Source organism: Acipenser ruthenus, chromosome 1 (assembly GCF_902713425.1).
Source record: "Acipenser ruthenus chromosome 1, fAciRut3.2 maternal haplotype, whole genome shotgun sequence".
Lineage (NCBI taxonomy): Eukaryota > Metazoa > Chordata > Actinopteri > Acipenseriformes > Acipenseridae > Acipenser > Acipenser ruthenus.
In genome coordinates this window covers 90,161,726-90,292,995 of record NC_081189.1, presented here as the reverse complement: position 1 = coordinate 90,292,995, position 131,270 = coordinate 90,161,726, and the positions used below count along the sequence as shown (strand labels likewise).

General features: G+C 38.9%; 2 protein-coding genes across 2 annotated transcripts; both read right to left on the bottom strand.

Annotated features, from left to right (window-relative positions):
* Positions 1–21,813: 21,813 nt before the first annotated feature.
* LOC117420897 (neuronal acetylcholine receptor subunit non-alpha-3-like) lies at positions 21,814–70,722 on the bottom strand. The gene is made up of 6 exons (XM_059031991.1): positions 70,412–70,722; positions 43,247–43,398; positions 26,543–26,587; positions 25,521–25,630; positions 22,304–23,171; positions 21,814–22,025 (listed from the first exon to the last, which is right to left on the bottom strand). The coding sequence occupies exons 1-6, from the start codon at positions 70,464–70,466 to the stop codon at positions 21,897–21,899; spliced, it is 1,359 nt and encodes a 452-aa protein (XP_058887974.1). The 5' UTR covers positions 70,467–70,722; the 3' UTR covers positions 21,814–21,896.
* Positions 70,723–109,337: 38,615 nt separating this feature from the next.
* LOC117420792 (neuronal acetylcholine receptor subunit alpha-3-like) lies at positions 109,338–128,345 on the bottom strand. Its single transcript, XM_034034427.3, has 6 exons — positions 128,154–128,345; positions 115,967–116,106; positions 115,474–115,518; positions 112,427–112,536; positions 111,352–112,348; positions 109,338–110,728 (listed from the first exon to the last, which is right to left on the bottom strand). The coding sequence occupies exons 1-6, from the start codon at positions 128,209–128,211 to the stop codon at positions 110,606–110,608; spliced, it is 1,473 nt and encodes a 490-aa protein (XP_033890318.2). The 5' UTR covers positions 128,212–128,345; the 3' UTR covers positions 109,338–110,605.
* Between the last annotated feature and the right edge of the window lie 2,925 nt (positions 128,346–131,270).

The following is a 131,270-nucleotide window of genomic DNA, read 5'->3' as shown; positions in this document are numbered from 1 at the left end:
CATGGGGCAGGTTTACAGCTCTACAGTACATACTGTAGACACAGTCTTGGACCTTGTAGTAAAATCGTTTCCTGGTGCAGTTTGTTCTGCTGCAAGTTTGAATTGTGTTTTGGAAAAATCTAAGTTATTATTATTATTATTTATTTCTTAGCAGACGCCCTTATCCAGGGCGACTTACAATCGTAAGCAAATACATTTCAAGTGTTACAATACAAGTAATACAATAAGATCAAGAAATACAATAACTTTTGTTCAAGCAAAGTACAAGTGTGACAAACCACAATTCAATAATACAGCAAATAATAGTGATAGTTACATCAGGATATGATTAAATAGTGATAGTTACATCAGGATGTGATTAAATACAAAGTACTACAGGTTAAACACTTGGCAAATTACAGTATTCTGAAGTACAGGATTGAGTGCAGTAAAATAGGGGGCAGATAAGAGCAAAATAAAGCACATCTAAATGAAGGGTGATAGTGTCCCAGGATACAAAAAGAGGAGTTCTACAGGTGCTGTTTGAAGAGGTGAGTCTTAAGGAGGCGCCGGAATGTGGTCAGGGACTGGGCAGTCCTGACATCTGTAGGAAGGTCATTCCACCACTGCTGAGCAAGGGTGGAGAAGGAGCGGGCTCTGGAGGCAGGGGAGCGTAGCGGAGGTAGAGCCAGTCTTCTAGTGCAGGCGGAGCGGAGAGATCGAGTGGGGGTGTAGGGAGAGATGAGGGTCTGGAGGTAGCTGGGTGCAGTCTGGTCAAGACATCTTTAGGCTAGTACAAGAGTCTTGAACTGGATGCGAGCGTGATCGGGAGCCAGTGGAGCGAGCGGAGTAGTGGAGTAGCATGGGCGAAGCGAGGCAGAGAGAACACCAGGCGGGCAGCAGAGTTCTGGATGAGCTGGAGCGGACGGGTGGCGGACGCAGGGAGGCCAGCCAGGAGGGAGTTGCAGTAGTCTAGGCGGGAGAGTACCAGGGCCTGGACCAGGAGCTGGGTAGCATAGTTGGTGAGGAAGGGTCGGATTCTTCGGATGTTGCTCAGGAAGAATCGGCAAGTGTGTGCCAGAGTGGAGATGTGCTGGGAATAAGAGAGGCAGGGGTCCAGGGTGACTCCAAGGTTCTTAGCGGAGGAAGAAGGAGAGAGTGTGGTAGATTCCAGAGGAACAGAGATAGAGAGATCAGAGGAGGGGGAGGAGGAGGGAAATATATATATATAAGTTTGAAATATATATACAGAACCAATACAAATTATGGAAACGACTAAATATTTTGGTGGTGGGGATCTTATTGCCCATTTTCCCTCTCAGATCCCTACCCGTGCAATATGACTTTCTCTGTCAATCAAGATTAGCTTGAGCAAACAACGTTTGTCTCACAAACTCAACATGTTGTCCCGTTTTCAACAACCAGCTGATGCCGATGCTCGAAAAACTTTTATGAGTCAACAAGAAAACCACATTTGACTTGGCTGTGGTAAAATATTATCTTACTGAGACCAGAGAGCACAGAAACCAAGAAGAAAAACCTGTGTCTTAGCTTGACACACACCTGGCAAATGTAATTTACTGCATAACGATAAAATACAGCAGTGAGTATTAATCTGGCACAATACAGTTTAAGCATCAGCAACTTTCCTTTTGCCAGATACAACAGCATCGGCAAACAAACAAACCTCGAGAGAACAGGAGACGGCACCACCAACTGGCTGAGAGACCTATTCGTACACTCCTTCACAGCATACAAACCATCTTCGGTCCCAATTCTACTTTCAACCAGGCAGTTATGGTCCAGATCTACAATCAAGCACCACTGATGAAGCGTCGCAGATCACAATTGATCTTTGACACAGACAGTGGCTGATTCAATGCCAATCCACATGGCTTCTTACAAGCTCAATACTAAATGATATTGTAAATAAAACAATTAAATAATAAGTAGTGAAGTTATTTGACGTTTAATATAATACTATCGTTAATTAAACATTTATGCTTTTTGAAAGGAAATCGCAGTGAGTATGAACCCGGAAAGCTACGTTCTGTTCTGAGTAGTAATGATAGATATCTTGGACAACAACATATTTGATCATATTTTTAAAATCCATGTAATATAAAAAATGAGGCTGCATTGCATTTTGAGAAAATATTTCATGTTGGGGTTCTGCGGCATTTCATAAACCACTGGAGCTTCATTTTCGCAATAAGACACGACAGGGTGTTGGTTGTAACACCATATCAACATTTTTGTTTTTTTAATTGACAGCAGAAAATGTACACAATACTCAATCATTTTGTGAGTCTTTTCTGCCATCTACTGGTTTACTATAAGGATTACTGGTCTTTATGTTATTGTGTGTTGAAATGAGTGACCAAGTACACAGACAACTACCTTATGAAATACTGTTAATCGGTGAGTCTGATTTATCAAAATGCTTTTTATGACTGATTGGCCTATTCACAGTAGGCATGTCAGCTATCTTTGTAGATTTTCAGTTTACAAAAGTAACATTGAAAATGCTGAACTGTGAAAATGACTGCTGAGACAAACATGATTTTTAAATATTGAATTGGCTGGAAAACAAAAGTATCATTTGCCAAAAGCCCTGTTTAAGACAGAGAAGACACACGTGTGGTGAACATAATACTGTTGGAGACCACAGCACACACACAATATCACAGTAGCTTGATGACATAAGCCTTTTAAACCTGGTCCCAGTAAAAAGTAGCTTTTCTAATGCTGGTGAGGGGCACAGTCCAAAGAAACATACTGTACACATCTCCTTTACAAGACATTTTCTCTATGTAAGGACATTTACAACATGTATATTTCTGCAACAAAATGACAATTTTTTCAGAACCTTTAACCTCTGTAAAACATACTGTGGTAAAGCTATGTGCAAGAAATACTGAGGAAGAGCAGACATCCTATTGTGAAGTGGGCAAAGATATAACCTCCTCTTTGGTGGTATGTAACATAATTATTAAGAATGGACAAAAGTATCATAGCAGATGCTATACCAAAGCAAAGAAAACAAATAACGAAAGAGTAGTGGAGCAGTCAGGCCAAAGATTAGGGAAAATAATACAAATCATGACATGGAAATCTGGTGTTGAAAATGAAAATGAAACTGTCCTTCTCATAAGGTTACTTGAAACAGACCCATCTCAGTCTGTTATGAATTTCACACATTTGTCCAAACTCTGAAAGTGGCAGACTTGGTGTGTTAAATGCAAAGGAAATTATATGTAAATGTATTTTTAATTACATTTGGACAGGCAGCATGGATCTGCAAATGTCCTCATTTATATGAGGATTAAAAGTCTAAAGAGAAATTAATTCATGATCCCAAGGCCTGTATTTACAACTGAATAATTTGAACTAATTCAACTTGGGAATACATGGTAATGGTGCTTGGCTTATCAAAAATAAATGGAATATCACTTCAGTATGCCTGTGCAATAAATAACTCCTGAATGTTACAAATGAGTGAAAAATGGTGTACAAGGTCATCTTTATAAAATGCTTTTCATCAACTGAATGTTGCCTTCCCATCTGGTGTTGGACTGTAGTTCCACATATCAAGGCTTGCAAGCACACAGCAGGAGTACAGTACTGTATATGTATACAGAATACTAAATATAGCACAGATGTCTTTTCACATAGGGACCATAAAGATGAGAAGGCTCAGCTGAGATAGCTATAGAAAGACCTTTTTAAACCTGTTGCATCTAAAAAAAAAAAAAAAAAACATTATTGCTGAACCCAAATGGCATATTTGTTCATCCTTGTACTGTATGATTGATCCTAATCGGCCAATGGATTATCATACAGCATGTCCTGTTATTTGTAGGCATTGTCAAGTATTTTGAAAGGTGCAATACCACTCACAGTGGTCAGACACGCTTCTGTTGCCTGGACTGAACCCTATTTCTTTTTCTTTGCCCTTTCAAGGAGACAATCTTAATTGTGGCGAAACCTGATTAATTGTAAGGTGCTTTTGTGCTGTGGTCCAATATCCTCTGGGGACCATCCAATTATTTTCACTAGTAAACTTTTGAACTCAGAACTGGTAAAAGGCATATGAGGTTAGTGGATTAGTTTTGCTACCATAATGCTATGCCAAGTAGCCCCCGTCCGGAATTATCTAGGATTATACAGTCCTTTTTACAGAGTTAATGATTTTTAATCATGATAGGCTGTTCCATTTTTCAATCATGCAACGTAAGTTCCCTTTCAATTCGAAGATGACCATCAAAACATTACGTATGGGATGTGCCTGCCTATTGGAAGGTATTCACTGAGCTCTCTATACCAGAGTTGCCGATAGGCCCCTTCCTGGATGACATCCTTGGTCCTGCCTACCGAGGGATTAAAACCGTCATTTCATGGAAGCCATTTCTCTTTTTTTGTGTGAAAGAGCGTCGACTGCAGTTCCCCTGCATTCATGCTGAAATCTGGCTTACAGCTTTCCTGGAATCAGTGGCTCCAAAACTGAAGCCTATTTTCCTTTCCTCCTTTTTTTCAGCAGCCTGCTCGCTTGCGAGTACCGTGCAGCACTGTATGCACTTGCACTGAGCGCTATGAGCAACGCGTGCATTAAGACGCTGTGCGACTGAAGCAACGAGTGCACTGAGCCTTGTTTGTTTTGGTTGTTTCTGTGCGTCCCCTGTCTGTATACCAGACTGCAGTTGTTTTAAACAACAAGAGCCAACCAGCCCTGTATTCCTCCACCGGGCTGTGTATTTCATACACCGCGCTGTCGAGTAGCTCGGTGCACGCGTTGCTCATGGTGCTCAGTGCATGTGCATACTGTGCTGCACGGTAATCGGTGCACATAGTGCATGCGTTACTTTGATGCCTCGGTGTGCGTAGTTCCTCAGTGCACATGGTGCTCGCGGCACGCAGTAGTCAGTGCACGCAGAGCGCACGGTACCCGGTGCACATGGTGCGCACGTTGCGATACACCCGGAGCACGCGGTGCCTGGTGCAAGCGGTGCTCGGTGCATGTAGTGCTTGGTGCAAGCGCAGTGCTGGGTGCACACAGTGCTCGGTACGCAGGTGTCTAGTAACTCGGTGCACATAGCGCCCTCGGGTGCTCGGTGCACACAGTGCCTCGATGCCCTCTACCTGTAGACAGTGCTCCCCTCCACTGTAGGCTACGTGCTGCCCCGGTTGTGTGACTGCACATAGTCCAGGTTAGACACCCTTGTTTAGTTGCTGTGTTCGAGACTGTGAAACAGCTCTCTCTCTCTCGAAAAAGAGAGAGTTTTCTGTTCACCTGCAATTTCATTGCTGGAAGCTGGCTTGGAATCAGAAACACCGCTTCTGTGAATTCAACTATAAACAGCCTACATCGCCTACATTGCTTTGTGATTGTAGTCTGCTTTTCTAACCTTACAGCGCTCGCTGTTTTGTGTTTTCCTCTGCTATTGCAGTTGGAAAATAAAAAAGAACCCTTTTATTTTCTGGTCTGTTAATTATTAAATGCTGAGCGCGATCACGCGCTCAGCTTCACCAAAACTCCAAGTCTCTGTTGTTCATTTCCTGGATCTAGTCTGACGCCACCCACTCCGGCCGTCTTTGTGACAGAGACACATGATCCTCCACTGGACCCTGGCTCTGCCGAGCCCCACTGTGGAGTTGACTCTGCTGGATTCTCTCGGCCCGCCCTCTCGGTGCGCTTAAAAATTCGGTTCACCCGCGTTGCCGTGGTGTCTGTTCAATTTACCCTCACAGCTTTGCTGTTGTGTGTGTTTTTTTCTTTCACTGCCTTGCAGTTTAAAAATAAATAAATAAAAAATAATACAAGCTTGATTTTTCCACTGGGATCCAGCTCTGCTGCGCCCCGCTGTTGAGTGGCATCCGCCCACCTACTCGGCACGCTGGTAAAAAAAAAAAAAATAAAGCAGAGGGGCTCCCGAGTGGCGCATCCAGTAAAAGTACTCGCTAGAGTGCAGGATGCGCTCTATAGCCTGGATGTCGCAAGTTCAAATCCAGGCTATTCCACAGCCTACTGTGGACGGGAGCTCCCAGGGGGCGGCGCTCAATTGGCCGAGCGTCGCCTGGGGGGAGGGAGGGTTAGGTCGGCCAGGGTGTCCTCGGCTCACCGCGCACCAGCGACCCCTGTAGTCTGGCCGAGCGCCTGCGGGCTTGCCTGTAAGCTGCCCAGAGCTGCGTTGTCCTCCGACGCTGTAGCTCTGAGGCGGCTGCACGGTGAGTCTGCAGTGTAAAGAAGCGGGCGGCTGATGGCACATGCTTCGGAGGACAGCGTGTGTTCATCTTCGCCCCTCCCGAGTCAGCGCAGGGGTGGTAGCGGTGAGCTGAACCTGAAAACAATTGGGCATTTCAAATTGGGGAGAAAATAATAAAAAATAATTGGCAACGACTAAATTAAAAAAAGAAAAAGTAGTTACACACGTTGCCGTGGTGACTGCTATTTTACCCTCACAACTTTACTGTGTGTGCGTGTATGTGTTTTTTTTCTTTACTGCCTTGCAGTTTAAAAAATCAGCAGGCTTCTTTCAGCCCACCTACTCGGCGCGCTTGGTCACCTGCCTGGCGTGGTGAATGTGTTTCTCCCATAGCTGAATTGCTGTGTGTAAGCCTCTGTTTTTTCCTATTACTGCCTTTGCACCGTGCGCTCCCCTGTACTGCTCTCCTGATAGCCTACCACAGCCACTCGAGCCTGTGTATCCACCCCGGTGTATGCTATGCACTACCCTGGGTTGTGTTGACTTCAGGCGTTTAAGGCTAGGCGCCTCTCTGTGCTTCGGCACCCTCGGTGTTTAGACGCTCCATGCCTCGGTGCTTAGCGCCACAGCATGTCAATAACACCTGCACTCGGTTCCCCCGATTCTTCAGTGCACCAGCACTGTATTTTACCTCAGTGTCCCCGGTGTGTAGTGTGCAAGGTATATTTGTATCTGGAATAGTTTAAATTGTAATAATAAAATACCTTGTTTTGAATTCAAGTCATGTAGAACCCGACCTTTAGCGAAATCAGACTAGACAATGTTTCTAGTGAATACAAAGGAACAGTTTTATTAGAAATTTTTATTAACAAAATAAAGGAAAAATGAAAGGTGCAACAACTAAACTAAAATAATAATGAAAGTAAGATTTAACTAATCAGTATAGAAAAGAAAGTTTAAACAATGACACCCCCCTCCCGCTGGTTGATCAGCAATCCAACGCAATCTATGGGAGATTCCCTTAAGGTTACAACTGCATTCCTCACAGCTATTTAAGACGAAGGTTAGTCTTAACAGGGACATCATTAGTAACACAAATATTTACTTTCGTTAATATTTTAATAATCAAAGCATTGTTAAATCAGTCTCATATACTGTATATATCACTTTGGTTCAGAAGACAATTCTCACTCTTGCAAGATAAAGACTCTCTTTGCGTCCAGACAGCCTATCGAGAATGATCTATTATCAAGACCGCTGTATTTAGGTATTCCACTGAAACAGCAATTCCTCCACCAATACGTGTACTCTTTGTCCGGTTATGTCTGGGATATTCCAACCCAAGCTCAGGCACTGCGAGCTCAATAAATTGAATATATTTCAATTTATGTCGACTTCAAATGTTCATCCAACTCTTTCTCTGGTGATCAATCAGGGCTAAGTTAGAGATTTGATTACAAGTACTTTATGATTTTAGATGTCTTATGCAGTGGACTCCAACACCAAGGCAAACACTAGGATAGTTATCTCGTATTAGAGTGTCTGAAAACGGTATCTCCGTTCCAGCTGGTTGCAGGCTGGATCTCCATATTGTCACAGTTCAAAGAGTGGTTTGTGTATCAGAAATTTGGATTGCGTGTCAAGAGCGCTGTTTGAGTGTCGCGCTCATACTTTTGTAATGTTCTCTTTACCCCTGTGATTGGATAGTTTGGTTATTTTGGGCGGTGCCTGAGTCCACGTGGAGTGTTACTTATTGGTTGTTCTTGTTCCGATGCAACCCCTTGTTCTCCATTGATCCGCTATTCCGCCCCCTGTCGGCTGGATTTATGTGATGGACTGGTTCCTGTCTTAGGTGTCAAAGCACCCAGAACTGTCTGGGTTGCGGCACCGAAATAGTCATTCAGCGATCTTGAAGATAAGCCATTTGTTCAGCAGTTAGTTCATGACTCTTTTTATAAGCATTCTTTGTCAGTGGAGGAGTTTGTGACCAGAAACCAAGAAGACACAGAGAATGCTTTAAGATTCCCCTCTGTATATTTCAATTCTGTTACTTTCATACACAGAATGATATTATGACCCCCTCTGATGCTACAGGTGCTTCTGCACCCTTGGTGCCTAAGTGCTTCAATACACAGGTCTACACCCTCTGGTGTTTAAACAACACCCTTGGGGCTGTGCAGACATCAAGCATGGCTAAATTCCATGCTTGCACATCCTGCACAACGTCCCCTGCTAGCACGGCTGAGCCGTACGTGGCGATGGGAGCAGGCTCAAGCCCTTGCCCTGGCCCCAGCACAGCTGATAACGCCAGCCCCAGATCTGACCCCACCTGCACCGGTGATGGCTCTGGATGTTACAGAACCGGGTGTCAGCATTGCTGAGGAGGACTATGATGCGATTTTGATCACGGCCTCATGGGAAGGTGGCTCCATCCTTCAGAAGCAGCCTTACCTCCCCTGACCATTCCTTTGGACCAGCGGTTGAGGAATTGTTGCAGCGCTCTCACCGAGAACGCAAGGTGTCTCGGCAGGTAACCTCAATGCTCCCCTCCTGTACTCTGGCACGACACAGAACAAGATGCTGGTGTCCACCGTACTCGTCAGGCTGTCCGGCCAGACAAATGGGCAGCAGTGTGGAGTAATGGTTAGGGCTCTGGACTCTTGACCGGAGGGTCATGGGTTCAATCCCTGGTAGGGGACACTGCTGCTGTACCCTTGAGCAAGGTACTTTACCTAGATTGCTCCAGTAAAAACCTAACTGTATAAATGGGTAATTGTATGTAAAAAATAATGTGATATCTTGTAACAATTGTAAGTCGCCCTGGATAAGGGCGTCTGCTAAGAAATAAATAATAATAATAATAATAATAATGTGTATTCTGCGTCCCTATTCGCACAGTAAGTATCTCTGCTTCGCCTTTCAAGGGAGCGTCTTTGAGTTTTCCGTGCTGCCATTTGGCCTCTCCTTAGCCCCCCACATGTTTTCAAAGTGCCTGGATGCCATGCGGCTGCAAGTGATCAGGTGATGAACTACCTGGATGACTGATCTGTCCCAGTCGCAGGAAGGAGCAGTGGCCCACACAGCGATTGTGAAGAAGCATCTTTTGAGGCTGGGTCTCACCCTCAACGATGCCAGAGCCAATTAATACCGGTACAAGCCTACCTGTTGGACGACAGAGTAGCTGCCATTCGCAACTGTCTGGCTGTGTTCAACAAGGGTTCACAGTACAATTGGTGTGTCTAAAACTATTGGGTCTGATGGCCGCAGCTTCATCAGCCACCCAACTAGGGTTACTCCACATGCGCCCGATCCAGGTGTGGCTCAGTGCCTTTCAGCTACACCCCAAGTGTGACAGACACTATCGGCTGACCGTGTCTCACCTATGCTGGGAAGCCCTACACTGGTGGAGACAAGCCTGTCACCTGGGTGAAGGCGTAAGGATGGGAGTGATACACAACCATCAATTGGTGACGACAGATGCATCCAAATCTGGTTGGGGGGCAGTCTGGGCAGGCAGAGGAGTCATAAATGCATGGGAGCTAAGAGTAGCCCACAAGTGGCCCAAAGCATTTTGTATGCTTTCCCGCCGATACCGCTATTCCCTGCCTTCTTTGAGAAGGTAAGGAGAGACAAGGCGACAGTTCTTCTGGTGGCCCCTAGATGGCCAAGGAGATTCTGGTTTTCAAACCTCTGTACTGGAGACTCTCACGAAGGCCCAGTTTGAGCCCCTACACACCATAGAGTTGAAGTATCTGTCTATGAAGACAGTCTTCCTCTTGGCTATCACCTCCACTAAGCGGATCAGTGAGCTACAAGCGCTGTCAGGACGATGGCAGCAGGGTGTCACTGCGTACAAACCCTACTTTCCTCCCCAAGGTGATCACAGCCTTCCACATTAATCAGTCTGTGGAACTGCAGTCATTCCATCCACCTGTTTTCTTCAGAGGAGGATAGGAGATTGAATTTCCTCTGCCCATGGCGGGCATTGAGATACTACGTGGATAGGAGAGGAGCTCTGCATCATACTGACCAGCTTTTTGTCTGTCATGGTATACGGACCCTAGGACAGCGACTGTCGCATTGGATTGCAGACACAGTCTCGACTGCGTATGATGGTGCTGGCTTACACCCACCTGGGAGGGTAGCTGCACATTCCACTAGAAGGTTGGTTACATCTTGGGCCCTCTTTAGAGGTGCCTCGATGTCTGATATATGTAATGCAGCTAGCTGGGCTACGCCGCATATTTTCTCCAGATTCTATCGCCTTAACATGATAGATCCTTCCTTGCCTTCATTAGGCATGAGGGTCCTTGAGGTTCTTAGGGGGGGAAGAGTGTAAACAGGCAGTTGTGTTGTGTGATGCACTGCACTTACAGATTCTGACGCCTAGGACCCCACTACAGGACCAAGATGTTCTTCAGCTATAGTACTGTACCTATACATTTTACATGAAAGACTCTGTTATACTAATTGTAAAAGTTTTTTATTCCTACAGTAGCTAACATATTACACTCTTAATTCTAACCTGATTAATGGCATGGGTTAAAATAATTTATAAATTGAAACTGTAGCAAAGCTTCTAGAGGCTAAGGATATCTCTTCCACCCAGGTAATATTCCCAAATAACATAAAACAGGTAAAACTTCCTGTTTCTTCTCTTTCATATGGAACCCATGTCATCTCTCACTATAGAGCTAAAGTAAGAATCTTTACCTGACTCAGGTATAGCGCAAGGGGGAACATTATCTGTTGCAGCTGACACAAAACTAGGATCCAAAAGCTTGTTTGTGTAAGCTGTAGTATTTACGTCTTAAGGTTTATTATGACATTCCTTTAAATACACATTTTTCACCAAGTTTTCATCATTAATGTTCTCTGTATGTATGTAGGCATTTACCTATATTTAAATGATTTTAAAGTTTTCATATGATGAATTGTGGGTTTGATTTGGGTTACAAAACTGCAACGCCTATTGGGGAAACTAGGAGTAAAACTGAAATAAATGTGCAAAGGGCCAGGGATATAATAACATTGTATTTAGTAAAATAAAAATTACAGTATGAACAAACACGAGTTGCACTGGTACAATAGATTAATTCTATAGGCAAATGTTTTTTGTGCCTACAGTCTTGGCCGTATTTGTCATATTTGTCAACCCTTTTACTGCAATTACCTTTCATTTTGGTGCAAATGACCTTCAATCTCATGACAGAGTTCTATAACTCCTGAATTGTGACTACAGTCTTCTAGCTCATTAACACTTACCTTTACTGATCAATTGGACTTGTCTTGGTTTGTCCATTGAGTCTTCTCTATGTACATCTGCAGGTACTTGTATCACTTCTTCTTTTTCTTCTCCGATTATTTCTGGTATGGGCTCTGCATTATCTGAACACCAGATTTACTTGATATGAATTGACACTACATTCCTGAACCTCACTTGCCATGATCATTCTAAGCATGTATGCCTAAGAACAAGAAACCAAATTCACACAGCGTGTAAAGACTTATCAGATCACATGTAAAAACACATTCAGATATGCTTAGTATTTGGCATCACAGCCAAACCATGTTTGGCTCATACAAGTTTTGATTGTCAGGGTTTCAGAACATGTTTGTACATGTTGACCAGTCCTTCTTATGTTAACCTATTAGTGTGGTTCGGGGGGGGGGGGGGGGGAGCTGGGGTCCACCTTACCCTTTCATCTCCTACCATCAATCAAATCTACTTCCTATTTAAACCATTAGTCACACCCTATGCAGTTGTCTTGTGTTTTTCGTTTGATCACCCCACCACTCGTCCCTCTATCAGGCGTACCTGCAACATCCGAACAAAAGCAAGATACCATTCCACTACCCACCGTTCAAGGAGTTAATCCTTGCAGATCCAAGTGGCTCCGAACTCTAACTCCTGAGCGTCTGAACTTTAATTCTTGCTAGCATGTCCGGAGTGGGGACGACTCTTCCGCCTGGGTCACCAAAGGTTTCCCCCTCCACTGAGCGGAGGGTCGTCACATAATCAGTAGAGAGCCAGTTACTAACCTTCTTTGTTGTGTTAAATGTTTTCTTTCTTTCTTTGTATATGCATTGGCGGTTATTTGTTTGTCTGCACATATAGGAATCTTTAGCGGGGAGCTGGGGGTCCATTCTTTGGGGGTTTAGTGATCTCACTTTCTCCAACCCTTGGTTAAGCTGCACTTGCTTTACCTCACAGGAGGGTTCTTCATGAGTCAGAGGGGACCCCCGTTCAAACCCAACCTTTTAGCATCTCATGATCTATCACTACCATCGCAATCTGAGGGGCTGAACGTATTCTTGCTAAACCTCGTTGTAGGAGCTCTCCCTTCTTAACACGAGGCTCTCTTCTCATTTCAGGTTCTCTGGGGGTGCATCTATATCCCAGCTTTGGAAGTCTATAATTCACCTCATCGAGAGCAGCTCTCCAAGCCAGTTCCCTTTTCTTACTTTCAGGTTCTAGAGCCTCGATTTATGTACGGGGCCCGCAAGAGACTGGGACCCCTCTTTCGTATGTCGGATCCCCCAAGAGACAGGGATCCCTTGTGTATGTTGGGTCCCCCAAGAGACGGGGACCCCTTGTTTATATGTATTCAATCTTTGCTAACTCTGTGTCCCTGAGGGTGCCGTGCGCCCACCCTCAGAGGTTGCCTCACCACGGCGCTGTCTCACCTAACTGTGGGGGTGACTTCACTACAACGCAGATCTCGTCCTGCCGAGGGCTTTATCCTAACTGTGGGCGGCTCTCCGAGAAGTCAGACGACATTGTTACTACAGGTAGCCTGACGCCTGCCCCGTGAAATACCATACATTACCATTAAACAATCATAGTCAACAATGGTACATCTGTATTATCTGCAGACACAGCATATTTAATACCAGGTCTGAGAAACTATGCAGTATACCTATAGTTAGGATGCAGTATACCTATAGTTAGGGAAGTAGGACAGATGTGTGCTCCTTAGTTAAAACCTCTACAAGGACAAGAAACAACAGGCTTCCAAACTTTCTATACAGTTTTACAAAGCTTATCTCAAGTTTATTTTCATTCCCCTAGGACACCAAACAGCCAAGTACATGTTACATAGAACATAATTTTTAATGACCTGAAAAGGTCACATCAGCCGCCCTACGCTTACTGACTTGAAAAGGTCAAATCAACAATGGTACACTGAAATAACTTAAGAAACAAAAGCCACATGACAGCTCTATTTTAGTGCTAGGTTACAAAAACATGCCTGATATGATTACTGAACTACAAGTAGCTTCTGCGCGGCAAATATGACACAAAAATAGTTCAAGGTAACATAAAAAGTATTTTCACAGTTTAAAAAAAAAATCCCATTACCAGCAGTTCCCTGCAAACTGTTGATGTTGAAATATGTCTATCAGTCTGAATGAAGCTGTTCTGAGATCAGGGGTAATGGTCATTTTCTTGGTAGGACAGAGTTCCTTTACTAAAACCAAGTACTTTAAGGACCTGCATTAACTAAGAGTAGATTTAACTAGTAAACTGCCTAAAATCTGCATCTAATCTAATTACTCAAAACCTGTGTCCTTAGGTGTTTACATATTGTTTAACACACACTAATAATGTATGCTCCCGTAGAGTCACTAGCATATTATTTTCGATTAAATCCCATTCAGTTTTCATAAGGCAATACAAATGTGCTATTCGGACATTTGTTTTGGATATGGAAGTGCCTAGCAACCAAACATGCTCTATCAACCCTCATCATGACTGAAACTGACTAAAGATAATACCAGTTTCAGAGTTGCTGTTGTTGCTTATAGCATATCAACTTCTTTATTTTAAATTTGACTTTCAACAGCCTGATGCTCATCCTTTCACCTGATTGAAGTTTAAAAAAACTGCTGTACTGCTGGCTGAAGAACAGACATTACACCTGGCAGAGTATGTGAAAAGTATGCTCTGCAAAGTGAACAGTAATGTCTGCAACCGAACCTTCCATTTTTGTATTCCACTGTTTGATTGCTGCTATTATTCTCTTTCTCATGCAGATTGCTATATATAGACATACCATTGCAATCAACTCATTCTGATGGTTTCTACTAGTTTTCTGTACCTTGTCTATTTGAGGATCGGATCATTACTGATCTAATCATTCCATTTAACATTCAGTGTATTTCATAGGAATTTTATGTCAAATGTATTTAGTCTTTTTTTATCCAGTTTCTTGAGTGGACATATTTGTGCTCTATTTAATAGAACTGAGTTCAGTGGCGTTATATGATTTGACTTTGGTGGAAAGTATCTATTTTTCTGTATCCTGCTGTAATACTGTGACAGAGAAAGAATGAATCTTGGTTATAAATCTCCCTCCCGACCTGTGAGGTTGCTGTGTAAAGGGAACAGTGTGTCCCGGTCTGGATGGTCTGGCAATTCATTCCAGAGAAATGTGGAAGTCGGCCATCTAGAAAGGGGGAGGAGCCACAGTACACCAAGTCATCGCCCCAGACGGGAGGCAATGTGGCAAGCGCGGATTGGAGGAAAAGCGTTTGCACTCGCTAACCAACGGGGCGTGGCTGAAGGTACAAAAGGGGATGTGGCCGAGTGAACTCCTCCTTTGTTATGCTTACAAGAGAACTGCTGAAGGACTGTAAAGTTACCATGAGTGTTTGTTTGTTTGCCCATCTAATTGTACTTGTTTGTCATTATTAGATGTCACTAAAGGCCACCACCAACCCGGACAGCACTGCACCACTGTTCACTAATAAATTGTATTTCACCACTTGCACATTAGCACTCACTCTGGATTTGTGAGCGTGTTTGTGTTGTGTGTGTGTTTATACACTGTGATTATTATTTCAGGACTGTGGTTTAAACAGTGCAATACACAATATTGCCAGGGACTATTATTTATGGTCGCCAAAACGACCTGGATTAAAAAAAAAATTAAGAATTGTTTGAACTGTGAACTTTGTTGTTTGTCATCTGTTTATGCATTGCATCACCTCTACACCTGCGCACTGCAAACCACTTTGCCACAAATACCAATGCAGTTTTTCCCCAAAATGTATGACTCTATGTTAATGGTTGATCCATCTCAAATGATATCACCCTTGAAATGTTTCGCAGCATAATTTGTATTTGAGTGACCATTTAATAATCTAAGCCACTTTTATGATAGATGGTGCACTTCAGCAAAATAAGTCACCACCGACATATCATATTCTTCATCGCAAAATCTATACAGTACAATGCAGAACAACAATCAGGCAAGGACAGATTATGAAGGTTCGTTTGTCATGTGGCATCACTCAGCAAGATTTTATTTTAGGATTTACGTATAGTTTTTATTTATAAAGTCTGGAGTAGAATAATAGAATAAGTCTGGAGTGGATAATTAAATCTGCGAGCCTGTGCAGCATGTCAACACCCAATGCTCTGTTTCTGCCTCAGTAGTATTCAGTGACGACCCACATCTTTAACAAATCCCTGTGTTACACTGCCAAAGAAAACCTTCCCTGTCAGCAGCACAGTAAACAAAATCTGTTACAGAATTGCATTTAAAGGGTGCAGGATAGGCACTGCAGTTGCTAATTTGATTATGAAGTAAATGTCTAGAAACTGTGATAGAATGGTTTTCTTTTTAGTACCCATTAAATGTGATGAACAATAGTATTGTTGCTGCTGGCCATATTAATACGACACTACTTGTTAAATTTAGTAAGGAAAAATGGCACCTGTTATTACATCTGTTTCATATTTTCCTTTTAATTTTACATTAGTTTGGTTTTCATAGTCAACTTAAAGTGCTACAGGACCGTATGCAGTGTTTACACATAGCTTTCATTTTCTGTATTTGCTGTTGCCCATATTTTTTCAACATGCAACACAGACAGTGACAGATAGCACTGATATTTGTTCACATGTCAAAGCTAACTAAACAAGATAATTCCTTTTTTTCAGCTGTTACCCAGAAATGTTTGACAGACGAGAGAGATTTTTATTTTAAACATCCGAGGGAATCCAGTTCCTGCTCCCTCCAGCAACAATTGTTGCAGGAGGGAGCTTGATCTGGATACACTGCAATCCTTTGAGGACATTTTCTCCTGTCGAACACTCTGAGTTATTTTTTAAAATATAACACTGCTGTACGGACAACGCAGGACACAGCACAACATGGGTCATTTTAATTAAGTGGAAAATGTATCCCAATGGATTCCCCTAACTACTCTGTATATATATATCAAATCGTACCGTGTTTTGTATTTGCTCTTATTAGGACTAAAGTCATTGTATTTTTGCATCTCGCTCTTAATTGTACTCTAACTCTTGATATGTATTTTTTGTATACAACTGTAAGTTGCCCAGGGTAACGGCGTCTGCTAATAAATAAATAAATAAATAAATAATAAAAATAATAATATCTTAATCTTGACATGAACACCCCCTGCCATTCAGGCTTTGTAATTAAAACAAAATGTTAAACCCATGTGAATTTGGCCATTTTCCCATAGGTCACATTCAATATTAATTTTTATTTTGTTTCCTAAGCAACTACATTTGTTAAAGTTTATGTAACGATATGAAATATCACCACAGACTTTGAAGACACCGGCACCGATTTCATAAAATATAGTGAAATACTTTGAACCATAAGTCATGTATTAACTTTTCATATATCATTTTTCAATTATTTAAATATAAGATAGTTCAACGAGTGGGATGTGACTGACAGCCAGTAGTTAAGGATGTGTACATGATTAGACATGCACAATGGGCCATCTCCAGCAAGGAATTCTGTTTTGAACAAATTAACATGAACAATGGTCAGACAAATGCAGCAGAGGTGTCTTTTTTAATTTACAGTAATTTGATTTCCTAAGATCAAGGAAAACACTTTTGACTGGATTGGAATATGAATACTTTTAGATTTGGCCCTAATTTAAACACCATACTGTCTGTTACACGTTTAATCTTCTGTGCACTCTGCTTTATCAGAAACCAGACTTACCAATTTAGACTACAAATGTGTTTACATAGCTTAAGGTTCCCGAAGATCACACACACTTCTTCGCTTCCTTGGTTTTTTGGCCACTCTCACTCTATGAACTAAATGGCCATCCTTTATGCTTCTACCAGCAGCAGCAGGGGGTGTATGAAAGCCATATGTATACCAATAACATCTAGTGGATGTCTTACAAGGTGCGTTTTCTATGCAGTCCTCCTTACCTGTCAGTATTTCAGTGACACACATAGCGATATAACAAAAAGTATGTGCAAGCACATGCTGAAACGGCCCCTTATAACCCCAGTTACTAAAGAATGTCCCTACCATGAGTAATAAACGATGGCTTCAAATTGTTTTTCCTTTTTATTTTAAACAGAACATTTACACATGTATTTTTTAATCAAAGGTATTCTGTATCAAAGGAAAAGTTCACATTCTATAAGTATTGCATTTATATTGATACAAACATTTATACATTTCATAATGCCAACTAATATTATACCATTATAGCATGTTATTTTTGCAGATATGAATATGCACTGGAAATACATGAAATAAAATATTTAGTGTAAGCTGTAAGTATTGCAAAATGTTAAGTATGCAAGTTTTGTAATTGTAAAGGCTTATTTTTTGAATAGCGTAAACACAATTATATTAGCATGCCTTTTTACATATGTAGAAGTACACTATTTAGAAAACTATACTTAATTTTACTACTGATGTTTTCACTGCTTACTGTATGTATTTGTGATTAAATAAAATAGTATTAGTAATGTATATGGTTTAATATAATGCAATACCTTGAGTGATATTTTGTATACTTTGTTACAAGCAAGTGTAAACTAAACGTCAGTGTTAAGACTATCAGTTCCTTACCTACAGATAATTGAAATATTCACAAATTACAGATAGTAATATAACTACTTTCCAGTGATAAGAAGGTGTCCACAAAGTCATCTTTTTTTAGCTTTAGTATTATTGTCATGTTTTTTTTTCTTAACGTTACAAAACTTTAACTGGAGCACAAAATGTGGCCAGTGATCTAAAACAGAGACTGCGTAGGGTCCTGCAGGTCTTTCTTTTCTTTTAACGTGTTCTAAATGTATTTGAACCAAATAAATAAACCTCCATCATAGACAATGATTTCATTTTACTGGAGTGGCATGGCCCTTCAGGACTGGATTTGGGCACCCCTGGTGTAGACAGTGAAGGGCAGTGCAAAGATAAGAGCTGTGTACATATTGTTAATCCTGTCAAGTGGTGCTCGGCATTATTTCAGTACAGAAGTTTGGTATATATACAGTATACACATCTCTAAATATATCTTGCTTTTTTGTGCACTGTATATAAACGGTATTCAGTTCATTAGAATTCATTAGCCCTAAAGGAATAACAGTAGCAAAGCTAACAAAATGAACTTCTCACAAAGGTAGTTCTAAACCACTTTACTGGACTGTCAGGCAGCCTTTAAAGGCAGGTGGATATAGTTTGTCATACTGCTAAATCTGGGTCAGAGTTGACTCATCCAGTTCAAGTCTTTGATAAAACCTATAAATCTATAGATATTTATAAAAATCTTAGAAAAACAAAGAAACCTAGAATCTGAAGAAATGTATAGTAATTTGCTAATGAATAGCAATTTGTTATATTGATACTAGTTTGGTAAATACCTCTTGCTTAGTTTATGTTTGTTGTCTGGGGTAATGGATTTCAAGTTCTTGCAGGTGAGCTGTTTTAAAAAGGTATTATTGCTTATGTGTTGCTGACATCTAGTGGATGAAATAGATTTCCAAGTCTTCCTGATCTTAAGATTTCATATCTTTACTCCTGTAATCCGTCTGCAGATATTTCTGTACCCGCTGGTAGGGAGCAATATTAAAAAAGTTATGTACCCGCAGATATACTACAAATCCGGCCATTGCTTTTATACAGTATGTATATATTATACAACTGGGTGACTTAAATATGATTACGGTAGTTCTGGGTTCATTATTAGTAGGGCTGTCAAGCAATTAAAAACGTATTTTATTTTTTTAATCTCAGTTAATCTTGGTTTTAATCGCATATTTATGATTTCATTTTGTTAGACCCTCTTTATGGTTTTATATTTTTTTTTACACAGAATTATACAGAAAAACTCCAGCATTTCTAAATAGTTTGAACCAACTGCTCAATCACAACGGAGTCAGTTTATTAATCACCTTATTGCATTTCAAATTAAATTGTTTATGTTCTTATCAGTTTCCTTTAAAGATGTATTAAATAGTTTTTCATAACTGCAAAATATCCAAATAAAACAAAACATTCACTGAGTAATGGTTATTATATGTTCCTTAATTGTAAATACTATCTTTTACAATAAATTTGGTAATTGAAATAAAATTAAAAGAATAAAAAGAATATTATTTATTATTTCAACTATTGTTTCTATTATCAAGAAGTACAAGACTCATGGTACTGTCACAATGCTTCTTTGGTCTGGAAGAAAGAAGGTTCTTTCACCAAGAACAAGTAGAAGAATTTTAAGGAAGGTTAGTGACAATTTGAGATTGACTGCCAAAGATATTCAAAGCTGCAAGTGGGACTGGGGTTTCCATTTCAACCACAGGTTGAGTATTGCATGGTGAAGGTCTCAATGGTCACAGGCCAAGGAAAACGTTGCAAGGACAATCACTTAAAGTTTGCAAAATGGCATTTGAATGATGGACATGAGTTCTGGTCAAAGGTTTTGTGGAGAGTGATGAAACAAAAATCGAGCTATTTGGTCACGCTGATAGTCTTACGTTTGGAGAAAGTCTGGTGAAGCATACAAAGAAAAGAACACCATACCTACTGTCAAGCATGGAGGTGGTAATATCCTTCTATGGGGCTGTTTTTCCTCTAATGGCACAGGAAATGTATTTCCAATAAATGGTAAAATGGACTCCATAGCATACCAAAAGATACTGGCCAATCATCTGAAACCCTCCGCTACACAATTTGGTTTAAAGCGCAGCTGGACGTTCCAACACGACAACGATCCAAAGCAGACATCAAAATCTACTTCAGAATGGTTAAAGAATAAAATCAAGATTCTGGAATGGCCAAGTCAAAGTCCTGATCTAAATCTGATTGAGAATCTTTAGTATGAGTTGAAGATGGTTGTGCACAAGAGAAGTCCTCAGAATGTGAATAAACTGGAACAATTTTGCATTGAAAGATGGTCAAAATCACTAAAGAATCATGCCAAAAGCTCATTGACAAATATCCTAATCATTTACAAGAGGTTATTATTGCTAAAGGTGCCTCAACTAGATATTAATTTCATTGTCCTTGTCAGGGTATGAATACTTTTGAATGAGCATTTTTTGCAAAGAAATTGCTGAAATAAATAAATATTTCTTGTAACTTTTTTTTCCTCATCCACAAAAGCAAAACTTTTGCTACAAAAGATTTTTCCTAAAATTATTTGTTTTTGAGAAATTTCTAGAAGTTATACATTTCCATTGGGGTATATAAACTTTTCACTACAACTAGATAGATAGATAGATAGATAGACAGATAGATAGATAGATAGATAGATAGATAGATAGATAGATAGATGAATCAGTGATTGGAAATCCTGGCCTGCGATTGGTTAAAACCTCATCATAGGAAGAAAAATAGATTGAACTATTGCCCTAACATCCTTAAACCATTGGGCAACAGTGTCGGTCTGTCATGTGATTGGTTCACATCACTGTCAGTCCCGCCCCTGTTCAAAGGAACGCCTTTCTCCACTGCACTCTTCACAAGAGAAAATGACTGAACACCGATTCTGTGAGTTGAAAGAAAATGAATTAAAAAACATACTACAAAAGATAGATGCTCCAAACACTAAAATGGTGATTAAAACATCACTGCCACTGTTTTCTGACTTTCTGAAAATTAAACAAATTCAACTTGACAATGTAAACAAATATGAAAGGTGGGATATAAACTGGATTATGCAGCTGTCGGCAAACCAGACTGGAGACGGAGAAAAACTTTGCTAACTATATGGTATGAACTTCAAAAACATTTTCTGTTATTTACTTATGGGGAGGAAATTCACAGTTCACCAGGGCAATGACCCGAAGCACAAAGCCAAAGCCACACTGGAGTAGTTGAACAAGAAGAGAATTAATGTTCTTGAGTGGCACAGTCAAAGTCCTGAATCCAATCGAAAATTTATGGCGAGACTTGAAGATTGCAGTCCATCGACGATCCCCAACAGACTTATCAGAACTGGAGCAATTTTACGGTGAAGAATGGGCAAAGATTTCACCATCCTACTGTAGTAGAGACCTATCCAAAAAGACGCATAGCAGTAATTGCTGCAAAAGGTGCTTCTACCAAGTACTGACTTAAGGGGCTGAATACTTATGCAACCAGTAAATTTCATTTTGTACATTTTCTTTGCAAGTTTTGCTGACATTTAACCTCCTCCTCATATAACAGTGTTCAGTTTAACCACTACAGCTTTGAATAAAAAAAAGTTTGTTTCAAAAACTGTGCACACATTCTTTGTAATTCAACAAAATGTGACATTATTGGTAGGGGGTGACTACTATATATATATATATATATATATATATATATATATATATATATATATAAATAAACACACAAATCCACAGTTTTGATCAGACAGGTTGATAACGCCAATTCCAAACTTACAGTAAATACTAACGTTGATATAAGTAGTGTCTTATTTTCATTTTTAGGTACTCAAATACATTCGTAAAGCTGGTGTAAAAATTAGGATTGTACCAAGAATGGAAACTGTCAGAAACACCCACAAGAAAATTCGATCCAGGACTTGAGCCACAAATTTCCAGTCTTGGACAACCTGCAAAATAAAAAGGGTTATTTTTAACAATGTGTGTGCAACTTAAACAAAAGAAAATGAATACTAATACAAGGTCGTTAAAGGGACACTATTGGTCTAGAGGGAGTGTCCACAATAGAAAGGAAAATTAGGACCTTTAGGTACACAATGATTATGATGTGAACTTATATGACTGCTGTTTAAAATGATCAAAGGTTGAGCATGATTGTGGGACACAACATCAGTTTATCCATTCAGTTTAGTTTAATACTAATAAACAGACCCTTATGTATTCTTACCTCTCTAATGAAGTTCTCCTTTTTAATATGCCTTGAGATGTATCGTACAGAATTGGTAGCTTTTTCCAGGAGTTCCACCAACACCTTGTTTTCATCAGCTTTCCCAGATAACGGCCTCTTTTTTTCATCAGGGCTGTTCAAATCAATTTCTGGATAATGATAGCGATCAGTGTGTCCTCTCATGCAGAGTAGCTTCGGAAGCCTTTGAAGGAACAGTTTTTTCACCCAGGGAGACATAGGGTGGTAAGTGGCTAAAGAACGATGGTGTACATTGATAACAAACACAGTGACTATAATGGACAGCGTCACAAAAATCATGATGAACAGCAAGTATTCGCCAATGAGAGGGATCACTTTGGAAGACGATGGGATGATCTCCTCAATAACTAACAGGAAGACAGTGAGAGACACTAGAACTGAGGTGGACAATGACAGCTTTTCTCCTTCGTCTGAGGGCAAGTAGAATACCAGCACAGTCAGGAAAGACAAACCAAGACAAGGGATGATCAAAAACAGAGTATAGAACAGAGGTAAGCGTTTGAGAATAAAAGAATATGAGATGAATGGGTAGGAGTACAACCCATCCTTTCTGTTTCCTTTAATTCCAGTGGCATTAAGAATCTCCCATTCTCCATTGTCGAAAAAGTCATTTCTGTCCACGTGATCGTCAAGGAGAATGAGGTCCACCATGTCCCCATCATAAGTCCAAGAACCGAACTTCATTGAGCAATTCTGTCTGTCAAATGGAAAGAATGTCACGTCCATAGTACAGGAGCTTTTATAGCTTGCAGGTGGGGTCCACATCACAGTGCCATTGTACTTCACAATTACTTTTGTCATCAAGGATCCTTCAAAGTGTCCGTCGGCACTAAATAAAAGGATAGGGTTTCATGAAGATCTAATGTGTATTTATTTGGTACCTATTTTTTATGCAGTCTGTTTCTCCTCATGGATTGGCTCTCTCTACCCGTAGACTTGAGAGTTGTTTTTGATTCCACAGTTATTTACATTAGCACTGACATGCATGCCAAATAATCTTGTCGTATGAAAGTGTTTTAATAGTGGAGAACATGCACAGTGTATATATACAGTGCCTTGCGAAAGTATTCGGCCCCCTTGAACTTTGCGACCTTTTGCCACATTTCAGGCTTCAAACATAAAGATATGAAACTGTAATTTTTTGTGAAGAATCAACAACACGTGGGACACAATCATGAAGTGGAACGAAATTCATTGGATATTTCAAACTTTTTTAACAAATAAAAAACTGAAAAATTGGGCGTGCAAAATTATTCAGCCCCCTTAAGTTAATACTTTGTAGCGCCACCTTTTGCTGCGATTACAGCTGTAAGTCGCTTGGGGTATGTCTCTATCAGTTTTGCACATCGAGAGACTGACATTTTTGCCCATTCCTCCTTGCAAAATAGCTCGAGCTCAGTGAGGTTGGATGGAGAGCATTTGTGAACAGCAGTTTTCAGTTCTTTCCACAGATTCTCGATTGGATTCAGGTCTGGACTTTGACTTGGCCATTCTAACACCTGGATATGTTTATTTGTGAACCATTCCATTGTAGATTTTGCTTTATGTTTTGGATCATTGTCTTGTTGGAAGACAAATCTCCGTCCCAGTCTCAGGTCTTTTGCAGACTCCAGGTTTTCTTCCAGAATGGTCCTGTATTTGGCTCCATCCATCTTCCCATCAATTTTAACTATCTTCCCTGTCCCTGCTGAAGAAAAGCAGGCCCAAACCATGATGCTGCCACCACCATGTTTGACAGTGGGGATGGTGTGTTCAGGGTGATGAGCTGTGTTGCTTTTACGCCAAACATAACGTTTTGCATTGTTGCCAAAAAGTTCGATTTTGGTTTCATCTGACCAGAGCACCTTCTTCCACATGTTTGGTGTGTCTCCCAGGTGGCTTGTGGCAAACTGTAAACGACACTTTTTATGGATATCTTTAAGAAATGGCTTTCTTCTTGCCACTCTTCCATAAAGGCCAGATTTGTGCAGTATACGACTGATTGTTGTCCTATGGACAGAGTCTCCCACCTCAGCTGTAGATCTCTGCAGTTCATCCAGAGTGATCATGGGCCTCTTGGCTGCATCTCTGATCAGTCTTCTCCTTGTATGAGCTGAAAGTTTAGAGGGACGGCCAGGTCTTGGTAGATTTGCAGTGGTCTGATACTCCTTCCATTTCAATATTATCGCTTGCACAGTGCTCCTTGGGATGTTTAAAGCTTGGGAAATCTTTTTGTATCCAAATCCAGCTTTAGACTTCTCCACAACAGTATCTCGGACCTGCCTGGTGTGTTCCTTGTTCTTCATGATGCTCTCTGCGCTTTAAACGGACCTCTGAGACTATCACAGTGCAGGTGCATTTATACGGAGACTTGATTACACACAGGTGGATTCTATTTATCATCATTAGTCATTTAGGTCAACATTGGATCATTCAGAGATCCTCACTGAACTTCTGGAGAGAGTTTGCTGCACTGAAAGTAAAGGGGCTGAATAATTTTGCATGCCCAATTTTTCAGTTTTTTATTTGTTAAAAAAGTTTGAAATATCCAATAAATTTCGTTCCACTTCATGATTGTGTCCCACTTGTTGTTGATTCTTCACAAAAAATCACAGTTTCATATCTTTATGTTTGAAGCCTGAAATGTGGCAAAAGGTCGCAAAGTTCAAGGGGGCCGAATACTTTCGCAAGGCACTGTATATATATATATATATATATATATATATATATATATATATATATATATATATATATATATACACATACACTCAGTGCTCACCCTTTACAACGCTATAGTGGGGAGCCACAGTTACAAGACTGTGCTCTTTGTGTTCCGCCTTATAACAGGGCTACTGTATAAAAGGGCTACTGTAATGGCATTATGGAGCAAATGGGAGCCACAACCCTACCGTGTTCCGCACTATAACTGGGTGCGTTATAACGGGTGAGAACTGTATATATATATATATAGTCAAAAGATTACATACCCCAATGGAAATTTATAATTTCTAGAAATTTCTCAAAAACAAAGAATTTTAGGAAAATCTTTTGTAGCAAAAGTTTTGCTTTTGTGGATGAGGAAAAAAAGTTACAAGACATAGATGTCTACAATTATTTATTTCAATGATTTTTTTTTGCAAAACTCCAGAAATGCTATATATATATCACTATAAATAGATTTACTTACTTACTTACTTACTTTTCATACAACACTATATCAGGCAGCCAGATAGTTTCAGAAGGAACTCTGATTGAGGTGATACCTCCATATTCATCTGGGTTCCAGCGCAGTTTGCAGTCGGTCCACTCCTGCACAACAAATGCATGTCTTAAGTTAAAAGCAGAGTGTTTCGCTTCAGCAGATACTTGCTGTGCACAAAATGTGCTGGAAAATATTAATATAGTAAAACTATGGGAAACTTAAGTCACAGGGACGTACAGTGTTTAATTGAATCAGCAAAGGAAGAAAAGTCTGCTTTAAAAAACAATCCACTACACTACCTCTATCTGGAACCAGAATAAAAGGAAAAAGAAGATACTGGTATACTAGATTTTTTTTTTAATCATTTGGAATTGTTTACAGCTGGCTGTAAAAACAGCTCTTACTTTTGCTTAAGTAATATAGGTATCTGAGGCATGAAAATTCAAACGCATTTTCCAGGGAAAATAGAGCAAGATGAGTATTCAGTAAAAATAACATCAAGTAGTTGCAATTGATTAAATGGAAAGCTTCAAAACATTTAACTATAGTGTTTGAGACAGATTTCACAGAAGTCATACTGTGTGTTGTTGGGTTCTATCCACTGACAAGTCAGCAACTGTGACAGTTAGGATGTTACAGTCAGAATGTGACATTCAGAAAGGTTAAATGTACTGGACAACACCCTTAATTAAACTTGACTGTCAGAATCATAGAATACAGCTGTGTAAGAAATATGAAGATATATCCTAACAATGAAAACCTCATTTGCAATGGTCCAGTTAGCAGTTTAAATAAATGTGGTCCCAAATGCCATCAACTTTTAATACTGTTCAGTGTATGAAGTCCTGCATGGATCCATGAAATACTATAATGCTAGCAGTAGGTCTGAAAATATAAAATACATTTTTTTAAATGGTTTGCATTCAGACACAGAAGGATACCATCCAAATCAAGACCACATAAACTGTTGACCGTTGACAAGAGTTCATCCTCAAAAGAAAATATCTTCCTTCCCTTACCTCCCATAACCATACATTTGTCGTCATAAGCTGATCCTTTACATCCTAAAATAGAAGGAAAAGGAATTTAAATCAATTATGAATCATAGTTATTTTTAAAAGCTGAATTACATTAAGCTGCATTCTTTTTCATCCTTTAATATTTTGGAAACCCTTACCTTCATTGTTGTCTTTTATTTCAGTTATCAAGCATTCTGATTTGGTTAAAATGTATGTGCAACAATTACTGCATTTGATTTTTTAACTAGACAGTAAGATGAATGAGTTTAAAACTTAATATGAAAAGGTATTGGCCAGGTCGGTGATACACACCCAAACCATCTGTTGCTTGAACTCCAAATCTGATCCATCACTTCTTCATGTTACTCTATACTTATAGAAGACAATTGAAATACCTGCAATTTCGAGCCACACAGCTGAAGATTTAAGAAATAATTACATTTCAAAAAATGAGCAGAAATTAGGTTTGAATGAAGCCTCAGTGTGCGAAGTGCCACAGTGCAATCTCCAGACTAAAATGCAATGGGCAAATGTCAGGAAGGTCAGATTCTTTCTCTCTCCAATCACAAAAGCCAATCAGCTGTGAAAAATTACTGAGTCTGGTGTTGGCAAGAAATACTGCTGGAAACTTTCAATTACAAATGTGCACATCGTGACAGGCATGGACAGCATGATAGTTACAGTTTAAAAAAATAAAAACACAAAGAAAATGTGACAAGTACTGGGTTCCAAAGCAATATGCTTTATATGCTACTATATAAACATGAAACAGAAATACAGTTTTTGGAACTATTTATGAACCCTTGTAAACAAGATAAACTGGAATATTTAGTAAAATTGTCATTAACTGAGTTTAGATGCAATTAACAGTCCACTGTACTCTGTCTTTGCTCACCTTTGGCACTGAGAGGGAGTTGGAGATATCAATTTCTGCCAGCCCAGACCCCTTAATCCTTACTACTGTTTCATTGCACTCAGTTACCCATGGAAAAAAAACAAGACTTATTTCTAATCTCCCCAATATGACAGTAAAGTGCATTAAAACAATTTTTTCCTATAGACTCAACATGCTGTTCCAACCAGATAACAAAAGGGAAGCAAATGTTTTGGCAAGATGAACAGGTGTCATGAGAGTGCGTTAAAATTGAGAAGTAAAAATAAATGTTTAATGTTAGACTACTCGACGGCAAATAAAAACACATTTAACATGTTGCTATGAAGTTGTTTCTTATTATTTTTGTAAATACACGTGAAATCATGCAAATGTTGTTAGCCTACTACTGTTATAAAAATGTTTCTGGATCAGCTCTGTTCTTGGTCATACTTAACATACCCCCATCCCATGGCTACGAATCAGAGAGTAGAATCTGGAGTGTTTATTGGCGGCTCTGAAATGTCAATCAATAAACCTGTCTGTTTAAAATTGAAATAAGCCAATTGTCACACCAGGAACCTGTGATGTACAACGGTAAATATACTTGAATTGGATTTTAGTGCAGGGGTAAAGTAGCCTACATAAACAAAGCAGAGCAGATTTCACGCTGTGGACTAAACTCTTTACACGGCTGTGAAATATCTAGGTACCTATCTATATGAAATTATATTAAAAGTATTTTCTCTCCGTTTAGGTATTTGGTAGTGTCAACAACAAAAAAACTAGAAATTAACACTAGTCTGCTGGTTTTAATTCCAAATGAGTTCTCAATTACTTATCTAGACCCTTAATTGAACTGATAATTTGCTTAATTAGACCTTTTTAATTGTTTTCAGCTCTTATAGTTGCAGAGTCCAAGTTAGCTATACCATTTTATAAGTAACTTGAACTCTGCAAAAAAAAAAAAAAAATAGGTTATATTCAAAATAAAAACATATATTGTAAAAGGCAGTCAAAGGTAGCAGGGATTATAACTTTTCTTTAAAAAAAATTGCGATTCTGCCTTTCAAACACCATCAGGGTATTTAATACATGTATTTAGCAAAAGTCAAGAACGGACAACCGTCGTAATTTAAATTTTTAAAGAGAAAACCGTAAAAATGACTGCCGTGGCGGTTCTAGTGTTAATAAATGTTAACTGCACTTCTTGATTTTTTAGCGTAACTGTGTATTGCGCTCTACCTTTGAATTTTAAACATGCCTAATTCTAAATGTAATCTATCTAGCTAATGTTAAAAATATTACAGTAATATTTGAGTAATATCTTGAGTCAACGCCCCTCCCCCACTTTTGTCTTTACATCAACTCTACGCCCTCGGGGCGCTGACTCGGCAGAATCTGGTAAATAAAAAACAAAACGTATTCATAACGTTCTTAGTTTAATCTGCATTTAAGTGTGTTTGTTTAGCTCTAAAATAAGGTTGGACTCTGCTGAAATAATAGGTTCATGTTTGTGATTTTTTGTGTCACCAAATCCCTCAGTAAATACAGCCTTATTGTATCTATGAAAGAGGAGAACCACAGACTGAAGACCAATAAAGTAACATAAATAACTATCGAAAGCAAGGGAGATTCAAGATGCCATTAAAGAAGGTGTTTCTGTTTTACAGATTCTAAACACCACACTGCCTAAAAGGTTGTGAGAAGTTAAGGCTTATGGTTAAAAGCCACATGCACAGTTCACTTGAGATCAAAGGTGTGTGTGTTGTTTGCTAAAAAAAACCTTGATAGTAATGCGAGGTACAGTAGAAAGACAATGTTCTGCCGATTGTACATTTATATTCTGTGTATGAGCAAAACATTTAACGTACAAAAACAGACAAAGTAATAATAAAAGGATGAAGCATACAATGATGTGATAGCTACAAAATAAATTACACAAATGGATCAGCTGTGTAAGATAGCTAAAAAAAAGGAGGGGGGGGGGCAAGTTATATATAAAAAAGAATCGTCCATTTAAAGAAACAATATCTATTAAAAAGGGCTAAAAAGGCTATGGAGGGCAGTTGCAACAATAACACACAAATTGAATCAAGTAAATACTGTACAGACCAAACGACATATCTCAGCTTGATTGGCTGAGTCAGGCGATGGCAGCTCTAAAAGGGTTGTAATTTTGAACAGTGTTGACATTTGTAATCATGTGGACACATCTGGAATAATACATTTTTGTATAAAAAGTCTTTATGTCTGACCCTATGCTTGGAAAGTAGTTGATAAAATAACTCTTTTTGGCAAGCAACCACCAGCAGTAAATCAACCAGTATTAAAAAATAAATCTCCCGTACTGTGAGTCACTCCACATTACACAGCTTAAGAGAATACAAGGTCAACCATGGGCACAAATAGGTTTAAAAAAAAGTCACATACACACAACTAAAAGCCTTTGGAACAGTCTGTACTGTACTATACCACCCAGCCTCTGCAATCGCACATTATTAACTATTCACATGAAAACTCTTTCAACAGAATTTACCTGACCAAACCTAGACATCATCCAACAACTGAAAGACCAAAGTATTACTGACAATACTTTCAGATAGCAAAACAATCTAAACATCAGAATTGTTTAGGCTATTAATTTTTTAATATTCTAATAAAACTTTAGTGCTTGAGAATGTAATACAGATGAAAGGTGAGACACTGGCACTGGTTACTTTCGACATTCTGCCAAGACCTCTCACAAGCAAAGACTGACAAATGTGCAGAATTATGTGGTTTGTGATGTTGGACCAATATCCACTGTTGAGACCATCAGTGAATTGAACGAGGGTTGAACCCTGGCCTACAGAGGTGGAAGATCTTTTACCTGACCAACTCCTAATCTAGTTTTCTTGCATTTCAAACCAAATTACTTTAAACTGAATTTTAATTATTTATAATGTGCTAGTTTAGTTTCACAAGTGGTTTATTACATTGTCAGAACTATTTGGTTTTAATCTTCCACTAATGAGTTATTTTTTATTTTAGAGATAAAAGTAATTCAGTAATTATGAGTCTATAGAAAATTATAAAAGGCTTAATTATGAAAAAAATGTAATTAGTAATTAGCAGCAATGTGGGGTGGCACTTTCCTACTATGCGTTACCTCTGTTTATATTATATCTGAAATAAATTCGTACCTTATGCCTTTGCATTTCCATATTCAAGCGTTACAATTGAGTGAATCTACAAAAATGATCCCTTATGGTTTTCAAGTCCACAGTGACTGCTAAAGTGCTTGTGGTGCAATTACAGTTCTCCGGCTCGTGTTTGCCGTCTAAATAACAAACAAGTACAATTTAGACACGACACACAAAACAAACAAAACACTCATGGTTCACAATACAATTCTCCTTCCAGTTAGCTTTAACCATTACAAAGGAACAGATCACATCGCTCCGTCCCCTTTTGTACTATCTATCATGACCCCTTGGTTAACGAGTGCAACAGCTCCGCCAAACCGCGGATACCACATCGTTTCCCTTCCGGGTCAATGATTTAGTGTACCGGAGCTCCGCCCCCTTTCTAGATGACCAACTTCCACCTAACCCTGGGAATGAACTGTCCTGCCATCCAGTCCAGGGTACTCAGTTCCCTTTATACAGCACCTTCACAGGTCAGGAAGATGTATCACCCAGAATCACTTTGTCTCAGTGAGGTACCTGGGAGGCCAGCAAAAAAGCATTTTGAATAATAAACCCTTTAGGTTACAAAAACATGAATCAACCTTTATATTTATCAGGGTCAAAGACTACTTTGTTAACAACAATCCATTAACAACAATCACAAAACTACTAGATTATATGCATGCTGTGTACGGTTGTTCATTGTTCCAGTTCGCAAGGTGGTATGGCTCACAGCAAGTCCCCTCAGGGTAATCTGGTTCACATTGACAATAGTTGGAATGGTTGGTGGAGTGAGGGTAGATTGGGAGAACCAGCGAGTGAGAGGGAGTACCTTAACTGTGGTCTGAGATTTCTGATATGCAGTTTGCTCCCTCTGGCTTCTTTATCATTCAATTTTTTTGTAAGAACACTCCCTTCTCAGTTTAATTTACTATGTTTTTGATAATTGTTGTATTGGGGGGTGGGGAGGCTAGGGAGGTGAAAGTAGGGAAGGGACGGCTGAGATTCTGGGATTGGGGGGTAGATAGGGAGCAGAATCTGCGAGCGAGAGGTAGTACAGATGTTAATTGTGGCATGTAGTGTGCTCCCACTGGCTCTCTTATTTATCACCTTGAATTTGTGTAACCATGCTCCCATCTCAATTTATTTTGCTGAGTTTTTGTCATTATTATGCTGCTGTCCTATAGGATATTGCTATATGACGAGTGCCGAGTCAGGGATCTTTCTCCATGTCATATTTTCTTGCTCTCTGCATGCTACGTCTTTTACTTTCATTCTCCCTGATCTCTATTTTTGACCATGGGTAGTGTTGTCATTAATTCCTGAAATTTGCGAGGGGCCAATCATCCTGTAAAAGAGAGCACAGTGCTTAGATTATCTTTTAAGAAAAAAGGTTGATATTGCATGTTTGCAGGAAGCTCATTTGGTTTCAAGTGATGTTACTCGTTTTTAAAATAAACATTACAAGCTAATTGCATAAGTATCCTGTATACATTTTGCGGTTTGTGAAGTCCACAGAGATCCAAAATATATTAATATTGGACCACGCCCCTATGTCATGCACTTTCAATTTTTCATTCTTTTGGAAAGATCTACGACTCAGCTACACTTGGCACAATGGCAGCATGGGATACTGCTGCCGATAATGAGCTGTTTGAGGAAGATCATGTGCATATTATGGCATTTCCCCCTAGGATAACTTTCATTCAATTAATTAAGGTATGTTCTTTCTTTGATATTTTAATTTTAATAGTTCATTGTATCTTGTTGTAATATTCTTGTTTTTGTTTTGATATTATGTTGTATTTCTGTATTGGTGTGATATTTCTGTTGATCTGTATTGTCTCCCCCATTTCCCTCTTCCCAAGGGGTGGGAAAAAGAAAGGAAAAATTAATAAAAATCATTGTTCACAAGAAAAAAAAATCAATCAGAAATGTAAATGGATGACTGTGACATCACAACAGCAGAGCCCCCAGAAATCACTGGATTATTACTGGACATTCGCAAAAATGGCTGAAAGAGGCCTTAGTATGTTAAAATGGGAAGTCTCAATCATACATGTCCAAAATAGCATGTTGTAACATGAATTAGTATGACTATACATTTTTTAACCCTTTCATACATGATAGCCTTATGTGAGGATGTCAATTTTCCTCATTAAAACAATGAAAGAATATATTAATTATGTGGCCCAATTTATTTATTTGTTTTATATTTTTTATTTTGCATGAAAGGGTTCATTGTGAATTCTGTCAGCCATAACAACAGTATAAAACACTAAGATAAAGGCAGCAGTGTGGAGTAGTGGTTAGGGCTCTGGACTCTTGACCGGAGAGTTGTGGGTTCAATCCCAGGTGGGGGACACTGCTGCTGTACCCTTGAGCAAGGTATTTTACCTAGATTGCTCCAATAACAAACCCAACTGTATAAATGGGTAATTGTATGTAAAAAAAAATGTGATATCTGTATAATGTGTAATAGTGTATAATGTGATATCTTGTAACAATTGTAAGTCGTCCTGGATAAGGACGTCTGCTAAGAAATTAATAATAAGTAAAAATATATATGTGTGTGCTGCATGGAGATAAACATGTTTTACTGTAGTATGTAATTAGAGTATATTGCTGGTAGTGTACAGCAATATCATTTCATGTAATGCAGCCTTCGTGCAACAGCATTATGCAAAAGTCCCTCAGGACATTTTAAGCTCCATCTTTCTTGTACTACACTGTATACAATATAATACTGTATACTGCACTGATGATTGTGGACAGATTCCAGGGTGTTTTTTCTTTTATTTTTTAGTCTGAAACGTAACCTTTTCAGTGTCCATAATAAAAGCCCTTAGGATTTCATAGCAATCTGTGGGACCAAAAACAAAGGTTGACCTTTGTTCCAGAGTGAGTGAGATTCTAGGTAATCTCTGTGGGATCTTTTACAACTGTAATCATGTGAGAAGCCTGGCTTCTTAAATACAGGCTAACTTCACTATAACAAACCCTTCTTATATGAACAACCGTTTTTAACGATCCTCACAGCAAGAACCGATTTTTTCAATAAAAATTTGCCCTATTAGAACAATCACCTACAGGATCGACCCGGATACAACGATCTCAGTACTGACTGACACTGAACTTTCTCCAGTGTCAAGTGTGTTATTCTCTCAGTGAAAATAAAGACCATGGTTGACTAATTCAAAGATAACGCTAATTCAGAGATTACCTATTGTAGTAAGAATCATGCATGATGAATGCAATCGTTGCCTGTCAGTCATATTCACACAAACTTCAACCAGGCAACGGGCGTGAGGAGCAATCTTCTACGCTGGCTGTTTTTTTCAAGAGAAAGGCCATGTAATTACTGTATTTAGCATGTAAGTGTACATTCTTTCCTTCTTCATTTATTTACTGTTTTCTTGTAAACATACCACAGGTGGGAATTAGTGTTGGTGTAATTTATATGTGGAGATGGGTTTGTTTTGTGTGCTTTTTGGAGTTGTTATGTTTGATCAAATGATTACTTACAGACGGGCGCTCGATTGAGACTTGCTGCCTGCCTGTCTTGTATGTGTCCTCTGTGTGTTACCGTCGTTGGTAGCGTCACATGACCCGTTTGTTTACTTTCTGTTTTGTTTAATAAATCCTGCGCGCCTGTGCCGGCATTTCAACTCCAACTCCTCTGTCTTGCAATGCGGTTACCCACACGTGACACGAGTACCTTGTCACAATACTGTTTAATGTTGATCAATGTGAAGGAATCTTCATAAAAGTACTATATATTGATGTTCAATTCAAATTTGCCATTTTGTCATTATTCTGATGCAGAAAAATGCCAAACCCTATTATAGTGAACACCCTGACATAACAAACATTTCTCCAGGTCCCAGGGGGGTTCGTTATAGTGAAGTTAGTGTCTAATATATATATACACACACAATATATATACACACACAGTATATATTTATCACATTAAATTATATATATAATTTATGTAGCACGGTCGTCACTTGCCCCTGTGATTGAGACCCAGAAATTGATTTTTAAGCGCTTAAGCGCTATTTTTAATACACAAAAATGAAATAAACAAACAAAATCCTAACTCCGTGTTGGAGCACTGACTACACAGGCAGGTCCCTGACTAGCTCGCAGGATGGCCAAGCCGTTTACCTGTCATCAAAACAAACAAACCACACAGGTTTGACACCGCACTGGATAATTGCATAAATCGCTTGAATGCTGCCTTCGGGAGCATACATAGTGACGTAGAGTGCATAGCAACGGCATGACAGCGGGAAAAGCCGGCAACAAAGAAAATGAAGACGACAAAGCGAATCTGTAAAACTCTCGAGTGTCAGCAGACTACGAGCCTTCATGGAGGCAAATGGTTGTCAGTCTTATGACTTTTTTTTTTTTTTTTTTTTTACAGTTGTTTATCAGCTCAATCGGCCGAACACTGCAGTCCCAGGTCTCTTGCAGACTGAAACAGGTTTTCCTCTAGAATTTCCCTGCATTTGGCTCCATCCATTTTGCCCTCAATCCTGACCAGTTTCCCAGTCCCTGCCGATGAAAAGCATCCCCATAACATGTTGCTGCCACCACCATGCTTCACTTTGGGTATGGTGTTCTCAGGGTGATGAGCAGTGTTGGCTTTGCGCCACACATTGCGTTTTGCGCTAAGGTCAAAAAGGTCAATTTTGGTCTCATCAGACCAGAGAACCTTTTTCCACATGTTTGCTGTGTCTCCCACATGCCTTTTGGCAAAATCCAAACAGGATTTGATATGGGTTTTTTTCAGCAATGGCTTTCTTCTCGCCACTCTTCCATAAAGCCCAGCTTTGTGGAGCGTCCGGGTTATAGTTGTCCCATGGACGGTTTCTCCCATCTCAGCTGTGGATCTCTCCAGCTCCTTCAGTGTTACCATTGGGCTCTTGGTTGCTTCTCTGACTGGTCACTGAGTTTTGGTGGACGGCCTTCTCTAGGCAGAGTCGCGGTTGTGCCATATTCTTTCCATTTTTTAATAATGGATTTAACAGTGCTCTAGGGGATGTTCAAAGTTTGGGATATTTTTTTATAACCCAACCCTGATTGGTGCTTCTCCAGAACTTTATCCCGGACTTGTTTTGATAGCTCCTTGGTCTTCATGATGCTGTTTGTTTAGATATGCTCTCTAACAAACTCTGGGGCCTTCCAGAAACAGGTGTATTTAATCTGAGATCATGTGACACTTTAATTGCACACAGGTGGACTCCATTCAACTAATTATGTGACTTCTGAAGGCAATTGGTTGCACCAGAGCTTATTTAGGGGTGTCACAGCAAAGGTGGTGAATACTTATGCAATCAAGACTTTTCAGTTTTTTATTTGTAAATAATTTTGAATAATATGTAGATTTTTTTCCCCACTTCGACATTATGGACTATTAAATCTATTTTTAATTCCAGGTTGTAACACTGCAAAATGTGGACAAGTCCAAGGGGGGTGCATACTTATGCAAGGCACTGTAAATTCTATGACAAACTGCCACCGGACATGTCAACCCCTAAGTGTTCATACCAGTGAGACCCCTGCTGAAAAACCTTGAGATTGATGAAAAACCTTAACCTAGACCACTAGATTTTGTTTTGGTGGTGGTAGAGTGGGTGCCGGTGACGGATCAAGATTTTTGCACATGGCTGACAGCTATGCCACTGACCTCGACTTAAGGGCAATGCACACCAGGAGTGAAGCAAACGACATGAATACAGCATGAGTACATAAAACACACACACACACAACTGTAGCTAGTCATGAAAAGAAAATACTGTCTGCTTTTGCTCCTTTTGTGGAGACAAAATAAAAAAAAAAAAGTCAGTACACCACACACTAAAAAAATGACATTTAACAGTGAATGTTTATATGTGATCTGTGAACATGTACATCTTTCAAAAAGAATACATCTACACATATTTCTTTGTAAATATTGAGAAAATAAATGTAATATACTTTTTTATTGTTTTTCAGTTTTAATAAAATCTTCAGTTAGTGTGTGAATGTGATTATTGTTATTGAGAAACATTATTAAAACAAAGAAGCGTCATTTTAAGAGTGAAGACAGCAGTCCACCTGAAATAAAATACAAATAAAATAAGTGCACCAGCAGCTGTCAAGAGTAGCAGTAGATGAGGAACAGATAAATGAAATAGAAGAAAATAATGATTGAAAAAATACTAAAAAAAAAACTACAGCACAGGGCTGTTAATGTACTTAGACTGGTTTAAAGAAAAAAATATGGACATAAGTAAAAAAAATAAATCTCAACAACATAAGGGAATTTTATGCCAGTGCAAGAAGTTCAACTTGGGGCCAGTATTCAGTCTCCAGTTTTATCGCTGAGCTGGACTAAACAGATATTTTAACAGTAGAAGTTTTAACATCTCTGCTGACAGCAAGTTTAAAACCAAAAAGAACATATTCCTGTCACTCATGAAAACTTTTAGAAAAGCAGGTAAAGACAAGGCCAGACACCACCCCCCGAATTACCGGCCTGGATTTGAAGCGTCTGTGGGAAACTGAGGCACTGACCCTTGACACCGTGGTCGGATTGGTGCATAAAGTCTGGTTTGATCTTCAACTTAATCTGGCACAACTTGGATGCGAGGGTGTCCGACAACTAACATAAACATCTTTTGAGATCCGAAAGGATGAAAACTGACTTGAATATGTGTGCCTCGCATATAACGAGTACACAAACTCACCTGCAGATACAGCTTCAGCATTCATGGCAGCTTTTCCCCTTACTTCCTCTGTGTCATTTGAAACTCCTACCATCATCAGTGTGTGTTTAGTCCTCTAGTTTCTAGTTATATATATATATATATATATATATATATATATATATATATATATATTGTAAAAGAACTCACCCACTCGGTTTCGTTGCCCCTTTAAAAACCAGACCCAGGACACAGGAGATTGGATTTTTAAAGCGCAGCTATTTTTCTTTAATAAATGAATACAAAAACAAAACAAACGAAACAAACACCTAGCTCTTATCAGCCCTAACTAAACTTGATCAGGAACCTACTCTATATAAGCCGGACAGCTAAGCTGTTTACCGGCTGAAAACAAAACACACAGTTTTCTTCGTCACCACACACAAGTGACACACGGTAACTCTCTGTGACGGCTCGGCAGCAGGGTACACCTCCCGCTTCCTTCTACTCAGCCGTCACGAGCAAACTGCCTGCTTCTCCTAAATACCCTGCACCTGATTCTAATTTACAATTACCACCCGGTGCAGGGGATAATTAACAATAAAATAATTAAACCAAACAAAAGGTGCATACGCACATGTTTTACTCAGGGAGGAATTAACCCCCTCCCCCTGTCTTACACACCCCCCGCCCTTGTCTTTTCAAGACACCGGCCATTCGACGGCCACCTCCCTCCACCCTTAAAAGACCACCCACCCTCAAGTCCGATTTCTTTAATCTTCGCCCTTTTCCACGGGCGGGCTTGAGGGTGGGTCGGTCCCTCCAGCGCTTCCAGTGAGGGACCGTGAACCAGCGACACAGGACCCCACTGGGATGACAGGGGCGACTGAAGCGACGGCCGGGGAACAGGAGGATGCAGCAGTGGGCAGAGGTCTTCACCTGAGGACCGGCGCAGCGATGTCCAATCACCCAGGGGGAGCGAAGCAGCGAACAGGGGGAGCACCAGCGACGTCTGGGTGCTTGGGGAGAGCGGAGTAGGGAACCAGGGGCAGAGCTGTGGCCAATGGTGCAGACTCCTGGGCTCCAGGTCTAGCGCAGGGAAGTCTAGGCAAACCGGCAGGGTGTCCAGGAGCAAGGGGCAAGGGACTGCACTGACCAGCGCCGGAGAAGCTTCCGGGGTTGCAGGATGGAGCTGTGGTGGAGGTTCGCTCTTCACCTCCTCTGGCTCGGGAGACAGCACCTCCTCTCCCTTGATTGCAGCCGATGGTTCCAGAGACGACCACAGCTCCACTTCCTCTGGCTCCGGGAAGGACTCCTCCTCCCGTCCTTGAACCGGCACCAGCTCTTCTGTTACAGGAGGCTGCTGGGATTCTTTTGCCTGCTCCCATTTTTGGAGCAGATGGTCCAGCTCCGTTGGCTCTCTCTCCGGCAGCCCTAGCTCCAGTCTCCATTTTTCATTCTGCTCCCATTGAGCAGCGGTATTCCGATTGATCATTGCGATCAAGTCTTTTAAATTTGCGTCCATTTTCTGGGTCGTAGGGGAGCCCACACTCGCTGCCACCACGTGTAAAATGACTCGCACCACTCACGGTTCGTTGCCCCTTTTAAAACCAGACCCAGGACGCAAGAATGGATTTTTCATGCGCTGACGCGCTATTTTTTTAATAAACGAACAAACAAAATAAACCAAACAGAAAACAAAACCTAGCTCTTATGAGCCCTAACTGAACTTGAGCAGGAACCTACTCTATATAAGTCGGACAGCTAAGCTGTTTATTGGCTGAAAACAAAACACACAGTTTTCTTCGTCGCCACACACAAGTGACACACGGTACCTGTGACGGCTCGGCAGCAGGGTACACCTCCCGCTTCCTTCTACTCAGCCGTCCCGAGCAAACTGACTGCTTCTCTTAAATACCCTGCACCTGGTTCTAATTTACAATTACCACCAGGTGCAGGGGATAATTAACACTAATTAAACCAAACAATTAAACAAAAGGTGCATACGCACATGTTTTACTCAGGGAGGAATTAAACCCCTCCCTGCTGTCTTACTATATATATATATATATATATATATATATATATATATATATATATATAGAGAGAGAGAGAGAGAGAGAGAGAGAGAGAGAGAGATACATATATATATATATATAGATATATATATGTATATATATCTATATATATATATATATATATATCTATATATATATATATATATATAGATAGATAGATAGATAGATAGATATAGAGATAGATAGATAGATAGATAGATAGATATTGGGGCTGCTCAGATTAACAGATTAATCAGACTGATTAATCAACTAAAGAGTTGATTGCAGATTATTTAGTTTTTTTACAATTTAAATCGTGCAGAATTGTATTTTTGTACATCAACCAATAGAAGATCTGCATTTTCTCTGTGGCAGTCCAATCATAAGTGAGCGGAGGTGGGACATAAACAGTTGAAGGTCTTCAGTAGGTTTAACCACTGGGAAGTTGATTTAGTTACGAATCAATTTTGAAGAACTTTCTCCGAGCCACTGTTACATTCAAAACCTTTGGACAAACCCGGATTAATATTCAACTATGTGAGCAGAACCTTAGGGATACAATACATTACAATGAGCAAGTAAGAAAAAGCAAATCGTGAGGTTCTTAAACGCTTGATTGATTCTGTTGTTTACCTTGGCAAGCAAGAACTGGCATTCAGAGGGCAAGACGAAGGCATCAGTTACTCAGAGGTAATTATGTGGAATTACTTTCTCTAATTTCTGACTATGACAGCATGTTAACCCTTTGCATTCTATTTATTCAGCGCCTGTCAGGCACGTCGGGTCCAATTTATTTTCACACGTGCTGTTTATTTTACACGCGCTGTTTAATAGTAATTTTTTTCACAGTAAAACAGGTTTAAAAGGCACTGCATATCAACAGAACACTCAGTACTGCATCTCCTGCCCCGCTCCACTCCTTGTTCGCTGTATTTATCACATATCTCTTCATAGTAATGCATACTGATAAATCACCTACTGATCACTAGTTTTATCATCAAACTCCTCAATAATGCTATCCAATAGGGATGCGGACCGGACCAGGTTCCGTGAGTGGTCCGATCCAAATCTATGGAAGTCCGGTACAGGTCCGGTACACCTTAAGGAAGTCCGGTACAGAGAGTGGACCGGTATGTGGCCGGTCCATCGCACAAACACTGGACCAGCAAGCTTTTTTTCTCTCGGTTTTAAAAAGATTAGAACTAGTGCAATGAAGGAAACACTGCATACTGCAATAAAACAGAATACACACAAAGCCAAATCCCACAAGAGGCTTTAATGAGAAGTTATGACCGTATACAACACAACAAACAGCATGTGGACTTTATATATTACCATGTGATAAACCAGAGCCTGTGAACATGTCATGTGATCTTTTAAATTCTCTTTCCCATGCGACATGGGACAGTGTTTACCCTCAAGCAATTATCTTTTTAAATGATACAATATTTTAATAAGTTGTTATCTATCAAGAAAATGAATAGGATAGAATAACATTCAAAATAGCAGAACATTAAAACATCTGTAAACAGAAAGCCATAGACTAAGATATTGTCAGCTGTCTAATTTGGTATCCCCTGTGTTTCTCACTGTAAATACACCCGATATCAATCAAACCCCTTGTGTGTGATAATGGGGCACAGGTAGACCCACTGTGCAAGCTTGACATTTCTAGGAGCCCCACTGCCTGAAAAGCACAGGGGATACCAAATAATACAGCCATAGACTAAGATATTGTCAGCTGTCTATTTTGGAATCCCCTGTGTTTCTCACATTCAATAACTAATGCCCATAAATTAAACAATCACAAATTTTAATTGATTGACATCGAACAGCGATTGGATGCACTGGGTTACCGGGGCGGAACTTCCTGCATATAAGGGATCTGTGTAGCTAAGAGTCTTAGTTCAGTCAGGGGAGTTTGATGTGGGAACAAGGTATACCAGAGAAAGGTAAACAAACCACAGATGCCTGATTCTTGACAATTACCTTCCCAGGAGGATTAAGAGCTGCCACGGACCGGAGAACCAAGGGGGTTTGGAAGGCTGCCATGGATCTAATCCAGGACCAGGCTGGGAAGACGGCAAGAGACACCGTGCTGTTGTTGTAAATAACTGTTGTACAGTAGTATTGTAAATACTACTGTACAACAGTTAAATCCCGGATACTGTCATTACTCGTTCCCACACCCCACCACAGGCAGAAAATGATATGAACCAATTGAACAAAGTAATTCAGCAGTCTGCGGCAAATTCTAGTACTAAATTTACATAGTAACAAAAAAGTCTGAACACCTTCATCCCTGATAAAGTATGTCACAACAATACAGTTGTGTTTGGAAGGATTTAATATTATGTTCCCTCACCACAGCAACTCCCCACAACATCTCACAAGCACTGAAGGTCAGCAGGTACCCTCCAATGACACCCCCAAGCCAAGCTGAAGTCTGCAAGCTACTGGCCCTTGGAGAACAACGGTCAGCCCTGCAGGTCCTTTGATCTCACCGCGTGCCTGGCCAGGAGGGGCTGCTGTATCACAGCAAGCTGACTCAGACTCTGCCTAGTTTTACCTGTGGGAAAACCAGAGCCAATAAAACGCTCCCTGTGGAATCCATTGCAAAGATCAGCAACTTGGTGCAGCCTGGCCCTGGACTTGTGCTGTATGACATAGTCAGTGTGAAGACACTGCATGTAGGCTGTGTGGTCCAGTGGTTAAAGAAAAGGGCTTGCAACCACGAGGTCCCCGGTTCAAATCCCACCTCAGCCACTGACTCATTGTGTGACCCTGAGCAAGTCACTTAACCTCCTTGTGCTCCGTCTTTCAGGTGAGACGTAATTGTAAGTGACTCTGCAGCTGATGCATAGTTCATACACCCTAGTCTCTGAAAGTCGCCTTGGATAAAGGCGTCTGCTAAATAAACAAATAATAAATGCAGTGCCAACCTTTGTTTTTTTTACAAGTAAACAGCATATAATTAGTAATATAATCTAAACCTGGACACTGTTGCTGTGATAATATTGACATGGACAAGCAATCAATAGCAACTGGGTAATTATTCACTGGCAAGTTTCAGGAGTAGCGTTCTCTTATCCCGATTGCTTAAAAATGTCTATAAACACATTTAATATATTTATAAGAGTAGTCTTTGCTACGTATTTTCTTAAGTAGATTTCAAGATTTTAACGTCCCAACAATATCAAAATGTTTTGCAAACTGTTACAAGACGAGACCTCTTTTCATTGGCCTAATTGGAGAGACACTAAAATGACAAGACCTATCATCAAAGGCACTCAAAAGGTTAACCTGATTTATAGAATCTGATGTCTGTGTGTTGAGTTTAAGAGAGGAAGGCAAAGGGAGGAGGAGGGGTGGTGGGGGGGTGTAATAAATAGTGCATTTCATGTGGGGGATTCTAATTTCAGAATTGGTTATTTCTTATTAATAATCTGGTTTTAGAGTAAACTAAATGTAAAAAAAAGTGATCAAGTATAATGATTTTTATTAGGATGGTTTTATGTCAGATTTCAGCATTTATGGTACCTTCAGCTCCATAGCTGCCTGGAAATCCTTTGAGAACATTTACATTTTATGTCATTATAAGCTTATGAAACTATCCAGTTAATAAATGCAAATGTTTTTTTTTTTTATTTTGTTGGTTTTTTTAATGATTTTCTAAGCCACATATAATGCAAATTTACAAAAGCCACAAAAAAAAAAATAGAAGGCATTTTGCTATAGCTTGATTAATGTTTTTGATCTATACTGCTATATTATTTTAGGACACACACAAGTCTATATTTTTAAAAAGTGTGCTGAACATATATTAAAGCACAGAAAATACTCATATGAAAACACAGAAAATACTCATATGAAAGCACAGAAAATACTCATATGAAAGCACAGAAAATACTCACCACATCCACAAGCTGGGAAATCTTCAGTCCAAACTTGACTGTTATGGTATCATCAGAGTGCTGAACTGGCCTTACCCATTTCTGATAGCCTCTAAATAAATTTCTTAGTAGCGAGTCTTCCATCTCCGCCAGTGAAATTAAATCATCGGTAGCTTAAAAAAAGCAGATAAACACCATAAGCAATCATGAAAAACAATTAAATCATTACGGGGGGGGGGGGGGGGGGGGGGGGGGCGGTTGCAGGGGTTTATATCAGGGGTGCCAAATCAGCTGTCCAATTTTAATAAATAGCACAAATGCCATTTGGGACAGTCCCTGGACCAATTCAGGGTGTTAATATGTCTTCACTGCTGCAATTACTGTACTGATAGTATAGATTTGGTAAGAATATTTGCGAATAATTCAGTTTTATCTTAACATGCAGAACTCTGAAATGGTGTATTTAATTTGATATACAATAAATGTACTGTATTGTAACATGTTGGTGCAATAACACGCGTCAAAGAGTCAGTTCTGCTTTAAGCGTACTTCAGGCTGATTAATACACTACTGTAACACAGTTTATTATTTCCTGTTATTGGGGGTAGATCACGTCAGTAATAGGCACACTCTATTGACCAGTCTTTGCGAAGGCTCGCTAGCAAGCCCCGCCCTGGGGGAGAAATTCTAAAGGATATAGCAGCCTGCGAGGAGGAAGTCGCTCTTTTTTTGGACTGAGACAAAACAGAGAGCAGATCGCTAACACTGCCCATCTACTATAAGCTTGCGAGCTGTCGCTGATTCGGGACTAACACCATTCCACTGAGCCTAGGTAGGACGTGTTGTCATTAAATACCATTCTTCTGGGATTACTATAATACGCAGGAGCCAATTACCCCATTCTGGAATTCATTTAGCATACATAGAAAGGAGACCCGGCTGTCGATTTTGTATGCAATATGATTATTTAAAAATAAAACAGTAACCATTATTGACTCTGAAGATCTTTTGTGTTGAGCTAGCGAACCCTTAACAAAAGTGTGGTTACACTACTAGTCCCTAACTTGCTCAATATACAGGTGCTCCAGAGTAAGAGTCATTCTCCCAACACAACAGAACCACTACACACTTGCGGTTACTATGAATGAAGCATTAAGGCACTACAGGGGATGGGTCAACACAATAACCACACACTTTAGGCGTTACAAGTAAGGCCCTGTGAAGAAATTTTCATTAAAACTCACGGCAGTGTCATGGGTAAAGTATTGTATTTCACAGAATGTGCACAGGAATATGTTATAAATTCCGTGTACAGATTATTATTATTTTTTTAAACAGCAAATATACAGATAAATACACTGACATCAAAATTAACATCAAAGTTATTCAAGTACTTTACAATAGCTTGTGAAACAGTGTTGTAATTAACAGCCTGCAGGATAGCTTTCAGTTCTAGTACTTCAGGTGCATGTTCACTATTTAGGTCTTGCAAAACAAATACAATGTGTATCACATACTGATCTTGGGTATCAGTCAACTCGTCAGTGACCACTGACAAAGACTGTTTTACCAATTCCATAACCTCCTGCTTGTGATACTCGGCAACTTTAGGTAAGTATTCACGTCTGAGCTGGGCTGATGAAGGAATCGCTCCACCATTTGCTACACTCTGTTTGAAGAATTTCCTTAACTTTTGGTTGTCCAATTTTTCAAAAGGGACATTTGCGCAAACAAACACCTCTGTCAGGTCAAAATTTAATAAGTGGACTTTTGGAATATGGAAGTCATTGTTTTTTCTTTCTTTGCAAGTAAAGCAGTGGCAGTACTGCTCTGGATTTCCGCCTTTCTCTTTCGGTGAATACTTGCTGTCAACAGACGAGTTTCGGTAGTGATCTACAGTAACGTTGCAGGACGTATAGAATAGCTTACCTCCATCACTGTGTAAAACTCCTGCTGGATACTGCTTTACGTGATCTGCTGCAGACACATTTTTAGCCTTTTTAGAGACATCCATTTTCTTGTTTACAGTGTGTCGTATTTTAATTTCCCACTTAGATTGCATATAGTGACATGACATAATCACTGCACAGGACTGTGTGCATGGCGAATATTACACACAGGCACATAGCAGAGCTGTACAGTTTCGTTAATGTGATATTTTTTTTTGTATGAAATATTTAAATGAAATTATTTTTATTTCTTAAGAATATTGTAAAAATCGCGGTATTATTTATTTATTAGCAGACGCCCTTATCCAGGGCGACTTACAATTGTTACAAGATATCACATTATTTTTTACACATTATTTTTACATACAATTACCCATTTATACAGTTGGGTTTTTACTGGCGCAATCTAGGTAAAGTAGCATGCTCAAGGGTACAGCAGCAGTGCCCCCCACCTGGGACTGAACCCACGACCGGTCAAGACTCCAGAGCCCTAACCACTACTCCACACTGCTAATCTTGGGCTAATTTCATGATTTCCGTGGCCTTAGTTATAAGGCGTGGCTGGAAGTGGAGTGCCTTTAACCCTTAAGTGTGCGGTTATATCATGTTAACCCATCTCCAGAAGTGCCTTGATGCTATTATAAAACGATTATAAAATTATTAGATGTATTTACTTTTTATATGAACACAGCAAATTTATAAAAAAATCTTTCCAATAACAGTAAATATTACTGCGCACAACAAAATAGTTCCAGTGAAAAGTAAACAACATTTGTTTAAGTGTTTTATTCATAAATATAATAAATATTGATTAAATGTGTATTAAGTAAATGATTTCTTTATATCAATTATATTAACATATGACTACTATTTCATTAATGGACATACAGCACTGTGCAAAAGTTTTAGGCAGGTGTGAAAAAATGCTGTAAAGTAAGAATGCTTTCAAAAATAGACATGTTAATAGTTTATGTTTATCAATTAACAAAATGCAAAGTGAGTGAACAGAAGAAAAATCTACATCAAATCAATATTTGGTGTGACCACCCTTTGCCTTCAAAACAGCATCAATTCTTCTAGGTACACTTGCACACAGTTTTTGAAGGAACTCGGCAGGTAGGTTGGCCCAAACATCTTGGAGAACTAACCACAGTTCTTCTGTGGATTTAGGCAGCCTCAGTTGCTTCTCTCTCTTCATGTAATCCCAGACAGACTCGATGATGTTGAGATCAGGGCTCTGTGGGAGCCATACCATCACTTCCAGGACTCCTTGTTCTTCTTTACGCTGAAGATAGTTCTTAATGACTTTCGCTGTATGTTTGAGGTCGTTGTCATGCTGCAGAATAAATTTGGGGCCAATCAGATGCCTCCCTGATGGTATTGCATGATGGATAAGTATCTGCCTGTACTTCTCAGCATTGAGGAGACCATTAATTCTGACCAAATCCCCAACTCCATTTGCAGAAATGCAGCCCCAAACTTGCAAGGAACCTCCACCATGCTTCACTGTTGCCTGCAGACACTCATTCGTGTACCGCTCTCCAGCCCTTCGGCGAACAAACTGCCTTCTGCTACAGTCAAATATTTGAAATTTTGACTCATCAGTCCAGAGCACCTGCTGCCATTTTTCTGCACCCCAGTTCCTGTGTTTTCGTGCATAGTTGAGTCGCTTGGCCATGAAGGCCACTTCTGACCAGACTTCTCCGGACAGTAGATGGGTGTACCAGGGTCCCACTGTTTTCTGCCAATTCTGAGCTGATGGAGCTACTGGTCATCTTCCGATTGCGAAGGGAAGTAAGCATGATGTGTCTTTCATCTGCTTCAGTAAGTTTCCTTGGTCGACCACTGCGTCTACGGTCCTCAACGTTGCCCGTTTCTTTGTGCTTCTGCAAAAGAGCTTGGACAGCACATCTGGAAACCCATGTCTGCCTTGAAATTTCTGCCTGGGAGAGACCTTGCTGATGCAGTATAAATACCTTGTGTCTTGTTGCTGTGCTCAGTCTTGCCATGGTGTATGACTTTTGACAGTAAACTGTCTTCAGCAACCTCACCTTGTTAGCTGAGTTTGGCTGTTCCTCACCCAGTTTTATTCCTCCTACACAGCTGTTTCTGTTTCAGTTAATGATTGTGTTTCAACCTACATATTGAATTGATGATCATTAGCACCTGTTTGGTATAATTGTTTAATCATACACCTGACTATATGCCTACAAAATCCCTGACTGTGTGCAAGTGTACCTAGAAGAATTGATGCTGTTTTGAAGGCAAAGGGTGGTCACACCAAATATGGATTTTATTTAGATTTTTCTTCTGTTCACTCACTTTGCATTTAATTGATAAATATAATCTATTAACATGTCTATTTTTGAAAGCATTCTTACTTTACAGCATGCTGTATAACAGGAACAGTGTGCCCCATACTGGATGGTGTGGCAGTTCATTCCAGGGTGTGGCAGGATGGCTGCAGTGGTGACGTCACCGTCCCGGAAGAACACAAACACACAGCAGCTGCGGGTTAAAACCGAGACGCGAAAGCGCTCGGTTTCTTTATTAAATAATAATGAAATGAAGGGTTTTATACAAGCCACAAAACAAACAAGCACAAGGGCCAAACAAATCAGACAGACAAACAAGTAAGTGTCGTGCTGGCTAATCCTGCACGTTTTAGCAATTGTTATTTTTAGATTCTGTCTCCTCTCTATCTCCCCGTACTTCCTCTCTATACACCCAACCCCAACTGAGTGACAATGTGCGTCTTTAATGCAGTTGTACCGAGACTCGATTGCTAATCAATCATTCAATTAGAATCTCAGTACAACTGCACATGGATTAATTACGTCCTTCCCCGTGCTCACATAGTATTACATTTTAATCAGTACGTGAAGTGATGTGCAACCCTCGTGGCTAAATACAAATATACATTTTATCACACGTGCTACACAGACCCATTTATATCCTGTGTACCAATGACTTTACACCAACATTTAACACACTACATGCAACATATAAACAAACAATACGCACAAGGCGGGGTCACACTGCCACACAGGGTCAGTCACAAATCTGCCATCCAAAAAGGGGGTGAAGCCACAATACTAAAGTCAGTGTCTTACTGTGGTAGGCGATGTGTCGGTCATGGATTGGAGGAGACGTGATTGCACTCGCTACCAAAGGGGGCACGACTGAAGGTATGTCAGGGGATGTGGACGAGCGTGAGTGTTTAGTGTTGTATTGTCTTGTCTGTCTCACTAACTGTTGTTATTTGTCATTGTAGACGGCTAAATATCCGGGAGCTGTCACTGTTAAGCCAGCATCCAACTTGGACTGCACTGCTCCTCTATAATCACTATTAACGTGTATTCACAACACCACTTGCACCCGGAGCACTCACTATTGGACTGGTCACTGTGTAGGTGTTTTAAAGTGTGTGTTTGTTGTTATTGTTTCGGGACTGAACCTGGTGGTTTTGACTATACATTGTTGTGTATAGTCAGTCTTATTAGTTAAAAGCAATTAATAAAGCTTTGTTTTCACCATTGGAACTGTTGTTGGACTATTGTTATTAAGCACTGCATCATCTCTACACCTGTGCACTACAAACCACTTTGCCACAGTGGGTCATTGAAAAAGCGATTGATCCCAGCTCGCAGACTTGATATTCTGTATTGCGACTGATCCCAGCAGTTCATAGACTTACAACTTTATATTCTGTATTGTGCTCCATCATTATTCCTCACTGAAGCGACATAAAATTCCCAGAGGAAACTGTTCAACTTGTCCTTAGAAAGTACTTTAAATGTAAGTCTACATTTTTCTTGGAGACAGTTTTGTAGGCTATTCACAGCCCATTTAGAAGCCTTTATTTTATTTATTTATTTATTTTTTGTTTCGGTCAAGCTCGAGTTGATTCAGTTCTGGTTCCGTTATTTCACTGAGCTGTTTTTCTTTGAAAGAAATTTGAATTACTGGTACTTTGTCCGGTTCAGGAAATGCATCTTCATCCCATTCTTCAACAGTTTTTCCATTAAAAAGATTAACATTTGATTCTGAGTCTGACATTTTTTTAAGTTAGAGGTTACTTATACATATTAAATGTTATAGAATTAGGATAGGTAAGTGGCAGAGGAATTTCAATCAAAGGTGATGTGTCTGTTGAAAGATTGTGTGGGATTGACGCATGGCTGACAGAATACAGCTAACCAATCAGACAGCAGGATTTTCCAAGCAGATTTATATAAAAATAACACCCCACTACCTAACCCCTGCAGTGCTTACTTCTGCCCTTGTAATGTCACAGGAATTGTGTCCTTCTCAAACTCCCTATGTCCCCCCAAATTACAGAACAACGGGTAGCCATAATCCTTCACCCACTCCATACTTAGCATACAAGTGTTCTCCCAAATCCTCATTGACAAAACTGTTCTATTATGTAACACACTGATTTTCATTAAGTCCCTGCATTAGGCCTTATCTTTAGACAAACAAAAAAGCAGCATTTGTAAGGAAAATCCCTTATTTGTTTCAAAGAAATATTTAAAGGCTATTTATGTTATGCATTATACTTTTTTTTTTTTTTTTTTTTTTTTTTAAATACCGCAACTGCACACAACCTTAGACTAACATTGTTTAGCCTAAGGATATAAAGAACAGTGCTATTTTAAAATGGACACTATCTGAGATATGTGGTATATAATTAAAAGCATTCTGCTAAATCATTTTAATACTGATTTTTGTTTTCTGAGACAGAACAGAAAACAAAACCTCTACTTTTCCAACTTTTTAAGACACATAAATTCTGAAGCAGGTTCAAGCTACACTCCCAGTAATAAAATACAATGTCATGTCCCAGGATATAAGCATGGACTTTTAGAAATGCTTTACAGAATAAATATTGAGTCCCAAGACAGAATGCTGTGCTTTTCTACTAGACAGCAGCATAAGGTCTCTCAAGATGATTCTTTTAACATGATCATTTCAGACAAGAAAAACAAAAAAAAAGTCACATGGGGATATAAAAATGGATTGCCCTTCCATTGCACATATGGATGAAAAGAAAAGGAAGAGCATGATTACCTAATTCAATAAAAAGCAGAGTGCTAAATTTAGAGTGTTGTATAACATGAGAAGTCCATTATCATCTGAAGTGTAACACGGCACACAAGAATGGTAAAGCAACAGCAAAGGTGATCTTGAAGGAACTCTAATCCAGGTTTTAAAAATCTTCTTTCTTACCTCTTATTTGCAGTTTTATCCCGATACCCTTTTTTGTTTTAGGTTTCTGGTTATGTGTGTTTATATTTCAATTTGGAATTTGTTGCTTTTGTAAAAGCAACGCTATAGAAGTGAAACGTGCTTCCGCTTCCTGGGACAAAATCAGTTCCTTTGCTGAAATCAGGTAATAAGACTTACCACACAGGAAGTGACTATATTGTACCAGAAAGAAACGGTTTCATATGTTTTTGATCTAAAGCATTGCACTTGAAAATATTTATATCCTTAATTAAAGTTTTAAAAAAACCCAGCAAAGAACCAAAAGATCTCAACACACAAAAAAGGGTCAGGGAACAGTGACAATGCTGTTTAAAGGTAAGAACATTGACTTTTGGCTCCACTTACATTACAGTATAGTGTGTAGCATTAGTGTATAACAATATTTTACACTATTTCTTATACCCTTTCTGAGGAAACTAAATGTGTGCTATGGTTTATGAACAGGGAATTTTGTGACACATATTAACATGTTTTAAGTGTCAACACAGGACCACACATCAGGAAAAACATTATTGTGAATTAAAGAACTGTTGAGGGTATGCATCCAGCACTCCAGATAATGTTTTGGGTCTGAGAGAAACTTATCCTCTAATTTTAATACAGAGAGTAAAATGTATTTTCAGGGGCTAAAATGCAACATTACCTTGAAGTCATGAGTAATCTCGGTAAATACTGTACAATCTTCAATGGTATTGGGGTAGGCATTAAAAAAGACCATTCCATTTTAACTGCAATGTTACTTTGAACTATTGTACAACCATGTGTGTGTTCTGCAAGGTTCTTTATCGGCTCAGCGCATTTATTTCGTAAGCTGGACTGGGGTGTTTATGCTTCAACCTGTGTAGCTTCTAAATTTTCTTATTCTTACTGTGATTGGCTGCAAAGACAACAGGGCTAGCCAGAGATTGGATAATGCTTGTTGGGTTGGTTTTTCTTGTGTACAGTTTCCTAGTAACTGAAGACATTGTATTCTGGGAGATGTAGTTATTTTTTACTGCCTATCAAAGCTATCTGCCTATTTAAGCCAAGTCACAACCTTTGTTCTCTCTCGTGCATTTGCTTTTTTCCCGTATAGAGAGAAAGACAGAGAAAGAGAGAAAGAATATTAAATTAATTATTGTGAACAAAACCTTGCCTGTCTTGACTTCCCTGATTCTAATTTTGACTACTGAACCTGTTTGACTACACGATTCGGCTTTTGACCTTTTTTGTAGGACTTCCTGATTTGGCTTTAACCTAGTTCCAGCACGACTACCCAATTTGATTAACGAAGCAAGACCGGACCTGACACAGAACATGGATTTACCTACCTCATCTTCTTCCGAACCCGAGCACACACAGAACATTTCGATACCTCCAGCACCATCTTGCTCCTTTGTTGTAGTCCCTGACCCAGAGCTTTCCCAGCCACGTCGCTCAAAAAGGAAACACTGTCAGAACCCCAACCCAAGCGACTTTTCTTCAAAGACTGGTCGATATCCAAACTGCTCAAATCCCTTTTGGACAAGGGAACCCATATTCCATCTGCTTCTAGATAGCAGATTCGCTTCAGCAGGAACATCAGCTGCCATTGCAATTTTTTCTGTAACCAGCCCTCCTTCCTCCTCAAGCAGTCTCTGCCCCACCTGCCATAGCAACTAAGCCAGCCCCTGCTTCAACTTCAATTCCAACCATCAACATACCTGAATTCAACCTCGCATCAGCTTCCTCTCAGTCTGCAGCAGCTATTCGCTTGCACACTCTTTCCCCTCAATTAAGCCGTAAAACAATTGAAGGTAAGGATGTCAATCTCGTTGCCATTCTTATTGCATCATCAGAATTCATCGATCACAGAGTTGTTGATTGTGAAGATTTATCAGTCACATTAAAATCCTGTGACCCCCGCCTTCTCAAAAATCTTTCTATTGGTGAGTTTGTACTCGCCTTCTCTGTCTTCCGGGACGTCCTCTGTTCTGCCTATTCTCATCGCCATTCTGAATTGGATCAGTATCTCTATTATATTGTAGAGTTATCTGTCAGATATGAGGGAATCATGTTCTTTCAATATCATGAAGCATTTTCAGCCAAAGCAGCAGCAATTCTCTCTACAGATAACATTATTATTGATTGGTCCCATTGGAATTGCCACCCGGAAAATCTATGGAAAAAAAAGCGTTTAACCCTTTGCGGTCCTATGTCGGACCTGGTTATAGCAATTATTCCTATCCGGTCCATTGTCGGACCCCATTGTCCGACATCATCAAAAAAACGCAAAAAATGGGTTTCTAGACGTTTTTTCTCTGGAAAAAGCCGAGAAAACCATTCAATGGCCGAGTGGGAGCAACAGGAGCCGAGACAAACCGATAAAAAAAAAAAAAAAGGCGTATCTCATGTTACTGTATCAGCGCACAGAGACTATCACAGACATTTGCAGAGCTTTTTTGAGATGTTATAGTAATAAAATAATGACTTTGATCGCATTATTGAGGATTTTGGTGATAAAACGAGTGATCAGGAGATGATTGATCGGTATGTACGACTATTATTATTATTATTATTTATTTCTTAGCATACGTGAAAGCGATAGCGAACGAAAGGGTGGGGCGGGGCTGGAGATGCCTAGTGAGTGCTTTGTTGATATGCAGGGCCTTTTAAACCCGTTTGACTGTGGAAAAAATACTTTTAAACAGCGCGTCTAAAATTAACTGCGCGTGTGAAAATAAATTGGACTGACGCGTCTGACACGCACTTAATAAATGGACTGCAAAGTGTTAATTATCGACCTCTCAGCCCCAAGAGGCAGCTCTACAAGCAGTATCAATGCCCTAATTCCCCAGGAGCAATTATCCTTTCATTACATTACAGTTTTAGATGCCATCAAATTCATAAAAATAGCAGGTCATGATGCCTGGCTCACAAAAGCCGACATATCTGATGCATTCAAAGTTATACCTATTCACCCCTCTCTTCGACAGAATCTGCTGGCAGGATAAATTCTACTTCGCCACTCAACTCACCTTCGGCTGCCAGAGCAGCCCAAAGATTTTCGATTTTCTCTCAGAAGCGCTCTGCTGGATTCTTCTTAACTCATATCGGGTCCCCTTCCTGCTCCATCTCCTCGATGATTTTCTCCTTATATCTCCCCCCTCAGACCCTCCAGCTCTAACAATCTCCAGTCTTCGAACCCTATTTTCTTCTCTAGGAGTCCCTCTTTCAGAAGATAAAACCATTGGTCCAGTTTCCCGACTCGAGTTTCTTGGAATCACTTTAGATACAGTTAAGTTCGAAGCCAGCCTTCCTTCTGATAAAATAGCCCACATTTGTCATCTGATCAATAAATTTCATGCAGCAAAATCAATCTCCAAGAGCAACTTTCTATCTCTCTGGGCCATTTCAACTACGCAATCTGTATTATTCCCCAAGGCAGGACTTTCATTTCTCGCCTTCTCGCCCTTTCCTCAACAGCAAAAAACCTGGACTTCCATGTAAAAATCTCCACAGAAAAGACATCAAAATGTGGTCTACCCTCCTGCAACACTGGATCGGTCTCTTGCTATGCTACAATGACTTAATTTCTGTCCCTCACAATTTATGTCTGTATACCGATGCCTCTTCCCTAGGATTCAGAGGTGTCCAAGGCAATGAATGGTTTTACGACAACTGGCCTCATGAAATTCAAAATCTCTCACCACATCTCAAATCATCAGCTCTCCTTGGAATCTACCTTATAGTCGCAGCAGCTCACCTCTGGGGGCACTCCTGGTCTAGGAAATCAATTTTATTTTTCAATGACAATCAATCTAATGTGCATATCATCAATAAAGGCAGATCCTCCTCCACCCTTATCATGCAACTTCTCCGCCGTCTCCTATGGATTTCAGTTTCTTACAACTTCATAATTCAAGCGTGTCATCTTCCAGGTATTTTCAATAATGCAGCTGATGCTTTATCTCGTTTACAGATCACCAAGTTTTGTAGTCTGGTTCCTTCAGCAGCTCCAATCCCTCTGCAGGTTCCCCAGTTCCATCACCTCATATTCAATTAAATGCATCACTCTCCAATCTACTCTCATCTGCAAGAGAATACATGTCATCAGCCCTCTCTCCATCTACCAGGTCCTCCTACGCTACAGGTTGGTCGTCATTCTCTTCATTCTGCACCCATAACTGAATATCCCCTAACCCATTCAATGAAAATTGGATTGTAGCATTAATCGTCCATGCACGAGACATTCGTCATCTTTCGTCAGCATCCATAAAATCCTACATCTCAGGTATCCAATTTGAATTATCGTAGCTTGTCCACCCCCTCGCCGACACTTCTTTCCATCCCCGCAGTGCGCCTCACACTCAGAGGAGTTTCCAAGAACCTTCCAACATCATCGCCATCCAGACAACCCATATCTACTGACATCTTTTCCAAATTAATTTCAATTTTGCGCTCAGGATGTTTCAACCCATTTGACGACCTGGTGATGGAAGCTATGTGCCTGTCAGCTTTCTTTGGATTTCTAAGAAGTGCAGAATTCACTGTACCATCGCTATCCAGTTTCCCAGCCATAGGTATTCGTTCTTGTGACCTTTCAATAATTCCTGATAATTATTTCATTCTGTTCCTTCACTCATCCAAGACTGACCAGCTTCGTCAAGGACAATTTATTCAATCATCCAAGATATACTCCTATCTCTGCCCGTACGCTTCCTCATCTAGGTTCCTATCTGTCAAAAACCCTTCAGTCCCCTAGATCCCGTTTATTGATTGTTCCCGTAATGTCATTACAAGACACCTTTCTTCTCTTATCTCCAAAGCAGGTCTATCTCCCCAGTTCTATACCCTGCACTCATTCAGGATTGGCGCAGCCTCATCAGCAGCACCAATCAATTGCTAGTATGCCCGGAGTGGGGGCACCCTTCCTGCCAGGACCAGGTTTCCTCCTAACAGAGGGGGTTTTTCCTCTCCACCAAGCACAGGGTTGCACATAGCCCATCTTACTAACCATCTCTCACTTTGTACTTGTTTGTCCTTCTTTCCTGTTTTTTGTGCATTAGCATGTGGTCTTTTGTTTGTCTTCACAGGTGCGGTCCTTGCTGTGAGCCTGTGGTCCATCCTTTTTGGGGGTTAGTGAGTCTCACATCCCCAGCCTCGAGTCAGCCGCAGCTACTCATGCCTTCGTTCAAAGGGGGGTCCTCGCCGCAGCGAGTCAGAGGGGACCACCGACCACACTGTTCTTTCGCAGCTCATGCGTTTTTTCTTGTCTCACCTAGAAACTCTACTGTTTCTCTCTCACTGTACCAGTAAGAGCTGTAGTCATCTACAATCCTTAAATACTAAAAAATAAATACTGACAAACTCTTATCTTTCAGATACCCCTGCAGGCGCACTCCAGTGCCTGGCCTTGGAGGACTTGCCTCACCTCTTTGAGGGCGGCTCCTGGAGACAGGGATTCTCTTTCCTTCCTTCTTTCCAGGTTATGAACCTTTCCATCCTCTGGGGGCTTGACCCAGTCCACGAGGCAGCGCCTCCAAGGATTGTTTTCAGAGGATCCCGGGGGCCCATGGGGCCAACCTCTGCAGTACAAGGTTCATGCTGTATAAAGTCCGGACCACATCCTTTGCCCTGGCTCGTAGGCCACTAACAGTTAAAAAACAAGCACTCCTGGCCTGCAGGCCATCATCATTCCCTCGAGGCTAAGCCTCTAAATATTAACCCATATTCTTCACGCAGCCCCAGCTCCCGCCCGTGAAATAATATATGGATTCAACAACATTTGTTAAAATTAATAGCCTTTTAATACTAAAACATCACAAATTAATCACTGTCAGAGTCAGTATCTACAAGAACTCTTGCCTTTGAATGTTTCCGAGGTGGGGGGTGATTAATGATTTGCACTGTGACACCCTTGTCAATGCGGTTCAAATAGGCTTGTACAAATTGTACCTCCATTATAGACTATATCATTCCTCAAGAAAAAGTATCTTTCTTCTGTATAAAGACTGAAACAGAATTGAGATGCACATTTAACAGTATTTATTACAGAATATATCTGAGGGTTTCTATTCCAAATTCTGAAGTCTTTGATGGACAGCCCAGTTACGCAGAAGTGTGTGCTACACATAGAAGGTATTTCTATCTTTGGTCACACCCCTGTGAACTGCACCTTTAGCTTTCTATCTGTTGAAAATTTGAAAAAACTTTTTTTTTTTTCACAAGAAGTCAGTCAATGACAGCATCCCTTCAATTCGATTATTGACTTGAAGGACTTTTAATTGATTCCAGAGTCCTGTGGTAGAAGACTGGATGTTTCCAAATTATATTTATTTAAGAACACAAGAGAAAAAAAAAATAATTGTACAAAAAAACAAACTTTCTTTCTTTTTTTAGAAAAGAACATGGCGCAAACAAACAAAAAAAACACTATTTACATTCAAATAGAATTCACCTAAAGCAGGTGCTACACTCAGCTCTAACACCGAGGTTATTACTGGGCGCCAAACTATCCCCAGGTCTAAACAAAAGGAAAGCAGTCCCAGACTGAACCAAACTGCCAGTATATATATATATATATATATATATATATATATATATATATATATATCTGTGCAGGCAGGCAAGCCCCTCTCCTAGACTGAACCAACTACATAGGGGGTTATACAAAAATAAACCAAACATTTTATAATCATAACTAAATACAAACATATTCAAAAAATCAAACATAATCATTGAATACCTAAATAAACATTAACAAGCACGTGCATTAAAAACTACAGCTTTAAACAAGCAGAGGGATACTTACTTAAAATCAGCTACCCCGGGGGCTCCCGAGTGGCGCATCCAGTAAAAGCACTCGCTATAGTGCAGGATGCGCTCTATAGCCTGGACGTCACCGGTTCGAGTCCAGGCTATTCCACAGCCGACCGTGGACGGGAGCTTCCAGGGGGCGGCGCTCAATTGGCCGAGCGTCGTCCGGGGGGAGGGAGGGTTAGGTTGGCCAGGGTGTCCTCGGCTCACCGCGCACCAGTGACCCCTGTAGTCTGTCCGGGCGCATGCGGGCTTGCCTGTAAGCTGCCCAGAGCTGCGTTGTCCTCCGACGCTGTAGCTCTGAGGCGGCTGCACGGTGAGTCTGCAGAGTGTAAAGAAGCGGACGGCTGACGGCACACGCTTCGGAGGACAGCGTGTGTTCATCTTCGCCCCTCCCGAGTCAGCGCAGGGGTGGTAGTGGTGAGCTGAGCCTAAAAATAATTGGGCATTTCAAATTGGGGAGAAAATAATAAAAAAAAAAACTAACTGGCAACGACTAAATTTATATAAAAAAAAAAAAAATTAAAAAAAATCAGCTACCCCCTCTTTACATTCTCAATGGTACTGCCCTGACTACAGGAAGTCAGTACCCAGGGAAGTTATTAAAAGATTCCCAAGCCACTGCAATGTTCGATGATCTGTCTCCAATGTAAACTCACGTCCAATCAGATAGTACCGTAGCGAATCAAGGGCCCATTTGATCGCCAGACACTCCTTCTCAACTGTTGAATATAGAGTTTCTCTGGGAAACAATTTGCGGCTAAATGTACACCACTGGCCTCAAGTTTTTCGGCCCCTCTTGCAGCAATACTGCTCCAAGTCCTGTATTGGAAGCATCTGTTTGGACAACAATGGGTTTAGAAAAGTCTGGGCTCTGTAACACAGGTTCTTTCTTTCTTGGAACAAGCCAGGCATTAAACAACTCGAGATCTCTGTTGATCTGCTGTTAGATGGCTCAGGTCTGGGCCATGCGATTGATCATCTGTAGGAAAGTATTGCTCAGTCCGGTCTTCCTCCTCCTCTACAGCTCTAATAAAGAGGTGTTGCTGAGGCTACACCAAACTTCATCTGTTCCTGAGTGTTTCCCTGCATAATAACACCAGCTGCTGGCTGCACTTTCCAACAGGAACACATGACTATATGCCATTCTAGAGAACTGACTTCTGCCGATTTCTACCTCCAAGACAATTATCTATTCAAGGATACCAAGATATTTAGTGAGCAAGTAGTTCGAGTGAAGTTATCGGACAACAAAAACTCCCCATTCCCATTTGTACTGCTTTCCTAGAAAACAGATTACATTACTATTCTACCTGTGAGATGTCTTGCTTATTAAAATATGTATCATACTTTTAAAGAGGAGATGATAATCTATTCAGGGATACCAAGGTATTTAGTAAATAAAGTGTCTGAGTGAGGAAGATGGGCAAGACAATCACCATCCCTAGTCTTGCTTTAAATCACTTGTTGTTGCCATAATTTGTGCCTGTACTGTGTGTGTGTGTATATATATATATATATATATACACACACACACACACACACACACACACACACACACACACACACACACACACACACACACACACCCCTCGTTATATCACCCCTCGCTATACTGCAGATTCGGATATATCGCGGTCCTGGCTCCCCATTTTTACTGTCTAACTGCGTATGCCTTAGCTGCAATATACACAGGCACTTAGAATTACTGTTTGTTTTATTTCGTACCGAACATTACAAACAAAAATATACAAAACAATTAAAACAAAACATTAATATCGCACTCTTATCATAGACACAAGTATTTCACAATAATACAAAGCAAATTAAATGTCTTCCTGCTGAAGCGGTTTTTATTTTAGCCAACAAGGTGTTCACTTGTGGCAGCAATGCACTAGCAAGTCACAAGACAGTGACGTCAGCTCCCTGGCAACAAGCCTCCTATGTCGGGAATAGATTCTTTCAATGCAGCGGGTTTGTGCATTTGAGACAGGCGAGGAAGACTAGTGAAATTAATTGGAGACTGATGTTGATGAGAAGCAATTACCCTCCGCTGTACGAATTAAAACAGTGTGCTGCTTTTTATACAAAAAATGAGAAAAAACAGGTTGCGTAGAGGATTTATACTGGACCCTGACACCCCCGATAAAATGAGGGAGTCATTATACAGTATTTGTTAGCCTATTTTTTTTTTCTATGGGTCTCTTGCTATATCACGGCCCTTGATATATAGCAGATATATAGTGGACCCCGACACCCACGATATATCGAGTGGGTGGTGTATATAGAATGTGTTGGGGTTTGGCAGGGATAGGGTTCATTTCTGTCCCTGCTGTTGTAATGATTTTTTTCTAATTGAGTACCTGTTTAAATAGTTTTTAGTTCAATTAGTGTCACCTGCCTGTAATAAGCAGGCAGATGTTTAAACATACAATGTTTGTTCAGGGCAGTCTCCAGTCTGTGTGAAGAGGGGCTGTCATTGGTGAAGAAACCTGTGTGGTAGTCTAAAAGGTAGTGTGTAAACCTTTTTATTTGTTGTGTTTAAAAACTGTTTTGTGTAATCGGGAAATGGTAATTTTACGGTAAAGTAACATTTTCAGTTGTCTTACTTTCTGTAAATAATAAAAACGGCACCCAAGTGACTAAATACTTCAATTCTGGTATCTGGTTCTGCTTAAAAAGGGGCTACGAACCTTGAAACAAGTATATATATATATATATATATATATATATATATATATATATATATATATATATATATATATACACACCGTATTGCTTCAAATGAACGCCGCCCTTGAATTAAAGCCTCACTCAGATATCAGCTTTTTAATAGACGCCGCCCTCAATAAAAAAGTGTAAAGGTATTTTTTTCTACCCCTGCTCAAAACATAAAAAAAGAAACATGCAACTCTGCCAATGTACATGACACCCCTGAAGAGACTGCAACCTCAATCCAGTATGTAATACAAACGAATGTACGCCCACCTTAGTAAGCAAATGTTATTTTATTGTTCAGTCCCGACAGACAACCTAACATGAACTACTTACAGCACAGCAATCCTTCACGTCCCTTTTTTTTTCCAGTAAAGTTCAGTGCCAACACAGCAGGGGATAAAACAAAGTCTGTTTACCTCATCACCAGCTTGGATGGTGAAAAATTAAACTCAGAGGAACTTAGAGCTTTGCCGGTCACTCTAAGCGCTATCCGAAAGCTGGCTGAAGATATCTTCTTGTAGGGGGTTTAGTTGTTTTGTTTTTTTATTCAATTGTAATTTCTCAGTCCTGTACAATTATAAAAAAAAAAAACTTGCTTACTATCTATGAGAAGATTTAGTTTCGGTTTCTCTTACAGAGAAATTACAGTGAAAGAAAAAAATAAATAAGGTAGGATATGTTTTAGTTTTAACAGAACTATATACAAAATCGATATACAGAGGCAATATTTTTCATGAGTGACGGTATAAATAGGGGTTGAAGCAATGTTATCTGTTCCTTCGTTTTGGTTGTGTCATTTACCTGGAAAGACCCGTACTGTTGATGAAATAAATCATGAGTGTTTGTTTGTACTGTCTATTGTTGAGTGTATTCACTAGACGGCTAACATGTTCCGGAGCTGTCGCCAGAGGCCTGCGCATACCCGGAACAGCACTTCACTTGTACCACTGTAAAACTGTATTGCACCACAATCACTAATTCATGCACTAACCGGACTTGTGTATGTGTTTTGTGTTTAATGTCTAAAGGGACTATTATTTTGGGACCAGCTTGGGGGATTATAAATGTAAGTAATACACGCCGCTGTATTACTTACCATCATTATTATTTCCTGTTTGTTTCGCCGTCAGGCATTGGACAAAAACAACTAATAAAAATAAACCTTTTCACCTGGATTGCAATTGTCTGTTTTTTTCTTTAATCACCTGCACCTGTACACAATTAACCACTTTGCCACAATGCATTATGCACGTGAAGGTGGTTTAACGCTTTCCTAGTTATTATAAAAAGTAAGTTGTGTTTTTTTTTTTTTTTTTTTTTTAAGAAAAAAAAGGATATTGCTTCTCTAGAAAGAATTAGAACCAGAATTATCCCGGGTTTAAAAGGCATGTTGTAAGCAGACAGGCTAAAAGACTTGAATCTATTCAGTCTTGAACAAAGAAGACTACGCGGCGATCTGATTCAAACATTCAAAATCCTAAAAGGTATAGACAATGTCGACCCTGGGGACTTTTTTGACCTGAAAAAAGAAACAAGGACCAGGGGTCACAAATGGAGATTAGATAAAGGGGCATTCAGAACAGAAAATAGGAGGCACTTTTTTACACAAAGAATTGTGAGGGTCTGGAACCAACTCCCTAGTAATGTTGTTGAAGCTGACACCCTGGGATCCTTCAAGAAACTGCTTGATGAGATTCTGGGATCAATAAGCTACTAACAACCAAACGAGCAAGATGGGCTGAATGGCCTCCTCTCCTTTGTAAACTTTCTTATGCTCTTATGTTCTTATAAAACAAAACTCGGGGTAGCCTACAGTTTGACACATAAAAACAGAATTTGATTTATATTTTCCCAGGACATTTGGCAGCTTTAACTTAAAATAAGCATGGCAAGAAAGGTTTGTACTTACTGTTTATAAGCCACTTCTCGCGCACAATTTTTTTTAAAGAACATATTCTGTGGTAGAAAGGTAATCCTTATGCAGCTGTATTTTCTTTATGATGCAGTTGCAATATTACGACCTTGGCCAAACCGAACATGCAAAGCAATTGTTTTGTTTTTACACACTGCAGACAAAAAATACAAAATAAAATAATAATCATTTGGATATAATTTGGGGATCTTGTGCTGTTTACAGTTTGCTTCTATCATGTGTACATCCAAAGTTATTAAACTTTAAAGTTGACAGTTGAGCTTTTATTTGAAATACAAACCAGCGCTTGGCGCTTGTATCATTCAGTAAGTTAAATACTGTAGCCTAAGTGGGGTTTTTTTTAAACACATTATCTTACTCATTTTTCACATTTCCTCATTAAATGTTCCATTATGACTCATTAGTTGGCTAATCTAAAACTGTCATTAAGACTATAAAGAGATATTCAGAGTAAAAACAAGAACACAATTAAATGTCAAAAGAAAATAACACGTTGATGAATTAATCCCTTAGTCTTTCTTCTCACACTGTGGTGATAAATTTGCCCTTGTGTTCTACATTGGATATGAACCGAACAAAACTGACATCATCTTGACTAAAGATATTGTTGGAACACTGAAGCAGGGCAGCAACGTGGTTCTCCGAAAGAAGGGAAAAGAGAAGGAAACTTTTCCAGTGAAAATTATGAAGCTTGGTGGTAAGCGTTTTTTTGTTGTTTTTTTTTTAATTTTATATTTTCTTATTGAATACTGGGAAGCTCTCATTTTTTGTTATGTACTGATGCAATTCATGAATCTATGGTGTACTTTTTATTTTACCAGATGCCAATAAACTCGCTAAATCAAAAGCTTGGAGACTTGGAGAGACAGCAGATTAAAAATGATGTTCAGAAGAAAAGAAAAATGAAGCTTTGTAACAATGAAAAAAGAGGAAGCTTGTCAATAAGCCAAAGGTACGGTGTTATAGGCTACAAATGTTGTATTTATTTATTTATTTATTTATTTATTAATTTATTTATTTAACCAGGAAATTTACCCGTTGAGACCGAGGTCCTGGAACACAGACAAACAAACAACACATTAATACTTGTGTGGTACAACATGTTTAAAAGATACTAAAAACAATAGAATATGTAGGCCTAGGCTAAATCTAGTGCTCAGGTTGTATTGGGCTACTTCAACGCCAGAATAAGTAAACTCAATTTTAAACGTTAAATTCCCTTTCAGGCTTGTGCTATTTGGGAAGTGTGTGCTACTACTTACACTAAAATATTTTATTTTCGTACACAGGCAAATGTCATCGCACAGCTCCCTTCGCCGCAACCGCCTGACCGCATTTATGCAGCAGAGAATCCACATTGTACCTGCTCACTCGGCAAAGAACTCTGGCCTCTATACTCAAAAATGTTGGTATTTCAGTGTTGTGGTAAACATTTTACCGAACAAATTTTTGTATCACTTTGTCGGAAAATCGAAGCGATACTCAAACAAAATCCCCTAAAATAAGGAAATTCGGTGAGCACACATTCATCCTTAAATCCATCAGTTCAATCAGTCAATTTAGGATTCAATCGGTGAAAAGAAAATGTATAATTGACAGGGAGTAACAGGCAGATGATATTCCTCCCAGGGAAAAGCAGACAAAAAAACGTCATCTCAATATCATCATGAACTATGAGGAAACAACAGTTTAAAACATAACTTATGCCGGGTTTTACTAATGGCAGGAACCCGCTGAAAACCAGCTATTTTTCGCATGCGTCAGGCTCTGGGGAAACATTTATTTAAAAAAGAGAAGTTGTGTATTTGTCTTCTAACCATTAATCCTACATAAATACATTTCTAAAATATGCTACTATTCCTGTAATTCCTTATTATTCATTGTGCACCTTTCCCCCATCTCCAATAGTGCAGTGATTCACACAATCTGTAAGTCAGAGGAAGAGTTGTCCAGATGTTGTTTAAAGCGAATCGTCCCCTTTTATGCCGTCTACATCTGCGTTTTATTAAAATGTACTGCACATGTAAGGCAGAATTCTGCTTAAACGCGACCTCTGGAGATGGCGCCCTACAAAACTTCAAACAAACTCTGCATTTATTCATTTGAACTACCCCTGAGTAAAAATTAAGAAAAACAACCAAGATCAAAAGTATTAAGCATCCCGGTAACATCAGTCCCCAGTGAGCAGGCATTCAGTAATGCTGGGCAGATTGTAAGCAAGTACCAGTCTTCGCTTAAATTAAAACAAAAATGTGGACACTATCATGTTCCTTAACACAATTAAAATATAGGCCATGGGCAACACTAGTGTTACTAAACTGCTGTGGACCATGATTACTTTTTTTAAATGAGTTTTTTTCTCTTGATTGGTTGTTACTCTGACTTGTTATGGATTTAAACAACAGTGCAATAATCAAGAAGCACCACAGAACAAATTTGGCTGAAATTCTTGAACTAAGTGGATGGCCAAAGACAATTACGGGTCCAGCAGGTAAGAGAATCGTCCGAGCAGCTAAACAAAATCAAAGATTAACAGCCAAGGATTTAAAGAAAGATTTAGAAGCATCTGACAGGAATCTGACACATTCTTCAACAAAAACTTCTGGTCCAGTGAGACTAAAATATAACTTTTCTTCAAAAATGAACCACAGTATGTTTGGAGAAAAAAAGGGGAACCTTGTACCTACAGTTAAACATGGAGGTGGTTCGATCATGCAGGTGTTTTAGCAGTTTGTGATTTGAAGATGTATCAAAACAGCCTACAAAGTACAATGCTGGTAATCTAATTGGCAGACAGTTTATCTTCCAACATGACAAAGACCCAAAGCATACAGCTAAGTCAGCTCTGGAATTCTTGAAGAAAACGAAGATGCAACCTGGAATGGCCTTCGCAATCATCTGTTACCTTGAATTATTGTATAATAAGCATAGGGTGCCACTGCTTGTGTCTGCTACTCTATATAAAAATGTAAGAATGACACACAGAAGGGAAACTACAGTAAATGTTGCTGTAAATATAACCCTGTAGGCGACAACGTTTGTGCAATCACAACATAAGCACAAAAATGTTTAAAGCTGGCGTCCCAAAATCATTTTTCATATTGTTCTACAATATTTTACCTTGTTGCTTGCTATGTTCGTCCATAGTTTCTGTGCACTCAACTTCATCAGAAGGGTCAGTTTTAATGTGGTTCTAGCAACTGGGATGAAAGCTGCCTGCTTGTCACATTGTCAGTTCTAAAGTTACATTTCTGCCTCTACTGCAGAAATTGAAGGTTACACATGTCATCTACAAGTTCTGTTACAGCCCAGGAAACAAAAAGGATTTTTACTCAATGATTTAACCCGTTTTTCTCTATTATAGAATATGATATATGTTCCTCTCCACAGCAACTCCCCACAACAGCTCAGGGCTGGGTTGCACCAGCTATGTGTAAACTCATTCAGAATGTAAAGTCTCTACTAAGTCCTTAGCTGTTACTAGTTAGTTTATAACTAAGCGCTCTCTTATTTCAGTTGCAGCACACGTACTTAAGAGAATACTTTGTTAGTTTATCACTAAGAGCAGTTCATAGTACGTCAGTGATATCCTCGCTGCTCGGCAGCCAATTAGAAGTGAGGATATTTCAAAGGGCTTGGTCAGTGACACTGAAGAAACACGTATGGACAGGACCTTAAAACTCCCAAAAATAAACATAACCATGGGAATTTTAAGAATGTTTAGTTTTAGAGATTAAAACTGCGAAGGCAAACTTTTTTGTTCGTACTTCACATCTTAAACCTCCACACTTCCCTATCACCTCTGACAGACAAGCTGACAAGACAGCTAATTCAAGAATATTTTGTACTGGGAATCGCCAATATGTCACTACATTTATATGGTATAAAATACTGAAATTTATAACCAAATTTTAGGAAAGTTTATAAATTATTAATATAACTTAAATAAAGTGAATTAATGTTCTGTGTGAGCCATTACAGATAATAAATATGGATATTTAATTATACATTAAAATATAACCCTGGTGAAAAAATCCTATAGGAAATCCTATAGGAAATTTTATAGGAATGCTTTAGAAATTGAAATAATTCCTATCAGATCATATAGGAACTTTACAATTATTCCTATTAAATTGTATAACAAACTTTAGAATCTAATAGGATTTAAAAGGATGTCCTATAATTATCAAGAGGATGTATGCGGTCTCGCAGGATTCACTGACGACAAAAACAATGAAAAAAATCATCTTCAAAGAGAAGCTCAAGCAGCAAAAGTCATGTTGTATTTTGATTCTACGAACAGCTTACACCTCCCTAAAGGTATGCGTAAATCTTTTTTAAATTTAGTTGTTGCCAATTATTTTATTTTTTTTATTTTCTCCCAATTTAGAATGGCCAATTATTTTTTAGGCTCAGCTCACCACTACCACCCTTGCGCTGACTCGGGAAGGCGAAGACGAACACACGCTGTCCTCCGAAGTGTGTGCCGTCAGCCAACCGCTTTTTTTCACACTGTGGACTCACCATGCAGCCACCCAAAAGCTACAGCGTCGGAGGACAACGCAGCTCTCAGGCAGCTTACAGGCAAGCCCGCAGGCGCCCAGCCAGACTGCAGGGGTCGCTGGTGTGCGGTGAGCTGAGGACACCCTTCCCGACCTAACCCTCCCTCCTCCCGGGCGTCGCTCGGCCAATTGTGCGCCGCCCCCTGGGAGCTCCCGTCCACGGTCGGCTGTGGAATAGCCTGGACTCAAACTTGAGACGTCCAGACTATAGAGCGCATCCTGCACTCCACTTGGAGCGCCTTTACCGGATGCGACACTCGGGAGCCCCTGGTATGCGTAAATCTTAAGAAACAACTAGTCTTACGTTATAACTATCATAGCTGGTGCAACCCGTGAAAAGTTAGTAATGTGTAAAATCAACGATAGTAAAGACTTCCGCTTTAACTAAGCTAAGTAAGAACTTCCGCAACGCTGGTGCAACCCAGCCCAGGAGAACTGAAGGAGAACTCTGGGTGTCCTCCAATATCGCTGTGCAGCCAAAAGATGTAAACAAGCCTACAGTCCCTGGAGGACCAAGCCCTGTAGGTGTCCCCGAGTTCACCAACATCTGGTCAGTAGGGGCCGCTGTAGCAGAGTGAGGACAAACAGTCCCCAACAATTTTGCCTCCCTAACCTGCGCAGTGCCAGAACCAATAGCCAAAGCACAGCTCTTAGTTGATTCCCCAACAAAGATCATCAACTTTAAGCAACATCAATACTTAAATTCTTCACAACTACAGTGTATCTGCTCAGGGTTGTCAACCCAATAGCTTGCTAACAAACTGAAGAACTTTCACTGCTTTTTACAACTGTTTGTTCATTATAATGTAATTTAATTTAGATCTGCCATTTAGATCACTAACATTCCCTGAACCATTTTTTTCCCATAATGACACATTAAAAAAAAAAAATCATAATTCATGTTTAATTGCTGCTTATCCTTCGTGCAAGTAATATGAACATTCATATACAGACGTGCTCAAATTTGTTGGTACCCCTCCACAAAAAACGAAGAATGCACAATTTTCTCTGAAATAACTTGAAACTGACAAAAGTAATTGGCATCCACCATTGTTTATTCCATATTTAATAGAAATCAGACTTTGCTTTTGATTTTTTATTCAACATAATATTGTAAATAAGAAAACAAATGATAATGGCATGGACAAAAATGATGGGACCGCTAACCTAATATTTTGTTGCACAACCTTTAGAGGCAATCACTGCAATCAAACATTTTCTGTAGCTCTCAATGAGACTTCTGCACCTGTTAACAGGTAGTTTGGCCCACTCTTCCTGAGCAAACTGCTCCAGCTGTCTCAGGTTTGATGGGTGCCTTCTCCATACTGCAAGTTTCAGCTCTTTCCATAGATGTTCGATAGGATTCAGATCAGGACTCATAGAAGGCCACTTCAGAATAGTCCAGTGTTTTGTTCTCATCCATTCTTGGGTGCTTTTAGCTGTGTGTTTTGGGTCATTATCTTGTTGGAGGACCCATGACCTGCGACTGAGACAGAGCTTTCTGACACTGGGCAGTACGTTTCGCTCCAGAATGCCTTGATAGTCTTTCATTGTGCCCTGCACAGATTTAAGGCACCATGTGCCAGGCGCAGCAAAGCAGCCCCAAAACATAACCGAGCCTCCTCCATGTTTCACTGTAGGTATGGTGTTCTTTTCTTTGAAAGCTTCATTTTTTCGTCTGTGAACATAGAGCTGATGTGACTTGCCAAAAAGCTCCAGTTTTGACATATCTGTCCAAAGGACATTCTCCCCGAAGGATTGTGGCTTGTCAATATGCATTTTAGCAAATTCCAGTCTGGCTTTTTTATGTTTTTCTTTCAAAAGTGGAGTCCTCCTGGGTCTTCTTCCATGGAGCCCACTTTTGCTCAAAAAGCGACGGATGGTGCGATCAGAAACTGACGTACCTTCACCTTGGAGTTCAGCTTGTATCTCTTTGGCAGTTATCCTTGGTTCTTTTTCTACCATTCGCACTATCCTTCTGTTCACTCTGGGGTCGATTTTCCTCTTGCGGCTGCGCCCAGGGAGGTTGGCTACAGTTCCATGGACCTTACACTTCTTAATAATATTTGCAACTGTTGTCACAGGAACATCAAGCTGCTTGGAGATGGTCTTGTAGCCTTTACCTTTACCATGCTTGTCTATTATTTTCTTTCTGATCTCCTCAGACAACTCTCTCCTTTGCTTTCTCTGGTCCATGTTCAGTGTGGTGCGCACAATGATACCAAACAGCACAGTGACTACTTTTCTCCATTTAAATAGGCTGAATGACTGATTACAAGATTGGAGACATGTGTGATACTAATTAAAGAAACGAATTAGTTTGAAATATCACTATAATCCAATTATTTATTATCTTTTCTAAGGGGTACCAACAAATGTGTCCAGGCCATTTTAGAATATCTTTGTAGAATAAACAATAATCCATCTCTTTTCATAGCTTCTTTGCTTTATTCTATGACATACCAAAGGCATGCAAGTATACATGATAAAATAGCTATTAATTTCATCACTTTTCAGGAGGAATGAAGCATTATTTCAATGAGCTGTAAGGGTACCAACAAATATGAGCACGTCTGTATGATATCAAATGAATCTGAGACAGTAAGTTGGGGACAATTGATATGGAATGACCCATCGGTTTTCGTAGTTGTGCTGTAAAAGACTACTTAAAATGTCTGTATTTCCAAATTTCCTTACTGGTAAAAGCCCTCCTTTTACTGTCACTGACAAGCTAAACAACATACAGTACAAGTGATTTCACATTGGCTCAGACACTTGCTTTTCTGGCTTTAGTTTGTTGTTTTCATACAAAAGGTCGGTTAACATAGACACCCATCACAACATTTTATTTCTGTCTTAAAACTATTGTTGGGACAATAAATTGTATATTTGGACAAACACTGCTTGAAATTCCTTTAACATAATGTATAAATGACAAACGTCCTGTTCTTCTGTGCAATAGATACTATTATTATTTTCATTCAACTTATGGGTTAAGGTAACATTTCTTAAATAATATCTATACAATATTACATATACAGTAATTTCTCTCACTAATTCAGAGCTGAAATGAAAAGTGTCATAGGCTGTGCTCTCAATGTCAAGGGCACATTATGATGTGATAGGTACAGTACTATGTATAAGCATGCAGTCTTCTTAAAAACTCTGAAGTGTTTTTCTTTGTCCTGAGCCAATATAAAGTTTACAATTCTGCTGATTCTTTCCATTTGCTTCGCCTCCTTAAAACCTCATTAATTATTTGGCAATTTAAAGTATGGAATACAACCTCTAAATGTGTGTTAGAGTAAAATTTGAAACATAGTTTTTAGTAAAATGTTTGTCTCAGAACATGGATAATTGTTTCCAAAATCAAAAGGAAAGTACCAGAATATGCCAGTGTCTTCTTGTATGTTTTTTCCTGGGTGACTTAAAGAGTGACGATGTCTCTTAGGGTACACAAACACCGTGTGCTAATAGAATGGTGTCCACGTGATGGCGCTAACCACCAATGACACATAAATAATTATATTAAATGTATTGCTAGTTTTAAGTATTTTTCCACTTGTATATACTGCATATTGTTAGTTACTCTTACAAAAACTACTATATCATCAAATGACTAGCTTCTTTTCGCCGTGCTATATTCCAGTGTTTATGTTATTCAGTTTGTGGAAATATGGCATCATACTTTTAAATGATTCAACCATGTTTCTTGAATTATGATAAACCGTAGTTTAAAATTCACACATATGATTATGCACATGATACAATGCTTAAAGGGGGAACATATGTAGGCTATGTCCCCTTAAGTCGTAATAGTATTAAATATAAAAGAATAAAAAATAACGTACCGGTAAATATAAGCATCCATATGACATCTATATACGAACTCAATTGATGTTAACTTGTGAGAGAATGATTTATTGTTCGACGCAATACAAATCAAAATAACAAATAAGTCGCTTCAAACACTTACCTGAAATAGCAGCCAGGGAAAGCGCTGAACTGATCAGAGCAAGTAGCAACTTCATCGTTCCTTCACATAGGCTTGTCTCCAGTTTTACCTGTCGTACTATGTGTTATATCAGGACCTAATCGTCAGTGGAGGTGAGGCTAAAGGGAAATGTCACTGTACATATTTACAGTCAACACTTATAAAATAAATTTAAAACAATGCAAAATGTGATCCCTCTATTGATTTCCCATTGGCTTTCCAGATCTGCCTGTGCTCATGCTGCAATGAGATTCCTCGCTGCCATTGAACAGCTAGGTGCAAATTTTACTCAACCAATCAGAGCGCCGTAATATTGAGCCAGTAAAGGTGAAACGCAGGGAGATTGACAGAGAAGATGAAAACAGAGGCGGCAAAAAAAAAAAAAAAAAAAAAGGATATCGGTATGTTTATATACAGTATCAAAAAGTCTTAAACAAAGAATGATTGCAATACCAAAAAAAATAATAATACAAAAATTAAAAATAAATAAATATAAGTTATATGTATTTATGCATGCGTAGGCGACCCAAAGCTTCAGCTATGGTGCTGTGTATTAATAACATTCTAATTTTTTCTGCATTTGTATAAGCAATAATATTTCATGCACATTTTTTTTGTAATCTACAGTATATCGTTTATAGAAAAGATCATGGAAAGAAGGAGATTTTCCTTCATTTCTAAAGTATTAGTATACAAGTACCTACTGATGATATATAGCTAGTAACATATTCTATCACTTTAAGCATACAGAATTAGAAAGCTTTACAAATCATTAAATTAATGCAATTCGGTAAAACCTTAACACCTACAGTTAAGGTAATGAAATACTGTAATTAAAATGTACCATGTGCCAAAAGTTTGAAAACCATCAAAGAATACAATTCAGTACAACTTGGACACATTACAGAACTTAGGATTCATTAAACTTCAAAAATTCAGTAAAATATTTCTATACTTTGATACTTGCTGTTAAGGCATTGTAATAATGTGCAATTGAAATTAATAAAATAAAAGTTCTTAACTGCTCAATAACATAGACAGGATCTCCAGCCCTTACTGATGAAATAGAAGAAAAATCAAGAACTGTTTTAATTTGCTTAACTGCAGCAATTTAAAAACACAATGCTATATCGAAGGTTTTGGCGGTCTGATTAATTCTGTGGTGCATTTTTTGGCAGCTAAATCTCGTAGCCATTTTAGCAGCTGAAGCTGTGTGCGTAATTCATTATGTGATACAGGTGTGTTCGGTTGATTAGACAGTATGGATGATCAAGATTCTACTATATATATATATATATATATATATATATATATATATATATATATACAGTGGCGACGCATAGGGGGGGCACGCCTGGTCACGTGCCCCCCCAGATTTCTGTCAGGCAGTGGCTTAGCCACTGTGTTAGGATCGTTCACACTGAAACATGTGTAAGAAATTGCAATATTGTTATATTTTTCGCTTCCCATTATAGCGAGGCGGACGTGGCATGGGCGGCGCTGATTTTTCTTTTCGCTCACGGAAAGAACTTTTTATTTACCGCGTTGCTATCAACCAATGAGAATACATAAGCAAGCTGTACTTGCTCAACCCCAAACACAGATGCATGAAACATATAGGCTATGATTACTGTATATGCTATGTAGCCTAGCTACTACACACATAGATGTGGTAGAGGACATCTACTATGTAATGAGTAGCCTATGTATTTACATAGAATGCACTCGCCTCATGACATATCTTATTGCCAGCTGACCTCTCCAGCGGCCAGCTTACTAATAAGATTATCATTTTTCACGGATTGTGCAGCCAGCTTCATCAAGGGACGGTAACCAAGTCCATCCAGGTCTTGGAGATGGAGTGGTAAATGTACAACCTGTTATTAATTGAATAACTAAAGAAATAAATCAGAATGAAAACAGTTCTGGACGCTGCTGAGAGAAAACCGGCAAAACTGTTTCAATTCCTGAGTTCGGTTACCTACTTGTTTTCATTCTGATTATTTGTTTAGGCTACAGCGTGTCCGTCAGCTCAACTAGCGAATGTCAGTGCAGTGTGATACCAAAAAAAATGAGTGGTTGGATTTGCTGTCAATCAACCCAAGTTTTTTGTTGGATCAGCTGTTTGTACATTTTTTTTGTTTTTAAAGGCGCTGTAGTTATACAATGTAGTTATACTTCGTATTTCCTTTTTTGTTTTTAAACGGAAGTGTTCTGAACTGAATCTCTCTTTTTAACTATTTTGCACAACAGTGTATTTGGTTATTGGATCTTCTGTTAAAAAAAAAAAAGTTCTTTATTTTTCGAAAATAAAACGTCAATGCACTAATAAGAAATCAGGTTGCCAATTTCACCACTGTGACTATTCACCTTAAAAAAGTTACCATTGCCACCCTCTCCCGAAAAAAAATCCTGGCTATGCCACTGTTGCCAGGGTTTATTATTTAAAAATGCGCAGTTTATTTCAAACTTTCAAAACATAATAACATAACAAAGAGTGTCAAAGACCCTTCACCGTTATATTTGTTCTCGTGTGAGACTTTCACTTTTTCAGTCAGCGAAAATATGTGCTAAAACGGAGTGAATTTGAGCCCTGTTAAAATGGCAAAAAGACAGCTACGTTTGGAGTTTTTCTACAACAAAAAAGCTAAACCTCCAACGCCAGAGACATCAACAGAAACCGAACCTGACTATTCTGTAGTTCAGAATGTTACGAACAGCACAAGAGTGTGACGATCCTTCCATTTCAAACGCTCAGGTTAGTGCAGGTGTAGCTGTCTGTCGATAAGAGACTCTTGCCTGTAAAGTGTTGTTTGCAGCTCTTGATTGTGACAATCTGGCGTACAACTGTTTGTGATGAAATATCTGGTAATGTTAGAAAGCTAGCTTAATGTTTACATTAAAATGGTTAAAATCGGGCATCGGGTTTGAGCACTTTTTTTTGGGGGGGGGGGGGGGGGGGGGCGGGGCTGTGCCCCACCAGTTTTTCAAGCCATGAGTCGCCAATGTATATATATATATATATATTGTACTTTATATTGTAGCATACCAGCTTTTCAGGAACAGAAGTGGAACAGGCGAGAAGAGATCAAACTAGACAAGGTAGCTTCAGGTCCAGAATGGCAAATCTCGACAGCTGTGCACTGGACACCAACAGTGTACATTCTGCTTACACACTGCCTCTGAGGAGCTGGCAGGGTCCCTTAGCCTACAGCCCGTCAAAAACAATGCAACAAATGTAATCCCTTAACAAGGGGTCACCGCCGGTGCAGCGGTGCACCAGTGTTGGCCAATGGTGGCCATCCATAGCAACCCCTGCAGACTCCAGCTCCCGTGAGCGCCACCCTGGAGCGATCGCAAGCTGCCACCTTGCACCACCTCCCTGCTCCATGCACGCAGGAGCTCAATGCCCTGGGGTGGTCGTTGCTGCTGGCGGGACAGAACCGCAATGGACTGCATGCACTGTTACAATATATTCTGTTCTTTGTGTAAAGCTGCATGAAGTAAGCTCAAAAACCATCCACAAATTGACATGTGGAGACACCAACTGATGGGCAACATCATTCTAGGCATGGTTTAAGACTGGTCACCCAAGCAACTTTTATTGACGACAACAAGAGGAAGACTTGAAATGCCGGTGCGTTGCATTGTGTGACCATGCCGACAGGCCTGTGTTCCATAGAACCACGTCTCTCTGTGGAACCATGCCTCTCTATGGAATCATCCAGAGAACCACGTCTCTCCGTGGAGCCATGCCTCTCTATGGAATCATCCACAGAACCATGTCTCCGTGGAACCATGCCTCTCTTATTAACTGCTTAGGCATTTGTACTTTTTTTAATGTTATAGCTTAAAGTGTGCCTCCAGGCCTGTACAACGTCATACTGTATGTACATTAGGGTTGCCGCCAGGTTTGACCGGGACAGTCCGGGTATTGGCATCTGTGTCCAGGTGGCAGGGATTAATAAGCCCAGATGCTCAAATGTCCAGTTCTAAGAAACACCAAACTTCCTTTAATATTTTCTTTGATATACATTAGTTGCTTAAAGGATTTCCACTATCTTATTAGAAATGTACTGTTTAGTTCTGATCTGTACACTCTGCTTTGTCCCCAACATTTGAATAATGCTGGAGACAACAAACATATCCACGTGATGCAAACAATATCCAATACAGTACTGAGCTGATGTGTGATCGAGGACTCGCAGGATTTTAAGTCTGAGGATCCTTCACCCTGAACTTGAAAATCCAAGTGAATATGACGCTGTCATGGCAAATGTCACCTCCTTGACAAATTTCCCTCAATCAGTAAGTCCTGGAGCAAACACTGCATTTCAAAAACTGTTTTTGTTAACTAGCCTCATGTGTGATTTATCAACCCCAGAGCTTCGGCAGGTCTAGTTGGCCCCCAGACCCCCAGTCAAAAGATGGGTTTTGCCCCCGGAGTTTCAGTCAAAATGAGTATTGACCAGTTTAACCCGTGAACACAGCACTGAATTGTGATTGCTGATTGTGGGTCGACTTTGGCGCTCGTCCTGTTGGATCTATCGCCGGCTTTTGACACCGTTGACCATACTGCTCGGTCATTTGAGGACGTGTATAAGCTTTGTCGATTTAGTCATAGTTAGTCATATGTGATAGGCAAGACATATGTGAGTTGTAGGTCAGACCGTGTATCATACAGAGTTCCACAGGGTTTTGTTCTTGGTCCGATACTCTTTAACATTTATATGCTGCCACTTGAATTGCTGATACGTTGGCACGGGATGTTCTACCACTCCTATGCTGACAATACTCAGCTGTATATCCCAGTTGGCAGGGAGGATAGTGTTACCAGTGGCTCCTTAGCAGCCTGTCTTATGGACATTCATGACTGGATGACCTCCAACTTTCTTCAGCTCAATGCTAGCAAGACAGAGCTACTTGTGTGCTTAACTTGGCTGGCTGCAAGATAGTGTGAGGAGCTTGGGGGTCACACTGGATAGTGGTCTTAGACTGGAGAAGCATATCTCTTTGGTTGTTAGGCCTTGGTTTTATCACCTCAGAAATATTGCCCATGTACATCCCTTTTTAAATTAAAGGGATACAGAGAATATGTGTCATGCTTTTATAACCTCTAGGCTGGACTACTGTAATACATTGTATTCTGGACTGCCTCATAAGCTTATTCATTGTCTCCAATTAGTGCAGAGAGACAAGGACCATCGAGAGCATGTCTCCCCAGTGCTCAAAAAATAATCAGATGAAAGCAAAACCTCTCCATGCACTTTAATGCCTCCTTCTGCAGCAACTGACAGTTACTTCAATAACTGTACAATTAGCAGGAACTGATTTAGTGTTCCTGGTACCTTGAACAGAAGAAAAACACCCATTAATCAATAAAGTGTTTGAGCTTTTCACTTGTGATGAAAATCTCATGTTGCTGTCATGGTATTACTTATATCATGTGTTAATGAGGTCAGGGGGTATTGATCAAATTAGCAGACAGCTGAAATTGACATCTGTCCAATAGAAACATGTTGCCAGTCTGTTATTCATCTTGTCAACCCCTGAGACCAGCATGGCAATATAGATCTGTAGTGGGCAATCAGCCATTCAGCAATTAATTCATCATCGGGATATATAAAATTAGACACTATGTTTTCTCTTAAACTATGCTCATTACTATGGTTACGTGGTGTTCTAATGAAGCATATACTCCTGCTTGGTCTGGTGGTAACTTTTCTTGACCCTTTTTCACCAGCAAACTCCTTTATAAATTGAAAACTCAGTTACAGCTAGAAATAGGATCTTTTTGTGAATAAAAACACAGCATCCCTTGGGTGAAATGTGTAAGGGTAATGGCCAGTTCCACCCACGAGGGGGGAGGGGGGGGGGGGGTCGTCAACCGGGCTCTTACAGGTGTAGGTTACAGAGGAGTTGTTGTGTGCAAGCTTTTTGTGGCAGAGCAGGGCTCTGCCCTTGTACATATTGGCACGGATGGGGTTAAATTCTCATCCCTGCCCAGGATTTTGTCAGGTGGGCGTAATTAACAATCAATTAGTGCCCAGCCACCTGACATAAAAGGAGGCTTCAGCTCCTCAGTAGGGAGAGATAGCTGAGGAAGCAAGGGTTATTTGTCTTTGTGTACTGGGTTTTTTGGAAATTTTGAATTCCAGTGAAGGCAAAGCGCAGCCTGGAAGCCTTATTTTTGTAAGTTTTACTTTGTGTTTATTGTCTGTGTTTTAAAAACCTTTTGTTTGGCCCTCGTGCCTGTTTATTTTGAGTCTTTTATTTAATAAGTCTTTTTTCTCTGGGCCTCATCCCTTGTGCCATCCTGTCACACTTTTACTTAAAAGGAATAACAGCAATGACATTAAAATAATCTAATCGGGGGTGAGTTGTATTAATATCGTTTCATAGACATATGTAAATATCACAGCCAAGCTGCAATGTGGCTCACTGTGTATTACTGTTAAAAATGCTCAATCTGGGAGCATTCTGAGTACCAGATGAGTATATAGACTATATATTTTGTATTCTCTATTTATGACTTAATATGCATTAATTGATTAGCCTCCTAACTTTAAGGTGTGCAATTACACATTTATTGTAAAGCAAATTGGGTTTGTTTTCAGTATATTATTGCAGTATTTTAATATTGCGTAATATCAGTTGGCAATGTGGAAAAATAATTACAGTACCATTGGCTTGCAGTGCGCAGGTGTAGTTGGTGCAGTGCTCAGGAATAACACACACAGGACAGTGAAAGTTCAATAAAACAGCTCCTTTATTTGGCTGGGTTGCTTGTCAACAACACTTAAATGGCTGTGAGGTCCAGTGGTTAAAGAAAAGGGCTCATAACCAGGAAGTCCCCGGTTCAAGTCCCACCTCTGCCACTGACTCATTGTGTGACCCTGAGCAAGTCACTTAACCTCCTTGTGCTCCGTCTTTCAGGTGAGACGTAATTGTAAGTGACACTGCAGCTGATGCACAGTTCACACACTGTAGTCTCTGTAAGTGGCCTTGGATAAAGGCATCTGCTAAATAAGAACAGGCTCTACACAGCCATGCAAAACAAGGGTTTTCAGTCCCAAAATAACAAAACACTTTATAACACCAAATGCAGAAACGATGACTTCTCCAGACAGTGAGTGCTCGAGTGCAGGTGGGGTGAAAGACAACAGTTCATGAAACAGAGGTGCAGTGTAGTCAGGGCTTTGGTGCTGGCTAGTAGCGACAGCTCCTGGTTTGTGTTAGCCATCTAACAGTGACAAAAGACAAACAGAGTTAGCACAATCAAACAAACAAAACACGAAACACTCACGATAATTAATTACTTCCGTTTCCTAAATGGGCCCTTTCAGTAACCACAATGAAGGAACAGATAGCTCTGCCACTTCCCCTAAATACCCTGTCACGCCCTCTTTCAGTGGCGCGGCCGGTCGCGTATCTTCCAATCTGTGACTGACACATCGCCAACCACATTAAGGAGATGACTTCTGATATTGTGGCTCTGCCCCCTTTCTGGATGGCTGGCTTCCGACTGACCCTGGAATGATCTGCCACACCATCTCATAGGGGGCACACTGTTCCTGTTACACAGCACCCTCACAGGTCGGGAGGGAGATTGTTGACTTGGATTAATTTGCTTTTTGTCACAGGCTTATATTGGAAAAGTGTTGCACTCAGGCTTAAAATAGTGACTTACAGTGTGATCTAATGGCTGCAGTGGTATCTGTAATAAAGAGGGACTCCTGCGTGGCGCATCCAGTAAAGGCACTCCACCCGGGTGCAGAATGTGTCCTATAGCTTGGAGATCATGTGGCCAGGAGTTCCCAAGGGGCAGCGCACAATTGGTCAAACGCTGTCCGGGTGGGGATGGTTTTGGTCGGCTGGGGAGTCCTTGGCTCACCGTGCACCAGCTACCCCTGTGGCTGGCCTGGTGCCTGCAGGCCTGCCTGTGTGCTATGTGCAGTGTAGTCAGTTGGTCCTCCAACTGACGGCACACATTTCAGAGGACACAAGTGCTGGTCTTCGTCTCTCCCGAGTTAGTGCGGTTGAATAATTGGGCATTCCAAATTGGGAGAAAATTGAGGGTAAAACAATTGCCGATTCCAAATTAAAAAAAATAAATCTGTAATAAACTGCTATTGCTTGTTAATAACCACCACCTTTAAAAGTAGTTTCAGTGTAATAGGTTGGTTTTAGTAATAATGTTTTCAGAGGCTGTGGGTGCTGTTTACAGAGTTAGATTTGAGTTCTTGTTAGCTCCAAAAATGAACAGAAAAACAAAACCAATAGATGTAAGCAGAACTGCTTGGAACAGAGCAATCTACTGGGCATACAGTAGTACTAGCCCACTTGTTTAATTCTTGTGTTGTGGTAGAAAAATGAGGTATCCTTTTGTTATATTTTGTGTTGTATGATAATCTTGAGTCCCTTGTTTTCAACTTGCATTTAGTAAACATCATTTTTTGTTTTACTTTGTTGTCATTAGCATTTACACCGTGTTATATAGTAAATAATTATTTTGTTCCAAATGTATAAGGTGTATATATTTAAGGGTATGTGGGAGGGTGGGAGAATTCACTGGACACAAGACAGAAAGTTGAGTTTTAACCCTTTGCGGTCCATTGTCGGACCTGGTCCGACATTCCAATTATTCCAATCCGGTCCATCGTGGCACCCTGTCCAACATCATCAAAAAAACGCAAAAAAACAGGTTTCTAGTCATTTTTTCTCTGGAAGAAGCCGAGAAAACCATTCAATGGCCGAGTGGGAGCGACAGGAGCCGAGACAAGCTGATAAAAAAAAAAGGCGTATCTCATGAATAGTCATACTTGCCCCTGCCATCACATAGGGGCGGTCATAAGGAAACAAGATGCCTGTTACTGTATCAGCGCACAGAGATCATCATGGACATTTGCAGAGCTTTTTTGAGATGTTATAGTAATAAAATAATGACTTGGATTGCATTATTGAGGAGTTTGGTGATAAAACGAGTGATCAGGAGATGATTGATCGGTATGTACGACTATTATTATTATTATTATTATTTATTTCTTAGCATATGTGAAAGCGATAGCTAACGAAAGGGTGGGGCGGGGCTGGAGATGCCTAGTGAGTGCTTTGTTGATATGCAGGGGCTTTTAAACCCGTTTGACTGGAAAAAAATACTTTTAAACAGCGCATCTAAAATTAACTGCGCGTGTGAAAATAAATTGGACCTGACGCGCCTGACGCGCACTTAATGGACTGCAAAGGGTTAAACACCCCGCAGGGGTGCACTTTATTAAGTTCACCGTAAGATGGTACTGTTTTGCTGGTTCACTGCAATACCATCGATGGTAAAGGAGGAGCAGAATACTGAAAGCACACCACAGGTGCGTCAAATAATAAATAATAATACAAACAAAAGGCGAAAGCAAAAAGGAAAATAAATCACAATAACAAAACTACAAATAAAAGTTGCTGCTTTTGCAGCATCCCTTGCCGTCGCTACTCATACGGCTCAGGTCTTCAGCCTGCGCTTTGCTATTCCCCTACTATACTCTGTGTGGTTGCCCAGGGTTTCCCCCTCTAGCTACACACGTCCCCACTCTGGTAACTAAGATTATTTTTCTTTTTGGTCCGGCTGTCTTCCTCAGCCTTGCTGGCCTGTATATGAAATCAGAACCTCACGAACAGGGCTCCCATTGTTGTTCTTCCTAGATGGGCGTGGCTGAGGAATAGCAAAGCATTATTTATATAGGTCGACAGACCCCCCCCCAAGGCCCGCCTCTGGACCAATCAGAGGGAGGGAGAGATAACACACCCTCACCCAACCTCTCCGTGTCATAGCCATGATTGACAGGCGGATCTTACAGACCCCCCCCCCCCTTCACAGGATTATGCATGCGTCAGATAGTCAGCACAGATCTCACCCTCTTACAGAGTATTATTCTGTATTCTGAATTAATTCATTTTGTATATTGTAAAAGATCCATTTATTTAATAGCATTTTTTCAAAGATAAAAAATAAAAGAAAACAGTATGGACCAAAATCTTGATGTGGGTGCATCGCCTAATGCAATCACTAATATCATAGGCAGCACTCTCGTCATGAGACACTGTGGTGGAGTCACATCCCAGTACCTAACTGTCTGACTAAATTACAGTTTGTGTTGAAGTGTATTTAAAAGGGCCAGTAATTATAATTACTGTGCATTGTACAATTTTGCCAGTTGCGATTTAAGCACCGCCCGGGGGGGAGGAGGGTTAGGTCGGCCAGGGTGTCCTCTGTGGTTTAGCGGGGCATCTGTGGGCTTGCTTGTAAGCTGCCCAGGGCTGCGTTGTCCTCTGATGCTGTAGCTCTGGGTGGCTGCATGGTGAGTCTGCAGTGTGTAAAAAAAGCGGGCGGCTAACGGCACACCCGTCGGAAGACAGAGTTTCATCTTCGCCCCTCCTGAGTCAGCGCAGGGGTGGTAGCGATGAGGTGAGCTAAACAAAATAATTGGACACTACTAAATTGGGGAGAAAATAACAAAAAAATAATTGGCGACTACTAAATTTTTATAAAAAAAAAAAGAAAGGAAAACAATCTTCATGAACAGGAGCGTGAAAGGAACAAATTGATGGCACTTGATACCCACTAGTCAGATGGCCGCTAGGAAGACAAGTGTCTTGAATTCCTAGCTTCTTCAACACGGCCCAGCATGTTTTTTTTTTGATAAACAATTTCCTCAAAAACCAAAACTTTGAAAAACCCTATGAAACAAAAAGTGGCCTTTCCAAGGCCTGAAATACGCTATTCACCTAATATGGCATCCCGCAACATGGTACACTACACTACCTAAATATATGTATGCAGACATATCCTTAAGGATCAGCAGAAATGCAGAGAATTGTGAGGGTATGGAACCAACTCCTCTGTAATGTTGTTGAAGCTGACACCCTGGGATCCTTCAAGAAGCTGCTTGATGAGATTCTGGGATCAATAAGCTACTAACAACCAAACGAGCAAGATGGGCTGAATGACCTCCTCTCGTTTGTAAACTTTCTTATGTTCTTATGTTCTTACTAAATCTGATTACCCGAACTCTTCAAAACCTGCCACATAGGACAGCTTTACTTAGTTAGCACAGAGAACAGGAATTTGCACATAACCTATTAAACCTGGCAGTGATCCAGTTCCTCTGCTCACAGGTTCCTTTTTATACAGAAAACAATTATTCAATCATTCGATGTACTAACCAGGGATCTCTGACAAACTGATTGAGAATATAAAAATCCTAGCCATCTCACACCACTGATTCAAGTTAGCTGGAGAGCTAGTTCCGGCCTGTTCCTTTCAACAATACATTTAACAAGGGTTTGTGGAAGGGTGGTGGGCAATTTATTGACACACAATGGAGACAGAAGTTTTATTTGAAAACACCGCACTGGTGCCCAGTTTTATTATTTTGGATATTTTTCTTTTAGCCCGCGGAGGGGGCTGTTGTCCGTGGCCTGAGTACCGACAACGGTAAACAGGACCACAGAAATACCAATACTGGTAAACAGTTAAAAGCTGGCGCACTCACAGGTGCTCAAAATAATAATGAAAACAAACGGCGAAATGAAAAGGGAAAATAAAACACAGTAATAAAACTACAAAATAAGGGTGCTGCTTACGCAGTGCCCCCACTGCCGCTAAGCCGGTCAGCTCGGGATCTCCGTCCTACACTGTTATGCACTATACACTGGGGTGGCCACGGTTCCCCTATTACTACACACGTCCCCTCGGGAACGTAACAATATATTTTAATAAATGGTTTATTTATTGCTGGCTGTCTTCTTCAGCCGTGCTTGCCTGTTTTGGTCGCTCATTCCAATCACTGGCGTTCTTGCCTGGTCTATGTTTATACTGGCCTTCTCAGCCAGCGTCTCTGTGTATTCCCAATCACGGCCACCCGAATGCATAACCAAGCGCAGTACTTATGGGCTGAGCAATCCCCCAAGGCCCGCCTCTCAGCCACTCAGAGAGAGGGAAAGCCAACACACCCTCTTCTCCACCTCTCTGTGTCACTGCCATGACTTTCTGTGAAACAACTAAATGGGCGTTTAAATTGTAAGTCTTACTTTTTCATTTAAAACCAGAAGCGACTCATTGTAAACGTGGTTGCTTTTCTGAAAGGAGAATCCGCCCCTAACCTACACGTCATCAGCTAGCACATAAAGGCTCTGTGTCTTATTCTTCCATGTTTTTTTCTTTTTGTTTCAGCTGCTCAGTCAAGCGCTGGGAAGGCGAAATGGGAGTTGAGCACTTAGAGCCTGGCGGAAAGGCTGCCCTCAGCCACGGATTCCCTGAGGTTTCCCCCTAAAAAATAAAAAATATGTGAGTAGGGTTTTTTTCCTTACCTGAGTGCTGAGCGGTTCGTATTTAGTTCTGCGGGGTGAGTGGTCGGGTTGGACAGGCTGGGCTCTCTCCCTCAGCGCAGTCATGCTCTGGGGGACTGGCTGTATCTCAGCTGCTGATTTTCATTAATTTCAATATTTGGGGGATAGGTGGCAGAGCGCCATTGTGGGGCGCATTAATTATGTATTGTTATTATTTTATTCATGGTTTGGCAGCATCGTCTTTTTGGGGGGAGGTGGCCCATAGCCACTTCCTGTCTGCGGCACTTGGATGCATGTAACTGTTCATGTTTTTCCAGCCGGCCTCTACAGGTAGCCATTGGGGACCCACGGACGAGGCCTCAGGCCAAATTTATCTTTCACTCTGGCCCTGAGCGCCCATCACAGTCATCGGGCCCTTAGCGCCTTCACAGTTTATTAAATCATCTACAATTGCAATCATTCAGCATTCATTCATTGCCATTCATTCATTGCGGACTCTCCATGCTGAACCTTTATTAATGTAAATACAGTTACACAATGTGATTGTAATAAAGTATGTCCAGCATAAAATAATTATTTGTCATTATAGCTTTAATAAAGATTAGTCGCTTATTAACATGTTGCAATCTCGTTTTTACTTTCTGCTTGTACATGAAAAATGAAGCTTGGCCAATTTAAAAGCCTATTTAGTGGTTTCATAGAAAAAATAAACCTAAATTCAATCAATTTTACTATTAACACGTTTCTCAGTTGTGATTGAGATTCACGAATGGCTTAATTCTTAAAGAAGAATATAAATGTTGGGATAAAACACATAAAAATCAAAAAACCCAAATATATAATAGTTAAAATATTAGTATTCTTTTTTTTTAAGTGGCCAGATGTTTAATTGTGCATTCTTGCATACCTCTGGATAAAATGCATTATAAAAAAGACTGTAAATGTAATCATTCATGCATTAGTAAATTACAGCAATTCAGATTAGCACATAAACTGTATTTGCTGCATGAGATTTTAATAATAAAAACAGTACATTGTGGTGCAGCATAGGAGAAAAGTTTAAGGAAACAGCTGACATTATGGCGCTTAAGCATTTAAGATAATGAACATAGTTTTGCACAGCAAAAGTGAAGTTCCTATGTGCTAATCCATTCTGGCTTTTGTGTCCTTTGAGTATCGATAGATTTCGCTTTCCTAGGTCCAGTTACACTTGTTAGCCATTATTTTTAAGGGTTGATTGCCATGCATAAAGAAATATTATTTGTTAGTGTTCTTGATATTGATAGCTTGATATTGACATTTATCAAGTAAAGTGGTAAATGTCCAAAATAAACATGATAACGCTTTACTTTGGACATTTAGCGCTAAATATCAAGAATAACCAATTGCCTTTGGCTGGTGACCGAATGTCTTTCTAATCGCCTTCACACAAAGTAATATATTTCTTCGTAATTCCAGACATTTACCGCCTTACTTGGAAAATGTTGACAGTTACCGGTAAAACAAGATTTACCAGAACTTTTACTGGGACATATACATTATTTATAAGTGTATTTAAAAGGTTTTAGATAAAGTTAACAGGTTTTTAAGAAAATAATTAATTGGCCAGGCAACATTGAATAGTCATTGATATAATACAATACTAAATAAAACAAGTTGATTAAAAATGGTAGAGGTCAGTGCATTGGCTGTGAACTATTTCCTCTTCCAAACTCATTAACCCAAGAATGTTTATTAACATATGCTTGTGATCATTAGATTTGGCTTCAAAAATGGCGTTCATTTTAGACTCTTTTTTGGCCTGGTTTTAATAAAGACAGTGATGTTGGTACCAGAATACACTAATTTTAAAACATACTAAAGTCTTTGTATTTATAAAATCTTAAGAACTTGATTCATATAGAAAAAAAATGTTCCTTTAAATTTTGGTTAGCTTGTCTTTAGTCTAATTCTGCAAAGTGCCAGAGGCTAAACTGCATTTCCCCCAATTACAGGAGAACCTGTAAGATACAATACCCTCTATTAACAGATGGAAATGTATCCGGCATGTATCATTTACACATGCTGCTACCAGCTGAACAGTACTGATGGAAACTGATCAATGTACATTTTATTATGGGTCTACACCAGTAAATTCAGCTCTTAGAAGGACAGAATGGATTTAATTGCAGATACAAAAAAAAGACTGTGTTTGGAATTGAGTTTCACTTTTTACATGCCCAGTTTAACCATGTTAAATAAAAGAAAAGAAAAAAGAAAGGGATTAATATAATTACTGTACCATTAAAAAGCAGAAACAAGATTTGTTTGCCAAACTCCAAAGCCAGTGTGTGTTTGCGTGTGTACTTTCTTGTTGTTGTTTCTGTCTCGGGTTAACATTAATGGTGTCAGATTACTTAGCCATAGACTGAGAAAGCCCAGTAAGAACTGTTTTTGGAATGCTGTTTTGTAAATGAGTGTATTACAGTTCTTTGTTTTACAATCATTTTCACAGATTTTCTTTGTATAGTAAATGTGCTGTACTGTACTTTAGTGTTTTAGACACACTGATATACTTGATGTTGTAAATTTATAATGCTCCAACGTTAATAAAGCAATTGTACAATGTTTTTACATATCCAACGGACCCCTTGGAACCAATGAAATTGAGTATAACAGGTTGTGCAACATGATTTAAGCATGTACAAGATGTTGAGCTCATTATACCGAATGTCTGATCACCTACTTCTTTCTTTATCATCATCCAAAAGCATAGTTGCAGATTTATTTTTTAGCCAACAGATCATCTGTGCCCTGCTTTTTGTTCACATTAGTAGACTACTGTTCTTTCTACTCTAAAAAACAAAATCAATTGTAAAACATTTAGTACTTACGTTTATTATGCTCTCCATTATAATGTTCTGATGCTCTCTGAACGTTATACTTTGGATTTGGCAGCATCAGCTCTTTTATCGACGCCTACTTATTGAATCTCGAGTCAGACCACTCTTGCTCTCAGTGCTTAAGAGGATTGAGACATACCAGGATAACCTTTTATATTGAACAATCAGGATACAAGTTAAGTAAAGACCAATATTGTACAGAATTAGACAGCAGCATCCATGGGGTTTACAAAAAAAAAAACATCCCTCTCGGAGCAGTGATGAATGATGGTTTTTCAACTATTGCCTTATAGGCATATTGTTAATACATACAATGTCAATAGAAGACTGTGTATTCAAATTTTGTTACATCTACAGTACAACCTCCGAGTTACAAACCCCTTGGGAATGGAGGTTGTTCATAATTCTAAAATGCACGTAACTATGAAAATGAGTTTTCAATGGTTTTAATAAATGTGTACACCTGCTAGCTACACCCTCAATCTGAAGAATAATACAAGGATACAGCACAGTAATGCAATACTCATATAGTTATGGTTCTAAGTCTTTAAAGTATTACGATATATGGAAAAAGGCTAAATTGAAGTTACCATTGAAATCGTAACAAAATGCATTCATGCAGCTTACTGAGTCATTCAGCCTCCTTTGGCTTGAAAAAAAAACGCTGTGCTTTGTTTAAAATTGCCCGTACTTGCTTTGAAATCTGCCTCACCTTTCTGAATACATTTAGAACATAAGAACATAAGAATATAAGAAATTTTACAAATGAGAGGAGGCCCATTCGGCCCATCTTGCTCGTTTAGTTGTTAGTAGCTTATTGATCCCAGAATCTCATCAAGCAGCTTCTTAAAAGATCCCAGGGTGTCAGCTTCAACAACATTACTGGGGAGTTGGTTCTGGACTCTAACAATTCTCTGTGTAAAAAAGTGCCTCCTATTTTCTGTTCTGAATGCCCCTTTATCTAATCTCTATTTGTGACCCCTGGTCCTTGTTTCTTTTTTCAGGTCAAAAAAGTCCCCTGGGTTGACATTGTCTGTACCTTTTAGGATTTTGAATGCTTGAATCAGATCGCCGCGTAGTCTTCTTTGTTCAAGACTGAATAGATTCAATTCTTTTAGCCTGTCTGCATACGACATGCCTTTTAAACCCGGGATAATTCTGGTTGCTCTTCTTTGCACTCTTTCTAGAGCAGTAATATCCTTTTTGTAACGGGGTGACCAGAACTGAACACAATATTCTAGATGAGGTCTCACTAATGCATTGTAAAGTTTTAACATTACTTCCCTTGATTTAAATTCAACACTTCTCACAATATATCCGAGCATCTTGTTGGCCTTTTTTTATAGCTTCCCCACATTGTCTAGATGAAGACATTTCTGAGTCAACATAAACTCCTAGGTCTTTTTCATAGATTCCTTCTTCAATTTCACTATCTCCCATATGATATTCATAATGCACATTTTTATTACCTGCGTGCAGTACTTTACACTTTTCTCTATTAAATGTCATTTGCCACGTGTCTGCCCAGTTCTCAATGCTGTCTAGATCATTTTGAATGGCATTTGCTGCTGCAACGGTGTTTGCCACTCCTCCTATTTAAGTATTGTCTGCAAATTTAACAAGTTTGCTTACTATACCAGAATCTATGTCATGAATGTAGATTAGGAATAGCAGAGGACCTAATACTGATCCCTGTGGTACTCCACTGGTCACCTCGCTCCATTTTGAGGTTTCTCCTCTAATCAGTACTTTCTGTTTTCTACATGTTAACCACTCCGTAATCCATGTGCATGCATTTCCTTGAATCCCTACTGCGTTCAGTTTGAGAATTAATCTTTTAAGCAGGACTTAGTCAAAAGCTTTCTGGAAATCTAAATAAATCATGTCATATGCTTTGCAATTATCCATTGTCGGTGTTGCATCCTCAAAAAATCAAGCAGGTTAGTTAGACACAATCTCTCTTTCCTAAAACCATACTGGCTGTCTCCCAGGATACTGTTACCATACAGTTAATTTTCCATTTTGGAGCTTATTATAGTTTCCATAAGTTTACATATAATAGTTACCTGGTTCGGTTTTGTCTCCCTTTTTGTGGATCGGTATTACGTTTGCAATTCTCCAGTCTGTCGGTACAACCCCTGTGTCAAGAGACTGTTGCATGATCTTGGTTAGCGGCTTGTAAATAACTTCTTTCATTTCTTTGAGTACTATTGGGAGGATCTCATCCAGCCCAGGAGATGTGTTTATTTTAAGTGTTCCTAGTCCCTATAACACTTCTGCCTGTTATGCTAAAGTTATTTAAGACTGGATAGGAACAGGTCGACATGTGGGGGCATGTTATCCATAGCCTCCTTTGTAAAAACTTGTGTGAAAAGTAAACATTTGGTATATTTGGTATATTTTTTTCTCTTTGTCTATAATTCTGCCATTTGTATCTCTTAGACATTTGACCTCCTCTTGAATGTTCTCTGTATTTGTTGGTTGTATTGTATGCATGATTGAGTGATTGCATACTTCCGGTTGAAAGTGGGAGTTCGGTAGACCGGTCAGTTTGTAAGTTTGGTGTTCGTAACTCTGGGGTTCTACTGTACTTATGAAACAGTGCCCCTAGTGGTCAGGAGGGAACATTAACAATTCTGTTCTTTAATAAGTGGTGGAAATACATTGAAGACAAAGTCTCAAAGTTGCATTGAAAATAGAGAATTGTGGTCCTTTAAACAAACAAGCAATAAAACAATAAATACTAGCTCCAAACAGAGACCCTAACAAAATACTTAACTGAAACAAAATGTTCTCTCAACCTAACTATTACAGCAAGCTAAACCTTACTGCACATCACACAATCTAAACCAATGTTTATAATTCCAATTTACAAACACATGTTTTTGTTCTTTTCTTTTACCAGTCTTTGTTTTCCCTTTCTTTGAGTGCACCAGACAGCAAACCTTCCTCCTGGTCCCTCTCCTTGCTAATGAAACCCATCCTTTTATATAGGGACCCCTGTTTAGTCAATTATCTCTGATTATGAAGGGCTGTGTAAACTTAGCTGTGTGGATTTCAATCAGCCTACAATTAGTTTGGCTTCCTGAAAAAAACTACAAAAATGGCAGTGGTACTTCCTTCTCCAGAGTCCTAATGTCCCTCAAGTATCTCTTTTAAACACTCCTTGGCAAATATTTAGGGCTTCTGTTTTTCTTATTATCAGGAGCCTAAGCTAAATGCATACTGTCAGTTTTTATTGAAGTTACTGTAACACTGAAATCAAATTTCAATTACAGTACAATGAAAAGTATAACAAATTTAAAAGTACTGTGCATGTTATTGAAAATACAGATGTAAGTGAACTTTTAAAAAGCATAAATTACAAATGAACTGCACTTAAAATCTGCATGTACTATTCTGATCATTGGTATTTTTAAATCATTATTATTATTATTATTATTATTATTATTATTATTATTATTATTATTATTATTATTATTATTAGTATTATTTATTTCTTAGCAGACGCCCTTATCCAGGGTGACTTACAATCGTAAGCAAATACATAAAATCATAAAAGCAAGGCGTCCTCAACATCAGGGTATTGAGCAAATTGGAAATTCTGATGACTTGCATCTACAGTTTACAGTTCATAGGCCTGTATTGTTGTATCCCAGCTTTTGACAATGGTTGACAAAATGTTCGCAGGAATGTTGAAATCTGCAACATCATCTTTCTTTTTCTTGAGCAACTTTTTGCGCTGCTTCATAGAAATGGCACTGATGCATGAGCACTATGGCAACTCAAAAACTCTGTCTATGGCAACTTGAAATGCATCATAGGATCAGTAGTGCCAAAACAGCACTAAAATACAGTACGGCTGCGCTGATCTGGATACAAGTTAATATATTCTCCAATAGGAGGCTGTGTGGTCCAGTGGTTAAAGAAAGGGGCTTGTAACGAGGAGGTCCCCGGTTCAAATCCCACCTCAGCTACTGACTCATTGTGTGACCCTAAGCAAGTCACTTAACCTCCTTGTGCTCTGTCTTTCGGGTGAGATGTAATTGTAAGTGACTCTGCAGCTGATGCATAGTTCACACACCCTAGTCTCTGTAAGTCGCGTTGGATAAAGGTGTCTGCTAAATAAACAAATAATAATAATATCCTTACAATCAGTTGTGCGAACTAGGACAATTTGTTTAATTCAAAATTGTCTTCCCTGGGGGGTTCCTAAACAATTAGCACAAACACAATTTTTTTTTAAATAGAATTTAATTAAAGAAAGGATTGAAACACTTTGAAAATATGACCTATAGTAATAAGGGGAGAAGAACTAAAATCCATACTACTATTATTTTTTAACTGACAAAGTCACCTTCCTACCTGTTCTTATGATTACACTTCCTGTCTGATATCTTTGGCTTACTGTATGACTCAAGTACCTGGTGCTGTTACAGGCCTGTTTGTTGTATCAGAAAAGTACATCTATGTCCCACTGTGGCGTGGCCTGACTTATCTACAAAAAGTTTAGCTTGCTAATGATTTGAGAATTAACAGATTAAGTATTTGAAACCAAAATGAGTCAGTACTTATTGTCACCACTATATCTTAAATCTACGGGTTACCGTTTGAATAATATATTTTTGTTTGTTTTACAGAATATCAAGTCTAAAATGCAGAACGCTCAGATTGATTAATATATAACAAAAAAAAATACATGTAATGAAGCACTAATGAGAAAAAAAATTATTTAAAGTTGCAAAATGAAAAACTGATCATCCATGACTGTTTGAAGGACACACACATTATTTTGTTTTATTCTGCTGGATATGTCTGCTGATGGTACTTGGGGCAAGACAGAGTTAACACATTTTATATGCAGACTTTTGGACTGTGCTGTCATGTAGAAATTGGTTTCCTACCACTGTATTCTGGTCAGGTTACCATTTAGGATTACAGGTGCACAGCTATGGTAAATAAACTTACACAGAACTATAGCTCCACTCTTTCATGATTCCAAACAAATGACAGTTGGATGCAATTACATTGGGTAAATGTAAATGTTAGCACATACTCAGGAAGTAAAAATGTTGATAAACAGCGCCATGCTGTAAATTGCTTTCAAAACTTGAACAACAGTGTCTTGCCTAAGAGAGTGCAGATATGACTCATCCCAAGAAGATGCATTAAATATTGAAAACAGCTTTAAATAATATATACTGCCATTAGTATTGGAGTGCTATGGCTTCTTTGTGATCGAGAAATAAATATGCTTTATTTTTGAAGATCGCTTCCAGGTATAAATCACATTAAATAGCACAAACCATACCTTAAACTGGTATTGATAAGTATATATTGTAATTTTAAACTGAGAGCTTTCAGCTGTAATGATTGTGTGTTTCTGCATGGTTGTGCATTAGAAGCAAGTTTGAACATGTTAACGCTTGACTGATCATCCTATCGACCTTCTATCCTTCCAGCACTGCCCTTCTTTACCAAGAAACGGAAAGTTAACCAAATCTGTCCTGCAGCAGAAACCCCAAAGGGTCTTCTCGATTAAAGTCCTTTGGTGCAATCTTACTGTGAACAGAAGCGAAATGCTGACCTTGTGATATAAAGAGATCAAACATTTATAAACTGTTAATGCATCAGTACCGATTTTAAAACTGCACATATATCAATTATTTAAAACTTTTTCTAAAATAAAATAATTGGTTATTGACTTCAACAGTGAAGACCTTTTCCCGCAATGATTTTAGTGGCATCTGTATTTGGCAATATTTTTTTTCTGACTGCTTTTTAACATGGCAAAATATTCTATATAAGTTAATCTATCTATCTATCTATCTATCTATCTATCTATCTCTATATCTCTATATATGCAGTGCTCCCCCTTTATAAGGCCGTCCTTTGGCCTGTGGAACAGGTTATAAGTAGGGCATCAGATTTTCGGGTTTTGCACACTTTTCTTCCCAGTTATTTGTTTTATGAGTGTGTGTTTAAGCCAAGAGCACTTAGATGTACCAGTCGATCGTTTCTCTTTGAAAAAAGGCATGGAGTAAAGTTGTTTAGTTTTCCGTATGTTCTTTGTGCAATTATACTTGCAACTTCAATACAAAATAAAACTTGACTGGAATGGAGAAATGCCTCCATATACAGTATGTATGTGTGTGAGAGAAAGAGAGAGAGAGAGAGAGAGGGGAGAGAGATAGATGTCGTCAAAAGTTTGCATACCCCAATGTGTGGAAATATACATACGTTGGGGATTTAAACTTTGTTGTCAACACTTTGTGCTTAAGCATTTGTTTCTTTCTTTCTAAATAAAACCTGATTTCTACCTGAATATTTATTCTTTCATGATTATATATTTAAAAATCCACCCGATTTCAACTGAATTTGGAAAAGAAATCACCTTAAAATCAGATGCCCTAGTTATAAGGCTGTACTGTCATGGCTCCCATTTGGCCCATAATGTCATTACACCAACACTAGTAGTCTTGTTATAAGGCAGAGCACAAACAGCACGGTCTCTTAACTATGGATTCCGACTACAGCGTTATAAAGGGCGAGTACTGTATGTGTATATGTGTATGTATATGGGACAGATAAAAAGACAAGCACATCATTCTGAAATGCCTTACTTAAACAGTACCCGACTTCCTGAAAATGCTGTGTAGTGATTTTTATATAGACTGTATATATATATATATATAAAGTCGTATTATATATATATATATATATATATATATATATATATATATATATATATATTATACGACTTTCTGTTATGTGGAATGTAATAAATGAGAACCAAAACTGTGACTTTTTTCCCCTTCACTTTACAATGCTATTTTCACGTTAAGTGTTTAAAGTTAAATTTCAGTTTTTTTTTTTTTTTTGCTTGTTCAGCTACAAAAAGGCACATGTGAACCTCATGCTGTTACTGTACTTTATGAAAATGTGTCTATAGCCACTGTTTACTGTGGAGAAATGACAATGGCAAGGAATGAAAAAAAGAAAAAAGAAATAAAATGTGTTGTCAGCTTCATGTACTATTTGTTTTGGGAATAAACAAAACAATGTTTAACGTGAACTACTATTTGACATTCTTTACTCCTGGGATATTGTTCTATTGTAACGTGTTACATATTGTAAGGTCTTGCTGTAAATAAAGGCACACACAGGGGCCACACCCCCTGCCCCTGCTGCTATGCTGTCTCTGCCTGCATTCAGAGCAATATAATGGCTTTTATTACTTTTTGTAAAACAAACGAATATCTGAATGAATATTTAAATTATGAGCGAATATCCGAAAATGAAAATCCTGTGTTCATCACAGCACTAATTACCATGTTGCCTATACAATAGATTAATACATTCTCTGATATTCAACTGTGTTTGCTATTTCATTACCTATGCTTTGCATTGTATAACTCCCTCAGTAAGTGAACCCATTAGCTGCTCCCATTAGGGGTCTATTCAGAAGCAGTTTAATCATGTTTGAGTGAATGGGTAGCTGTTGGAATATGTGAAAGTTACTTCTTGGGTCACTTCTGAAACACCAGGTGGCCAACTGAAATCATCAAACCATCCCACTGAACTGCTTTTAACTGAGCTTCCTGCAGTTAATGAAAGCAGATAATTGTACTGACATCCACAAGTAATTTGATTTAGTTGTTAAATTGTGAAAACAATTACATTCTTATAATTTTACCATCTACAGCATGTGCAAATCTGTTATTTGATAACATGATGTTAAATAAAATATCTAAATTATGTCCATATAGTGTTTTTTTGTTTTTTTTAATTATGTAACAATCCTAAAATTCTAGGTAATGCAAAACTTTTGCCCATAGCTGCACATAATAAGAGGAGGGGAAATCGCTTTTTACTTGTCAGAGTTGCTTATAGTTCATCTGGACAGTGCCAGATATCTGAATGGAGCAATATTACTGAACTATCCATGTCTCTGTTTGTTGCTGTTGAAAGCTGCTGAGCTCCAGTCAAGCTGACAAGCTGTGGATTGGCTGATGCAGCAGTGACTGATACAGTACAGTAGTAGTTGTTACAAAAAAAGGCTAATTGCTTGTATATTTCTACCACACATTGATTTATGGTGACAGTCTATAGGTTTGCATCACCCTTAACATTAAGCAAATTGCATCCCATATATCATGCCTTGAGATATATTACTAATTCAAGTTACAGTACTCATCGTTGTGTGTTATATGGTTTGGTTGGCTGGACCTCTTTGGCATTGTGAAGGTTGAAGCACTGGTATATATATATATATATATATATTTTTTTTTTATACAAGGCTAATCTATGTAAGCTACCTCCATACATAAATGAATACTTTACAGTCGCTTGTAGTAATTACAGTCTTCGATTGAACACATTTTTGTATTTTACGGTTCCTAAAGTGTGTACTGAGGCTGCTAAAAGATCATTTGCTTATTTTGCTCCATGGTCTTGGAATGAATTACAGTCTAAACTTAAGTTGCAGTCCCAAATAACTTTAGTACAATTCAAGAGTAAGCTGCATGATTATCTAATTGATTGTTTATTGTATTGAGTATGATTTGTCTGTGTTTTAAAAGTATTTTATTTTTGCATTTGTATGCTTGTATTGTAATATGTTTTATTGTACTGCTGCTACCTTTCTTGGCTTGGTCTCACTTGGAAAAATAGGTTTTAATCTCAATGTGATTTCCTAGTAAAATAAAGGTTTAATAAAAAAAAAAAAAAAAATAGTTGCTAAAAATTGATTGACTGGTTTTGGTGGATAATAAAATAAATTTGGACCAATTGTGTCTTTGTTTAGTATTTGCTGTCCAATAGATTAACTGAGCTGAAAGAACTGAGCTTTCATTACTGCAAGTCAGAATAAAAAGGCCAGTACTTGCTTGGATTGATTTTAAATTTCATTCACAGTTGTGTCTATGGTCAAACCCAACAGCAGATATGAGAATCACAGTGCTCTCTGTATCTCTATTGCAACAAGTTTTTGCCAGCGATGACATTAAACAACCCTAGATGTACTTATCAGTATAAATCAAACTGAAGTACGAAGAGGACTGGAGGCTCTCAAAATGAACAAAACCCCTGGTACAGATGGCATATACCCCTGGTACAGAGGGCAGCAGTGTGGAGTAGTGGTTAGGGCTCTGGCTTCTTGACCAGAGGGTTGTGGGTTCAATCCCTGGTTGGGGACACTGCTGCTGTACCCTTGAGCAAGGTACTTTACCTAGATTGCTCCAGTAATAACCCAACTGTATAAATGGGTAATTATATGTACAAAAATAATAAATAAATAAATAAATAAATAAATAAATAAATAATGTGATATCTGTATAATGTGAAATAATGTGGTATCTTGTAACAATTGTAAGTTGCCCTGGATAAGGGCGTCTGCTAAGAAATAAATAAATAATAATATACCCAAGAGTGCTTAAAGAAACAAGGGAGGTCCATTTCAAGACGTTGGCACATATTTTTCAAAAATCAATCAAGACAGGAATTGTCCTAGCTGACTGGCCAGTTGCAAATGTAATACCCATATTTGAAAAGGGAGATCACAGGAGTCAGTCAACACAAATTCAAACCTCTTAGACGTCACTGCAATGATGGAGATGAAAAGAGCCTATGACATCATAAACTTGAACTTCCAAATAGTCCTTGATAAAGTGCCACATCAAAGGCTAATCCTCAAATTTAAATCCATGAGAATCAGGTAGTACATGCAAGTGAACACAGAACTGGTTAAAACATAGAGAGGGGAAACTTCCAGTTGGGGCCATGTGCTGAGTGGGCTCCGGGCTCCATCCTTGGACCACTGATGTTTCTTTTGTACTGTACTTCGATGACTTAGGTCGGGGGATAATTAGCAAACTTGTCAAATTTTCAGATGACACAAAGCTTGGGGGAGTGGCTTCACACCCAGGAAATCTGAAAAGATTTAAATCATATGCAGTTCTGTGCAGAAACATGCCAAATGAAAATAAATGTCAACAAATGTAAAGTGTTACTTACCAGTCACAAAAATCTAACATCCAAATACCAGACAGGGAGGATAGAACTAGAACAGGTACGTCTCTGTGTTGTACTAGACTCATCATTGTCAGCAAACACACAGTGTGAAGAAGCAATCAAAGGGGCAACCAGAATGCTTGGGTATGTAGACAAAAAAGTAGAGGTTATGATGAGGTTGTGTAATTGAGGTTATTCGTTTTTGGTTTTTAACAGTCTGATTCTTATCATTTTTTTTTTTTTTTTACCAATTTTACCTTACTTATTCTTGGTCCTCCAGAAGAGTACCACTTAAAATATGTAGTAGTGCAATACATTTTTGATTGTATGTATTGTAAACAAGTGGAAGCTCATCTTTTATTCAATGTCCATTAGGGTGTGCCCCATTTCGAGCGTAAACGAGTAGTCGTAACAAGTATGGTCATGTTGCTGTTACTCGTTATTCAGAGAAACGTTTATTTGGGAAAGAATGCATTCAATCAGCTCCTCGCTGTAATAGGGCAGTGTCTACAGATAGAGAGCCAATCCAAAGGGGAAGGAGGAGGGACCAGTGTGATACAGCCTCTAACATGGTGGACCTATGGAGTCTGTATTTTGTGAGTGAGGAGGTCAGGCAGATGGAACATTCGGATCAGAATCAAACTATTTTCAGAGATATATTACTTTCACTTTGCTAACAACTTTTCTAAAAGTATACTTAAAAAAATAATTAAAAAAAAAATAATAATTTGTGTTGATATTGAAAACAGAAAGCAGTATTGTTGTAGTTATGTAACTTAATTATAATGTATTGTATTCTTTACTTTTAACTATATAACCAAACATTCCATTGGTATTTTTAATGTCAGCGACATGGTGTTTTTGTTTGTACCAGGCCTGTTTTATTTCAGTACCACCCATTCAGTATTTGAATCCAGCATTTTTGTGATCAATATTTAACACTTTACATTTATTGATATTGCATTTAATTGGGCAAATCTATATGTGGTTTAAATCCCTGAGCAGCCACATATTTATCCCTCCAGTTTTGTTTTTTCTGCACATTTGACCAGTTTGATAAGTAACTACTGCCTCTGTCATTTACATAAATAAGGAGAAAAAGGGGTCTGAGTGACACCCCACTGTGTATACTGCATACTCTCTATGCTGTACATTTTAACCCGTTATATCATGTGCATGTAATTCCTTGAATGTCCTACCAATTTGATCAGGTGACACATTATCAAAGGCCTGTTGAAAGTCCAGATACAGTATGCCATACAGGTCTTTGAGCAGAAGTGTGCTATAGGCACCAACATAATGAAGCTTTCAACGTGCTTCAGGTTGTGTGGCACATACGTTGCAGTGTGTTTTGGGAGTGTTGTCATAAACGGTTTTGCAACAGTAGAAGTATTGTTATGTTTATTGGGCTTCAATCAATGTCGTATAAACAGGGCTTAAGTTTTATTTTCTGGTGCTGTGTTCCTCCAAATTAAATGCCTTTAGAATAAACTGATTTCTGTTTAAAATGAATGTGCACGCTTTTAGGCATCTGCTAAAAATAAACTAGGACAGAATTGTCTTAATGAAAAGTCTGTAGCAAAGAGATACAGCTTCCAGATCCCCATAAGTGTCGCAACAAATTACCAGTATTCAGATTAGTACATTTCATGATGAAAACTAATTACAGAGTTTCCGCATTAAGTTACAATGCTCATGTAGTAGCAGCAAGATTTGTATTGAAGGCACACCAGGAGATGGCTCACAGCCGTTTAACAGCTTGACATTAGAAGTGAATGTAATTAACATAATCAGGGATAAAATGCACTTTATTAATAAATCCTGCAATATAGGCATTTTATTAACATTTAACTTCACGGCTTCCATTCATTGACTTATCTGGTCTTCGGTGGCTACATTATTACCTCTTTTAATAAAAAAAGAGAAATACCATACCGGTAAAATGCACGGTCTTCTATGAGGCGCCGTTCAGGAAATAATTTATTGGTTAATTTACAAACAGTATGGTTAATTTATAAACATTATGGTTAATTTATTTTTAAGATGGTTAATTTACGAACAGTATGGTTAATTTATAAACAATATGGTTATTTTTTTAAGATGGTTAATTTACAAACAGTATGGTTAATTTACAAACAATATGGTTAATTCATAAACAGTATGATTAATTTACAAACAGTATGGTTAATTTTTAAACAGTATGGTTTATTTATAAACAGTATAGTTAATTTTTTTAAGATGGTTAATTTACAAACAGTAAGGTTAATTTATATACTGTATAGTTAAACCTGTTTTACTGTGAAAAAAATACTTTTAATCAGTGCATCTAAAATAAACTGCGCTTGTAAAAATAAATTGGACCTGGCACGCCTGAGACGCGCTGAATAAATGGACCGCAAAGCATTAATTTACAAACAGTATGGTTGGGACATTAAATGGCACTAAGGATACTCTTGGGTTCCTTCCTGTCATATCATGACGCATAAATAAATGCATAATCTTTTCCAAGAAAATGACTACTTTAGTATCTCACATTTGCAATCTTAATAGCACACTCCGGTGTCTAAGATAGGCATAAACTTTCCATGAAAAGGCTAAAATGAGGCGGCATTATTTTAAAAATGCATTGTGTTTTACGGTTTTGAAGGATAAGCAAGCTAATCGCTGTATACCGGTATTAATATTAATAATAATAATAATAATAATAATAATAATAATAATAATAATAATAATAATATTACCAGAAAGTTAGTGGGTAAACAAAATGGAGAACACAAATAGTAACATTCTTTTGAACCTGCTGTCGAATGCAGATGTGCAAAAGGCAATAGCAGATGCATTGGACAACAATTTTAACAGTGTAACTCCAACACGACAGTCCTCAAATTCCATTGAAGATGAAGCCAGGAGTATTTTTAATTTCAGTGCACGATCATCAAGGCCAACACCAGCTTTTGATGTGCCTCTGCCACACCAAACAACGGCCTTACTAAATGTCCTGTCTACTCCACAGTTTTCTATGCAGTGGAATTTTGGAAGAATACTGGGGAAGAGAACACAAAGCAGGGTTAAGAGGGAGTCATTTGAAATAGTTTGTTAACTTAAAATCCACTTTAAAAAAAATAAACCTGTAATTTACAATTTTTTTAATGTGTATGATTTTTGAAAAAAAAAAAAGTTTTAGCTAAAGCATAAAGCTGTAATATTTTGCTTTTTAATTCCTTATATAATTTCAAATTAAGAAGATTTAAAAACGTAAACACAAAGGCTCAATAACAACCATACTAGGTAGATGATCTTTACTCAATGTTTTGCACATCTCAGTTGAAAAAGAATATATATGGAATGACCTATCCGAGCACATCTCTGTGCTCTAGTGTGTCATCAGACAAAAAATAAATACATTATTTTCATTTCAGAGTGAAATTATCAAGACAGTCTCCGCCATATGTGAAAGATGTAATGTTGCTTCCAAATAATAACTGTTCAAGTGGACCTCGCAGAGGAACGAAAGCCATGCTTTTTCAGAAAGGGCATGTTGTAAGTGCAGCAGAATTCAGAAGAGAGTGGGACGATAGAACTGTTAGAGACCATTTTTAACCTCTTTTCCACCAAGCTACAAGATGTGAAGTAAGCATATCATATATATATATTTTCACGACATTTTTTAAAAAAATATGACTGCTTAATTAAACAAACATTCATTATTTACTGTGTGTATGGCAAAATAAAGATTATCTGAAATGCATTAAAATGCAATGTCTTGCAATCAGCTTTGAAGCACATGATTTGGAGCCAACAAAAATAGAAAAAATCAGACTCTGAATTGATTGAGGCTTTTTTATGTGATGAAACTGCATCAAAAGAAAAAAAACAAAAAAACAAGATGATGCTTCCCACAATGTCAACTGCACTGCTTCCGGCTCTCATCAGATGCATGAAAACAAGTCATCACCAGAAGTAGTTCTTTCTCTTCCCAGCTGTAGTTCCACATCACAGAGCACCGCAACCAATTTTGTGATCCAGCCAACTTAGTTCTGAAGACAACCACAGTGTTTCTTGTAGTGGACTTTACAGGTATGTAATGCTTTGAACTTAGAAAAACAGCAATGAGTGATCAAAGTGGCTTTTAGATATTGAAAATAGTGTTACTGTTTGTTTACAGGGAGTTTTAATGGTGACTTAAGTTTTATGTTTGTTTTTATGTACATCATTGTGTAATTTACTATCAAAAAACTATCTTTGCAAACTTAAATAACGAAAGGGGGTTCTAGTACAGCAGTGTATGCTTGTCTGACTTTTTTATCTTTAAAAAAAAAAAAATTGTAGAGCTTATGTGGACCTTGTCAGTGAAACTGATTGTTTCAGTGATTTTGAGGAAGAGAAATTCAGTAGAGCAACACAGGAATCAATAAAGGAAAGCTTGCATTCAAGTGTTAAATGTTAACAGCTAAATTATTTTCATTATAAGAAAGGACAGTATTCATAAATATTGTAGCGTTCTGTGCTATGGGGGTGAGACAGACTCGGGGGGGGGGAAACCACTATTTTTATTCTTTTTATTTTTTTAATAAACACAACGAAACCCTGTTTGGGCCGGGGTTCACGCCAAAATAATAAATATCTGTCTCTCTCTTTTACACCGCAGACTCACTGGGGGTTCCCACACTGCTTCACAGACAAGCACTCTCTCAGCCGGTACTCTGTCTCTCGCAGTCGCTCTCCAGTCAGACATTCACACGCGTTCTCCCCCTCGCGGCTCCCCACCCCCCTCCTACTTATAGCCTCCGGGGGAACCGCCCACTGCACACACACACATGCACTCATGCAGACACACACCAACGGCGTGCCCTGTACCCTCACAATACATGGAACCTTAAACGGGACGTAACAAACAAGACAAACACAACGTCCAGGATGCTGCCATCGCCAGGGTTGTTACAATATGTAGTTCTATTCAAAACAACTAAATTAATCTTTTCCGGTGAAAATGCCTTTTTTAGGGGTGTCAAACATTTCCTTTGTTTTGTGATTGGAAAGATTCATGTAATGGCTGCAGTTGTAGTAATGTGCCATTCCGAAAGTGAAACGCATTACATTTTTTTCTCCTCTACTTTCTCTGGTTTTGTCTCCCCAAAGTACGACACAAATTATGGACAGCCGCTTATAGCATGGTTTAATCTTTTTATTTATTCAATTATTTTAGCATGAAAGACATCCTACAATTCCTGAGATCTGGAATTCATACAGCAGAAGTTGTTCGTTTCAATCTAAACAGACAAAATGTGTGGGATGGTGCTGTAAGGGCTATAAGGAGACTAAACTTTTCCACAAATAAAATAATTGAATTATAGATAATGCTGGTGTATCAGAAGGAGCCCTGGATTTCGGAGGGCTAATGAGAGAGTTCTTTAGATTAGTGCTGCAGCATATAAGAAACAGTCCTATGTTTGCTGGTTCAGAATATGAACAAACTGCCATGCAGTGTAAGTGTGTAATTACTTTTTTTACAATTGGGTGTTGAGTTATATTTAATAAAAATCCCATAACAGACATGTCGTCAGCAGATAAGCTGTGTACTGGATGTTTTACAGGTTGAAAAGACATGAATTGCATATGATATTTACATTTAATACGTAAAGAATACACATAGCAATTTTACCGCACAGCTTGAGTTCGCATGTTATCAAACTTCTTGTACTTCGTTGGTTCCCAGCATCTCAGTGGTCAATTCGCTAGCTAGAGAATGTATTATAGAAATGCCGTGACCGCTTATTGTATCCTGCCTGGGAATTGCCAGAAACACGTGACCATACAGTTGAATCCACTCACTTGCAATGCATGTTTGTGACTGCTGAATAAACAACTGGATTCTTCATCCTTAGCATTTCTCTGCGCCGTCTCAACCTGATCTACCAATGTACCTACAGTATCTGTCAACCAAATTTTTGGAAGGTAAACCTATATAATAAACACAATATTCCATGTTTGGAGAGTCGGGATGCTTTATATTGCTATAGCAAGGTGATCAATTAGGAATACAGGATTATTATTTCCTTATTTGCATTACTGCAGTATTGGTACATTTTTTTTTTAAATATCTTTGATATTTCTAATATATATATATATATATATATATATATATATATATATATATATATATATATACAGTGCCTTGCGAAAGTATTCGGCCCCCTTGAACTTTGCGACCTTTTGCCACATTTCAGGCTTCAAACATAAAGATATGAAACTGTAATTTTTTGTGAAGAATCAACAACAAGTGGGACACAATCATGAAGTGGAACGAAATTTATTGGATATTTCAAACTTTTTTAACAAATAAAAAACTGAAAAATTGGGCGTGCAAAATTATTCAGCCCCCTTAAGTTAATACTTTGTAGCGCCAACTTTTGCTGCGATTACAGCTGTAAGTCGCGTGGGGTATGTCTCTATCAGTTTTGCACATCGAGAGACTGAAATTTCTGTCCATTCCTCCTTGCAAAACAGCTCGAGCTCAGTGAGGTTGGATGGAGAGCATTTGTGAACAGCAGTTTTCAGTTCTTTCCACAGATTCTCGATTGGATTCAGGTCTGGACTTTGACTTGGCCATTCTAACACCTGGATATGTTTATTTGTGAACCATTCCATTGTAGATTTTGCATTATGTTTTGGATCATTGTCTTGTTGGAAGACAAATCTCCGTCCCAGTCTCAGGTCTTTTGCAGACTCCATCAGGTTTTCTTCCAGAATGGTCCTGTATTTGGCTCCATCCATCTTCCCATCAATTTTAACCATCTTCCCTGTCCCTGCTGAAGAAAAGCAGGCCCAAACCATGATGCTGCCACCACCATGTTTGACAGTGGGGATGGTGTGTTCAGGGTGATGAGCTGTGTTGCTTTTACGCCAAACATAACGTTTTGCATTGTTGCCAAAAAGTTCGATTTTGGTTTCATCTGACCAGAGCACCTTCTTCCACATGTTTGGTGTGTCTCCCAGGTGGCTTGTGGCAAACTGTAAATGACACTTTTTATGGATATCTTTAAGAAATGGCTTTCTTCTTGCCACTCTTCCATAAAGGCCAGATTTGTGCAGTATACGACTGATTGTTGTCCTATGGACAGAGTCTCCCACCTCAGCTGTAGATCTCTGCAGTTCATCCAGAGTGATCATGGGCCTCTTGGCTGCATCTCTGATCAGTCTTCTCCTTGTATGAGCTGAAAGTTTAGAGGGACGGCCAGGTCTTGGTAGATTTGCAGTGGTCTGATACTCCTTCCATTTCAATATTATCGCTTGCACAGTGCTCCTTGGGATGTTTAAAGCTTGGGAAATCTTTTTGTATCCAAATCCGGCTTTAAACTTCTCCACAACAGTATCTCGGACCTGCCTGGTGTGTTCCTTGTTCTTCATGATGCTCTCTGCGCTTTAAACGGACCTCTGAGACTATCACAGTGCAGATGCATTTATACGGAGACTTGATTACACACAGGTGGATTCTATTTATCATCATTAGTCATTTAGGCCAACATTGGATCATTCAGAGATCCTCACTGAACTTCTGGAGAGAGTTTGCTGCACTGAAAGTAAAGGGGCTGAATAATTTTGCACGCCCAATTTTTCAGTTTTTTATTTGTTAAAAAAGTTTGAAATATCCAATAAATTTCGTTCCACTTCATGATTGTGTCCCACTTGTTGTTGATTCTTCACAAAAAATTACAGTTTCATATCTTTATGTTTGAAGCCTGAAATGTGGCAAAAGGTCGCAAAGTTCAAGGGGGCCGAATACTTTCGCAAGGCACTGTATATTAATTTAAGGAGCATGTCTGTCGACTTGGAAAGTGATACCCCATAAGTTAGCATTAAAGTATTAAAGTATGTATGTAGAGTATTTATTGAAAGTGCTTCAAGGTAATGTTGCATTTTACTCACCCAAAATATATTTTACTCACGTGTCTATATTAAACAGTAAATTACTCAGTGGCCCAAAACCTTATATGGAGCACATTAGATGTTATCTAATGATTTAATAGATGGCTCTCTTTATCAAGAGGCTTAAATTAGTAGCTTATATAATTTGTATTTTCCTGTTATTTAATTTATTAGTTGTATATTTGTGACAGGGGTGTAATAGGGTCCCAGTGTAAATCGCCCTCCCGATCTCTTGTGGCGTTGCGTAAGGCAGCCCGAAGTCGGGCCATCCCTCAGTCGCCAGGTGTGTGACCCTGAGCAAGTCACTTAACCTCCTTGTGCTCAGTCTTTCAGGTGAGACGTATTTGTAAGTGACTCTGCAGCTGATACATAGTTCACACACCCTAGTCTCTGTAAGTTGCCTTGGATAAAGGCGTCTGCTAAATAAACAAATAATAAAATAATAATAATTCCTGGGCAGTAACTGTCCCACTGTTGCTTATAATTGAATACAATTACTTGGTAAGTAATTGTTTCAGTTTTCTTTCTCAGCTTTGAAAGACAATAGCTGTTTCTATGCAGGACAGTTGATTGCAATGAGCATAGTACATGGAGGACCATCCCCACAGTTCTTTGCTTTGGTATTGTTCCAGACAATAGTATTGGGCCTAGACAACCTGTCTGCAGTAATTGAGGATATAACAGACTGCTATTAAATTTCAGCTGTCAGTTGTATAAAAGAGTAGCATATATGCACTATTGGATAGTAAAGAAAATTGGAGCTACGATTATTTATCTAAATTTAAAACAAAATGCTTTATGACTTCCAAGTAGGTAACATTTTTACATGTAGCTATTACAATTGTATATTTATTAAGATACTACAATCTGAAGATCACTCTTGAAAACAAAAATGATGTTGTGCAGGATGTTTTTTTTTTACTTTAAAATGAGACTACATACCAAAAAATTAATGATCCAAAAAAAAAAAAAAATGCATACTGCACTTCCAGACTACACAAAAAGAAAGATGACAATGATATCCATTGTATTGAAAACTAAACACATGGAACCAACATGTTATGCCTTTTTTTGTTGCTTAAAATATTCAACAAGAACGATTTCAGTAGGCCTACCCTATTTTATACTGATAACACCGTGTAACAATTTTTTTTTTTTTTTTTGGTTCCTGGGTAGTAAGTGTTATTTCCTAATTGCTTATGCCTCAGAAGTATAGAAAATGGCTATTATTCCCCACAAACTTTGCTTTTGTGACCAGGACAGTGATATTTTGAAATTTACCTATTTTCCAGAACATTCCAGATAGATTCAGTGCTGGGTGAAATAAATGTATTTTTGTAGGATGGCTCAGAGGGGAAAAGAGAGCCATGAAGTTCGCTATCCCAAGAATTTGGCGGGAACCCACTGACCACTCAAGCAACTGCTACTTCTGCATGGTGGACCCTTCCAAACATCGGACTGGCAAGAATGCACCTGCTATCACATATCCGGACCTTCCTTCATCCATCGCCCCGGTGCCACACTGCCATGAGCTCCCCGTACCCACTCCTCCGGAGAGAGAGCAGCCGTCTTTAGAAGAGAGCAGCAAGTCAGAGAGCAAGGAAGACGTTGTAGATCCAGATGACAATTTCAGAGGTGGAGCTGAGGAGAGAAACCCATACTACCCCAACCAAAAAGACCTCAACGACTTGATTAGAGATCTTGGTCTCACCAAGTCCAATGCCGAGCTTTTGACGTCTAGGCTCAAGCAGTGGAACTTGTTGGATGAAAGTGTGCAAGTCGCAGATCAGAGGAAGCGTCACCAATCTTTTTCCAGCTTCTTCACCCGTCAAGATGGGCTCTGCTTCTGCCACAATGTGACCAGTCTGTTCGAGGCAATCGGAATCGCCTGTAACCAGAATGAGTGGTGCCTTTTCATTGACAGCTCATCCAGGAGCCTCAAAGCCGTGCTGCTCCATAATGGTAACAAGTACCCGTCTCTTCCCCTGGCTCACTCGGTGCACCTCAAAGAGGATTACAACAGCATCAAGACCTTGCTGGACGCCTTGAAGTATGATGAGTACGGCTGGGAGGTCATAGGAGACTTCAAAATGGTGGCATTCCTGATGGGTCTCCAGGAAGTTTTACCAAGTTTCCCTGCTATCTTTGCCTTTGGGACAGCAGGGACACCAAGGCGCACTACCACAGGCGGGACTGGCCACAGCGGACCGAGTTCTCTGTGGGGAGGAACAACGTCAAGTGGGAGCCACTGGTGGACCCCCGGAAGGTGCTGATGCCACCACTGCACATCAACTTGGGCCTTATGCAACAATTTGTCAGAGCTCTAGATAAGGAGTCAGCAGCCTTCGAGTACCTTCAAGACTTCTTCCCTAAGCTGTCTGAGGCAAAGGTCAAAGCCGGTGTCTTCGTCGGACCACAGATAAAGAAGATCCTGGAGTGCAATGAATTCCCAAAGAAGCTCACTAGTAAGGAGAAAGCGGCTTGGAACAGCTTTGTCGCAGTGGTTCGGGGCTTCCTGGGCAATCACAAGGCTGAAAACTATGTGGAGCTGGTTGAGACTCTGGTGAAGAACTACGGCACAATGGGCTGTAGGATGTCCCTCAAAGTCCATATCCTTGATGCTCATCTTGAGAAATTCAAGGAGAACATGGGAGCGTACTCGGAGGAGCAAGGCGAGCGCTTCCACCAGGATATACTGGACTTTGAACGCCACTACCAAGGACAGTATAACGAGAACATGATGGGAGACTACATTTGGGGGCTGATTCGTGAAAGTGATTTACAGTATAATCGTAAATCTCAAAAAACTACTCACTTCTAAATCTTTTGTAGTCATTTTTATATTACTTTAGTATAAATACATGTTAATTTGGATTCATATGTTGTTGTTTTTTTTACTTTATGTGAACGAAAAGACACAAATTCGCCCATTTTCTCATTGGAAATAGGTAAATTTCAAAATATCACTGTCCTGGTCACAAAAGCAAAGTTTGTGGGGAATAATAGCCATTTTCTATACTTTTGAGGCATAAGCAATTAGGAAATAACACTTACTACCCAGGAACAAAAATTGTGTTACATAGTGTAATATACTGTTGCACAAAAGAAACACAACACTAACGGATTAAATCAAATATTTGAAACATAGATATTAAACAAAATCACAGAAAATGTGAACAAAAATACAGATCAATGAATCATGATAAGCACTGTGTGGTCTTGCATTGTCCTGCTGGAAAATCAACACTTCTGGATTGGCTTGCAGGAACAGAAAACTGTTGCCTCAAGGACTTTGTCAATGTATCGCTGAGCAGTAAGGTTGCCCTCAATCTGCACCAAAGGCGTTCTTGTGTTAAAGGAGATTCCTCTCCACATCATCACACTTCCACTGCCCCACCGATTGGCTTGAACAACACCACAGTCAGCATAACGTTCACACACATTGTCTTACGTCAGGTCTGTCAAGGGCAAAACGGCATTCATCTGTGAATAAACCACGCCACCACTCTCTCTGCCGCCACCTCAGATGTTCTCTGGCCCACATTTTAAAATGCTATCGTGCCAGGCAATATATTTTTTCAAATAGATGCTGTGATGGAGTGTATGTTCCCTACTTATATGGGCAGGTATTAGGACCGTTTTAACTGCTCTTAGTCATAATTGCCCTCAAACGTATTTATTTACTGCATTTTTTTCTCATTTAACTTTGCTCCTACTTACTACTGATTTTATTGTATTTGATAACTGCTCTTATCTGTAATGTGATATTTTGTAACAACTGTAAGTCGCCCTGGATAAGGGTGTCTGCTAATAAATAATAATAATAATAATAATAATAATAATACACTCCCATCTTTGGTAAGGGCAGGTGAAGCCAAGATTAGCAGCTCAATCACCTAACCACCTCAACTGGTAATTGGACAATGTTGGGGAAAACATTGTAAATTAACCATACTCTTTGTAAATTAACCATCTTAAAAAAAAATAACCATACTGTTTATAAATTAACCATACTGTTAATAAATTAACCATACTGTTCGTAAATTAACCATACTGTTTATAAATTAACCATACTGTTTGTAAATTAACCATCTTAAAAAAAATAACCATACTGTTTATAAATTAACCATACTGTTAATAAATTAACCATACTGTTCGTAAATTAACCATACTGTTTATAAATTAACCAGACTGTTCGTAAATTAACCATCTTAAAAAAATAACCATACTGTTAATAAATTAACCATACTGTTCGTAAATTAATCATACTGTTTGTAAATTAACCATCTTAAAAAAATAACCATACTGTTCGTAAATTAACATCATGCTGTTCATAAATTAACCAATTAATTATTTCCCGAATGGCGCCTCATAGTCTTTTTTTAATTTGGTGCAGTAACATTTCCCAGTGAATGTTACTTCAGTAATTTTATTCTTTTCAAATATGCACAATAAATACTTCAAAATAGATATTATTCTTTTAGCATCTTACAAAGAGAACCTAAACTCAAAGTGTTTTTGATGTAAAACATTATTTCTAAATTCAAGCAGACATGTAAAGGGAGGTGGTCTGTGGGCAACGACAAATATGTTTAATTAAAAATGAAGATGAAGGGCAAATCAAATTAGATTTTGTGTCATGGATACTGTATGTGGAATGTGTGCTCTTGGTAGTTTTCTGCATTTTAAACAGCAGCCAGTGTTTAAACATGATCTAGAGATGTTCTAAATGTGATGTGTGACACTGACAAAGGATTCTGTTCTGTTTTAATAGCGATTCCCCTCTTTATAGATATTGTTCTATAAAGAATTTAGATACTTTGCATAGTGAACCTGTCTGAAAACTTAGAATAACTGTATTCAAATAAACATTTGATTTAGTATGTGTAAATGCCACATGGGAGTATGGATCTCACTACAAAGGTAAAAATACAATGTATTTAATCTGCATTCATTAAAAACAAACAGTAAAAGATCACTGTTCATACAAAATTGTAATTCAAGGGGGGAGTTGCTGTAAGTTCTCACATTAAATAAAAATGTAACTCAACAAAAGAAAAATATTTATATTTATAAAACTGAAACACTTATTCATTGTGTGTGTGTGATTTCTTTGTTTCGCCTTCAAATTCATTGTTGTTTCCAGCCTTCAAAAGCATAGAGCATATACTATGCTCTAAATTGCAGGACACAAATGATTATTTAAGCAGTAATTGCATTTTTGTTGTGAGAATTGTTTTATTTTCATTAAGTACTTAATTTGCAGTGTTATGATGTCAGGCTTCAGTCACAGCCTGTTCTAAAAGTAGTAAATATGAGGGACCATTAGGGACATAATTCATACTTGCCTATGCCCAAACATCATATACTGAAATGCATACATTATATACTGAAATGCATACACTTACTATTGAAACGCATACACTGACTAGTGAAATTGTACACTATATAGTGAAATACATGCACTCCCTATTGAAATTTTGCATACACTCTACACTGAAATCTATTGAAAGGCATACGCTCACTACTGAAGTTAAAATGCATACGTACCAGTACAGTATGAACAGGAAATGGATGACTAAAGAATAGATAAACATTATCCTTTATCAACAAAACTCCACTGCAGTCTCTGCCTTCCAATAAGCAAGAAAAATGTTGATGTGATTGAGCAGATAGGCTTGTGATGTAGTACTTCCCTAAACCCGCTGAAAGGTTTTTGTTAACCTCCCTTATAAATAACACAATACAAATTAAGATAAATATCTTTATTGATGTTCCTGTGCATTAGTATACAACATGACACAAACATTTGACACCGAGAAGTCTGTTTTCTTACAGGGTAATTCTTCCGAGACTGTTCAGCAGTACATCATCTGAATGACAAAATACCCGGTAATTCTATGAAGCTACAGTATATATATATATATATATATATATATATATATATATATATATATATATATATATATATATATATATATATATATATATACACATATACATACATACACACACACACACACACACACATTACAGGATTTCCTTTTGTTATCAGCTAGGGCAATCATTTGGATTAAACGTAACATTGTGAAGGGGGCTAAGAATGCTAAGGATGTGCCATATATGCCATAAATACCCCATGAATCCCCTATGGTTGAATGAGACAGTGAAATGTTTAAAAGATCAATAAATAATGTCCAGAGTGCATTCACCCCTGCTTTTAAAAATAACTGTTTTCTCAATGATTTAATTATGATCTTACTGTATGTACAATTCTATTAAACATTTTTATAATGTTTTTTTTTTTTTCAAAAACTTTTTTTCTGAATCAGAAGGCAAACTATGTATAATTCCTGAAATGTGTCATTTAAAGATGCACCTACCATGTGTAGAACAAGTAGTTATGAAAATTAAACACAGGTGCTACGACCTAATGGTAAACATAAGATCAACCTGGAGCTTGGAATTTACACAGTATGGTTGGAGGATGCTGTATAAAATGTTCACTAAGTGGACCATCATTATCAAATGATGTAAACTATTTCAGTGAACTACTGTATATGCAATAGCTACAGTTAGATCTCCCCATTGTCTTTGTCCATTAGGTCAAATTAGATGATACACTGTGTCTTAAATTATTTAGGGCCAAAATAGAGGGGGTGGTGGTTGGTATTTTTTTCTATTTAGCATAAAACACATGCTTCTAATTTTACATCATGACATAAAACAGCCTGTTAATTGTAGACAGAAGTCTAACTAATTGAATAGCTGCATGCTGTACATGTTTCCTGTGTGTTGATCTTTTTTATATGTAATACATTAATTTCTTTCCCACAGATGTTAATGAATTTAAGGGAATTACACATTTGCTTTCCTGGGTGAAATTATAACTAAATATACACAGCAAAAAAGTTTGCGTTTTCTTTAAATGCTTTTTTTAAATAATTAAAATCATACTGGCAGCTACAGTTGCTGGCAGCTACAATTACTGTGTATTTTAAAGCATGCACACTACTAATTAAACAAAACCAACAAGTGGCTGAAAAAATAAGCCCAGAGTTCCCAAAACACAAACTAATACAAAAACCCAGAGGAAAATCCTGTCGATGACCATGGCCACATACTTCCAGTCCTCTTCCGCCTGAAATAATAATAAAACAATGAGATCTCTTTTATAATACCCAGAGCTGCTCAACATGAGAGTAACACCAAAAATCCAGGAAGCAAACCACAGGGATTCCTTTTAGCAAGGGCCCCTCCCTCAATTGTTGATCTGATAAACACCCCCAGCTGTTCACAGACTCCTCTGGGAAACTAGTGCCCAATCACCCCCTAAAATTAGGCATGTTGCTCTGTGGAGTACCCAAGCCTCCAAGGATTGTTACAATTATAGGCATGATCTTGTTAATTAAAATTAAACTAAATATTCTTTTGACACTAAAGGAATAATAACTAGTCAGTACTGTATCTCCAAAATGCAGTAAATGGAACTTTTAGTAATCAGTTCAAATGTGAAGTTTCTTACTGAAACTATTTGTACTAGTTATTATAGTGTAAATAAATAAATAAAGATACAGCAACGTTCAAGGACAGGACAGTACACATGTTTTCTACAGGTAAGCAAATATTTTAACAAGCATCATAGACCCGATTGACCACCTACAGTAGTGTGGACAACTACCAAAAATGAAAACTACCATGTCTAGCTAACTTATTTAAAAGGTGGCGCACACAGAATTAAAATAATCTTGCCATGAATTATACCTCTTTTGCTTCATTCTGGCTTCTCATGTTTTCTGCAATGTATTTCACACTTTCAATGGCCTGTTTGATTTCTGGTGAGACGACTGAGAAAGCCAGCACTGTATTAACGGACTGTGGACTCAGCCGTCTGCTCAGTTTACTGGAATCAGGTTCTGAGGGGTCTTTGTGATGCTGACAGGCACACTTCTTCCGTTCTTTTGGTAATTTATTTTCTCCGTATTCCAGGCAGTTCATAGATATCTGGGATGTGCTGTTTTTTCTTTTTCGGCCACTGGATTTGACCACTTGCTGTTCCATTGGTCTTCTCATCAGCATCATTTTAGGCAAAATCCTGAGGAAGACAGACCTTACCCATTCTGGCATAGTGTGTGTCATGGGCGTTCTATAGTGAACATTCAAAACAAAGACTGTTATAACGATAGAAAGAGTCACAAATATCATTGTAAATAAAAGATATTCACCAATGAGGGGAATCACTAAAGATGTTGAAGGGATTGTTTCAGTGATAACTAGTAGAAACACAGTTAAAGACAGCAGGACAGAGATGCACAGAGTAACTTTTTCACCACAATCTGAGGGGAGATAAAATACTAGAACAGTTAAAAATGAAAGTAGAAGGCATGGGATTATCAGGTTAACAGTATAGAAAAGAGGGAGTCTTCGGATATAGAATGAATAGGTAATATCTGGGTAGATTTCTTCGCAGCAGTTGTATTTGATGTCATGCTTATAGCCAGGGGCATCAATGATTTCCCATTCTCCACTCTCCCAAAAGTCTTGCAGATTCACTTTTGACCCTATTAAGACAAGGTCAATTTTAGCTTTATCATAAGTCCAAGAGCCAAATTTCATTGAGCAATTTTGATAATCAAATGGGAAATAAGTAATATCCATTGGGCAGGAGCTTTTAAAAATAGCAGGTGGTATCCAGGTGACTGTGCCATCAAATTTCAACAGAGCCTTTGTTTTGTCTTCAACAAGAAAGTCACCAACAGCACTAAAAAGAGAAATACAATTTGTAATACTTTTAAGAATCTGAAATGGAACATATTTTCATATTCATTTAATGTCTTACTTGTTATAAAGCACAATGTCAGGCCTCCATATCTTATTGGATGGAACTCGTATTAATTCAATCCCATCATATTCCACTGGACTCCACCTTAATTTATAGTCATTCCAAATCTGATAGAGTTTAAAAACAAAAACAAACAAAAAAAACTATGAATATTATATTACCCCTTTGAATGTACACAAACAAGTGAAATAGTAACTGAACATGATTTATTCATGTCTTTCCTACAATACAAAGCATTTGTCTACTTAGTTTCTTAATTGTTTTACCTTTCCTGTAACACACCCCATTAGAATCAAAGGACTACACTAGCACCATAAAATGTTATGTATCGAGCGCAAGTTGTTTTTGTCCTGTTTTTAGAACAAACTTTTTTAAATGGAATATATCCCCAAGTCATTTTTTTGTTTATAATAATGTATACATTGATACAATAATTATATTTGTGTAACCTTGGTGTGTGGTTCAGGGAGCAGGAGCTAGGGCTCCTACACCGTGTTCTGTCCCTGACAAAAATTCTCCAAATTTAAACCCCAGGTCAAGCCCTTAATCTATCTCCTTTTTTTGTTTCCTCCATCCTCTCTTCCTCCTCCACCACGCTGCACCACTTCAGTAACTGTCTCCCTCTGGGGCAAGTGAAGCTCACATCCCAACCGTAGAAGCCTGGCTGTGCCAGCCTCATCCTTTACAAGCCAGATGGCTCCCCCAGTCAAAGCCTTCTTAACGCTTTTTCTCTCTTTTTCCCATGCTCACTCTTTCCTTTTCACCTATCCCAGACTCCCTCTTTGGTGAATGAAGCTTGTTTCCCAGCTTCAGAGCTGAGCTTCACAGACTCTACTCGGAGGTGGAGACTCTTGGCCACAGTGCATGTTTATTTATTTTTCTCTTCTCAGCATTCCAGTCTTCTCCTCGAGGGAAGTGAATCTCACTTCTCAGCCTTCAAATTCCAGCTGCGCCAACCTCCTTCCTAGAGCCAAGGGGAGACCCTGTCCTGTTTTCACAGGGACTTTCCTCCCCTTCTAATCCCTGAGGTTCTTCCTCCATGCAGCCCTTACTCCTGTTCCTTGAACCTTATTTAATTAAGCAGGGGCATTTCAGTACGTTGTCAGCCTGCAGCACATCAAGTTTAACCATTGTACAACCTTCTAACATGGAACTAGCATGACCCGAAGCACTGGGGATAGCCTCATCCACAATATAAATTAATGTTACTGTGAACTCAAGAAGGCTAGAAAAGTAAGATTAAAGGACAAGTCTAGAGTCTAAATGTAGCTCCTGTTGTTGCTGTGAGATTCATTTCTGCAGTAGAGGGAAATTATTGCAGCATCAGGGATATGAAAAGTACTTAGTGTCAAACCAATTCACTCTCAGGCCTCTTTTAAACTCTGTACAGAGGTCTTCTTGCAGATGTCAGATAAGCATGTTATTTACCCCATTTATACTAGCCACTTTTGAGGCAGCTTAGCTTTTAGCATTTTTTTGTAGTGTAAACTCAGCCATCCTAGTTTGACCTACTCCAGGAAGGCTTAGAACCACCTTAGCTCTCTTTCTTGCTCTACTGTGAACACCCCCAGTCAGTGTTACTCAGCCGTCTCTATGGTTGTAACTAATCAGAAAAAAAAAAACATTTGTGTACTACAGTATGTTTGTTAGATAAGGGCCCATATAAACCATAAAATGAAAAAGGATTTCAATAATTTGTTAATTAAATGTGCTCTAAGCTTTGGGATTTGCTTGAGTCAGTATGCTGTGACCATTGCAAGTTGACCACTTTCAGCAAGCCCTAGCAGAAACTCTATAAGGTTATCTTGTAAATAGCAGCATGTTTATTTGCCCTCATCCCTATTCCATCTTCCACTATTCTTGGTCAGTTAACTTATCACTGTTTGAAATACTATTTTTATGGATTTCAAACAGCTGATCTCTCTGAGCTCTGAACAGTGGATAATGTGGGTCAGTTTGGCAAGGTTTTAGATAGCAGAAATGTTAGACCCGCAGTCGCTTTCAAGTTTTTAAAGCCCTGCTGAGACCTGCCACAGTTCTTCCGGTGCCAAAGTAAACTCTGTTTCATACCTGCCATCTCGGGGAGCTGTGATTAAATTGCTTAAAGAAGCTGAAAGGCTTGCACATAGTAGGGGAGATGATGCATCATTCACCTACTACTTCCAGCTGTTACCAGAGACAGAAGCCATGTTAATATCACCATTAAAGGTTTTTGGTAAAAAAAAAACAAAAAAAAGCAAAGCATCAAGCTCACTATTGGCACATTTCCACCAGACTACAACTCAAACTCATCTTATACTGGAAGTTGAAGAGTTCTGCCAGTTCTGAGTTCTGCTAGCCTGCAACCCTCACTGTGACTGAGTCCTAAGTGAAATTGATTTGGACAGGAACAAAATGAACTAGAGTGGCTTCTCATTCACGCCTTACTACATCTGTTAACCACATTATACACCTCATTAAACCTCTATAAGGTAGCCCACCATTGTTAAGTTTAGGTTGCAAATTTAAAAAAGATCTGTGCATTATTTAAGCAGTAGGTCACACAAGGTGGGTGTCAAATTACACATTATTGTGGAGGAAAAATCAAAACCATTAATGGTGTGTGTTAATTTCACAATAATGCAAAGCCTGAAGTGTCTTATCAGAAAATAAAGTGGTCCAGTTAAAAAAAAAAAACTAGAGTAATGTAAATAAAACACAATTGATGAGGCTAAATAGATCCAGCTAATGCACTGCTGTTTAATGACAGCACTGCTTGAAACCTTGTCCAACCAATCTGAGTGCTCTGTTCACCAAAGCCATTCTAAAATATATTCTAGACATCAGATAGGAAGGACACATGGATCCATTTAAACATTTAATAAAGCAAACTTTGACATTTAGCTTAATGCTGAAGTAGTAGTTCATACCAGTAAGAGGACATTTTTCATATGAATATTGGCACAGATTGCAGTAATGTTATTTGTATTAGACAGTCTTCATTTACAGTATTCGCTTTAGATAAAACAAAGTGCCTTAAATGGACAAAAATCAATATAACTTACATGCCGCAACCAGAGATTGGTTTCCATTATCTGGTTCACTTCATCCTAGAAAATAAAAGCATTTCATGCCTGGTGATGTAAACATAATCTGACAAAAACATTTCACACTTACTAAAATAGTGAAATTGGAATCTAGGAGTCAGATGTTGATAGGAAAAAGTGATATCTACAAAAAAAAATCCACATTAGTGGAATATAAATGGCTAGGTTAAACAAGACACAGCTGTGACTAACTTTCCCTCCCCCTTTATTATATTTTGCTTTATAATTATAAAAAATATCACACATACATTCATACATACATATTATCAAAGACAAACATTTTCACTAAAAGTCTTTTTTAATGTCTTGTATAAAGACATCTAGTCGAAACGCTTGTCATTGAATTGAATTTTATTTTAGATTATTCTAAATTCAGCACTATTGAGTGTTCTATAGTTATGACAACAGTTATGAACATGACAATGACAAATGGCATAAAATGGTTCCTTACCACCTTGACCAGTTGTGAAATAGACACTTCAAATTCAACTGTTACTGGGTCTGAAACATTTTCTACTGGTCTGATAAATTGATTGTAGTGTTGGAACAACCTCCTGAATAAACTGTCTTCACCTTTGGATGATAAACAACCTGTTTACAAAAAATATATAAATATGTTTTATGAACAGATAGAGAATATTATTACTGTAACTACCAGTTCCATGTAATAAGCTGATTTTAATATTGAAGGAGGCAGTATGTTTTGTGTCAACTAAACTAGAACACTCAGGTGTTCACTTGGATGAACAAAAAAGCTTTTTTACCAGTTTATTTATTAATGATAGCATTTACAAGGTTCAAAGAACATTTCGCTTTTGGTTTGAAAAAAATATGTTGAAAAAATATTTCAGATTTGTATTAAAGCTTGCCTGAAAAATTACTAGCAGGCTATTGAAAAGCTACAGCTGCAGAAAACAGCATAGATTGTGGTAACAAAAGAAGAAGAAAAAGAAAACATCCTGCTTGTTGTTTTCCATAACTGCATGACCTAAGAAAAATAATATCTGATTAATTTCTCAGCATTTTTTTTCTAATAGGATATGTGCCATTCCTGAATAATTGCCACTTAAAATGTCCTCCTAAGGTCTGTTGTACAGAATGGCCCTTAGAGTCTTCACTTTTGAGACTGCTCCTCTTGAAACATCTTAAATTGACTTAGATGCCAGTGATTTCATTTGCATTGCTAATTAATCTGCCATGTGAAGCAGCAAATTCCCCAATGTGTGCGTTGCATATTATATTAAATTCCTTGTGCGTACAATCTATTTAAAATAAACACTGGGAAATTGACAAAGCAACAAAATTTCAAGAATGTAAAAACTATAATATTTTTCAAAATGGAGAAACCAAGTATAGGTATATTAATCTTAAACAAAATAGAGATCTAAGAGGCCAGAAAGACAAAGTGAAATCACATTTTAAATTATGAAAGGGAAAAATCAATTAGGATCAAAATAAAATGTTCAAATTATTTTAACTTTCCATTGTATGTATAACAGCGTGCATGGTTTAAGGAAGTAGGTCACTTAAAATAGAAAGTGTAAAAGGGAATGCACTCAACTTCATAGCCCCTATGCTTTATATAATTAACAAAACAATTTACTTTGAAGAGAGAGGTTTGGGGAACTTTTCAAAGGTATCCACAGCTGCAACAGCCATGGTGATTTTTTTTACAGTTTCTAATCTTACTTGTATAAAATCTTCAACTGCCATGAATAACATTTCTCTGTAATTTACCATGGGAGACACCAGTGTTGTCTTTGCAAGAACTACATCTGTTGTTTTGCTATTGGAAAGATTGTGATTTAGATAAAAAATCTGATCATTTTATTCTTCAGCAAACGTTTGCCTTATTGACACACTACCAGTTACACTGCATTAGGAATCTGGCTGCTGGTTTGGTTTGCTTCTGGTAAATGATTAAACACACTGCATAAAGCTGCTTGATTTCTTTAAAATGTCTTTAGCGAAAAAGACACCAGCTGCATTAAAGATCAAAACTACTGCACCTGGGCCCAGCCCACTCCATTTCTTTACTTCTGAGTCCACTTTAATGACTAAACATAAAAAATATACAGGTGCCGTCTACTCCACTGGGATTAGAAAAGTAAACCGTAGCAAAGTAGTATTGGTGGACTGTCAATCAAAACACAATTTCGCAAATCAACGTTTGACAGATTGTCTATCTGGAGGCGGGACGAAGGGCGAGTGCTCTGGCAATAGGTCAGTGTTAAGGTCATGTGATTGCTCTGTTGGGAGATCTCAGATGTGATACTAAAGGCGTCATTTCGTGACAGAACAGAACTGGACAACCTGATTTGGTGAAACCGTTCCACCTTCCTGCCGTGGAACGTGTTCTGCTTGTTCAGTCGAACAGCCCGGTCTGCTCGAGGAGCAGAACATGCTGAAACATGGTGGAGCCCTGCAGGTTTAGCGTCACCTACATTTATTTATTTTTTTTGGGATTGAGACATAATTTTAAAACTTTAAAAAATAAATAAATAAACCTAGATTAACATCATTTAGATGTTTTATTTAACATCATGTAATCAAGGAAACTACAGAATTATATTGCAAAAGTCTACCAAAAGCCATAATAGTTGTACAATATGTTGGATTTCGAAGTGTCAAATTTTTTAATTGTTGTCAGTTTTTCCTTAAGTATGGAAAACTACAAAGCGGTATGTAATTCAATATGTTAACATAGCATTATTCCACAGGCTTCATTCGACTCTGAAGCAAAATGATTTAATTATATAGGGTGATGCAAAACTTGGCCACAGCTGTACTGCTAATTGACTGTATTCTAATAGATACATTACAACTGAATATACAATACTGGCAAAATACAAGAAACGTAGCCGCAATTTACGATGGTCTGTACTGTATAGCTATATATATATATATATATATATTTTTTACCCATAATCTTAATCTTATAGTTTATTACATATGATGTAACTACTGCTTGGAACTTTCTGTCTAAAATAAATAATCACAAAGCACAAACGCATCCCCAAATCGCTGTCAGCCATGTATGTCATGTATGATGCTAGAACAGAAATGGAACTAAATGATTTCGCCTGTCTGCCTCATAAAATTCTGCCTTAAAAAAAATACATGCTTTTTGGATAAGAATTTGTTAAGTGTGGTCATAGAATGATGTTTTTGCTTATGAGTTGTAACAAATGCATTTGAACTGTGGGCTCGGTTTTGAGAGGCACATGTGTTGTTTTTTTTATAGAAATGTTTTCATACTAACTTTTGTACTTGATAACATTAATTTAAAAATACAATTGATGCCTATAATTAATACATTTTGTGACTAATTTGAAGCTATTAATATGTTTCAATATTAACTAAATCAAGTTGTTAATCAAACTGATTAATCTTGTTACATAATTGATTTATTAAAATGTTTGGATATACTGTTACTTGATTGATTACTGTATTTTTTACAGTCATCTTAAAATAATGTTAGAAGTAGTTTTGTTGAAACATAAAAAAAAAATGTTTTTGACCGATTCGGATTTTGCTGCTGATGTATTTATTTTCAAAAGGTTTTCTTTATGTTGCGTTTTTTTCTTTTCTTTTCTTTGTTTTTTTGGGGATGGGGTGGGGTGTCTACTTCACAGTCTTGCACCGGGCCCCAATAAATCCTAGCACTCCCCGTTGTTGAATTCAAAAATTAAAGTTTGTTACCTGACTTCTCTCCTTCGTGCATCCATGAGTAAAAATAATTGTGATTCCGCAACTCCATTGTAGATTTCAACAAAGATATTTTATTAGATACAGTAGAGCAGATGAGTACTCTATTTTCCTTAAGCACAAGTTAATCAACAAGACAATACAATGTTTGAATTAATATAGGATTCCCTTATGACATCACCCCTTTTTGTTAACCTATCAGAAAATACAATTACAGACTGATGCAAGTTTTACAAGCCTCCTACCAACCAATAATATCATTCCACGTGGGTCCACTTTCTTTTTATTACTTTAAGTGAACGTAACCTCAAAGCCTCTTTGATATTTTACTTACGAAGTCATAATGTCATAAAGTTAAGGGAAGGAAGGGGATTGTAAGTTTTAGCCCCAAAATGTTATCTCTGAGAAAACACAGGGTCCCCTTTAAATTGCTATATGGTGCACTTCAGCTTTCTGCTTGCCATCTGTCTTTCCTGCTCCAGCAATCAATATTAAACCCCAAATTGTCTAACCAACTTAACTAACTCTAAAACCCAAATACTAACTCAATCTAAAACCCGGTTAATTTTCTAAACTATAGTTTCTCGTAAAGTGTATGTTTCTCCAACACATGTAAAGCATTTAAATATTTAGGAACATTTGTTGTTTAACTACTCTAGAGAATTTGATCCATTTTGAATGTGAATGTGTGGCCACTTACTTGCAAATCGCAATCTCAAAAGTAAGAATGTAAAAGTATGCATGAATTGATAAATGCATACAATATCTATATGAGGCTAGTGTAGGATAAAAGTTTGGTGAAGATTTGTGCAAAATGAAGCCAGTTATCGTGTTCACCATGTTAAGTGTGACAAGCAGACAGGTGGAGGGGCGGACATATTTAGGCAAAATTGTGAAAGAGAAAGGCTGACGTGACAGTGGCAGTAGAGGTATGTTTCTGTCAAAAACAACATTACAGTTACTGATAGCAGCTCAAATTACTCTTACTATTTTCTATGGTGGGGGTAATACGTCAGGTAATTTGTGCTGGCCCAGCCCAGTCTTCTGAGTTTCTGATACTGAGAATGTGTATCCAAAAAGCAATGTAAGGCATCAGAGAAAGGGAAAACTTTTACACAATGATCTCAATCGCTTTTTAAAACTATCAGACCTATAAAAATTCCCTTTTTGTTAAAATATATATAGCTGGAGGATAGTATTGTTTTTTTGTCCCATGCTGAGCAATGCTTTTTTTTTCTAATGCTGTTACTATAGATTGAAAAAATGTGGAAAACTGTCAAAATGATAGATAGGCACTAGCTGGCGTGCTCAGAGATAAAGTGATGTACACATTATTAAAATCTGTAAACACAGCAATATACTGTATTTCATGTTTCATAAATCACAAAAATAATGCTGAAAGCTATTTAAATCAGTTACTGTATAAACATTTATACGGAGCTGGATCCTGATCTGGTTAGTACAACACTCCAATGAGCCTAGAATCAATAAAATTTTGTGGTCCCAACCGACCCCTGGTGCCGGAGGCAAGACAGGATGCATCTTTCTCCTCAGCGTATAGATGAGAAATCTCTACTGACTTTCTTTCACTTCCAGTTTGCACTGAAGTTGTGCTGCTTTTGAAGCCATCTCAAGTCCTGTATGCGCTCATAGCCCCTGAACCAATGTGCGTGACCTCAGATGTCATACAGTATCTCCATGATGACCTCAACAGTAGTTGTTCATTTTACAGTAAATATGGGTCCTTATATGGCTACTAACAAAATTGTTTTCTTTCTACAGCCTATCCAGAACAGGCATGGACAACCTAAGAGTATATATTCTAACTGTAGAAATAAGTTATTAACAAAGAGATGTGCCAAACTACCCACCTATGATAAGTGAGTCAAATGACTAGCTTGCTCGCCGAAGGGGGAGACTGGCACGGGTGCAAATGAATAGATTAGCAGGAGAATGGAAAATGAAATATAGTTAAAAATATTTGGCTGGGGTCCCCTCTGGCCAGCTGGAACCTTCCTGTCGGAAGGCGATGTCACGTAGTCGGCCACTAAAGTCGAGAAGTGAGCTTCACTTAGCCCAAAAGAAGACCCCTGGCTCCCCACAACAGCCACCAATGCAAAGAAAATTGTTAGTTAGAAAAGAAAGTGATTAATTACAAATTTGATTAATTACAATTATATATATAATCATTTATTTATTTATTTATTTATTTATTTATTTATTTATTTATTTATTTATTATTTATTTTTATTAACTAATTTAACAGCTTGGCAGAGAGGAAAAACCCTGCCTTTGTAGGAGGATACTTCTGGTGGTTGTGGCAGAGAGATGGCCCCCACTCCGGGCATGCTAGCAATACTTGTTGAGCGGAAATACTATCAAGGAGAGAAGAGCGAACGTAAGAATCCACTGCTGAGGTAGGACTGGTTGATTTTAACTTTGACTGCTGATGTTACAGCACCAATAGGAATGAAAGGGAGAATACAACTGGGGAGGAAGCATGGCTTTAGAATGAGCTGAGATGGAAGACACCTGGAAGGTGTTGGGCTTCAAAATAAAATTATCAATAACTGAAATCCAGACTAGCCGACGAAGAAGTTGCATAATTACAAGGGAAGAGGAATGGCCTTTATTAATAATATGAACAGTAGATTGATTATCACAAAAGATTAAGATAGATTTTTCTGCGAAAATGAGCCCAAAAAAGACAGGCTGCAATGACAATAGGGAATACTTCAAGGCAGGCTGTGGACTTAAGCTCAGGAGGAAGTTTTTTTTATTATTTCAGGGGCCAGACATCTGAGAAGCACTGATCAAGAGAATACTACCAAACCGATAGAAGAATCTGTATGGAGTGAAAGGTCATGGGGGGCAGCATTGAAGTTATCGCAAAACAGAGAAAGGCCACTCCAGTGCTGTAGGGGAGAGATCTGAAAGGATTGAAAGAGAGCGAATGTGTTCCAGTTTATCGGAAGGCAGTCGGGCTTCAAATCGAATAGTATCCAAAGTTATTCCTAGGAACTCAAGAGTGTGAACTGGACCGATGGTTTTCCCCTGTGAGAGGGGGACGTCGACTGCTGAGAAGAGAGACATGAGTTCTAAGAGTGCTTCAGCTAAGTGAATGTCATTTAGATGAGAGGGCAGATGGAACCTGAATGAGCATCGCCACAAAACTGCACATATGTAAAAAATGTCATCCTTTGGAAATGCAAAATTAGGAATTGAAATTATTGCACGGTTGTCTGCCGCCGAAATGGTTGATGGGTCTTCCATGAGAATCTTTGCTTGTTGAAAAAGCAGGCAGAGCTGAAGAATGAATAGGAAAGACTGCAGATGCATGATTCCTAAAAATAAATAAATAAATAAATAAATACAAATGTTGTCGAGAGCAGGGGAAGATAATTTGAGTCTGTGTCCAAAAGCAGCCTCTTCAGTCTCCTCATCAGTGGTAGAAAGGGCGGTGGAAGCACAAACCGCAAGTGTTAACAATAGAGACTACTGAAGAATCTATTAAAGATCATGATCGGGCTGAGACCAGTAATCAGTGTATTGTCCAATGCTAACTGAGAAGCTGCTTTGGCTGAAAAAGCTTTACGATACTCAGAAAAGTGATGCCACCATATCTGACCCAGAGATCAACAATGTTAAATAATAAGAGTCCAGTTCTTGTTGTCGTGAGCGTAAATTTCACAAAGGAGATCGCAAAAAACAGAAAAAACAAGCACAATTCTCCAAAAGTACATTTATTACACAGCTGAGGAGCCAAGATTTTAGAGTAACAGACAGATCTCCACAGTCAACTACCCTGTGATCCAGAAATTCTAAGACTGCAATAAGGATCAAGACCAAATTAACATCTTTACCTTTAATAATATTGCATGTCAGTTGAAGAGAGAGAGTGCAATTAACTACTGAAACGGCAGAGGATCCTGAAGTAGAGGCTATCGCTAAAGTCAAGATTGGCAGCTCGAGAACAGGTGTGGGCACGGCTGAAGCAGCAGCTGGTGCTTTACTGATGAGGATGGAATCGCTGCCGGTTTCAAGCGAGAGATCCTGTTATCAAGCGCATCAAGCGATCAGATACTATAGGAATGGAGGTGGATAGAGGATCTGATTAAAAATCTGATAACGCAAAAGGATCAGATGAAATTGAAAGCTGAGGGGTTGTAGATGCTGAATCGAAGGCGAGTGAAGCTTGCAAAGTAGTGGGGCAACATGTGAACTGACTAGTTTTGATCTCTGCTGAGTATTTTGAGGAGGACAGACTCTTCTGATATGGAATTGCAATATAAAACAAATAAATCAGCCCGATCGCACCCTGCTTCAATGGGCAATCCTTTTAGAAAAGGCTTTCACGAGTTTGTCAATGGGCCAATCCTTGTAAAAAAGTTGCGCTGGAGAATCGTCCTCAGGTTTGATGCATTTAGAGCGGTGAAGAGAAATGGCATTGGGCGCAGCTGGATAAGCAGAGGTTGAAGCAGCAGTATTGTCATATGGACGAGAAGCAGGATGGGTGGATTTTTTTTGAAAGTTTTTTTCAGTAGATTATTTGTTGAAGGAAGACAGCCAGAAGGAAAGAGAATTTCTTTGGGTCTGCAAGTCTGCGTGGTAACCGCAAACTGAAAAGCAAGACGAGAATTAGGAAGCTGGCTATGGTTTAAAAAGGGTGACTGACAGCTAATTAACCCTTTGCAGTCCATTTATTAAGTGCGCGTCACGCACGTCAGGTCTAATTAATTCACAAGCGCAGTTAATTTTAGACGCGCTGTTTAAAAGTATTTTTTTCCACAGTCAAACGGGTTTAAATGGCCCTGCATATCAACAAAGCACTCACTAGGCATCTCCAGCCCCGCCCCACCCTTTCGTTCGCTATCGCTTTCACCTATGTAAAAAATAAATAATAATAAAAATAATAGTCGTACATACCGATCAATCATCTCCGGATCACTCGTTTTATCACCAAACTCCTCAATAATGCGATCAAAGTCATTATTTTATTACTATAACATCTGAAAAAAGCTCTGCAAATGTCCGTGATAGTCTCTGTGCGCTGACGCACTCAGCCAGCTTGTTTACTATGCCGCCTCGTTATCTTATACCAGGGCCATATGTATGACTATTCATGAGATATGCCTTTTTTTTTTTTTTTTTTTTTTGACTTGTCTCGGCTCCTGTCGCTCCCACTCTGCAATTGAATGGTTTTTTCAGTTTTTTCCGGAGAACAAACGACTAGAAACCCGTTTTTTGCGTTGCTATAATGACCCGAGAAAGGACCCGAGAGGAATAATTGCAATGTTGGACCCAGTGCGACAATGGACCGCAAAGGGTTAAAGGTTGACTGACAGATATTTTAGTGGGATGACTCAAGGGAGGAATCCCAGCTCCAGCCCCCCAAAATACACAAAGGTTCTACAAATGACACATGCCAGAGGTTCATCGGTTAATAGAATGTATCATATCTTATAGGATCAGATATGACAGGTTCAACTGCACACATTTTCATCAGACATCAAATCGTAAGGAAAAGACCCCAAAAAGCAACTTTGATGGAAGTCACATTTAAATAATACATGTTTGAATGCCAAAAGCCAAAAGTAACTAACTTTCAAACAAACTTTTGCTTTGTTAAAAAAAAAAATCAATCCTGACTTCGTGTCATGTTTTGTAGCCACACCCTTGTTTACGTTTTTGTCTCCAAAAACATTCAATGGTGCAGTGGCTCCTGCTGTTATTTTAATGTTTGTCTGCTCATGAAGTGCTGCTGATCCATAGTTTTTCAGCAATCTTGAATTAGAACAAATAGAAACTAGATTTGGCAAATGAAGCACTGCTACCACCACAGAGTTATAGGTCAACGGTGAAGTCAGAGGGAAAGGTCACAATACTGTATGAACCAGTATAAGAAAGGTTTGTTTTCTTACCCTGGTTGATTGTTGTTAAAACAATTTCAATTGTATAAAACATAAGAATCAGCTTTTAAAAATGTAATGGGGGGTATACCTGATCATTCCTCAATGATTACTGCCTCCTTCAGGCAACTATGAATTGGAAATCTTCATTCTCTAGAATGGCAGGGCTAAACATTTCTGCAAATTTCAGAACCCTTTTTCACATGACAGCCTACCACCGAATAACCTGTTTCGAGGCGAACATCCCATTTGATAGACTTTAGATCCAGTTTAGATTAAAGCAGAGTCATTTTCACATGATGAGTAATGGTGATCTTAATGGAGACTATACAGAATAGTTGTTCACTACATGAGGGGAGACATAGACATTTGGTTTGTAACAGGGAAGCCGCTGTGCCAGACTGGTTGGTGCATCTGGATTAGAGTATGAAGGCAGCCACAGGAAGCCATTACTGACTGTTTTAAATTGCCCATGCAGCCAATAATTTTGTATATGGTTTTCAATAATGACTTGTGTTATTGAAGTGAATATTCCCTTACTCTGACTTCTTATTAACATAACCACTTTTATTTCTGAATACATTTTTTAATGATATATTTTTTCTTTTGGCAAAATCCCTCATCTTACTATTATTAATTGGCTACACAGCATAACGCTTTCTCATTGACTCAGGCACTTGCCTCTCTGACCAGATTTGTTAGTTTATAAAAAAAGTTGAAAACATATAGAAAAATGTTATACAATCTTGAGAACTCTACATGCTAGGCATCAAAAAGTAGAGGCACAGTAACATAAAAAGAATGACTATTTAAAAAAATAGCATTTTAATGAAGGTTGACTTGCAGTATGTAAGTATTTAATTTGGCCCTAAATGGAATTGCATGCAACAAACGACATCATGTCCTCTGTTACCTATATGTCAACCCAATGACCAGAGGCATCCCCACAAATATGATGCTGCACATTTCATTTACCAAGGGGCCTATGTGTTGCCATTGTGTACTGTTCACAAAGGGGATCCACTGTGAAAGGGTGCCACAAGAGCAGACATGCATTGGAACAGATAATGGCAATGATAAGGGAGCCACAATGCAAACACACCTAAAAAAAAAAAAAGATATAGAGCAAGGAGCGGAAGGGTGTGTAGACAAAGAGTAGGAATACATTTTATACTTGTATTGTTGTGGGCTTCCTAAAGATGTTTTCTGTTTATAACAGAGATAATGTTCTGTGTCCATTATCTGGGCTACTGGTCTTTTGGGGTTTTCCAACCTCCTTTAAAAACAATTCTGCAACTGATGCTGTTCTTGCTAGGATCATCCTCTCACAAAATAGGCACCATGGATATCAATGGATGATGACAGCTTTCTGGACTTTTCAAGAATGTTGGAAGAGCAATTGCAGGACACCCTATGTGTTTAGTAACTAAAGCATGCAAGATCGAACACTACGGTTCACCTCTCTCCAGATGGCAAGTATGAACTCTGGCATAATGACAATGATAGTTTGTTTCATGTGAAACTGGAATCCAGACAAAAGCCTACTCATTAAGTCACATGATGGTGCCACAAAATGTAAAGAATCCTGGTTGTGATCGCCAATCACAGCATTACAACTCAGCCCGTTCGCCATTTTGGGCTGGGTCACATTATGAGGTAACTCCTTCATAGGACACATGACACTACATGTCCACAAACTTTCATTGAATTCAGGTGTGGGTATAAAATGGCCCCTATTGTAAGCTATCCTTTAGTGTGCCTGATTATTTTACCCCATTTTATGTGAGGGACAGCCCATTAACACAATGCATATTTTCATATTTCTATCACAGAGCAGCTGAAAGCAACCTTAATCACAACATTTCTCATGTTTAGTCCAAACCCCTCTTTCATACTATATCTTTGACATTAAGATATGGAATTAAAACTCAAATACCAAACTAACATGACCAAGTACCCTTCTTGGTGCATTACTTTTACTGGTGAGTACGTTTTATGTTGCTGTGCTGTATATGAACTTGTTTAGTGGCATCACACACCTACACTCTCATTTAATGCAGTATCACAGACAAAAATGAAGCAGAAAGTATGTTAGGATCTAAGAGATGTATAATTTGTTGCTGTTTAGTATCTGCTTATACAGAGAATGAGGGGTTTTTGTTTTTTTCCTCGGAACATCTTAAGTATAATGTCATCAAGCTTTTGTAAACAAAGGCTATTTTAAAACGTTGTACACATCCAAGCCATATAGTTTTTTTTCAAAACGAGTTACTTTATTTGAAACTTTCAAACCCTATGTATACTAATTTTTCACAGGTTTTATATTAAAGTTATCAAAATGTGACACCATGTAAGTGCACTTCATTAAACTCCTGAAATAGAACGCAGAATACATGGGTTAAACAAATATTGCATAATACTATTTGCGACCCCAAGGACCCTCTTGAAAATTAGATGTATATCTCAAGGGTTCTAACCTCGTTAAATAAATACATTTGAATGTATACACACGTTTGTTATATTTACTTAAAACAACGCAATTAATCGCATCACTCATGACACTCCATTATTACTACGACTACGACTAATAAAAGCAACCTAAATCGTTGATTCACTGTGCATAATTACAGCGAACTAAAACATTTTGCAGACAACATATTCACTAATAGGGCATTTTTTGTGACTCATCTGCTACTCACGTTCCTGTGAAATATTATGTTTTTCTTATAAAGGCAATATCAAACTAATGAAATTATAACAACTAGTCCAATAAACAGTATTTAAAAATAAACTGCAGGTCGAACAGTTTCTCTACTTTTTATATATGTTAATAAGAAATGACTAATGCTTTGAATTCTTAAATAACGGTACACAGACGCATTATAAAGTTGTATTTAGATATTTAGTGAAGTGCAAACTGTTTTGTGATAGACGGTCTTTACTAAACAAGTATAAAACACTGCTGTTTAAAAAGCTGTACTTCTCAAATACTGAAAGGTTTGAACGTTGTATGTATCTTACCTTTCATTGTCAAAAACACAAAAAACTGAAAAAAAGTGAGTTTCCCCGTTGAATTCATCTGGCATGGATTTGTCAAGGACTTTGCTTGAAGCAGATGAAAAATCTTGAGCACAGCTTGCTTGGCGAGAGGCTGTCAGTGCGCTCTCTGATCCGGTAAGTTCGTATTGTCCCACCCCTCAGGCACAATCCTCTCTCTTTTCTTAAAGGGGAGCGACAAAGATTAAAAAATAAATAAATAAATAACCAATTACACGAGAACTCCTAAAATGTTTTATTTGAATAACAGATGCACCTTAACATAACCAGAGTGGACATATTGTCAAAGCCTTTCCCCAGCCTTTAATTAAGTTTGTTTTTTTTTTACTTGAGAAAATGTAATGTTAAAGAGTGAGAAGCTTTATATTTCATTGTCATATATTTTTTCTGTCCCCTATACGTTTTTATAATGTTTGCAATTGTTCTGACCTTTCTTTTTTTTAGTCTGTTCAGGGCTTGCTCTTCAGTTCTAGATGTCTGCCATACATACTGTATATGTAAACAGACAAGATCAGCAAAGTGTCTTTCTAAAAGTAAGAACTATCACCATCTAATGACATGCCACTTTGGAACAAGTTTCCTTTTGTTTTGGCAATACACTGCTTTGCACTGTGTGGTTGGGCGCTCAACATAGGACTGCAAATAATCAACAAGGTACAACGTTAAACAACTGTTTACAGTGAATGCTCCCACCCCTATCCCCAGTCCATGACACAGTCCATTTTGGTACAGATACACGACAATGCAGCTGTCCCACCGCTACATTGCCACCTGTTGACACACTTCCCGACCCGGGAAGAAATGGCCTGGTCCTGGTCTCAGAATCGACGGGGCAGTCAGATACTATGCCGACGTCTGGAACTGGAGAATGGTGAAACATTACCCTCATGCAGGTAGGGTTGGAGATGCATTGTGGTCGCGCTGATGTTGCAGACGGGTTCGGGGCTGGAACGGGGGTGTAGCAACTGAGGGGGGAGTGGCGGTTCTCTGTTGGGGTCTTCTGGCTCTCACATCCTGGTGTGGTATGGGGCGAGGCGGTCACAGTACAGGGCAACCACCTGACGCCTGGGCCGGAGCTTCATCTGGCGCACCACTTCTGAGATGCACTCCAAAACCTTGCAGGATTCCTCCTAGTGGCCCCTGGCTGGAAGTCCCACCCCTGGCACCAGCGTTGTGTGTCCAGGCAAATTCGTGGGCGAAATCTAACCAGTCCTGGAGTTGATGCAGGTAGTCCCTCAACAGCTCCCCCAGCTGCTCCTGCTTACCCTCAGAGAGACCTTCCCAGCTCTGGCACCACCACAGGCTGTCGGGGATGAAACATTGACAGTGGATAATTGCAAAGCATATCACATGGTTTATTTAGATTTCCAGAAAGCTTTTGACAAAGTCCCGCATAAAAGATTAATTCTCAAACTGAACGCAGTAGGGATTCAAGGAAATACATGCACATGGATTAGGGAGTGGTTAACATGTAGAAAACAGAAAGTACTGATTAGAGAAGAAACCTCAAAATGGAGTGAGGTAACCAGTGGTGTACCACAGGGATCAGTATTAGGTCCTCTGCTCTTCCTAATCTACATTAATGATTTAGATTATGGTATAGTAAGCAAACTTGTTAAATTTGCAGATGACACAAAAATAGGAGGAGTGGCAAACACCGTTGCAGCAGCAAAGGCCATTCAAAATGATCTAGACAGCATTGAGAACTGGGCAGACACATGGCAAATGACATTTAATAGAGAAAAGTGTAAAGTACTGCACGCAGGCAATAAAAAATTGCATTATAAATATCATATGGGAGATACTGAAATTGAAGAAGGAATCTATGAAAATGACCTAGGAGTTTATGTTGACTCAGAAATGTTAAAACTTTACAATGCATTAGTAAGACCTCATCTAGAATATTGTGTTCAGTTCTGGTCACCTTGTTACAAAAAGGATGTTGCTGCTCTAGAAGAGTACAAAGAAGAGCGACCAGAATTATCCTGGGTTTAAAAGGCAATTTGTATGCAGACAGACTAAAAGAATTGAATCTATTCAGTCTTGAACAAAGAAGACCACGTGATGATCTGATTCAAGCATTCAAAATTCTAAAAGGTATTGACAATTCGACCCAGGGAACTTTTTTGACCTGGGTTCACAAATGGAGATTAGATAAAGGGGCATTCAGAACAGAAAATGGGAGGCACTTTTTTACATAGAGAATTGTGAGGGACTGGAACCAACTCCCCAGTAACGTTGTTGAAGCTGACACCCTGGGATCCTTCAAGAAGCTGCTTGATGAGATTCTGGGATCAATAAGCTACTAACAACCAAACGAGCAAGATGGGTCGAATGGCCTCCTCTCGTTTGTAAACATTCTTATGCTCTTCTTATGTTCTTATGTATCTGAGAGGCCGGGGCCAAGCAGAACCCCTCCTCTTCTTCCACTGGGTTCACCATCCCCTGGTAAGCCCACTAGATGGCCCTGCAGCAAGGGCACTGTCCGACTCGCTTCAATATGTATATGGCAGACAACTAGAGCTGAAGAGCAGCTCCTGTCCTTATAGTCAACCTTAACCCTTTGCGGTCCATTTATTCAGAGCGTCTCAGGTTTTTCACAGTAAAAACAGGTTTAAAAGGCACTGCATATCAACAGGACACTCAGTACTGCATCTCCAGCCCCGCCCCACCCGTTGTTCGCTGTATTTTTCACATACCTCTTCATAGTCGTGCATACATAAATCATCTCCTGATCACTCGTTTTATCACCAAACTCCTCAATAATGCGATCCAAGTCATTATTTTATTACTGTAATGTCTCAAAAAGCTCTGCAAATGTCCGTGATATACTTTGAGCGCTGGATGCTGAAGCAGCTATCTTGTTTGTTTATGGCTGTGTTATCTGTGTGGTGCCGGGGCTATATGTATTGCTCAGATCCGCCCCTTTTTTTCTACCTCCCCTCCGCCCCCCATTCCATCCATATAGGTGCAGCAACCTCAGAATCCAAAGTTAATCAGCACTTAATCAAAAAAAGGGGTCTTTCACTGCAGTGGAGTCTTGCATTTGTATCTCTCTCCCTGATATCTATTTGGCCCAAC

Bases quoted from the DNA above. Each gene is read 5' to 3' on its own strand.
- LOC117420897 (XM_059031991.1), bottom strand. From the start codon at position 70,466: ATGAAGTTGCTACTTGCTCTGATCAGTTCAGCGCTTTCCCTGGCTGCT. The intron at 26,588-43,246 runs GTGAGTATTTTC...CTTCTATTTTAG, and splicing joins TTTCCCAGCTTGTGGATGTG to GATGTAAAGGATCAGCTTAT. The intron at 23,172-25,520 runs GTAAGTAAGTAA...CCTTTTATTTAG, and splicing joins GATATAGTGTTGTATGAAAA to TGCCGACGGACACTTTGAAG.
- LOC117420792 (XM_034034427.3), bottom strand. From the start codon at position 128,211: ATGAATTCAACGGGGAAACTCACTTTTTTTCAGTTTTTTGTGTTTTTG. The intron at 112,537-115,473 runs GTAAGTTATATT...AAACTCTATCAG, and splicing joins CCAATCTCTGGTTGCGGCAT to ATTTGGAATGACTATAAATT. The intron at 112,349-112,426 runs GTAAGACATTAA...TTCTCTTTTTAG, and splicing joins GACATTGTGCTTTATAACAA to TGCTGTTGGTGACTTTCTTG.